The sequence below is a fragment of the Mytilus californianus genome, unplaced genomic scaffold (genome assembly GCF_021869535.1).
Source record: "Mytilus californianus isolate M0D057914Y unplaced genomic scaffold, xbMytCali1.0.p SCAF_5, whole genome shotgun sequence".
NCBI lineage: Eukaryota > Metazoa > Mollusca > Bivalvia > Mytilida > Mytilidae > Mytilus > Mytilus californianus.
The window spans coordinates 71285038-71415238 of record NW_026262701.1 but is presented as its reverse complement, the minus strand read 5'-3'; the positions used below and the strand labels follow the sequence as shown (position 1 = coordinate 71415238).

The 130201-nt window shown below is 31.8% G+C and overlaps 1 protein-coding gene and 1 long non-coding RNA gene across 5 annotated transcripts; both read right to left on the bottom strand.

Moving 5' to 3' along the window:
• Positions 1-12623: 12623 nt before the first annotated feature.
• LOC127702997 (neural cell adhesion molecule 2-like) lies at positions 12624-106757 on the bottom strand. 4 transcript variants are annotated; one of them, XM_052207359.1, is made up of 22 exons: positions 106558-106757; positions 75876-76035; positions 73481-73620; positions 71273-71413; positions 68231-68362; positions 67680-67792; positions 63700-63862; positions 60883-61031; positions 59805-59970; positions 58872-59071; positions 58233-58338; positions 56300-56449; positions 55412-55546; positions 53966-54093; positions 53338-53548; positions 51867-51890; positions 38352-38429; positions 32250-32445; positions 28280-28990; positions 25748-25819; positions 22016-22082; positions 12624-19385 (listed from the first exon to the last, which is right to left on the bottom strand). In XM_052207359.1, the coding sequence occupies exons 1-22, from the start codon at positions 106613-106615 to the stop codon at positions 19290-19292; spliced, it is 3396 nt and encodes a 1131-aa protein (XP_052063319.1). In that variant the 5' UTR covers positions 106616-106757; the 3' UTR covers positions 12624-19289. The 4 variants fall into 4 exon arrangements, with proteins under 4 accessions (XP_052063319.1, XP_052063321.1, XP_052063322.1 ...); XM_052207361.1 differs by lacking the exon at positions 38352-38429; XM_052207362.1 differs by lacking the exon at positions 28280-28990 and having other exon boundaries at positions 106558-106756.
• On the bottom strand, positions 41766-45655 carry LOC127703008 (uncharacterized). The gene is made up of 2 exons (XR_007982634.1): positions 43803-45655; positions 41766-43768 (listed from the first exon to the last, which is right to left on the bottom strand). It is a non-coding gene; the product is annotated as an uncharacterized LOC127703008 (long non-coding RNA).
• Positions 106758-130201: the final 23444 nt, after the last annotated feature.

Below are 130201 nucleotides of genomic sequence, written 5' to 3'. Positions count from 1 at the left end.
TTTGATGCCAAATTTATCCTGATATAAGCCCCTGGGGGAATTGTATTTTTCTGAGAAAGGAGGGGCCTAAAAAAAATGTCTGAAAACTTATTTTATTGTAGTAATTGTAGTAAATAAACCATTTTGTAAGACGTTTCAGCCACTGGCCTTCTCATTTACAAAGTCTGGAATCGGTACTGAATGTAAATAAAGGCAACAGTAGTATACCGCTGTTCGAAACTCATAAATCGATAGAGATAAATACAAATCCGGGTTACAAACTAAAATGGAGGGAAACGCATCAAATATAAGAGGAGAACAATGACACAACAAAAACACAACATTAAAATGTAACACACACAGAAACGAACTATAATATAACAATGGCCATTTTCCTGACTTGGTACAGGACATTTTAAGAAAAAAATGGTGGGTTGAACCTGGTTTTGTGGCATGCCAAACCTCCCTCTTTTATGGCAACTTCAAACACAACACCAAAACGACAACATCACATGACCGGACCACAATACAAATAAATGTAAGTTATTCAATTAACAGGGCTGCAGCCCAAAAACATAGATTGCAATTAATTGTCAGGACTAGTACTGTAGCCCAAAAATATATCATGAAAACAAAATTAATAAAAAAATGAAATTGTCAGCCTAGAAAGTTTGTTATTTAGGTTTGGTTTAGTGAAAAATTAGAATTTACAATAGATTTTTACCAACAAATTGAAAGGGGATTGATGGGTGGGCATCTTTTTTGACTGGGGCTCATATAAGGATAAATATGGAGATCTTATGCTTACATACATAAGCTTTTCACCACAAAGAATAGGTATTACATACCCAATAAATAAATTGCATTACATGTTATATCTTATCTATAGTAAAATACTCTTTTTAAAAAAGGCCATTCAAAGATAATATTATAACCCACCTTAGTTTAAGAAGATCCAATCTATCAACTTAAATTTCTTGCAGATATATTTTTTCATTACTGTTAATTCAGAAATTATTGCATGCATTTATTATTGCGATTTTTGAGGAATGGACAAAAATGCGAGATTTATAATTGCGATTATAGGAAAATCTAAATTTAGATATATGTATCATATTTCAGAGTGCAAGTTCTTATTATTGCGATACTCGTCCAGTTGCAGTATTCGCATTAATAAAAACTTGGCAATAATTTCTGAATTTACAGTATTACTTTGAGTAATTAGTTCCTTTGACTAAATTAATACAATGCACTTGATGCATCTCTTCAGGAAATAGGTGAAAAACTAAATTTCACTCTCTAAGAAAAAATAATAAAATTGTAGCAGGTTAAATTTAGCGTTATAGTTTATTTTTGGTGATTTAAAAAAAAAAGAAGCTGTTTTTATGCTGATATAAGAGAAAGCATTTTAATAGCCAATTGGTAGTTCTTATAATGTTTGTTATACAATTGACAAAAACAATTTTTGCTGTGTTGATACTTAGTATTCAAGTGAAAATTTCATAATTATTAAAAATAAAAAAAAGGATTTAAATGAGATAGATTATGAACTTTTGCTCATACATGTACTAAGAACAAAAACGAGAACTTCTACAAATCAGAAAGATTTATCTTTGAATGGTTAAGTGTACCACAGTTGTATAATCATCATCTGTCATTTTCATGCATAGCTTGTTAGTTCACTGAAAATTGCAAGTACAGTTGCATTTTAATTATGTTTAGAAAAAAATAATGCCAAGCTTTAATAGATTTTAAATTATTCAAATGCAGGAAAACATAGTCCATTGTAAGTTTTCGAACACCTAAGGTCACATAAAAAACTGATCTAAATACCTCGGTATGTATATTCTATATAAAATTATGAAGAATAAATTTAAATATTTTTATGAAATTGTCCAGAAAAGACAATTAACCGGTTATCATTTCAAAAACATTTTACTATATATGACCTATTTACTGGAAGCAAACATTTTTCTGTAAAAAGAATATTAACCGTTTTTTTCTAATTTTAAGATCACAAAGATATTGTTATAGGAGAAGGTATTATAAGGTCCCATTTTGGCTTCTATATTTAGACTAGACTAACTATAGGGGCCAAAATAGGCCTAATAATACCATCTTCTTTACCAATATTTACTATACAAGGGTTAATAATTAGGACAGATGATGGATATATAGCATGCGTCTTCAATGTGATATTTCTTTATTTATGTTGTTACGACTTTGTTGTAGTTTTGAATTTGTAAAAATAATGGATTTTACTTGTATCGATAATTTATTGTAATCTATTATAAAGGATTAATTAAAGCAAAACAAGACAAAGGTGTTTTATTCTGAAATGACAGTTATAGAATGAATTTACAAACAATTGCTCTGAAAGTTTACAGTTTAAGTATATGATAGCATTATATCTATATCTACAGCCAGTACAGGATAAGTACTAAAAACCATAATAGCTTAATATTGATATTTGTCAGCAACTTGGCAATGACGTGTTGTAACTTGTGAGCACTTTTCCGATCTGTCAGATACCAACTTCCAGATTGTTGTTACTTTGAATTTTTAAGTTCATTTAGCCATAAATATAATAGCATCTATGGTTTAATGAACTTCAAAATATTTATTCACTTTTTTCTCCAATTGTTCAGAACAGAATGAGCTCAACCTTAATGAGTTGTAATTAGTGTGCATGTTTCAGATCTATCAGACATCTTCCTATTTTCCTATACTTTGAATTACCTGTGGGGGTATGCTTAGTACTATACTGACGGACTTTAAACCGCAACATTAGATTATTCTTTTAATTCTCATTTTCAAATATGCAATTCATGTAAAATAAATTTCATTCATTACCCTGTTGTCTTAAAAAAGTTTGCAGTTCGCAAGTTGAATTGATTACATAATGTTAAATGTTCAAATCATGTGGTATGTGCTGAAACCCTGGTTTTCCCCTTATCAATGGATGTGTCACCTTCGAAGGCAATGACTACCTGTAACCAACACTTAAGTGATAAGCAGAAAAGTTGACCAGTTCTGTTGGGAAGTTTTGAGGTCTGTTTTTGTACCGTCTGATTTGGCCTCTGTCCCACCCATCACAGTGTGTTTAGGCAATCATGCGGATTAAACTTTAGGGCTTAAAATGTTTTTCTGCAGCCTATTCTTTGGCATTTCAGTAAATGGGAAACAATTATGGCATGAATCTGTCTGCCATTGCTTTCAACGAAGTGATTAGCAGTTGACATTATGACTTGTGATGAGTGGTCAACAAGAAATCCCATCTGCATGTACCGTTGTTATAAGGACAGTGAGAGAAGTTTCTGACGTGAAATTGTCTAGCTACAGCATGGGCAGGTATTCCTGTCTGCAATATTCTAATGGCCTAATTCAGATTTTCGTTGCTCAGCCTCGGCAATATGGAAATGTAACATTTCTTTACTGATTTAAGTGTGGTAATGGATTGAAAGAATTGTTTCACGAAGAAAAAGACTTAAAAGAATCATTAATGGGTTTCAAATACCGCTTAAGGAAATTAGTGCGACTTAAAAAATCCAGTATGTTCAATTACCCCAGGTAAGTCAGATATTGAATTTTTCTAAACAGAAAGAAGTATGGTAAGCATGAATAGTAGTTATATGAGGATCAATCATGATTTGTTAAAAAAAAATTACCAAAATGTGTGTCGCGTTCTTAAAGTCCGTCAGTATACAACACGTGCTTTCCTGAAGGGATTAAAAGGGGGAGGGTTGAGTCCTTGAGAAACTGGTTTAGCCTATTCATGTGGAAATGTTCATCCTAGTCAGACAGCTCATTAGCATCCTTGTTTAAAACTTAGTGTTTTTTGTCCTTCAAGAAATTTGTCGATGGCACATCTTTAGTAGTGTGTTTAATTTGCCATACCACGTCTTACTTTGAGCTAGTTAAAGATTTTGGTAAAAACACCTTTCTATTATTCAAGGTTACAGATTGACCTCAAGAAGACCTTTTTGGTTTTTATGTAAACCCAAAATCACCTATTCATATATTATCAGCAAAATCACCTATTCATATATTATAAGCATGATCGTATGTGCAACCTCAGTCTTACATAAATAAGTTGACTTATTGGTTCATATACATAAAGCTTGAAGTTTATTTGAATTGATATTTTTTTGCTGGAATTGTGGTTTTTATCAACATGCTATTTACTGCAAACAGCCTATGTACCGGTACCTGTATTTTTCTGACAAATCTAGCGTCAGTTCAATGCACCTCTTACTTTCATTGTCTGACCTGATTTACTTTTCATGTGGAAGTTAATTTAAATCTTAGCTAATAAAATAACTTCTGAAATAGTTTTATTCATGTGTTGAAAACTTGAAACCTACTTACTACTACAGGGGAGTAAATGGACCTTGTCTACCAACGAGGGAGTCTGACAGGAGGTAGTTAACATAAAAAGTTCCATCTTATGGATACAAATTGCCTATAATAAAGTTTAAAAGTGAAATAAATATTCACATGCATTTAAAATTAAAAATCTGCAGAGTGCACTTGTATGGTTGTCTGGTTAATTGTTCAGTGGCAAATATTTCATGCATACCGGTACTCAGAGCAGAAACAAATTCAACAATAAACCAATAAGGTAGATTTAACTAAATTATCACTTGGAGACTGCTGATCAACTAACAAAAAGTAAAGTTGCATACACAATTGTTTGGAATGTCAACACTCAAAAGTTTTGTTGTAGGCATATGTGCTTTACTGTGAGCTGGGACCTAGAGGGCCGAGTGGTCTTAGTAGTTCAACTACTGTAGTACTGACCTGTCAACACTGAGGTTGATTTGAATTTGAATTCCCCACATGGCAGTTGCTTTCAACTGCAATCTTTATTGACTAGGATTGTCAGTTTTCCTGCCAAAGGTGGGAAGTTCTCTCCAGCTTCCTCCACCAATAAAATCTGAATGTCACAAAAAAGCCAATAGCGTGAAAAGTAGCATTTAACACCTACCAATCAAACAATTTACTGCGAGCTAATACACATGACTTATATTAATTAAATTCATCAAAGATATTATGCTTATAAATTTGCAAGCCAGACATGTGTTTTTGTCTACAAAAGACTCATCAGTAATGCTTGAATCAAGTGAAAAAGTGAAAAAGCCAAATAAAGTGCAAAGTTGAAAAGGATTGACTAAAATTTCTGAAACAGTGGCGGATCCAGGAGGGGGAGGGTTGGAACCCCTCTTTTTTTTTGACGATCAATGCTTTTTAAGCGGGACATATGGTTGAAACCCCCTTTTAAAAATGACTTGATCCGCCCCTGTTAAAGATCAATAATGTGATCATTGCAGTGGAGATATATTTCTATTCCAGCTGCAGTGTCATTTACAATACAAATAACTTAATATCTAATCAAAATTTGTAGGGAAGCTGCTTTTGATGTGATCTTGTCAGCCATTCATTTTCGGCCGAGCATGACCTAATTTTCATGCTCTAGTGGGTAACCAAGCTTCTGAAGATTCTGTATTCTTAATTGGATGATAGATAAACATTTTCTTTTTGAACTTGTATTGGGGAATATGTGTCTATCTCTTCATGGCCCCACCACAAAGTAGTCTGGGCCATATAGTTTAACCCTTATCTGTCATTCCTTCATTCTGTCATTCTGTAATTCCGTCATTCCACAACAAACAGTTATACAGACTTTTTTTCTAAATGCCTTCACACATCAAGCTGATTTTTGGTATGATAGTCTACTATGATGAGTTACATATTGAGAAAACGTTTGGTTCAGCTCCACTGATTTTTGTCGAAATTACGGCCTTTGGACTTTGAAAATTATGTGAAAATAACAGTCATACAGACTTTTTTCTAAACGCCTTCACATGTTGAGCTGATTTTATTATGTTTGTCTACTATGATGAGTTACAGATCAAGTTTACGTTTGGTTCTGCTCCGCTGATTTTTGCTGAAATTAAGTGCTTTGGACTTTTGTGATTGCTGCTGTCAGTGTAAAAGTGTAATGTTGATTGCAAAAATAAACTCCATTTATCAGTAAAATATGGATTTAAAAAAAACATTTATTCCTCGAATGCTATTTTTTTTATCTTAAAAGAATTTTATGTCCAGGAATCATAACATTCCATGAATGTTTAACAAAGTTATTGATGTTTAAAAAATTTAATCCAGGCTTTATGTTGATGAATGCCATATAGTGAACTATAGTTGTTAATAGCTACGTCATTTGGTCTCTTGTGGAGAGTTTTGTCATTGGCAATCATACCATATCTTCTTATTTTTATATCTAAGGAGTAGATAGACCGTCTGAAATATGTCATATGGTTTTGACCTTACTTTTATGTTTCAAAGGTCAGGTTAAGGTTTCTGAATCATATTTATTCGTCAATAACTTTACCTGACAGGTCATACAGATTTGGCGTGTGGATTTCTTGTTAGGGGTTCATGTGCATCTAACATGCTGTGGATTTATCAACTTTTGTGGATTGAAGAAAATTCATATTTTTGTGAATAATTTGATTTCCTGGTTTTGTCCAAGTCTGCATAGAAATCAATAGTAAATTTGTATTTCTTTGAACATTTAAATTTGTGGTTAGTAATAATTAAGTATATATCCCAAAAATCCACGAAAATTGGTTTCCCACGAATAATAATGAATTCACAATATGTCAATATGGCTTTGACAATATTCGCACATGACAAGTGTTAGGTTAGTGTTTATTAGTATAGGTTTTCATCTGCACATTAGAAGACAATACTATTTGACTTCTGATATATGTTACATGGCCACAGCCTGATTTGTTCTCACTTGTTTTAAGGATAAGTTTTCATAGATTTTTTCTTCAAACACTACATATACCAAGTCTATAAAGTTTGGCATGTGAAACAAGAGGCTCTAAAGAATCTGTGTAGCTCACGTGCATCTTCAACAAAGCCATTTTTTGGTAAAATTCATCATGAAAGGGCAATAACTCTATAAAGAGGTAACTGACGATTTCAGTCATGTTAACATATCTGTAGATCTTCTCCTGCTGATCATTTTTGCTTTTTAACGTTACTATCTTCATTTGTATCAGTTACACTTTTCAAGATAATAGGCAAAAACTCCAAAATATGGTAAAAACATTTTTAAGGGAAATAACTCCAATAAAGAGTCGACTGAAGAGTTCACCAATCATGGCTTATTTGTAGATCTTGTCTTGATGATCATTTTAGGTATATAAAGTTTCTATTTATCAATTATAGTTTTCAAAACAATGGGCAAAACTGCAAAAAATTGGGATAATTGTCATTAAAGGACAATAACTTCAATCAGTAGTTACCTAACGATTTCGGTCATATTGACTTATTTATTGATCTTGACTAGTTGATCAATTTGGCTTTTAAAAAGTTTCTTCTATTATAGTTTTAAAGATATAAGGCAAAAAGTTAAAAAATTCGTAAAAATCATCATTGAAGAGCAATAACCCCAATAAGGATTCATCTGATGATTTCATCCATGTTGACTTATTTGTAGATCTTGTCTGCTTATCACTATTCCTAATAAAAATTTCTCTATATCGATTATAGTTTTTATACGACCGCAAAAAAATTTTTGTGGTCGTATATTGGTATGACGTTGGCGTCGTCGTCGTCGTCGTCGTCGTCGTCGTCGTCGTCGTCGTCTGGCGTCGTCCGGCGTCGTCCGAAGACACATTGGTTTTCGCACTCTAACTTTAGTTTAAGTGAATGGATCTCTATGAAATTTTACCACAAGGTTCAATACCACAGAAGGAAGGTTGGGATTGTTTTTGGGGGTTATGGTACCAACAGTAAAGGAATTAGGGGCCAAAAAGGGGCCAAAAATAAGCATTTTTGTAACTTCCAGACATAACTTGTGTGTTAGAGTATGGATCTCTCTGACATTGTACCACAAGGTTCCATATCACAAAAGGAATGCTGGGATTGATTTTGGGGGTAATTGCCTCAAAATTTTAGGAATTAGGGGCCAAAAAAGGGGCAAAAAACAAGCATTTTTCTAGTTTCATAACAATAACTTGTGTGTAAGTGTATGGATCTTTCTGAAATTGTACTACAAGGTTCCATATCACAAAGGGAAAGCTGGAATTGAGTTTGGGGGTAATTGCCGAAACATTTAGGAATTGGGGGCCAAAAAGGGGCCAAAAATAAGCATTTTTCTAGTTTCCAGACAATAACTTGTGTTCAAGTGTATGGATCTCTCTGAAATTGTACTGCGAGGTACCATACCACAAAGGGAAGGCTGGGATTGATGATGGGGGTAATTGCCTCAATATTTTAGGAATTAGGGGCCAAAAAGGGGCAAAAAACAAGCATTTTTCTAGTTTCAGGACAATAACTTGTGTGTAAGTGTATGGATCTTTCTGAAATTGTACTACAAGGTTCCATATCACAAAGGGAAAGCTGGGTTTGAGTTTGGGGGTAATTGCCCTAAACGTTTAGGAATTTGGGGCCAAAAAGGGGCCAAAAAACACATTTTTCTAGTTTCCAGACAATAACTTGTGTTCAAGTGTATGGATCTCTCTGAAATTGTACTGCAAGGTACCATTCCACAAAGGGAAGGCTGGGATTGAGTTTGGGGGTGATGAATCATAAGGGGGTTCAAAATATTTGTGGGGGGGGGATTTTTTTTTTTTCATTTTTTTTTTCTTTTAAAATTTTCCATTTTAAGTTGGTTATTTCTGATTTATATTTAAAAGCAAATAATAATGATATGGTAGGAGATACACTCCAAACAGGATGTGTAAATTATTATATAATAAGTATTGTGCAATAGCAAGAAATTTTCAATTGCGCAGTATTGCACAATAGCAAGAAATCTTCAATTGCACAGTATTGCGCAATAGCAAGAAATCTTCAATTGCACAGTATTGCGCAATAGCAAGAAATATCCAATAGCACAATATTGCGCAATAGCAAGAAATTGTCAATTGTACAGTATTGCGCAATAGCAAGAAATATTTAATTGCACAGTATTGTGCAAAAGAAGATACTTCGTATAAATTGCTTATTTCTTGACCAATTTCAATGGGGTTTTATTCTTGAATTCTTGGGTTTCTTTAATATGCTGAATCTAACCGTGTATTTAGTTTTTGGATTTTGGGCCCCGTTTTTTTAATTGGTCCAAATTGAGGTCCAAAGGGTCCAAAATTAAACTTTGTTTGATTTCATCAAAAATTGAATTATTGGGGTTCTTTGATATGCCGAATCTAACCATGTATTTAGATTCTTAATTTTTGGTTCCGTTTTCAAATTGGTCTACATTAAGGTCCAAAGGGTCCAAAATTAAACTTAGTTTGATTTTAACAAAAATTGAATTCTTAGGGTTCTTTGATATGCTGAATCTAAACATGTATTTAGATTTTTGATTACGGGCCCAGTTTTCAAGTTGGTCCAAATCGGGGTCCAAAATTAAACTTTGTTTGATTTCAACAAAAATTGAATATATGGGGTTCTTTGATATGCTGAATCTAACCATGTATTTAGATTTTTGATTTTTGGGCCGCGTTTTCAACTTTGTCCACATTGAGGTCAAAAGGGTCCAAAATTAAACTTTGTTTGATTTCATCAAAAATTGAATTCTTGGGGTTCTTTGATATGCCGAATCTAACCGTGTATTTAGATTCTTAATTTTTGGTTCCGTCTTCAAATTGGTCTACATTAAGGTCCAAAGGGTCCAAAATTAAACTTAGTTTGATTTTAACAAAAATTGAATTTTTAGGGTTCTTTGATATGCTGAATCTAAACATGTATTTAGATTTTTGATTATGGGCCCAGTTTTCAAGTTGGTCCAAATCGGGGTCCAAAATTAAACTTTGTTTGATTTCAACAAAAATTGAATATATGGGGTTCTTTGATATGCTGAATCTAACCATGTATTTAGATTTTTGGGCCGCGTTATCAACTTTGTCCACATTGAGGTCAAAAGGGTCCAAAATTAAACTTTGTTTGATTTCATCAAAAATTGAATTCTTGGGGTTCTTTGATATGCTGAATCTAACCATGTATTTAGATTTTGGATATTGGACCATAATAGGTGAATGTCCAATTTAAAATTTTTTAGTTCTTAGACCACATTCATTCTGTGTCAGAAACCTATGCTGTGTCAAATATTTAATCACAATCCAAATGCAAAGCTGTATCAAGCTTGAATGTTGTGTCCATACTTGCCCCAACTGTTCAGGGTTCGACCTCTGCGGTCGTATCAAGCTGCGCCCTGCGGAGCATTTTATTAAAAAAATAGACAAAAATGAAAAAAAATGATAAAATTTGACATTTAAGGGCTATAACTCCTATAAGATGTTGTCTGACAGTCCTGAAGTAAATGGTCAGGAGGTAGATTTCAACATTCCTGCTTCACTAGTGGCATCAGTCATGTTGCTCATGGTAAAGTAAACATTTGTTGATAGATCGCATTTTGGGGGTGTCAAGGCAAGACTTCATTTTGAACCCCACTCTGTTGATGAAATCAGTATAGGCATACACAAATGGGGGTTTACATGGAAGTCTATAAGATGCATAAAAGAATATGACAGGATTGTGGCTGAGACAAGTGGAACATACTCAAGGCCATCTGTGACACAAATTTTTCATTTCTGTCAATCAAACAATGATGGGAAAATTGAAATCATCTTAGTTTTGTTGGTTCTCAATAGACCCTCGTTGTCAATTTCTAAATGAAGCAAACTTATCTGTATCTGGGGGATATCCTTGAATTCATGTGTACACATGTATCTCACAGATGTAATTTGCTCAATGAACTTAAAATAATAGATGTATTTGTAATTGATTATTACAGCATTATTACATGAGCAACACGTTGGGTGCCACATGTGGAGCAAGATCTGCTGACCCTTCAGAAGCACCCGAGATCAGCAGTTTTTGATAGGGTAGGAGTTGCTCAGTTTTTAATTTTCTATGTTATGTTTTGTGTACTGTTGTTTGTCTTGTGGTCGTTTTTCTTTTTTTGCCTTGACATTGTCTTTTTTTTTGTCGAGCCTGCGACTTTTGTCACAGAAAGCTAGACATAGGGATAGTGATCTAGCAGGGGCATTAACGAAGTACTTAAAAGCTTAATATTTCAGAAGGTAGAAGATCTGGATGCTTCATACTTTGTATATAGATGCCTTATGTTATGAAGTTTCCGTCTGTCATATTTCCTTTGTCCTTGACCTCATGTTCATGGTTCAGTGACTACTTGAAAAAAAGTTAAGATTTTTTGTAATATGAATTTCTCTCTTGTTATGAGTAATAGGATAAATATATTTGGTATGTGCATACTTTGCACAGTCCTCATGGCTGTCAGATAGTTTTCACTTGACCTCAACCTCATTTCATGGATCAGTGAACAAGGTTAAGTTTTTGTGGTCAAGTCCATATCTCAGATACTATAAGCAATTGACTAAGGTCTACTATTTTTGGTGTATGGAAATATTTTATGATGTACATGTCAATCTGGCAGGTTTTATTTGACCTTGACCTCATTTTCACGATTCATTGTTCAATGTTAAGTTTTTGTGTTTTGATCTGTATTTCTTAAACTATAAGCAATAGGTCAACTATGTTTGGTGTCTGAAATGATTGTTATTAATGTTTATATGTCTGTCTGGCAGGTATCATCTGACCTTGACCTCATTTTCATGGTTTATTAGTCAAAGATAAGATTTTGTGGTTAAGTTTGTTTCTTAGATACTATATTCGATACGTCAACTATATTTGATCCATGAAGTGATTGTAAAAGTGTATATGTCTGTCTGGCAGGGTTTATCTGACCTTGACCTCATATTCATGGTTCATTGGTCAATATAAAGTTTTCATGGTTTAGTCTGTTTCTTGTATACTATAAGCAATAGGTCAACTGTATTCAATGTATGGAATGATTGTAAGCTGTTCCATTTCTGGCATGGTTTATCTGACCTTGACCTCATTTTCTTAGATCATGATAAGTTAATGTGATACTTGTAGTAAATATACAATATATGTACATTATAAAATTTATTTGTATGAGCTTTAGAAACAGGACGAAAAGCGAGGCTCGCCGAGCTTTTCTCCTGTTTCGTAGCGAGTACAAATAAATTTTGTATTTTCCAACAATGTACATATATTGTTTTTATCCTGAAATTTACACCCAACACTTGAAACTTTAGTTGTTAAAATCTAAATCATTGTCTGTAATTTTTCAAAGAAATCGACATAGTTTAAACGCGGACCGCGAAGAGGACCCCAAAATGAACTGGTACGCAAAAAGAAATATCCACATTACCGCTTGCTCAACATGGAAGCGGGGTAACAGGAGACTTTATAAAATTTTATTTGTGTACCTGTTATTTGTACAATAGTTAGCTGATTGCAGGATAGGACTATCAACATAACATCAATGGTAGTAAAGCAGGCGAGACATTTCAGCGTGTGCACTCTTGTTTCTTTGACTTATGAGTTTGAATGTCCCTTTGGTATTGGTCTTCTCTCTATGAGAAATTGGAGAGTGTGAACAAAACTTTCAAGCATTTTAAAATAGGTTCACATTTTGCAATCGTGATCCACAACATTTTTAAAACACTTAACTCTTTCCCTAGCAAGAACAATGTATTAACAAAGAGACATAACTATTAGAGCATAATTGAGAACAATGAAGTTTTAAAATAGTTTTTTATTACACACAACACTTACAAAAATGTGATTCATAAAATAGAAATAATACAAAGCTACTGTATGCACAAAAGCACCACTAATCTATATATAAATTTTCTGGGTGCCAACCCTAACAAAATATAATGGGCATTTTATGCTTCTGAGAAATTGAAATGAAATGAAGTACCTAATGAAAGATGAGTCAATTATGTCCCTTGAATAAGTTAACTAAGGGAGTCAACTTAAATTATCTCCCTTTGGTTCCTGTGAAGACTATTTTACATATCCCTTATATAGCTTAATCAAAGGTAGATAATTGACTTATTTTTCTCACATAGTCAGTTTTCCATTTCCAACTGTTTTATAAAACCACTTACAATATCTACAATATACTGTATTTTTTAATCCAGACAATTTCCAGATGAGCATTTGTAAAATTTCTCCTAGTAAAGCTTATTCACGGTTATTTTTTATGGTAGCTGTAAGCTGTAGTAAGAACCCAAGAAAAAAGGGGAAGTGGGAAAAATTTATTTAAACCTGTGGTCATTCTACCATAAACATGGAATGTTTTAACTGAATTATAACGGGACAGTATGTAGCTATAATTTGGTACTAAAACCAGATTCCCATTTAATTTCATACAAAACCACAATATTTTCTAGACCATATTGTAAACTTTTAATTATTTTTTTTTTTGTAACTGTAATTTACAAGTTAGCACAATTAATCATTGAAAATCACTTATTAAAAGCTTTTATTGAAAAACACTATTAAAAGCAATTATTTTAAAACACTATTAAGAACATTTATTCAAAGCACTATTGAAAGGTTGTTGTTCAAAAGCACTACTTATCTAATTATTCAAAAGCACTATTTATTCAATTATGCAAAAGCACTATTTATTCAATTATTCAAAAGCACTATTTATTCAATTATTCAAAAACACTGTTAAAGCATTTTTCAAAAGCATTATTAAAGCAACTATTCTAAAATTTAGAATCTGCTTGACTCTTTTTAACTTCATGATTCGACCCAAGCATGTTAAATTAAGATTATATGATTAAATCACAAAACATTTTATCATTATCTCATCAAAAAGCATGACAAGATTTTTTTAAGAACCAGGTTTTACCTCAATCTAGGTAAAGAAGAATATTTATATGATTACTTTGCAAATATTTGAGATTATGTAATTAACAGGACCCCGATGAGGACCTCAATAAAATTTGTACTCATAAAATGACTTAGTTTGTACTGTGAATTCATTATTATTTATGGTATATAGTTTTTGTGGATTTGTGGATAGATGTAAACCACTAATTCAAGTATTCAACAAATGCATTTTTATTTGGTGTTATTATTCAAGTATTTTATTAAACCACAAAAGTTGTCTCCCATGAAAATTAATGAATCCAAAATGTCTTACATTTATCATTGTATTTTATCTCTTTGCCAGGTTGTTTTTTTAATATTTGCTCTGTATATATTTGTTTCAATTATTTTGTTGGTTATTCAAATTATCATCAGTTATATTTGAATGTTAAAAAATAAGTTTTGATTTCTTATTTCTACTAGATATTAAATAAATACTAAATACAACACTAAAGTTACATATATTTATACATTGATTGGTAAAAATTTCATCAAAATCTGATGAAAGTTTTGGGGATAATATTTTAAAATGTGGTTTTGTATGAAACATATGAATTTTTTGGGTTTTACCACGAAATTATAGCAACATACTGAATTTAAGGGTAGGAAGGGACTATCTACAAAAAAATTTGTCACAACCAATATTGTATCATCACAAAGCCAACAAATGGTTTATTATATAACATATAGCAAGCTGAAACAGCAACCAATGATTAATACTGTATTTTTGTTATTAAAAGTTGAATTGTGTCAAATATTTTTTATGTAATATATTAACTTACCTATATACAGGTAAATATGCATATTCAAAAGTTTGAGCAGAGTTTTCAGGGGAGATAATTCAGTGATAAAAAGAGGATGTAGCTAACAAAATCAAACCAAAGTTTTAAGAAATTTTGCTATTTATGATATTCTATTAAAATCAGGTAATTATCTCCCCTGAATTTTGAGTAACCTAAGTACAGATTGTCATAATAAAAAGAAAATTACTTTTTCGTTTAATAATATAAGAGTCTAAAAATAAACATCCAAAATTCAACACATAATCAGTTCAGTGAAAAAAAAACAGTGGAAAATTGCCCATTATTTATAATGATGAAATTTCATGGTTGACATACGAATTCCTTTTATCATTGAAACACTTTACCATATTACAGACAAATTAATTCTCATGCTAACTTTCTATTTATTTATTTATTTGTAAAATAAATAAACAATCGTGTGGGATGGAAGCAAAATCATTTTTGTGAATTTGAATTCTGTATGAAGGATTATTGTGTTGAATTTTCATATGGTTTAGTCTACTGGAAAAAAAGTTACCATAAGGTAAATACAAATAACAACAAAAACTCTCTACCATAAAATTTACAAAATTGTGTTGTTAAAAAACTATGGCACAATTGTGTGGAAGAAACTCACAACTTGATATCTCTGATTTTAGGAATCTACATTTCATTCAATAGAATTTTGAAAACTGCATTTTTATTCCTTTTCAAAAACTTTTATGAATATAGTTATTCTTTTTTTCTTCAATTCCTTTTTCGACATGGCAAATACTGTGTAAATATATGAGTCTTGTTCCCTTGAATCTTCTCTATACTGACAGTGGAGTAATCATTCTATTGAATACGGTACCTATTTTCATTGTGGGAATTGTGAGTTCATATAAACAATGAATTTACTTATTGTTTTAAATTATTTTTTGATAGCGACAAAGTATGACTATGATGTTAAATACCCACAAAATAAAGGTTATCTCAAACAATGCAAACTGGTATTCACAAAAATTATTGAATCTACAGTCATTTAGTTGACAAAGAAGAAAAAACACCTTATCATTGATAAAGGTATCATTTCATACTGCTAAAGAATTGAAGGCCTATTTTATATATATATATATATATATAAAAGCAATTGGTGAGAAAGTTCTTGACCCTTGTTGGAGATCAAGATTATGGCTAAAATTGGATATTAACTTATGAACATTGTCCTAATAAAAAATCAGTATAAACCTAAAATTTCAGAAAGCTTTCAATAATATTACATTTGCTAATATTCAAAGCTTTTGTAATTAACATTTAACATATATACATGAAGAAAAAAACTTTATCAATAAGTGCATGAGTATATTACAAAAGCATAAATAAACAGTCACATTTAGTTATCAATAAAATCTTTCATTAATTCTTGATTTGGTCAACTCTAGAATTTTTTATTTAAACAACATGGATTACTATTTAGCAAAATCTATAGTTTTTAAAGGTTGTTCTGCATTTTACTATAACAAATCAGACTATAATTATCTACCTTATGAATAAGCCTACTGATTCTTGACAAAAAATCCTTTCTAAACTCATAGCTATTACATATCTAGTCTATACTGGTCAATATTCCCATCTACACATAACACTCTGCTGAACAGTATGATACTTTCATGTTTTCAAAATGACTTTTCCAGAGTGAACAATACAATCATATATATCATAATTTACTGGCCTCTTAATATTCTGTAATCCATCTTATTTTCCTAGATACTTTATTTTGCATTTAGGGCTTTCAAGCCTACTTGCAGTGATTTATATTCACAATTTGAAAAATTTCTGCATGTAACTATATGAGGAGAGATCCAAATTTTACATATTAGCTATGATTTATATTCACATAATTTTTCTACTCAAGAAATTCCTGAAAAAATAAATCATTTCTGAAAATTATTTGGTTAACAGTTAGAGAATGATGTTCATGGCATGCTCGTAGTTAGTCTGAGATTAAAACCAAGCCTTTATTTTCTCTTATGCCATTTACTAATTTTATTGATAACTAGGGTGTGACTTGTAATATAATATGTTTTGAATATGAGGTATAAATGTATATAAAGTAATAAACAATGCTATAAAAGTAACTAAAACTGTTAATGCTTGATTAATGATGGACACTGGTCAGTGGTCAGCAACTATCAATTAATTACCCTGCTTTTAAAACCATTCAATATTACAGGATACTAACAATATCTATAAATATTTTATGAATTTTATTTTACAATATCAAGAGTGTAACGATATTTAATATTTAAATCAACAACTTTTGCCCTTTCATGGTGCAAATTACAATGATTTTTATATTAAAATATTTTTATAGATGATATATAATTTTTCTTATCCAAACAATACCGTATATTAGTTGAATGAATTTCATCCTTTTTAAGAAGCAATTCTCAGAGATACAGCAATTAATTTTGACCTGATGAAAGATGATATATAATATATTTAAATAAATCCATATACATAACTTTCTGTAGCTTATTTCACGCCAAAAAAAACCTAATGCCAACTATACTGATTTGATCATAACTTTTCCTCGCAAGATTTTTTGTGAAAACAGATACAGAAAGAATTTAGATGTCATAAAGCAAGTAATATCAATGCCCGAATAAAAGAACTTTTTATCTTTTAACATTCATGACAACAGAAATATACATCAAATGTATCAACTACAATCATACCATTTACAAAAAAGAAACTTAACGTTATGAGCATGAGTCTAACTGATAATACATGAGATGATTTTATAATTTAATGATGTAGTATTAGTATTAAATAATGTGCATATTACACATATATCAAAACTGGACAACATCGTTCGACATATAAGCCTTAACTTACAACACAGGAACTTGGTCCCTAATATTACAACAAATCCTACATGCTAGTTATTTAACTGACTGAAAATTATTTTGAGAAAATTCTTTGATGTGAATATCATCAAACTACATGTATATCTATTTTTACTTGTAACTGATAAAATTTATTCACATCATTACAGAAGCGATGTAAAATTGTTAGCAGACAAAATCTAATTTGCTTCACCAGAACAATTTGACTTTAACCAGCTAAATAGATTTTATCAATTGCACAAATATTTATATAAGAAGAAGGGTTTTTGTTATAATGGAAACAATGTCAGATGAAATTTCAATAGCTGATTTTAAAGGAAAAATTGTTTAAATGTACTATATTTAAGTTATTCATTCAAAACATATGTATATATCATGTTATTATAATAAACTAATAAGATTCAAATAAATGGTTTCAAAATAAACAGAGGTTTCTCAGAACTAACAAACTTTTCAATCCAAAATTGGCATGAGATACATAGCAAGTTATCTTCCTTAATAAGGAAACCAAGGGGAGATAATTTCAAGGGGAGATAATTGAAATTCTCTCCTTATTTCTTTGGGACTAAAGGAGGCTATGTATCATAATCCCTTTGTAATTTCATTAAAGAAGACAACTTTCAAATGTTTTTCATTGTTTGGAATGTTATTTTATGTATAGTTTTCTAATTTTTGCATAAAATTACATTTTTCTTTGGTTAAAATTTCTACTATATAATTTTTAAAAATCAATAACAAATAAAAGAGTACCGGTATTACGGAAACTTTCAGCACTTGTTGAACTGTACAAATAAATCTTTAAAATATCTCAGCGAGTATTTACAGTTCTAGACGACTATCCTAACAGAAACATGTGAAATGGCAAACACCTGAATATTGAATTGAATAGTTTAGATCCTGAGGTTAAAAAAATATAAACAAATATATACACAAAATTTGACCTAATAACGAAATATTACTACTAACTTAATAACTATTTTTGGTAAATCTAAAAAAAAATATACAAGTTTAACTAAGTTATAATTGAACATATAATTACAGTTTTTAAAATTAATATCAGTAATAAAACTACCTGTATTCAAACCTGCATTATGTTAAAAATCCTATGAACAAAACAGTTTTTATGGTGCTAAATTCAAGCTAATAATAAATAACTGCAAGTGGAAGTCTATCTCAACAGCTGTTTCTTTTGAAACATGGAGTGTTTCCCTATTTCTATATGCTCCTTAACCTTTCATCACCTCTCAAATTTTCGTGCTCAAATGCAGATATGTTTAAAAAATTCATTCAATAAAAAAATATTTGCATTCTTCCAAAAAAAAAAAAGAGTGGCATGCAACTGGAAAATAAAAAAAATCATCCCTTCTCTTTTTATATTTTTATAATAAAGTTTAGTTTTAAATGCTATAATTCTAATTTCAGTGTTCGCAATTGAAAAATCCATTAGATTTAAAAAATAAATATCTATCATTTAAAAAAAATGCCTAATCCTGCAACAAGTAATATAATTTGGAATGATAAAATTCAAAGTTCAAATAAGGCAAGAAAATTGAAAATTTATTTTTCTTAGGAAGTTAAGTAATTTTAACAACACTATTCATTAAAATTGTATCAAATACACCAACAATGTTTGAAAATACAATACAATACAATTATTGTATTAAAATCTAATGAAAATACAAACACCTCATCAGGCGTACACTTCATGTAACATGTATATTGTTTTTTATCTTTCTGTATCTAAATTTCAGTGTTCTCTCCTTAATCACACACATCATTTTTGTATTAAAATGTTTATATGGAAATTGTAAAAGTAAATAATCAATTCCATTTCTTTTCATTATTCTTTGCCTCCGTCTGTTACTTCCTTTGTTTCTTCTTTAGGTGAGGCTGGTTTATCTTGGTCCTCTGGTTTGGCCTCTTCTGCCTCCTCAACCTGAAATTCACAATTAGGTATTCACAAAATTCAAAATAAATTTTAGCAGTAAAATCTTTCAGAAACTTTTGAGAGAAGACAATAGAAATCCAAGAATGATAATAATTATGCCATTGCAATATACTACGAAGTTTCATCATATTCATGTTATTTCCAGTTAATCGCAACTTGTAGCCTCAAAAACATCGTACATGTATTTATCACAATGTTCTGAAAAGAGACATTTTTTTCCTCATAGTGAGGCCATTGGTGGAGTTTAAATTGAACAACCTTAGTCTAATCATTTCAAAGTTCTTCAGCATTCATTCTTATTTTTGGCCATCTCAGTCTTTGTTAAATATCTTGAATGTACTGTATGACGTCCATTATCACTGAACTAGTATACATATTTGTTTAGGGGCCAGCTGAAGGACGCCTCCGAGTGCGGGAGTTTCTCGATGCATTGAAGACCCATTGGTGGCCTTCGGCTGTTGTCTGCTCTAGGGTCGGGTTGTTGTCTCTTTGACACATTCCCCATTTCCATTCTCAATTTTATTTACTATAACTAGAATATTATTAACACAAACTGTATACTCTTAGATATTCACCTTTGAACAATGTTTACTTTTTGGAACTTTTGGTCCTCAATACTCTTCAACTTTGTACTTGTTTTGGCTTTCAAACTTTTTTGATCTGAGCGTCACTGATGGGTCTTATGTAGACGAAACGCGCGTCTGGCGTATTAAATTATAAGCCTGGTACCTTTTGATAGCTATTATTTGTGTGTGTCTCTGTACTGTATGTTCTCCCATTTATTTGTATTGTAGTCCTGTCATGTAATCTTGTCATTTTAATGTTATATTTAACATTGCCATAAAAGCGGGAGGTTTGGCTAGCCACAAAACCAGGTTCAACCCACCATTTTTTAATGTCCTGTACTAAGTCAGGAAAATGGCAATTGTTATCGTTTATTTTGTTTCTGTGTGTGTTGCATTGTCGTTTGTTGTTTGTTCACTTCAGTGTTGCTGTTGTTTCGTTGTCCAAATGCACTATATTGTATTGTTTATTTGCGTAATTCTCTGTCCGTAATGTTGTATTGTATTCATGTCATGTAATGGTGTCATTTTAGTGTTATATTTAACATTGCCATAAAAGTGTGAGGTTTGGCTAGCCACAAAACCAGGTTCAACCCACCATTTTTTCTTAAAATGTCCCGTACCAAGTCAGGAAAATAGCCATTATTATATTATAGTTCGTTTCTGTGTGTGTTGCATTTTTGTGTTGTGTTTCTGTTGTGTCGTTGTTCTCCTCTTATATTTGATGTGTTTCCCTCAGTTTTAGTTTGTAACCCAGATTTGTTTTTTTCTCATTCGATTTATGAATTTTGAATAGCGGTATACTACTGTTGCCTTTATCTATATTTTGTCTTTTATTTCCTTGTTCAATTTAGTGGTTATCCTGTTGGTAGCTGGACTGTGCAGATTTTATTGTGTGCTTTATTTTTAATAATATATGTGTGTCTGGATGAGGGTCTCAGGGGAGTTGGATGTGAGTCTTTGTTTGTACATTTATTTTCTCAGGGGAGTTGGATGTGAGTCTTTGTTTGTACATTTATTTTCTCAAGGGAGTTGGATGTGAGTCTTTGTTTGTACATTTATTTTCTCAGGGGAGTTGGATGTGAGTCTTTGTACATTTATTTTCTCATGGGAGTTGGATGTGAGTCTTTATTTGTACATTTATTTTCTCAGGGGAGTTGGATGTGAGTCTTTGTTTGTACATTTATTTTCTCAGGGGAGTTGGATGTGAGTCTTTGTACATTTATTTTCTCATGGGAGTTGGATGTGAGACTTTGTTTGTACATTTTTTTATCAGGGGAGTTGGATGTGAGTCTTTGTTTGTACATTTATTTTCTTAGAGGAGTTGGATGTGAGTGAGTCTTTGTTTGTACACCTATATTCCCAGAGGAGTGTCAGTGGTTGGTGTGGTTTGTTTGACATACGAAAGGAGGAATTATGATAAGAGCCATTATTTGGCCACTGAGATTGCAAAAATAGTAAGATTTATCAAGCCATTCAAAAGTATCTTAATTCTATTGATAAATAAACAAGTTTGTATAATCTATACACTTTAATGCAGATAGGTCAGATGTCCCTATGTTATCAAAATGTTGTAAATGACATTTTTGACCAAAAATGACTATTCCAGACATACACTTTAGAAAACATAAATATCAGCAAGGCCTTACCCTTAAGGATTTTTTTTACATCAACATTAACATATATGTATTTCTAAAATATCTCTTTTAGCAAAAAATCTTTCTAAATACTTGGCTCATATCTAATATTAATGACAAGATCTCAAATTATTTTGGCAGTTTTTGCTGATTTTCACTAAATGCGAGAAGTTTGAAACCCTATTGTGGGTCCCATTGGGGTCTAAGCGTGACGCGGGATTGCCGATTTTTTGTAAGCGTGAAACGTGAAAGTCAAATTATTGTGCCGTGAAAACAGGAAATGAAGTCTAGCGGGACACAGGAAATTACAAAAAAATGAGAAAATTGCTTACGTACATAGTGTAAGCGGGATACGGGGATCAGAACCCCCCAATGAGACCCCCCCTAATGCATTATTTGATGTTTAAGATTTATTTACCTCTTTTACTGGTGTAATAGGTTTTTCTTCTTTATCTTCTGGTTCTTTCTCATCACTTGGTGCAGTTCTGGTTAAAAAAAAAACATGTTTAATATTATAAATAGTGTAGTTGGAAGATTTTTATAGGTGTATTTTCAATACATTTGTACAATAAAAAAGGTTTGTTTTTTTTTAAATTGTATAAATAATTGGTATTTTTATATATTGTGTTGTCAATCCATTATACAAAGAGAATGAATATGAAAATAATCATTTGAAATTTAAAACAAGAATTTGTGTCTATAGGACAACATGCACAGTTGTATAATAGTATTTCCATGTCTATTAACAGGAAAAACTGGACCAAACCATACTTTGGCATATATTTAAAAGAAGTCCATATCATAATGAACATTTGTACTAAGATGTGACCCCTAAGATGTGACCCCTAAGATGTGACTCCAACTTCATGGTCAACTATTTAAAAACAAGGAATTATTTAAATCTGGAACGATTTTTAATTCTGGAAAATTGCTAAAAAATGTATGACAAAAACTAACCCAACTAAATAGGGTTAATAGATATAAGAAGATGTGGTATGAGTGCCAATGAGACAACTCTCCATCCAAGTCAAAATTTATAAAAGTAAACCATTATAGGTCACAGTACGGTCTTCAACACGGAGCCTTGGCTCACACCGAACAGTAAGCTATAAAGGGCCCAAAAAAATTACTAGTGTAAAACCATTCAAACGGGAAAACCAACGGTCTAATCTATATAAAAAACGAGAAACGAGAAACACTTATGAACCACATCAACAAACGACAACTACTGAACATCAGATTCCTGACTTAGGACAGGTGCAAACAAATGCAGCGGGTTTAAACGTTTTAATGGTACCAAACCTTCACCCTTTTTCTGAAACAATAGTGTAACATCACAACATAGAAAGACACACTATAAAATATCAACTGAAATAGCTTAACTCAATCAAAGGACATATTAACACCATTAAAAATACACTGAACAAATAAATTTGACCTATGACACAATGTAAATACAAAATAAATAAACTAAGGGAAGAATAATAAAAGTAACATGTTATATCGGTAAGAAATGTTAAACAATTAAAGAAAAACAATATGCTCGAACAAAAATATCAGCCATTTGCAATAACTTTAAACACAGGTAAATGAAAATAATTTAGTTGTTAGGTATACGTGTACAGTACCAATAGAGAAAGGAAATATTTTTACAAAATAAATAATTTTGATGTTCATAGTACGAAGTGAAAATTTATAGTTATACATTTTGTACCAAACACTTATCAAAGCTGGTATATAGACCAGATATAACCCTGAATAACATTAAATAAACAAAAAAGCAATACAATTAGTATCAACAGGTCAAATAAACAAGAAAGTACGATTTGAGTTTAGTTAGTTCATACTGAAATATCAGTGAAAGTAAAATTAACCTTAGCCATGAGTGCATGACTAACCCTATTTAGTTGGGTTAGTTTTCATCATACATTTCTTATCAATTTTCCAGAATTCAAAATTATTCCAGATTCAAATAATTCCTTGTTTAAACCAAAAGTTTAACCTGATACGGACAAATAATTGAAACACACAAACTCAAAAAAACATAATACCCCCTACTATCATAAGTGCAGCATAATGACCAATCAACCTTCAGTTCAATGTTGGAAAAGGTACTGTCATCATGCAAGCTTTTTCCTTAATGAACAAAATGTTATCTGGAGAAAACTGGTTTTCTGTTTATAGTGATAATCAAAGCTTAAGACATCACAAGGGGAAACAGATTTTATTTTTTAAATGGAGAAGTGTTGATACATAAATATTGAACAACTTATTTATTGCTGTTCTTCATATAAATTTTTCCAAACTATCCAAGAACTTTATTAGTAAACAAGGGTCTTAACTTTCAGTTGCCGTTCAGAAACCATACATGCAATTGATTTGTAAAAAGATCACAAAATTTACTGTAAATTATAAACAATCATTTCACTTAGACTACATAAAGTAAAGTTTTCTTTACAAAGTCAAATGTATTTATACAATTACAGCAAACTATGTCATTGCCATGGCTTTCATTAAAAAAAACCATATGACTTTTCCTGTTGAAAACACAAGTTCAGAAAAGCCTTGTAATGTAATAAATGTTAAATATGCCAGACAACTGATTACAAACATAAATGGATGCTAGATTTAGGACTTTTAATCTCAGCTTCTGTAAATTCAGAAATTATTGTGTGCATTTATTATTGCAATTGTTAGAGAGTTGAGACAAATGCAAGATTAATTATAGTGATTCCAGGAATTGCTGTGTACAAATCATCAAGGCCGTAACTACCATTGAGGCAAGTGAGGCAATTGCCTCACTAAAATTTCGACACTGAATTTTTTTTTTGGTGTATTTGTTTATGGTAATTAAAAACGAAATATAGTCATTTGTTTTTTCTGTCTCAACCTTAATTTCTTCTATAACTTGAGTCACATCGTTCCTTTTAAATTGTTCTTCCCAGATATAACTCAGCATTTCACCGGGTTTCTCGATTACATTAACCTAGTAACGGTAATCATCATGGATCCGATCTCTGGTTTAAAAACAGGCTCTTGCAGAAAAAGGAAAAGCGATACTGAAGGTGAGGAAGGAATAGTTCTAGTAAACTAACTGATGTTGTTTATGATTACAACAGGTGTTAAGAGTTCGAGTATTGAATGTATTTTCAATGGAACTAATCCAAAAACTATAAATAGACTGACAAATCAAGTACTGGGGCACCCGCACGGGAGCATTCCTGTCTGCGTATTCATTTCCCCAACTTTATTCGTTCTCTTTACAGATAAACAAACTATAAATAATATGAAACCTGCATGGATTAGTTTTTATCCATGTTTCTTTTACCTTAAAATTTTTAAGAACATCCCGTAATCCAATTTTGACATTATTGAGGGACAGTAGGACCTTTTAAAAGGTATTTCGTGTTTTCTAATTCGGGACTACGGAATTTCGTGTCTTTTAATATGGGATTTCGGGATCTGACCCCCTCCTACCCCCCTCATTATTCGACTCTCGATCTAAAATATCAGTGACGAGTGTTTGCTGTGAACGTTCTTTTTCTGCCCTGAGACGACGGAAAACTTGGGAAAGAGCATGCATGAGTGGCAAGAAACTGTGGAGTCTTGCCATGCTCCATGTTCATCGCGATAAGGATGTCAGCAGACCAAATATTCTGAAACGATTTGACGAAACCGGCCATAGAAAAATTGGCAAACTCCAATTTGAATAGCAATTGCTACTGAGTCGATGTTTGTTCTGTGTTCTGGCGGCAGACTCAAATTGATATTTGGATGTTTATCTGACATATAAATTTAGATAAAGTTGTTAAAAATTTGGTGTTAGTACATGTCTTAAAATATGAAAAATATATAAAAAGTGTCCAAAAATAAAAACGATGTCAAGCTCTCTGTAAATGCCCAGAATGCAGGATTTTACACCATCTATCCCAGACCCCCTGCCAAAATTTTTTTTGGCTCGTTCCGCTCGGCTATCAGTTCTGCCTCACTAAAATAATATGCCTAGTTATGGCCTTGATTATGCTATCAAAATTCAAAATGTGGGGCCTTATTTTACGACACCTATCTCAATGCAGTTTTCGCAATAAAAGAAACATTGCTTAAAATTTCTGCATTTACAGTATCTAATATTTGTATTTACAGTACTTACTCTCCTATTTCCTGATCAGCATCAGAACCTTCAGTGTCTTTGTTATCAGCCAGTAATGGTACCTTCTTTTCCCTGTAACAGATAAAATACTGTATATATGGTATGGGTAGATTACAGTAACAAATAAAGTGAGTCCTGAAGACAGTTCCCTGTGGTCTCCATCAGTAGAAACCCTTCATAATAAATCAGTTGAGCACTTAAAACTCAATAAATTTTGTATTACAGACAACATAAATGCATTTACAACTAAAGCAATCACATACTTGCCAACAGCTCAAAATCTCCATGGATGATTTTAAGCACAAGATGACCTAATGCTATGGTAAGCTTTTTTACTATTTATTATATCTTAAAGATATCTGATATAATATATAAGATATCTTATATAATCTAGTTTTCATAAAATATTTCATAAACTTTAAACATATCTTATTTACTTTATAAGACTATATGAGATATCTTATAATTAATTTTAGATATCTCATATACTATATAAGATATCTCATATAATTTATAAGATATCTCATATAGATATGAGATATCTTATATCATTTATAAGATATTTCATATAATTTTCTTTATTAGATATATTATAAAGTATATAAGATATCTTATAAAGTTTATAAGATATCTTATAGAAACTAGATTATATAAGATATCTTATATATTGTATAAGATATCTCATATAATATACAAGATATCTCATAAAGTATATAATATAGCTTATAAGATATCTTATAAATATTTTTCATATAAGATATCTCATATGATTTATAATATATTGCATAAAGAAAATTATATGAGATATCTTATAAATAATATGAGATATCTTATAAATAATATGAGATATCTTATAAATTATATGAGATATATTATAAATTATATGAGATATCTTATTAACTCTATAACATATCTTATAAACTATATGAGATTATGAGATATCTTATGAACTATATGAGATATCTTAAAAAGTTTATAAGATATCTTGAAGTTAGAATAAATAGTAAAACAGCTTGCCATATAATGCATCTCTTAAACATGTCAATTTCATAAGTGTTTTAATCTAATTTACTTTTATTTTGGTTTTGAATAAGTACGTATGTGCCTAAATGCCACTTTTGACCCTTGAAATCGTTTTTTTAGGTATTTGGTCTATTCTATGGAAAATTTAAAGTCTGACCAACACTTCCCATGGGGGAAATCCCCCATAAATCAGGAAAGGTGGCAGGTCTGGTAAAGGCAGAGTGATTTTTTCAATTTCAAAGTCATCAGAAAAGATTAAACATAAAAAATTACATATACAAAAGTTCACTGACTTTGTTTTTAAAAACAAAGAGATACACATTTTTTTTTAATTGTAGGCTTTTAACAGCACTGACTACACAACAAACAAAATTTTAAAATGCAAATGTGGCAAAAATCATTGAGTTGCAGCTTTTTGCTTTATGAACTTTCAGTCATGAGCATACCTGATGAATATTCAAGAAACACATGAATGCATGTTAATCAATTTATCTGTTTTTTACAACCACTGGGTTGGAACTATCAGTCCCTGAGGGTATCATGCTCCCGTAGTAAGAGGGATCATATGTTAGTTTGTATGTTTGTTAGCCCAACTTTCATCCCCCTTGAGTATATCATGGCCCACCTCCGGGTGCAAGATTTTCTCACTGCATTGAAGACCCATTGGTGACCTTAGGCTGTTTTCTGCTCTTTGGTCAGGTTGTTGTTTCTTTGACACATTCCCCATTTCAATTCTCAATTAAATCAACTTCACTTAATTTCAAAGCTCAATTTCACTTGGTTCACAAGATCAATATAACTTGATTCATAAAAAAATCTGTCAATCAATTATGAATAATAAAAAACTGATCAATTGTACAAAGAGAACAGGGGACCAAAATAATCTTTAATAATATGCTTTTACTCCTTATTATGTTAGAAAAATAACATGATGCACCAGCTCAACATCATTTGTAAGCCATGCTCAAAACTGCATTATTCTGGGTATTACATGCCAATATACATTTGATAATAAACAAAAAGTATTCTGTCAATAAATCTTTTCCTCCATCATAAGCAGGAATAGATAACATGTCTACAAGGTGCTTTGCATGATTACTTTTTCTTAGAATCTATAACTTTTTTTATATTTTTTTTCCAATTTCATGCAGTGAGTAGTAAATATTTGGCAAATTCTGTAAAATTTGTTAATTTCCGCCACCATTCATAGGAATGCTTCAAAGAAACATAACTCAACAAGGTACAAGGACAATAAAAATAAGAAGCTGTTGTTTAGATTTCAGTACTCTCAATCTCTTGTCAGTCACATGCAGTTACTCGTTCCCTCATTCAGGCAAAAACTGTTTCCTCCACCATTAACATGGATGCTTAATAAAAAAATGCATCTCCAACAAGGAACACCAGGGTGTTTATATATAATGAGTTGCTGCTGTTTGAATGCAGCATTTTGCATATCTTCAATCACATGCAGTTAGTTGTGAACATTTGCAGCATTCTGTGAATGCTTACTCATCATCCTTGAAGTCTAACTGCTTTTTGACTGTCTTTTTCTTTACTTCAACAGTTTCCTTTGGTTCATCTGTATTCTTTTGCTTTGGTTCAACTGGTTTCTGTTGTTTTGGTTCAACTGGTTTCTGTTGCTTTGGTTCAACTGGTTTCTGTTGCTTTGGTTCAACTGGTTTCTGCTGCTTTGTTTCAACTGGTTTTTGTTGTTTCGGTTCAACTGGTTTTTGGTCTGAAGTATTTTTTGGCCCACCATTTATTACTGTTGAAATGACTGGTCCCTTGTTTATCCCAACCTGCTGTTGGCTGCTTTCTAGCTTCTGATTGGTAGTTTTTGATTGAGGTGGGATATTTGAACTTTTAACACCCTTTTCAGTTTGATCTGATTTCGTTTTGTCTTTCTGTTTCTGATCTTTTTGAGTTAGTTCTTCTTGCTTTGAATTAGCAGATTCTTTTTTCTGTTCAGATTTTTCTTTCTCTTGTTTGTCATCAAGAGGTTTCTCTGATAACTTAACTTTGGGTTCAGAAGACAAATTTGATGTTGCACTGCCATTTTTTTTCACTTCATCCTTTTCATTAACTTCCTTATTTATACTGACTGGTTCATTCTTTTTCTTTTCCTGACTTTCATCAGGATTGCTATTGGACTTTTCTTCCTTATTTAAGTCTTGTAATTTCACTCCATTTTCGTTCTGTTCTTGTGATTTTACAGTTTTCCTGAGATAATTAATATTTTAAAAAGTATTTCTGAGAGAAAATAAAAAATTAAGTCTTCTGTCTATAGCCAAACACTTATTTTGCAATTATCTGCAACTTATCTTCACCTTCCAATAATTATCATATATATATCTCCCATTTGCAAGAGTCACTTCCCATACAAAAAAAAAGGGAATATGATTTTAAAGACCAAACCTCCCTGTTCAGGTAAAGCTTGGTTTGAACTGCAACACAAGGAAAATGTTATGTTTATTATCCCTTAACGTCCTTTCTAAAATTTTACTCATAATGTAACCAATATAACTTTCTAGGTGTAACCAATATTACTTTCTAGGTGTAACCAATATAACTTTCTAGGTGTAACCAATATAACTTTCTAGGTGTAACCAGTATAACTTTCTAGGTGTAACCAATATAACTTTCTAGGTGTAACCAATATAACTTGCTAGGTTACCAATATAACTTGCTAGGTGTTACCAATATAACTTGCTAGGTGTAACCAATATAACTTTCTAGGTGTAACCAATATAACTTTCTAGGTGTAACCAATATAACTTGCCACATGTTACCAATATAACTTTCTAGGTGTAACCAATATAACTTGCTAGGTGTAACCAATATAACTTGCTAGGTGTTACCAATATAACTATCAAGGTGTAACCAATATAACTTGCTACGTGTTACCAATATAACTTGCTAGGTGTTACCAATATAACTTTCAAGGTGTAACCAATATAACTTGCTACGTGTTACCAATATAACTTTCTAGGTGTTACCAATATAACTTGCTAGGTGTAACCAATATAACTTTCTAGGTGTAACCAGTATTACTTTCTAGTTGTAACCAATATAATTTTCTAGGTTTAACCAATATAACTTGCTAGGTGTAACCAATATAACTTTCTAGGTGTAACCAGTATAACTTTCTAGGTGTAACCAATATAACTTTCTAGGTGTAACCAATATAACTTGCTACGTGTTACCAATATAACTTTCTAGGTGTAACCAATATAACTTGCTAGGTGTTACCAATATAACTTTCTAGGTGTAACCAATATAACTTTCTAGGTATAACCAATATAACTTGCTACGTGTTACCAATATAACTTTCTAGGTGTAACCAATATAACTTGCTAGGTGTTACCAATATAACTTTCTAGGTGTTACCAATATAACTTTCTAGGTGTAACCAATATAACTTGCTATGTGTTACCAATATAACTTTCTAGGTGTAACCAATATAACTTTCTAGGTGTAACCAATATAACTTTCTAGGTGTAACCAGTATAACTTGGTGTAACCAGTTTAACTTGCTAGGTGTAACCAATATAACTTTCTAGGTGTAACCAATATAACTTTCTAGGTGTAACCAATATAACTTTCTGGGTGTAACCAATATAACTTTCTAGGTGTAACCAGTATAACTTTCTAGGAAGTAAAAGAGTAAGTTCACAAAGCTTTAAATAGTGTGAGATTTTTTTTTCAATGTTGCCAAAATACAACAAATAACACATAAATAGTTGTGATATAACTATCAATACAAAATGACTTCCTAATGGCTCATCACATTATGTATTACCAAGTTATATTGTTATAACCCCTAAATTAAGCATTATTTATGCTGTAATGTCATTTATAGTATAATATTTCCATAATTTGTAATAATTTTTTGCATGGTAAATTTTTTATCAAGAAAATTGCTGTGTATAGGGATTCAATATTAAACCTTTCTTACTTTTAGTTACAGAAAACTTTTTATCATAATTTGCGGTCATGGTTTTTTTTCTGAAGCTTTTAGCAAAAAAATGTACAAAATCATTGTGTTTTGACAATATCTTCAAAATGTGCTTATTTTAGAGCCTTTAATGTACACTAATGATGAGATTTGGTAGACCTCGGATCAAAGCCTTTTAAAATAGATCAATTTAAGCATCAAATTGGGGCCTTTTCATAAAGTTGAATTTTCATATTTTGGCAAAAGTGAACTTTGTCCTTTGAAAATGACCTAAACATCTTAGCTGAGCATACTTGTATAAATCAATCAAAAATGGCCAAAGCAATAATGTCATCAGATTTTAGAGAGGGAAGTTATTATATAGTAACAGGGGCCATATTGGTGAAATATCAAGGGTCATTTGATATTTCTGAGTAAGACTAATTCCTTTATTGATAGTTTAGCTGCAGGGATAAAAGTAAAATTGGTGTTTAATTTTTATAGACATGATGGTCATATAGATTATTTAAAAGAATCATTTGAAATAACTTAATACTGTAGGAATTATTCAGACTAAGTTGTTTCAAGTGATTTCAGAAGAGAAGATTTGTGGAAAACTTTAAAATGGAAAGACCGTAAATGGCCTTGTGGCTATGTGTACTAAATAAATGTATAGAATTGCTCTTAATTACTATTTTAAAATCAAATATTCACGTGTTGGTATATCGGATTTGTCCTATTATGCTTTTAAAACATTTCTTTTATCACTGGAGATAAATATTGCAAATGAGAGATGTATATTACTAATATTTTTTTAAAAATGGCCAACATTTCTACTCATATTTTCATAAGATTTTTTCCCAAAAAATAAAAAAAAAGTATCTAATTTCATAATTCAAATTATGTAATATAATAAAGTTAAAAATGGTAAAAGAGCTGCACTCTTTAGCTGAAAAATATTTGCATTGTAACAAGGAATTCATAATAAATGCAGTCTGATTTTAATTTTCAAGGGATGCTAAAATAATACTGTTTGATAAAGATACAAATAAAATAAAAAAACAAACTTTGACCCTTGTATGAACTAACATAGACTGATGCAAGAAGTTCTGAAAGACATATTTACATTTTTTGGTATTTGGCTGAATTGTCTCAGAATTACTCTAGATCTTGCACTGTATAACCTTCTGACATGATACAACAACCCCTTTTTAAATATGACGTCAAATTTTTTAAATTGTGATGCAAAATTTTCTGGGAACTTATGTTATTTTAAGTAATGACAGACAAATTTGTATTTATGAATTGAATGCTTATTTTGTTATTGTATTGGTGTGTAAAAGTGTTGACTGAAGCACATTTTGCATACTGAAAATGTGTGCACAATCAACGCTTTTAAACCCTATTTAATTACAAAAGGCATCAATTCTTAAAAGCAAATTTGCCTGTACATAAGTGTAAATACGTCTAAGTCTAACTGTACGTAAAAGTAATGTAAACTTCAAAGTACTAATTTTTTACTATGGAGCCTGAGCTCGAGCTTACCCATCTGCATCTCCTTCTTCAATTATCTTCTCCTTACTCCTGGTTTCCATGGAACCAGTTCTGCCAACCTTTTCTTTGATACACATGAAGACCCCACACTTCCTTTTGTAGTAACATGTGACATCAATCACAATAAACAAGATGATAACCACGATAATAATGATTGCAATCACGATTCCAAGTGGGACTTGCTGGGCTATAAATAAAATAGGCAAATATTAACGGTTGATTATAATGATTAGAATATTTCTACAATTCAAACAACAATAAATTTTTAAAATTAAATAAGTTAAGCACAATTTTCAGTTGAATGCAATTATCTTATGTGACATCATAAAACAATTTCATAGTTTTCAAAAATATCAAAACTTATCCTTTACATTATGATTTTTGTAAATTCATGTAGAAGCAAAAAGCCAACATATTACTTTTGAACTCAGATGAACTGAAGTATATGCAATTCTAATTTAATTAAAGATGATTTAGTTGTTTTTCCCTCATTTACAATCAGTAAAATACCAGTATTTGCTCTTATGTAATATTTTTGCCAAATCCTAGTAAAATAGAGCAACTTTAAATCTATTTCAATCTTTATTTCTTTTGATGATCTAGACTAAGGATTAAAAGCTTCACTAATTGAAAATAAATGTATTAACATATTTCTTGACTATATTTTTGTCCATGTTAAACATTGACTTTTTGTACATCATGCAAGTGTTTCATCCTGCCTTTTTTTTTTACTCAAAACTCCTGTCCTGCCTATTTTTTTCAAATTTCATCCTAGCCCCCCCATAAAAATCAAATGGTAGCTCTCTTATAAGCTTACTAAATGGTATTGGTTTTGCTCATTTTTTAATGCTGCAACTCTCCTTATTTTTATAATAAACTACGAAACTGATTTATTGATTAATTGATTGATTGGTGTTTTAACACCACTTTCAACACTATTGTGCTATTTCGTGGTGGTCAGTTTATATTGGTGGAAGAAGCCGGAGTGCCCTGAGGGAAACACTGACCTTTGGTTGGAAAACTCTAAAACTGAAGTCAAGGTCATGTGAAATCTGTTAAGTGCAAATGTAATGGACATTAATAAATTCACATAGAAAATATTTCCATCTATCATGTTTATTTCTAAGATTCAGACCTAAATCAACACTTTACGCTCAAGTTGGCCTCAACGCTAACCACTGAAGCATAAAAATGAGATCCAGGCCATAAACACTTACTCAATAAAGCAAATCTACATTCCAGTTATTGTTGACCTGTATGGTTGATGAAGAACAAATAAAAGCCTGAAAAACTTAACCTGACCATATAAACATCAAAATGGGGTCAAGGCCACAAGACATATCATATGTCAGACAGACAATTAGAGTTTGTAATAAATTCACATATCAGATTTTTTTACCCTGTCACCATAGTTATTGAGAAACATGTCCAATCTTCAGACCCAATTTGATCACTATGGTGAAAAAATTGGATCAAAAGATATAAGAAGATGTGGTATGAGTGCCAATGAGACAACTCTCCATCCAAGTCACAATTTGTAAATAAACCATTATAGGTCAATATAACCTATTTCAGAAGGAATTTCCTTCAAACAATCAATGCACATGATCTATCATGTATATTACTGAACAAAAATGTAATTCTGAAAACTTAGCGTGTAGAGATAAAATGAGGTCATGGTCATATGACATATATGTCAGATGCACTTATAACTATTAAGATTAAAAACAAGGTCAAGGTCATATAGAAATGTAAAAGATGAATATATAATCTAACAACCAATCAAAATACCATTATCGGACTTATTAATTGTACTTACGAAGAAACACTTAATCCTTAAAAACATAATCTGGCGATGAACAGTGAAAATGAGGTCAAGGCCTTTTGAAATATGTTAGACAATAACCTTCACAACCAATAAACAAATCAAATATTGTTCACCTACTAGTGTAGTTACTGAGGTTCAGACCTGATTCTGAAAACTACAAGGTCAAAGGACAATGAACAGCTTGTGTCAGAAGTTAATTTAATCCTTGAAATTATGAAAATTAGCCTTAAAATTTTTGCTAACCTAGCTGAAATTAGGGATCATAAATGAAGGTAATTCAGTGACCACAACAGGTGCTACTTGTGGAGTAGGAACTGTTTCTTTTACATTTTTCTGCAGAACTTGAGTTAAAAACAGGGTTTTAGTGGGGTTCTAGTTGCTAAATATTTAGTACTTTCTTTTTTTCATTTGTTTTGTGGACTGTTGTTGTCTGTTTATCTTTTTTCTTTGTTTTTATGTGCAATGTTTTTCTTTTGTTTGTTCAACGTTTTTCATTTGGCCATGTGCTGTTTGTTTTTATTTTCATTGTGGATTTTAATTTCCCCATTAGAATCTTCTTTATACTTGATTTTTAAAATTAGTTGCTTTTGCCAGAAAAGTTATTCTTTAGTCTCATCTACTGATAAGACCATAATCAAATAGACAAAACAGACTTACTTGTAACCCTGAAAACATATAATAAAGTTGATTCCATGAAATCATCGTCTTCACATTTTACGAACATAACAGTTACATGTGACTTACCCTGTTATTCTGCAAACATTCATGCAGACAACATGCACAAAATATGCACAACATCAAAATATCTAGAATAAACAAACATTTACTTTACAACAAATAAAAGAACGATGCAAAAGTTTACTTAAGAAAATATTGAAAAATGCATCATGAGACATATTAGTATAACAATATTCACTAAGGCTAAGTAAAGCTTTTTTAAACTATATATTTCATCAACATTTTAAACGATCAGGAATAATTGATTTTTTCTTTTTTTGATATCAAAAGTTTGATATTTGTGAAACATTACTAGATCTCTAATATAAAATTGGAAAATTGTTTTTCATGTATGAATTGTTTATGTGTGGGGCTTCAAGTAAAGTATTTGACCAAAATTGAAACTTATTTCAAAGAAACATATTATCTAAATGCATTTTCTATTTTTAGGGAGTTTCTCAACTACCTCTCAACAATTCTAACAATGTTTCTATCCTTTTTTTTAATTTAACAAATATCTTAAGAAGAAATATGATTGTTTCATAAAATTCATCATAAAATTCAAATAAAGACAAAAGTACAAAATCTTACAAGTTATGGAAAATATATTGCATGACTTTTTTTGCCATGTTAAATGAAGGACTAAATCTTATATTTTGATTTATAGACAGATTCATTAGAACGTGCATCAAAACTATTGACTACTGTAAATAATAATAAAAACAAGAAACATCATAAAAAAGTGCACAATATTAAAGAGCAGGTGTCAGTGAAGGATACAACATGCAAAGAAAAAGAAAAGACAATACAATTTCCTTGACACAACTTATTCTTTAAACTTCTTTAACCATCAAAACATGCAGTTGGGGAATGCAATACAAAAAGCCAACCGAATCAGGCCAAAAAACTTTCAGAAACCTCAACCAGCTGTATAAGCCATGGACCAATGAAAAAGCCTTAGTGAAGTATATAGGAATACAAGAATGGAAATGCAATGCAAGGTAAATTTAAAAAAAAAAAATTATTAATGTTTTCTTACTATGTTAAATTAAAATTGATTTAAAACAATTTTTCAAAAACAATCATTTCATATCCATATTGTCTTGCTTAATTTAGATTGTTATATGTAAAAGATAATAAACTTTTAATTATGAAGGCAAATTGATTTAATTCAGGTTAATTTCCATAGTTTTACTTTGTTTCAAAGAAAGTAATTTAGTTTTATACAGCTAACATTTTTTTCAAATAGGTCTTACAAACACAAAAACTTAAAATTCACAAAAATTGCAAGAAAATATGGATATGATCAATGCCCTTCCTATGATATTATGTATTAATAATCAACATTTTTATAAGCAGACAATTTTAGTTGCATTGTTTCCATGCATGAATCATTATACAGAGTGCTTGCATTTAATCACTTTTCAAGCAAAAGCCATAAATAAAATATAACTGCAAGTATGCTTTTGATAACCTGACCCTATGCTAAGAAAAGCTAACAATCAGCATTTTTTTTATCTTGCTGGCAGCGCAATAAAAATATGGTAAGCAATTAGGTCATAACAGAAATGTTTTCCCATGTCAGAGTTCTTTTGAAGTTCTGATGTAAAGTGACTTGATAAATATTTTCACTTTTTGACATTCACAAAGCAGAGCAGAGATTATTTTAGATTCTCAATTTATAAAATTAGAAGCATTAGTTATCTCCCTTAATGATGTTACAAAAGGGAGACAATTTAGTAATGGTCTTATTTTTATTCCTCATCTCCTCTTTTTATCATATCTAGACGTCTTTGGTGTATTGCCCCATTGACAAACCTCCTTTTATTGATCAATGGTATACCAACACCAATAACTGATAACTTGAATGTGTTAATATGCTGTTACTTAGTACATTGTAGACCCATAATATTGTTCCGACTGATATAAGGGAGCAACCATTTAACTTCAAAGGTGGGAGAGCGGGGTTATGGTTTTTTGTCAGAGTCAGATATTTTTTTTTTAGTTTTTCGACGCTATCAATCAAATTATTTTTTTCAAAATTTAACACTATACGGTATGGTGGAAATCTGGATTCAGAATATTTTTTTTGGTCATCTGCTTGACCATAATATTTTTTTTCATCAAATTGGGGATCAGAATATTTTTTTAGGAAAAAACCATAAACCCCCCTTTGAAGTTAGATGGTAGTTCCCTAAAGAAATGTACTGTACAGGAAACTTGAAGATAATACCAATTATATCATTGTCGAATTTCATGCTAAAAAAGATTTTTAAGCCACTTTCTTATTTGAATTTTGCCATAGTTTTATATAAAAAAGCAAACATTTTATATTCATCAGATTGGGGTCATCTTACCTTGGTGTTGCACATTTTGGACTCTCTCTAGTTTTCCAGCATTTTGTTGAAAGAGTCACTCTTGTTCAATATGAAGAAATTTTTACAATTCTGTGTTCATTTTAGAATAGCATCAACTGTTATTGTACTATTTTTTTTCTCTCCCAAAACTAAGATCACATGATCACAATTCTCATTTTTCATTGGCTAATTTTATTGTTATTTCTAAGTTTCTAAAGAATCAGAATTCTATTTGGAAATGATCTGCCTTTGGTCTCTGGTGGATAGTTTGTTTCATGGGCCACCAATTAGCACATCTGCTTATTTTTATATTAAAACTTTGATTGTACAATAAGGTGTTAAGTATCAAATGTTGTTTCAGGATTTAAAAAAATTCAATATTGACCAGAGTTTTAGCATATTTAAATCTTATGATTTGTTTCGAATTTTTAACTCTACAGGGGTTCAAAAATAATTCAAATTTGAAAGGTTTAGGACCATATGAATTTCAGAATAAAGTGAAAAGCCCTCCTGAAGAAAGTCACAGTTCTTGTTTACAGCATAAATGTAAAGGGTGTGAGGTCCTGGACTTTTATAGGTTCCCTCCAAGAAAAGGGGTGGGTGGCTCTTACAGTGGAGGATCCAGGGGGGTTCTGGGGGTTGGAACCCCTCCCTTTTTTTTGACGATCAATGCATTTGAATGGGGACATATAGTTGAACCCCCCCTTTATCCTGGGTTGGAAACCCCCCTGCTCCTAGCAGACTAAAATTTAGAGTGATACTTGTAAAATCAGATATGAGACTCCATAAGGGAGGGGCAGGCCTTGCGGTCATAAAACTTTACTCAGTACTCGGGAGTATGAAATTCGTGCTTAAAACACCAAATCTAGTAATTTGATTGGTTGATTTCTGAGTCTGAGTACAATAATCGTACTCGAACGTTTTAAGACCGTAAGCCCTGGGCCTTCTCTAAATCCGTTTCTGATTCTTTACTACCCTATCTAAATGAAATGTTTAGAAAGTTTCAAAATGTTTACTTCTTCAATAATGATGAAAAAATAGGTTTTTCAAGAAGGTATTACCAAAACGTTATTTTCTTCTTGCTCCGTAAAAAATTTCAGGACAAAACCAAAACAAGTCACTTTACCCAAGTCATTTTACATACAGAACTTTCAATACAAAACTCTTCATAAAGTGGTTAGATGGATCTACCAGAAGAATTAGTGTCTTGGGATTTTTTGCTTGGTTTTGAAGTTATTTCTTCTACTGGTGCTTCTGTAGTTGGTTCTTCTGAAGAAAAGTAACAGGAAAAAAATCACAAAATGATGATTTGATGCTTATTAATATATAAATATAATCCATGATTAAAATGTGAACCAATAACCAGATCTAAACAATGAGGAACACCTCAAATATCCATGCACTCATGGCCTGATCTATAGACAATGTCATGGCCTGATCTATAGACAATGACAAATACCCAAAATAGCCATGAACCGATGTACTGATAGAAAGACATTACTGAACACCTCAAATATCCATGAACTAATGGCCTGATCTGAAGACAGTGACAAATACCTCATAAAGTCATCAACCCATGACCTGATATGGAGAAAAAACAAAAGCCACCTCAAATAGCCATCTCAACAGAAATGTGTTAGCTGTTATGAAGCCTTTGATTTCTAGGCATACCAAAACCACAAAACAAAAATCTGAGTTCTTATCTCTCTCTCAATTTTTCTATCACTTCAGTATCCAAATACTCAAATCACATTCACACCTTCACTTAACTTTAATAAACAGCTGCGCCATGAGCGCATGATACGCCCGTCGTCTTGTGTGTGAATTTTTATGCAATAAGCATAAATAGTTTCTGACATACGGCGTGACATGCGAAAACCCCCCTTTTTTTTTTTACAAAAAACTCAATATCTCTAAAATAAAATTTTGAATCAAAACCAAAAAGTATCCAGATCTTTAGATTAATATAACTAAGAAGTGTGTAAATTTTAAGCAATAATCATAAATCGTTTTTGAGATACAGCGTGACATGTGAAAACCCCCCCTTTAAAAAAAAAAAATCAATATCTCAAAAATAAAATTTTGAATCAAAACCAAAAAGTATTCAGATCTTTAGATTAATATAACTAAGAAGTGTGTAAAATTTTAAGCAATAATCATAAATCGTTTTTGAGATACAGCGCGACATGTGAAAAACACCTCCCCCTTTTTTTACAAAATACTCAATAACTCAAAAATAAAATTTTGAAACACCACCAAAAAGTATACAGATCTTAAGGTTAATATAACTAAGAAGTGTGTAAAGTTTTGAGCAATAATCATAAACTGTTTTGGAGATATGGCGCGACATGTGAAAAACCCCTCCCCCTTTTTTAACAAAATACTCAATATCTCTAAAATGAAATTTTGAATCATCACCAAAAAGTATACAGATCTTAAGATTAATATAAATAAGAAGTGTGTAAAGTTTAAAGCAATAATCATAAATTGTTTTTGAGATACAGCGCGACATGTGAAAAACACCTCCCCCTTTTTTTACAAATACTCAATAACTCAAAAATAAAATTTTGAAACACCACCAAAAAGTATACAGATCTTAAGGTTAATATAACTAAGAAGTGTGTAAAGTTTTGAGCAATAATCATAAACTGTTTTGGAGATACGGTGCGACATGTGAAAAACCCCTCCCCCTTTTTTAACAAAATACTCAATATCTCTAAAATGAAATTTTGAATCATCACCAAAAAGTATACAGATCTTAAGATTAATATAAATAAGAAGTGTGTAAAGTTTAAAGCAATAATCATAAATTGTTTTTGAGATACGGCGCGACATGTGAAAAAAAAACACACACCTGTTTTAGTTACTAAGTCCCGTAACTCAAAAAGTTTTAATCTAATTTTCACCAAAAAGTATACAGATCGTTTGACCATCATAAGAAACAACTATGTTAAGTTTCATGAAATTTGGATAAGTCATTCTCAAGTTACGGTGCGACATGTTTACGCCGGACAGACAGACGGACAGACGGACAGACAGACGGACGGACGCCGGACATTTGTATACCATAATACGTCCCGTCAAAAATTTGACGGGCGTATTAAAACCTATACTACCACTTCATTTTGTATTTTTGTCTCAATAAATTTTGAGATTTTAACTTAAAGAAGTTTGGGTTTTAACCCATTGAACACAATTTTTGAAACCCTAATGGTGAAAAACACACATTTTCCTTTGCATGCATCACTGTTTGAAATCTTTTGCTCAATCATCACGATTAGTATTTAAATTTTTTCAAACAGAAGCTAGACATAAATTCATCTAATTTTGTTTTTCTTGCAAACTACAATGACCTGGATGCATTCCATTATTTTCAGAAGACAAATGATGATCATCTTCTATCATACATATACTAATCTTCTATCATACATATACTAATGTTCTATCATACATTTATATATCTTCTGTCATACACTTACCAATCTTCTATCTTACATTTACCAATCTTTTATCATAAATTTACCAATCTTTTGTCTCACACTTATCAACCTTTTCCATACATTTACCAATCTTCTATCTTACATTTACCAATCTTCTGTCATATATTTACCAGTCTTCTATCTTACATTTACCAATCTTCTATCTTACATTTACCAATCTTCTATCTTACATTTACCAATCTTCTATCATATATTTACCAGTCTTCTATCTTACATTTACCAATCTTCTATCTTACATTTACCAATCTTCTATCTTACATTTACCAATCTTCTATCATATATTTACCAGTCTTCTATCTTATATTTACCAATCTTCTATCATACACTTACTATGCTTCTATCATACATTCATCTGATATCTTCTATCATACATTTACTAATCTTTACTTTTCATTTGATTTTGGAAACTTGCAACAAATCTCTTATCTGTCTGTTCTCTTACATGTGTTTTCAATTCCTACACAATTTTCTTTGTGTATTTTAAAATAAAATAATAAATTTTGAAATATTTTGAGCTGATTACTCATCTCAATTTTGGATAATATACATAATTGACCTTATCATCTAATGTTATCTTCACGGATAACTGTTGGATTCTTTTTTCATTTCAATTTTTCATAATTCAGGATTTTATGAAATTAAAAATAACACTCTTATGAATGAAAAGTCAATTCATCAACAAAAATTTCAACCATGACAGAAAATACCCTAGCTACCTTTTTACAAAAGAGGGACTGCACTAATTCCATGTTAATCATAACCATGTATCATAGTAGCAGTTTTTCACCAGTCATATTGTTTTATTTACAGCATTCAATCACTCTGTCCTTTTTCCCTTATTGCATATACACAACATCCACAATTCATTGTTTTAACTACTGAAGCATTTTGGGTAACCTTTTCAAAAGTGTGCACATAACATAAAGATGGAACGTCTGCTAAATTAGGCAATTAGTATAAAGTTTATTCCAGTTTTGTTTTTGTTTTTTTTGCCCAGAGACAATGAAGACACCCATGGTAATTGAAATTTTCAAATGTTGAATTTCCCCAACTCATTATATATATTGTTTTGCTGCTTTAGTAAACAAAAATAAACAACAATGCATAATTTGAACAGCTGTATCTTCAGCTTTTTATTTTTTTCACAAGTGTAAAATACTGTATTTCAAATCAAGACACATACATGTATTCAGAACATCTAAGAACTACAATTAATCTTTCTCACACTGACATTAATTAAATAACAAAATAAAAACAGATGACTTTATGCATATACAATTAAAGCACAATGATCAGGGTTATATCTATTCTTGTTATATGTGTTACAAGTAACACTTATCTCAAATGTTTTGAACACCAAGTTATTGGCTATGCCTGACACATTATGATACGACTGAAGCCAGTTGACAATATTTTCCATTGAGCCTGTCAATTAAAAAATTGCTAAGTGACCATTAAAGTACATTTCATATTTATCTTGATACTCGACAAGATGAAGATTTTTTTATTTTTTTTTCATATTTCAGACATTGGTCCCTTTCTGGCAATAATATGATCTATATTGAAATATCTGACCGATACTAAAAGTGTTATATAGATTGACTGATTGATGATTCCTTGAAAAAAGCACAAAGGGCTCAATAATATAAATCTTGAAAAAAAGGCTATCACTTTTGGATTAAAAGAAAATGTGAAACAAGAAATATTCCAAGATCCATCATTTTTATTTTAAGAGGAAATTTATACTGTATAAAACCATTAATCATAGGAATGCATACCTCCAGATGTCTTTGATATTTTTTGTGCGTAAATATGTTGCTATCTTACTGAAAAATACCACAAGCTTTATTCGTAAGTTAAACAACAATAAATTTATCTTTAAAACAGGCCTTTTAAAAATAAACTGCAATGACACACCCATACCATAATATGACTGCATTTTCTAGTTTAATTCAAACAAATTATATCAATGAATGGCTATCAAACCTTTTGGTCTGGAGTATTTTGTTTAATAATATAAAAAAAAAAAAAAAAGTTGACGAATAAGTTTCCTATCATTTCATTTTCTTGATTTTTTTAAAAGAAATAAACAATTCTTTACTCATTACAAAATTTCAAAATGTGTTTCAAACTGAGCTGACAAATTCAAAACAATATATCTCTTTTTTGAAAAAAAATTGGATCATGTTGATAAGATCAACACTTTTAAAATCTAAAAATATTTTTAAAGCATTTTACTGACTGATTAATTTTTTTATTCCACTTTTACTACAATTACGATACAAGAATTATGATTATTTCTAAATACAGTCTCCCTCTAGCATGTGTCATAGCCCTATAATACACTGATGTCCACAATACACATCTAGCTACTAATACACAATCTTTAAAGCTAGAACATCTAAGAGTAGCTTTTATATACTATGAGCATTTCAAATACTTTAGTAATATGTGATACAACATATATGTGGAGATAAATCTTATGTAAAAAAAAGAACCTTTTAGAGCACACCTTCAATGAGGATTCGAATCACGTAACCATATATTCGGTAGAAGTGGAACAAGTATGATCTATAATAACACTATGTCTTCAACTTAAACGCTAAGTTGTAAAACTTTATTTATTTACACTGGCATCTAGATTTGGAAATTTAACACAGTGGCAACATTAACTTAAACTTTAGAGTCTACTTTTATTTGTCAACATTGAAATGTGAACCGTGAGTCAACAATACTTTGATGTCAACCTTTAGTCATTAACACTATGACCATTTTTTTTTTTAATCAACGCTTTGGTATTGACCTTAAGTCATTAACACTATGACCAAATTTTTGTTATTAATGCTTTGGTGTTGACCTTTAGTCATTAACACTATGACCAAATTTTTGTTATTAACACTTAGGTGTTGACCTTTATTCATTACCACTGTGATATCAATATTTAGAAATTAACAGTGTGACAACTTTTCTTAATTTAAACAATGTTTTATCAACCTTGGTTATCACACTGTACATTTATTTGACCTTTTTTCATTAACACCAACATTGACCTTTGATCAATAACACTCAATCTTTACCTTCTATTAACACTGTGACACTGACATCAACCTATTAACATTAACACTGTGACACTGACATCAACCTATTAACATTAACACTGTGACAGCAATATCCTTTTATACTGCAACTGTGCTATTTACGCAGTCAAAATGAATTGACTGTATAAACATTGGCGATGATAAGTGTTTTCGTAGAGTTTTAATTATGACAAGAAAGGATGTAGAGCACGGATGATTTGTGTTTTCCTGTTAAAATTCAAAATGGTGATTTCTTACAAAGCTTTTTCATTTGGAAGAGTTGCAGAAAACAATTCACCATATATTGTCTCAAAACATTAATTTTATTTTTGTTTCAAAATTCCAATAGAGAACATATATTATATTATTGTAGTAAATAAAACATTTTGTTACATTAATTTTATTTGTTCTACACTCGAAACAACACAGAAATGCTCAGGAAAGCCCCTCACATTATATCTGTTTCTAAGCCTTGTACAAGTAAATTTCATATTTTGAGACAATGTATAGTTATTCTTTATTCATTAATGCTCTGACATATTCCTTTGGTCAAGGAAAGTACTTAACAAGTGTAAACAATATAAAGTTCAGTTGTAATACACAACTGCAAGAAATAAATCAAAAACAATACACTAACAATATAAAAATATCTGAAAACTAAAACTACATGATAAAGAGTGTATTGCTCCCCTGCTGCATTGGCTCATTCAAAGAATGATAGTCATAATATTGTTTATTATCTTTTAATTGTTTCAATTTGACTAAAAATGAAGACAAAAAAAACTCTATTGCAGAGTCTTGCATTGTTTATGTGCAAATCAAATTTACGTTGATTGGGAATAGTAAAGTGCACTCTTCATAACACCATCAATAAAATATTAACACAATGATTGATTGATTGTTAGTATTTAACACCACTTTTAGCACAATTGGCTATCGGCTATATTGGTGGTCAGTTTTTATTGGTGGAAAACTGACAATCCTTGTCAATTGGAGTTGAATTTACCTGCCGTGTGCAGGGTTATTAACACTAAGTAGTTATTTTCAAATGAATCCTATTCAAGAGATTAGGAATAAATGAAGGTTTTAAAATTTTGCAGTCATAAATTTTTTCAATTCAATGATGGCTATTGAAATAATAGGTGAATGGGGAATGCTGACGGACACCAAGTGAAGCTGTAGAAATAAAAATTGACTCAGGAATGATGGACAACAAATGATGCAAAAAGTTTACATAAATAGCTCAGGTATAAATGTTCAAAAGGGACTATAAAAGTAAAGCAAACTATCTTCTATTTGATTGCCGCATTTAAATAAATTATACAAAATACTATACAATAAATATATACATTATGCTAAGAAATTTTCACAATAATTCTTATACATAAATGACACAAAATTTAATGGCTTTTTCTGGAAGCTTATTTTTCCCTAAGTTTACCCATACAAAAGTCTTTCACATTTGTATTATAGCAATAAGGACACACTTCTAATATCCATTTCTGTTGTTTATCTTATTCATTTTCTATGTAATGTACTTAAATATTCATTTAAAGGAATGTTATTTAGATCATTCCCTCTTTTCCAATTTCCAGAGTTATTTCCCTTTGCTTGTTTCAGAGTTATCTTTCTTGTGGGTAGGTGTCCTTTAACCTTCATAAAAAGGAAATGAAGTTGAATTTTAAATTAAAATTAAAGTTTTCAGAACCTTTAACTTTATGCAAATAAAAACTACCTACCCAAAGGGAACTTACTCTTACAAAATTTTATATTTAAAAGAGGGAATAATGTCAAAAGGAATGACAATTGAAGAGTGAAATTGACTTGTTACTTAATTCATGATCTGACATACACCAGCAACAGAATGATACTACTGAAAAGGGAAACTGTTTACATTACAGAGCTGGTTTTAAATTTTATGCAACCAGGTTACCTGAGTGAAATATCAACTGAATATTTTCATTACTAATACTTGAGCATAGCTTAAAATGAAATAGCTACACTGCAAAAAATGATTAGATTTAAGCTTTTAACTAGTTAAAATCTATGAGCTTGCATCCAAGAAACCTGAGATAAGTATAATAGTGCATAAAATTGATTAATAATTAAGATTTAAATGACTAGAAATGATTTTGAAAAAAAATAATGAGAATCTTTGTATTAAACAGGCCTTAGATTTTGATAATTTTTTTCCTTATTTTTATTTCCTCATATATGTACAGTGACTTTAATACAGACTTAGACTCCTAACTGTTACCATAAGAACATTTTGTACAGTCTGTGAAAAAATCATACTTGTTTTGGACAAGAGATTTTAAAGTTTTTAACTCCATTCATTACTCCATGGAAGCTTTTACCTATCAAGTAGAATTGGCAAACATGTAACTACGGTATTATTATAATAATGGCATAAATTATGTTTGAACTTATGAAATATTTGTAAAATATCAGAATAAAGATGTGTATATGCCATCATCTTAATAGTTAATGAAAACTCTGCCTTTCATTAACAAATTCTCATCTACTAATTAAATTTTATATATTCGCCTCTTGAAGCAATACAACATCTATGAGGTACAACAGTTCTAAATCTATGTGATTATATACAAAAGATTTACAAAATGATACAAAATTTACACAATATTGCACTTAAGAATCAACAGCACTTTAACCAAAAATATACAGCTCTGTTTACAACATGACAATTATGCAATGTGCCTTCCAGAATCTAAGGAATTATGGGTAATGTTTTCTATTGGTTGAATATCAATGTTTAGAATGTTGCTGACCAATCACAACATTTTGATGCCTGCTTCTGAATTCATTACCCAGAATGCCTTTAAATTCTGAAACAGCAAAATGCAAAAAGTTGTCAATTTAGTGATTTTTCCCCAATTAGTCACTAGGCAAGTAAACTCACAGTGAAATATATTCAAACTCTCTTTTAAATAGCTTTCTTTAGGAGTCCAGCTTTCCAAATGGTTGTAAATGTTTGATTAATTATGCATTGTAGAAAAGGAAAATTCACTATGAAGAAAATACATGAAAACTGAGTATTATAATTATTATCCTATGAAAATCATGAATTAATGGAAAATAACAATCTTCACAAAATTTTACACATACAATCTTTAAGTAGATTTTAATCAATGGCAAAATACAATAATCAGCAGAAAAAATGTTGAATGAAGTTCTGGTTATAAAAAAATTCAGTTTAACTGAGATATTAATCTCACTATCTACAGCTGTTTTATGAATTAAAAAAACACCAGTGGATAGTGGAGACTGACTGAAGTCATATACTGACAATATTCTGGCTATTCAAACATATGTTAAACCAATTTGTACTTTCACTTTCATACCAGCCATATTGTATTTACATCTGAATAAGTCAGGTGTTTATATACTTATTTACTGGTACATAACATCAAGAGACAATAAGACAAAGAATCACAATATATAAACCGGAAAATTTTTGTGCCATTTTTTAGGTGTCTGATCATAAAACTTGGCTTGAATGATTTAATTCCATGGAAGTTATATTTTCACGGATGTTACATCAATTATTAAAAATAAAATTGTAGTGAATATTTCAAGATTATAAGTATATATACATTTAGTACAGTCATATCTTTATGCAAGAAGTTTTACGTTCCCTTGCAATCAATATAATATAATTTTCAATAAAAGTATGCTATTATCAATGCAAGCTAACAAATTGTTGATAATGAATATAATATGCAAACAACATCCATATGTATGTAGAACATGCATGGTGGTGTATATAATGTCTGCTGCATGAAACATGCATAGTATTCGTTTTCAGATTTCATTCATTATGGCACTATAATGTCTGCATGGAATTCTTCAGTTGAGAAGGAAGAAAGATAAAGAGTCTTTCAGAACTCTTCTGTCATGAAGGTTACAAGAGTATTCCTAAGCATGCCCAGAGAACAGTTGCCATGGTGAGTACAAGTTTAGACGGGAGCAGGGCTTGTGCAAATCCAACATAACCAGAGCTTTGAACTGAAAAAAGCAGAAAAAAGTAAAGTCACAAAAAGCAAAATAAATATTATTACACTGCAGACAACATAAACGGGAAGCATTAAAAATAAAATGTCTAGATTGTAAGGCACCAATTATCATCAAAGAAATGATCATATTATTGAATAATAGTTCCCCTTTCAAACAACTTTGATAGAGAATTTCATACACACATTACTGAAAACAGTTACAAAAATGTATTAAAACTCTCTATTCAAACCAAACTGTAAAATTAGTTATTATAAATGCCTATCATAAATTAAAAAATTAAAAAAAAAAAAATCCTGTCATAAAATAGCTGTAAACAGATGTTTCTCTCCTATTATTTTTTTCCTGTATGAAATCAAAAGTCTGATAGCATTTCTTGATAATTGGTCTCTATTCAAACCAGATGTTAAGTCTAAATATCTATCTACACATATCATATCAAATGGTAAGTATTCAAAAATGCACATTTAATAGAAAGCCAATATATTTAATTATATATATATATTTAAATGAGACTCTTCACATTAGCCTTGGGTTCATTAATAGAATTTATTTCAGACAAGATGTAGAACAAGGGGAAATATGGTCATCACCCTCCACAGATACAATGTAAAGTAGCCCCCTTTTCATCTTGATGACCATGTGGTCTAAGATTCATCTACTTTATCACAAGCTTATATGACATGTGTACTTCCTGGGTTATTCCATAGTCTTAACTTATTTTTCTGTGGAAGAATCAGTGCAAGTTTTCAAGGAGTTGTTTAATAATGTATAAAGTGTGACATGTATGACAACATAAAACGACAAAAGTGATCCCTAAGAGGTGCTAGAGACATCTGGAAGCCCTCATGCGAACACAATAAATGCTTACTGCTTATAAATATGTATACACCTTATTGCTATTTAGCCCATTCAGGAATTGTCATTTAGACAACTTCCCATTTGGGTCAAATATCGCAAACACAAAGGTCATCAGTAATGAGCTAAGGGAGGAAAAGTTTGGAAAGTGAACATTTTAAAATTTTGAGAGTTTATGAAGCAATTTTTAAAAGACAAATTAAAGTCATTATAAATGCTTTGTTTGATGTGTTTACAATGGTTTAAACATGTCTCTATGAAAATTTTTATGTACAATATATTGTTTGAACAGGGCCCCAGATAGCTTCAACTATTTTGAAAAAGTTGTGTAATTTTAGAACTTATCTGGATTGGCCTAAATAGCAATACGGTGTATTTCTTACTGTTGATTCATTATTACTCTCTGGATACCAATTTTTTTTGGATTTCATGGGTAAATAAGAACCACGAATTTCAATGTTCAAGAATTACAAATTTTTGATAGGTTTATGACTTTGGCAAAACCACGAAATCAAATATCCACGAAAATACAATTTTTTCCTCAATCCACAAAAATTGGTACCCAGGAAAAAAAATTAATCTGCAGAAGACCTTCATGGTGCATAAATCTCAGGTTCATCCATTATACTTTATACTTTCTTCTAACTGAAAACTATTGCTGTTTGTTATATCATACTTTCATACGAGGAGTAGAACAACATCTTTATGTAATTAGGCTTGAAAAATATCATACAAGAAAGTGCATAAAAAGCTTCAAGTTAATATATGTTTCAGTGCATGGGATTCTTTTTATAACAATACTAAATTTATTGGGGAAAAGCAAGGAAATACATAAAGCTTGAATAACAACTCCATATATCTTTTAAACAATGACCACAACATTATGATTTATAATTTTTTCATATTTTTTTCTTAAATAAAGATATTTCCATTCCTGTATATTAACAAATAATTGATAAACAGCCTGAAAATTTTAGGAGGAATAAGCTTATAATAATAATAATCATAATAAATTCTTTATTTAAAGAGGGTAACTCAATTAGAACTAATCTAATTTTCATTGAGGCCCGCTAATGTTTTTCAAGTGCATCATATAGAAAAAATTCCAGTTTGAGTAACATGTAACAATATTTTCTCCAAATTTTGTTCAGGGCAAATAATGTCCATATCATGTATCAAGATCCAAGGTTATTTGATTGGTGTGGTCTAAACATAAGAACCAATACTATGTTCAACATATGCTTCTTAAATAATGAATGAGCCTATGAATAAAGATGTGACACATTCAAAACTGATGACTGGGCTAAAAAGCTAAAAACATAATCAAAACTGTGTAAAAATGACTTGATAAAGATTGATATTTTCCAAAACTCAAAAAATTGGAACTGTGAGCTATTGCTCACTAATGATACCCCTGTTTAAGCATTCGGTAAACGGGAAGCTAAATAGCAATGGATGTGAACACTTATCCCACCTTATAACATGCTCAAATAAATAATGATACCAAAATGGCAGGGTGCTCTGATTTGTAGATCTTGAGAAAAATGTGAGGAAAATTTCACGCATGGTCAATATGTGTAGGAAAATATCAGTATTACGCTAAACAGGAAGTTGATAAGTGATGAATCTGAAAACACATCATAGATAATTGTTCACATGAAGCCTGATAATAAATTTTAAGTAGCTCTTATTTGTAGTTCCTCAGAAAATTAGGACTGACAATTCATACATGGCCATTATGTGTTATAAATATAAGTATTCGTAAACAAGAAGTTTATGGGCGTTTAATCAGAAAAGACATCATAGATTATATATGTACACATGAATTCTGTCTCCAATTGAACATAAATCTCCAAATAACCTTCTGACGTCAACCAACAATCACTTTTCATTTATGACGTCAATTTTTTAAAATTGTGATGCAATATTTTGTGGGAACTTGTGTGATTTTAAGTAATGGTGGACAAATTTGCATACAAGTGTAAATACATCTATGGACATAAGAAACTCATAGTTTAAACAAGATTCACTATAACACTTCTCTAACATAACATTTGTAAAACAGTGTGTACTGTTATTGCTACACCATTTTTAGATGATACTGAATGGTTCCAGTTCCTTCAGTTAAATCACATGATCAAAAGTTCATACATTTTATCATGCTCTCAATACTTTGACAGTATATTCCTTTCACTGCAATGCAAATTTAGCTAAAATATTTTTTATATACTATCATCCCTTTCTAATCACCTTTTCCCCTCGAATTCCTGAACTCACTGAACTTTCTTGATTTATAATTCCTCTCTCTTAATTTCATTCAACTGCACTAACTCAACATTTTAGATTTTACAAATGCTCCACTTACTGAATATTCATGAATTAGAAGCTCACTGCAATCTTATAATTTTGCTATTAATTCTCACTAAATCTTTCTTAATTTCTTAAATTGCATTAACTTATTATTCTTATAATACTTTCGATCACTCAGTTTCACAACTATTGGCTTAATATATATGATTATTTTCACAATTGCTCGATATTCTCAGTTTTCCTCACTCTCCATACTAAGTATTCATAGTTGATCGACCCTCTCTCAAAATAGTCATGACCAATTTTCAAATGCAAAACTTCTAAAAATATACTCCACTGGACTTTTAATAGAAATACAAAGAATAAAACTAAAAGGACCAACAATAAATCTGTTGTCAAATGAACCAAATAATTGATGACGATCTAAATAAACTTCAACCTGATTTTTAACCTGACAGGGCGAAACAAAACACATGTTCATCTCAGAAAAAACAGAAACAGATGGCCTATACTAGACACATCCAATGATATAACACTTATATAAGTGTGCTTCAGGAAATACATAAATATGTTAAAGAGAAGATAAACAATTTTAGTAGAACATAAAGATGCAGTATATGAGGGTGTTGTGAAGGGCCATTCAGACTGGGTTCAGATGTTTGTGTGTTAAAAACAAAACTGAGGGATTATTTTTGCTATAAATTTAGGCAGGTCATGAGAGCCTGAAAAAAAACACCCTGTTCAAAAAATTATATTTTAATTTTTCTTTATTCAAGCCAAATAAATGGATATAAATTCAATGACATATCTGATACTAATTTTTATGCGATGTTTTGACTGATGTCTGAAATCCCTTTAGAAATGCCCTTTTGTCACCATCCAATACATGCAAACGTTTGATAAAATAACATGTATTCTTCATTCCTTACCAGGCCTTTGAAACCTTTTATCCTCTACAAAAACACAGCAATTCATTTTACCATACTTACATGTCCCAAACTGATATTATTTAAATTATTAAAGAATACTGTTCAAAATAAAATCGTATAAATTGGATATATATACACATTTCTCTAATTCTTTGGCAATTTATCCCTTTCTGGACCCATTGTTTAAAAAAAATTAATCTATGTGTTGTTGTTGGTGATCTCAGTAGATGATTGGCTAAGTTAAAAGGTGATAACCTTTATCAGCTCTCTGGATGCATTGAAATGTGCTAATAGAATGATGTTAGAGAAATTGACAACTTTATATTTGTAGGACATGGAAATCAGGAATGTGGATGGCACTCAAAGGGGATTTTCAATAATCAAAAATGACAAATTATTTTCATTAATCATTAGAGAAACAGATAATAACATAGTTCCAGTCATGGATTATCTGATTTATCCAATCTCGATAGTTTAATTATCTAATTCAACTATCTTGATTGGATCAATCCAATAATCCACTAGTACCAATGTAAGAATCTATATATATATCCACTGTAAATGATTTTATTTTATATTTTGAATAAATTTTAAAGCATGCCTAATAGGCTTGATCCCAATTCTTATCATTCTGTCACAATATTTGGGTTTCAAAGACACTATTTGAGTGTTTGGTGGGCATTAATCTGTCATTTCATTCAGCAGAGGGAGAATATTTCAATTAAAACACTTTCCATATGGTACCTAAGGTAGACAAGATTAATTATAAAATATTTCTGTAGGTACGGATAAAAAAAGAAAGCGATGCTTGTTTAATTTCAAGCTGACATTATGACTTGTCTGCAGGGATCCAGTTTTCCCATTTATTGAATCCAAAATCAGCATTTAGTAAAAGAATTTACTCTAGTAATGGAAATGATATGAACCAAGCATATTACATATCATTTTCTTCCAAAAGGAACATGCTTTATTTCCATGTAAAATATTGTGAAAACATTATTGTATATTTGTTTGGGAAATCAACCAATTCCTTACAGAAGTTGTCACTGGACATACTTCTAAGTTAGCACAAAAGGGTTTGTATATTTTTTTCAATCCCTGTTAAAATCTATCTGTTAGCAATATCTCAGCATGTTATAAACTGTTAAAAATACACAGTATCATATAAGAATACACCAATGAAACTTTTTTTTAAATAAATAAAATAATTTTTTCTCTCAAAAAGATGAAGTTATAAAAAGAAGTGAAAATTTTACCTACATTTTTAACCATGACAGGATTTTTGTGTAAATGATTTAATAATTTAATGCCTAAATCTCCTAAATAAAAAACATTAGGTTCAGAACTTAAAATTAAGAGTCGATGGAAAATCCTAAATGCACATATAAATTTTTTCTGCCTTACTGAAAATCTCGGCCCCGGATTGATCATTGTGAATTGAAAAATCAAGCATAGTACTTATAGATCTTACCTTTACTGGTCACAAATATAAATGCCCGTGCATCTGAAGTCCCTTTGTTGTTAACCGCTGTCACTTCAACTTCATAATAGCTGGATGGTTTCAAACTCGTTATTTCATATGCCGTTGCTGCTCCATCGACTGTAATGGGTGGATTCCATCCTGATATATACTCCTTTCTCTGGAATTCATTGCTGGCAGACTTATTGGGAAATACTTCGACCTACATTTAAATATTGAAATCTTAGAACGATCTGCTGAACCATAGCAAGAGTATAAGTATCTTATGCCATTGAAGTTCTAGATTGTGAATATCTTTATATAAATTCTGTACTTTTTTTTAATGAATCTCAGTCAAGAAAGGGATAATAGAATTTTAATTTCTCGCTCAAGTTGAAAATCAATATTTTATTTGACTGATGACAGCTCAATGTCTGGCAACAAATGTTACATGCATATTCAGGGGGGGTAACTTCAGGTCATATTGTAATTCCAAGTATTTATACATCCATGGCTTTCAAATTTTTGGTATTGAGTATTCAAATAGGTAAATCCAGAGAAGAGCTTCGGACGCACTGAGTTTCTAAAGTGTTATTTTCATTTGTACTCTTTACATGACATACAGAGAATGTGACATTACCTGAGCATATTTGACATAGACACTTGAGATGGGAAATCCCCCATTATTTGGAGTATTCCACTGTAAATTGAACTTGAGTGGGTAATCACCATATGGTTTAGAGCGCACAACAATGGGATAAGGCTTTCCTACAAAATAGTAATAAGGAGCAATTACAAATCACATTTATTTATAATGTAAACATGGTTTTACAACTAGGTCATTATAAACAAATAAACTGTTGAAAAAGAGATATGGCTCCCTTGTATGTAACTTCCATGGTACAATTCAAATGGTATAATTTATTAAGAGGCTGTCAAAATGACATCAAACCAGGTTTGTAATATATTTATAAGTGTCATTGATAAGGGCATACAATACAGTTGCGAGGGCAGATAATAATGCGTCCAAATTCAACGTATTGTTTTCGCAACTTTCAATGATAAGCAACCAAAATTCACAAAAAATCTGTAACATCATAAAATCAGTTACATGAATTTGAAAGTATATGGAAAGGAAAATGAACAATGTGTATAATCAAGCTCGAGAAATATTCTACAGGGCCAAAAATTTGAGGCAAATGAAGACTTGTTTACTTTTTTATCATAAATAAATTGTTATATGACAGTAATTCCTAAATCGTTTTGATTTCCTGTGCTTAAAAAACTGGGTTTTCTCTTTCTAGCTAAAAATGACCTAGTGGTCCTCATTTTTTTCTTTTGCAATATTCATCTATATACTACTTCAAAAATATTATACATAAAATTGAGAATGGAAATGGGGAATGTGTCAAAAAGACAACAACCTGACCAAAGAGCACAAACAAACCGAAGGCCACCAATGGGTCTTCAACACAGCGAGAAAATCCTGCACCCGGAGGCGGGCTTCAGCTGGCCCCTAAACAAAAATGTGTACTAGTTCAGTGAAAATGGACGTCACACTAAACTCCAAAACATATAAATGAACTAAAATTAAAAAAACATAGAAGACTAACAAAGGCCATATGTATCGAAATTGCTAGAAAAATCAGACAGATTTTTTTTTCTATATGCAATTGTCCTTACAAGAAAATTGTCTACAGCTTATTTTAACCAATAATTGTATTATTTCACAAAATTTATATTGCATTCAGTCTTTTGGAAAAATGATTGATAAATGAAATTTGGTGAGAGCTTTCTACAAAACAGTCTCAGAGGAGTTTTGTTCACCAGTTCTTGTTGTTACAATACAGATATGGCTGTGACTTAATTTGAACTTAAGACCAAAGAGATACAAATGCTTGAAATTGAAAAATTCAACATAGAAAGCAATGGGGCCAAGACTTAGTGGTGTGCCTCCATTAAAGGAATATAATTTCTCTCTATATTATCTTGCTTTGTGATATGAAGAGGGTTTTAAGCATTAGTCATACAAATTTGGGGGAGGAAAGGTAAGGAAGTGTTTTATTATCAATATTTTACAACTTACTTGCTTGGAGAGTTTGCGTAGGCAAACTGTATTCTGGACTAAGTCCGACTTCATTCTTAGCATACACTTTTATATTGTAAGCAGTACCAGGTGTAAGATTATCCAATACAATTTCGATCTTTGAATCCATAGTACCTAAAATACACACATACATACTAATTTACATAAGTACTTCATATTCATATACAGATGTTTGCGCTCATAACACATGTTAGTGGAATAATAGTCACTTGATAGGCTGAAGAGGAAAAATTCTAAAAGCCTAATGCATATAATGCTTTGGAGCATCAATATCAAAAAGTTCTAAACAGCCAAATGAGTAGTGGGTCAACTTCTCAACAGAACAACCAAAGGGGTCAACTTATAAACAGAATAGCTTAAAGTCAACTTCCTAAGGTAATGGCACAATAGTGCTGAAAGTGGTGTTAAACTCCAATCAAACAATCAATCAATTTTTGTCAGCAGGGGTATAATTACAATAAATCTAAACCCTATTAAACTTTCATGAGTCAAATCATCTAATACTAAATTACTGGTTTGCTAAATTTCATTATGCATCATTTAATGGTTTTAATTCAGGAAAAGTGCCAGTCTGAAATGAAGCCTTGTCATTGGCTGTATTTAGCTATATCTTGATGTGGTTCTGTACATTAGGGAATTAAGTGTTGATAACAGATTTTTGATAAGTCTGTAAATTTATTCACAATTTTCTAGACTCTAGTGATTAAAAGCTTGACAAACTGTGCGTACTATGGTTATTGTTGTAGACTGTTGACCTATAAATATCTTTTTATTCACTATTCTTTATTTTGAAATTAGTGTACCTATGTAACAAGGCTATAATTATATGATTCAATTCTATTTGAATAATCTTAACTTTATACATACCAACTCTCTCTTTCCTAGGTTGGGCATTGGAGTAACGAACTTCTATCTCCTGCACAGGTGGTCCATTAAAGGTTTTTGGAATGTTTACATCAAAAGTGATAGATATTGGTGTTGTTTCCTTCAACCGTGCACTAGGACTTGGTGGTGGATCTGTTAAAAAAAAAATACACTGTACTTAAAAGAAATGATATAGTGAATTAATGCATGAAATATAAAATCCCTACATGCACTTGACAAAACCCAGAAAGAGGCAGAAGATACTAAAGGAACAGTCACTTTCACAAGTCAAATACAAACTGGCAACACCATGGCAAAAAAAAAAGACAAACTGGTACACAAAACACGACACATATAACACTAGAGATTGAGCAAAACAAACCCCACCAAAAACGGGAGGTGATCTCAGTAAGTAAAGGAAAAGCATTTTTATTGCTGTTCTCCTTTTCAAAGTCACAGTAAAGCTTTCAACATGGAACAAAAGTCCACACCTCACTGCAAGTTCAAGACAGCCCCTATCACCAGTTTGAGTGGAATTCTTTGCTATATGTAGATAACATTACACCTGTTCATTGATGAACACAGTTGCAGAGGCAAAATCAAAAATACTTTCAGCAAGTATACTTGTAATTGTGATGGTAAAATTCTGAAACAGCATATAACTAGTCCATCATATATGCACCTGGTCTGTTATACTTTTATGATTTCAAACAATACAGATATTCTCTTATATTGCTGTAATTTTCAAAATGTAAATGGAGAAATGAGGCCCCTCATGGGGGTATCCAAGTAATCACATAATCACAAATTTTTTGCCAATATAATCACATAATCATTAATTATTTTTTTTAACAAGATAATAAAATAATCAAAAATACAGTCCTAGATTATCAAATAATCATGAAATATTTGGTCTGGTAATCAAATAATCAATATAAAAACGGTCAAGTAATCACATAATCAAAAACCCCATGAGGAGGGCTCAGAAATGGATGATTGGTATTCATGAACCTATAAAATAGTTGATAATTGTTCTTTGCTAATTGATAAAACATTTGTATGTTGACACCAGTCTCTGTTAACGCTTTCTGCCAATCTTTCTTCCTGAAAACATGCTGAATAAATTTGGTCCAAATTGGCCAAATTCTCAGAAATGGGAAAGTGCATTTCCATATAGTTTTATGGAACACTAGCTGTCTCTGTAGCTACCATCACATGTGTAATAAAATGCAGACAACACTATGGTCAATGGAAAACAGATGAACTTCTGAGCTCTAGAAGGGACCTGCTCCTCAAGTGGCTCCCATCGTGTCGCTCACTAGAAGTCCATTGAAAAGTCACAATGTGTTATGTCAAGATTGAGAAAAAGAGAATGAGGTTGTGGCTACAACAAATGCAATATACTGTGGATTCATTTATTTTCTTGGGTACCAATTTTCGTGGATTGAAGAACTTGCATTTTCATGGATATTTGTTTTTGTGGTTTTGCCAAAGTCTGCATATAACCTTATAGCAAATTTATAATTTGTTGTACATTTAAATTCATGGTTCACCTGTACCTCTGAAATCCACGACAATTGCTTTGCAATGAATAATATTGAATCCACAGTATTTGTGGATAAATGTTCACCTCCTAGCATAAACAACTGCATCAAAGACCTAATGGTCATATTAATTCCTACCAAGCCATTGAAACTTTAGGAAAGATTATGCAGAGAAGAAAATCAAAATCAAGAATGCGATCTGCAGCAATTTTTTCATGAAACCCTTACAAAACAAAGCTAATTCATTACGAAAGTTTGTTTCATATCACATCAGTACATTTCAGTCAGAGATGATGAAGAAATTACATTCTTATCAATGATTAAACCATTAAAATGAAGTGACATCTCTCCCATGACCCTTTGAGACACTTCAACTAAAAATAAGAAATTACCTGCTCTCTGTAATGTGAAATTTTTTGTACTTTCTCCAATGGCATTTCCAGCTTTGCAAGTGTAGACTCCAAACACAATTGCTTCATTTGAGAAATCTACACTGACCTAAAATAAATATTGTAATTAGTCACAGACTTTCATAATAAATAATTCAAAAGTACTAATTTTTTACAGTTAGTGGTCACAACATATTTATACACAACTTCATAGATCCCTGTCTATTTTTGTAAACTGTTACCCTACAGATGTCATACCTAGAGCCAGTTGGGTTTAGAAAAAAACATACTATTAAAGACTATTAAAGTAACGATTCAGATTGAAGTTCAACTATCAAAGTCAGAGTGTCATGACCCAAAATACCCCTCATCACTGCTATCCTGGCTATGGGTCTGGACGTCTTTTGGTTATTTGTGTCTCATTGAAGTTTACCCAATATCTATCATTCACAATTATTTAAATTTTAATAATTTATGTCATTATGTATGTATTTAACTATCAATTCAAATTTTTTGGAGAATATTTGTTTTCCTATGTTACAACTCCTTGAATAAAAACAGCAAAAAAATAGATTTTAAAGTATAAAACATTATTTCTTAATTATCAATTTTATACATTACCATAATGACCCAACCACTTACTGTCAAAGTGCTTTCTGTATCTTCTCCAATTGTAACAGACTTCAGAGAGTAATACTGGTCCCCTGCATTGATTGTTTGTCCTCCTTTTGCCCAGGATATATCTGCACTAGGGACACCAGTAGCAATACACTTAATATTTGTGCTTTGTCCACCCCAACTGTACATAACATCTTTCATTACTTTTGAGAAGTTAGGTTTGTCTGCAAAATTTTAACATATACACATTAAATAATCATCAATGATCGAAAGACAGTGTTATAACTTTTAATTATAATTTACATGGTTTCTTGATTATCGTACACATAATGTTTTTGTGTGTCAGAAATATTTCTACAAAGCAACCATAAAATTGAGAGCACTCTGGCTTCCTCCAACAATCGAAACTGACCACCACAAAATAGTCAAGAGTGCCAAAAGTGGCATTAAACACCAATCAATCAATCAATCAACTGAAGTTGTCTACATACATTGTTCACTTAAATAACATATAGAATTTAAGTTTATTCATTGTACACTTAAATAAGATATAGAATTTAAGTACATTCATTGTACACTAAGATAACATATAGAATTTAAGTACATACATTGTTCACTTAAATAACATATAGAATTTAAGTACATTCATTGTACACTTAAATAACATATAGAATTTAAGTACATACATTGTACACTTAAATAACATATAGAATTTTAGTGCATACATTGTACACTTAAATAACATATCGAATTTAAGTACATACATTGTACACTTAAATAACATATAGAATTTAAGTACAAAAATTGTACACTTAAATAACATATAGAATTTGAGTACATATATTGTACACTTAAATAACATAGAATTTGAGTACATACATTGTACACTTAAATAACATATAGAATTTAAGTACATTCATTGTACACTTAAATAACATATAGAATTTGAATACATACATTGAACACTTAAATAAGCAGACTTCTCTACTGATTTAGCTTCATTTGTTGCTTTGCATATGTAAAACCCAGCATCACTGGACTTCAAGTTGCTTATCTGTAAACTTCCTTCAACTTCCATACGATCTGGTCTTGCGACTTGAGATGCAACAATGTCTGAATTGTCCTGTTCACAAAAATAAAAGAATATTCAAATTTAAAGATTATCAAACTGTGCCCAAGGCAAAATTCTGATAAAAACAAAACTTACAAATATGGGATCTCAAATGCATGAAACTTTGAAATCATTTAATGTAGTTTGCATTCAATAAATAGCTTCATGTAAGGTCATTATTATAAGGTTTATTCAGCCTTTTTACTTTGTCAAGGCGAGACAAAAAAAAGGACATTTTAGGAGCAATACCTCCAGATAGAGCTTGATGTGCTGACCATAAGATTTTTCCAATTGCTTCAGACCAAAAAAGAAGAACAACAGAAATGTGTGATGAAAATAATTTATACACAACTTCATAGATCCCTGTCTATTTTTGTAAACTGTTACCCTACAGATGTCATACCTAGAGCCAGTTGGGTTTAGAAAAAACATACTAGTAAAGACTATTAAAGTAACGATTCAGATTGAAGTTCGACTATCAAAGTCAGAGTGTCATGACCCAAAATACCCCTCATCACTGCTATCCTGGCTATGGGTCTGGACGTCTTTTGGTTATTTGTGTCTCATTGAAGTTTGCAAAATTATAAGTATGAGCAAACAGGAAGTAGGTGTCTGATAAATCTGAAAAGGTCTCACACTTTACAACTTACGACTATCAAGTTGCCGATCAAATACGAGGTCATTCTGCCAGCAGTACATGAGAATGGTTACAAAAATATATATGTGCAATGAACAAGGTGAATGCAATTAAGCCAAAATGGCTTTTACCCCCTCAGGTACCCCATTCTGAAAAATAGTTCAGGAGAAACAAGTCTTTTCCATACATAGAATAACCACAATAGTACATAGTAAGGTCTTACATAAAAAAAATTTGCAGAATTTTGTCTCATTTTGTTAAGTGATTTTAACAAAAGTGATACATACAATTTGTGTTCCATCAGTAATTTCTACTGAGGTGCCTTCTTTCATCCAAGTGATCTTTGGAATGGGCTCTCCATATGCTGTACATTTAATTGTTGCTGACGTGCCTTCATCCCCAGTTGCATTATCCAACTTGTTGATTTGTGGTGGAACTGAAATTTATTTCAATAAATCTATCATTTAGATATATGTATACTGTATACATAACACACTTGTCAAAGATTTGAAATGGTTTTAAATTAATCAGACAAATATGCTAAGATGAACATGTAAGAAGAAACTTTTTTTTTTCATAAAAGGTGACAATATCTATTTCTATTTTGTTTTGTATTTTTTGTGTTTAATTTGAGGGTGACAAGATTCATGTATCAATCCCAGTACTGATACAGTCGAACCTCGTTGTGTCGAACTCGTTTGTGTCCAAAACTCGGATGAATCGAAGTAATTTCTCGGTCCCAGTTAAATTCCCGTTTGATCAATGCATAATAACCTCTGATGAGTCGAACTCGGTTGATTCAAATACTCGGTTAAGTCGAGTAAATTTTATAGTCCCGTCGATGTAAAATTCATGAAAATTGACCCAGATGACTCGAAGTTCGAAAGTAAGGATTTTCAAAAGATGCAGACCTAATGATAAAAATTCAAATCGGATGTATTTCTTATGTAACCTAATCATTTTCAAAAGAGATTAAAGCAGAGTAAACATACTTGTTTGTATAACAGTTAAAATGACATGTTTATGGTGACCGGTAATTAACACCTTTGGTTGATCGTTCAAGCGGAATGTTAGTGTGTTGAACATTTTTCACATCAGATAAAAAAAAAACGAATTTAAATGACACAAGCCGAGATTAAATGAATTGTTAGATTTAAAACTCATTAATTACAATAAATAAAAGGATTAGAACAATTATGATAAATTCATGATAATTTAATGTAAAGCAGACGACCTCTGGCTCATCAGAGACCGTTCATAACTTAATTCGTTCCGCGAGTGATTTCATAATTTATAGTGACTGACCTTTGTAAATATTTGTGTAGACTATTGATTATATTTGTGCATGATTGATTTGTATCTGTACATGTGTGTTTATTTATTATGAAGGAACAAAAATGGAGATTGAATACACAATCATAAAGTGTCATATCGAAAAAAAACACTGTTCATTGTATCTAGTTTACACAAATCATACCGTATTTCAAGCATTCCAAATTTATGACAACACACTCGACCTCGGATGAGTCGAACCTCGGATGTGTCGAATACTTTGGTTCGGTCCCTTCGACTTCGACACAACGAGGTTCGACTGTATGTAGAAATCCTATATGCCCTATCCATTTTTCCTGAAAACTGCATATAAATGTTTTGAAGGGGATGCATCCATATGAAGGGTATTAAAAGTTGGACATATGGTTTAAAAGACAACATCCAGAAATTAAAGTTTTGCCATTTCAGTTTATCAATAGCTGCTCTGACCTTGACATTTGACCCAGGGCTTCCAAAAAATATTTGAGCCAGCCGGATATTTTTTTTTGGTCTCATTCCGATTTTAATCCCTTCAGACTTAGTAAAAAAAGGAAACCATAGTAATCAGTTGGGCATCATATAAATTATGATTGACACAAAAACGGTATTTGACTTGATTTTTTTATATAAACTCGATGTTATTTTGTTAACTGTTAAATTGACAGTGCACTATTCGAAGTGTGCAACATCAGCGTACTAATATCTGCCTAAGACAATCTATTTGTGCAAAAGTACGCTGTAAATAACTACACTTTCGTTTTAGAAAAGTACATTTTCCTCATACCGGATGTTGACTTGACAATGGTAAAACACGGACCAGAGACAGATATGTATAATCCGTGTACGTTTACAAAGCACAATTGAGTTACTAAAGTAGATCAAAGTAGCTCTTTCTGCTTTATTTCTACAGGAAAATACTCGAAATGAACATAAGATAATGGTATCAGTGATATTTTTAGTATTTTTTGAAAATTCAGATGCATTATTAAATCTCGCACCTGCGCACATGCACACATGTATACTAGTTTAAACAACATGGTTCTGAAGAATTTTCACTTAAAACCTTTACTAGTTCATTTTTAAATTTTCATCATATCATATTTATTATATATATTTAATTTTTGGTAACCTAAAACTTGTTGACTAAATTATTTAGATGCAAACCGCTGAAATTTAAGAAAATAACTTTCAATAGACTGATCAATCAATGTCTGGTACAAAATATTTTACCTGTCGCCTGAACAGGTAAAGTCAGCTGTCAGAGAACTAATTAGCCTTGATTGTAATGAGAGGGTATTAAAGTAGGGTTTGTGTTGATAGTAATTATTCATCATGTCACTTTTATGACCGGAAATGTGTAGCTGTTAATAACAAAAGGTCAGGTCAAAACTGAAAAAATCGCATGAACTTCAATTTTTTTTTCTGAACTATGTTATTAAAATGTCTGTTTCAGCTTCGACACAAGAAGTCATTTATATTATTTATAGGACTTGTCCGGAAAATATGACCGTTTTGGAAGCCCTGATTTGACCTAGTGAACTCAAAATCAATATGGTTAATCCACACTCCATGGGACAATTTAAAACCCAAGTTTGGCAAACATATTGTTTATGGCTCACAAGATTTTATCCAGGAACTGCATGGAAGCTCAGATCCATTCTTCATATCATTTGGCAGGTTCAACTTCATCGCTACATAGCCAAAAATCTGCATTACTAAAATATTGTTTGATTTGTTTTACAGTAAGACCAATTTTAAACATGTCATTATAGAAAATTATGCAAAAATTCTACCTAAAACAGTCAGGGCTGCATCCTTTTCGTCAGACTTGTCTGTACTTCGAGCAACACACTTGTACGTTCCTGCATCGTCTTTAATGACCTTTTTTATAATCAATACTCCAGCATCTCTTGATAAATTGTAGCGTTCTCCAGTTAATTCTATTGTTATGCTATTCTGTAAAAGTTTAAAAAAAAAACACAATTTAAAATAACAGTGTGATAGTTGATGCCATCTTGTGCCTCAATGAATATTAATGAAAACTATCAAACTTTGATGTAGTTTATTTGAATGCAATTGAGTTTTTAAATGGGAAAATTTATAATACTTTGATAATTTTTACAAAAAACAATGGAATCGCCATAATCGCATTATCATAATTCAACGTTCAGTGAGTGTTGAAAACTTGTCATATATATGTATATTAAAGGGCTCAAATCATAATGAACATTTTTACTAAGTAACAACTTGATGTGACCACAAAGGACAAACAGACAGATCCGACTGATGGACAGACCTGGAAACATAATGCCCCTCTACTTTCACGGGCAGGGCATAAATAATATCAGAAATTTGCTTTATAAGAGATAAAGATAATAGCATTATAAACTGTTAACACAGAGATATGTCTCGCCTTTTTGTAATTTTGATAATGCAAATGTTGTAATTAAAATAACAATAATTTAACATGTAAGTTATGCAAATATTCAAAGTCAATGAACCATGACTGAAGGTACATGGCTAAACAATCTCCATGGAAATGAGATGTACCAATGCTAATACAACTGCATACCAAATACCATTGACTTATCATAAACAAACCTAAACACAAACATTAACTTAAAGTTTCAAAGTCACTGAAACATGAAGAGGGGGTGGTGCTATATAATCTCAATGAAAAACAGACTTGCAAATGCCAATAAATTTGCATACTAAATATCATTGACTTAACATTAGCGGTTCATCTTAAACTGATCTAATCACAAACTAATACATGTAAACTAAACAAACGTTTCAAAGTCAATAGACCATGACTGAGGGGGCGAGGCCAAATATTCTCCATGGAAATGAGATGTGCTAATGCTTATACAACTGAATACCAATTAACATTGGCATACCAATAGTGGTTCCCCTTGAACTGACCTAATCCCAAACTAATACATGTAAACTAAGCAAAAGTTTGAAAGTCAATAGACCATGACTGAGGGGGCAGGGCCAAATACTTTCCATGGAAATGAGATGTGCCAATGCTAATACAACTGCATACCAAAAATCATTGACCTACCACTAGTGGTTCACCATAAACTAGACCTTATCACAAACAAATACATTGTTGACGCTGTCGACGCCGGAAACAGCATACCTGTGTCGCTTTTTGACTCTGTCAAGGCGAGACAATAAATGAGTCAACTGTAAAATAAGCTAATCTAAAAAGCAAGAAAAGGAGAACAGTGACCTAATTCTTTATTTTGTATTCTTTAATAAAGCTATCTCTCAACTGAATAAAATTCAGACTATTAGTTTTCTATCTTTATACATATATATAAATACAGTTTTCACCTATTTAATCCTTAAGGAATATGTAAATTTTGAACACAACTTTAGCTTGAAAAGATGATGATGAACAATGAATACAGTATACCAGATGACCATATGACACTTGGTAACACATATGTAGCTTTAATTAGAAGTACTCAGAAAAAACTCCCATTTGGCCTGAGAACACAGTTATTTCGTAGTGCATTTCTTTTAGACAGTAAATTCAAATTAAAAAAATCGCACCTGCTCTATCTCGAAAAGATTTTTACTGTGTAGTGTACTACTATTGATACAAATAATATCAAAATTATAGAAACTTCTACCAGCTCTAACTCAAAATATTGACAATTCTGTGTTAAGGGGGGCTAAAATTCAGTTTGACAGCTTCAGACATTCTAATTTTTGACCTTTTTTAACTGGACCAAATCACTACTTAACATAAAGATTCAGCACCCAAATTTTTTTAACATGTAATTTTACCCCCTTACTTAATATTTCATGCATAAAATATCAAGAAATAAATTGGGAAAGTGTATCAAAAAAAAATGCAAGTTATACACTGTTCACACTAGGGACTATATTTGTAGACAACGAAAACCAAAGGACGATAACTGTGTCCTTGGACCTAATAGGATAGAAAGACTTGACCAATTTTAATAAAACTTTGCATGACCTAAGCTTAGGAAATTATAAGATAGTTGGCCAAGTTTCATGGCCATAGGATATATATTATAGAAACTAGGGCCATTTTAATATTGAAATTTGGATGTTTATTTTTGACGTTTAAATCAAATATTTTCAACTGTCAAGATTTTGGCCTAAAAAATTTAAATATTGCAAAAATTTGCTTTTTAAATACTCTTGAATATAATATAATAAGTATTAAAAGCAACGGAACACTCATTTGATTTTTCAGATTTATCACAGTTATTCAAAAGTCAAATTTATATGAGCCTGTGTCTGAAAATAGAGATTTTCGAATTAAGGGAAGCCTTACATAAACATGCATTTTTTTCAACCAATTTGAAGTTTTTGAATTTTTTAAACCATACATTATTCTTCCATATATATTAAATGTACTTTAAATGTAAAGAAAAGTTACAAAAAGCATACCACATGAGTATAAAATGGTCTTAGGCCATGTAAGACTGAGAATTATTTAGAGTCAATTTAGGCCGTAGCCCATATTTACATATAAAAATGCACACAGAGGCTATAAGCAATGGAAATTTGTTACTTTTTGCTCATTTCTATGCTAAGATGTCATGATACAAGAAGTCTAATTGCAAAAGGACTCTTGAATTCAACCTTTTTTGCAGACAGTATGGTCTGATGACCAGTTTTTCACTTTTCAATGGAAAACTTGCATGTAGTTTTAGTCTCAATTGGCATATATTTGAACCACTTACTATCCTAAAGAAGAACATTATGGTAGCATATGAAATGAATAGGGTGTTCTGATCATTGTAAAGTGTTTTTTTTTTACAGATTTAGTGAAATATTTGTGATGGACTACAGATTTTATGTACAAAGCTCTTCACATTTCACATACATCAAACAGGCCGTTTAACCAGGGACATAAATACAAATATTCTGCACATTTTTTCTGTGATAATCTACTTTTCTCTAAATTCAGAGTTCACAAATGGTTAATTAAATTTGATTTAAGCATAGAAACACAAATATCAGGAACATAAAAAGCTGTCAGATAGAAAGTCAGCATGGCTCTTAGTCATAAAATGGAAACTGCTTTAAAATGCTTATTTTAGCCGTATAATGCCAAAACGGGACATTTTAACAGAATTTCTGTCAAACAAAGATGTAAATCCTTTACTTTTATTGAGTTTGACAAATTGAAACCAGCAAACCATTCAGGAAAGTTGCCAAAGTACAGAATCTACATTTACGGAATTCATCTCTTAGGCCCGAGAACACAGTTATTTCGTAGTGCATTTCTTTTAGACAGTAAATTCAAATTAAAAAAAATCGCACCTGCTCTATCTCGAAAAGATTTTTACTGTGTAGTGTACTACTATTGATACAAATAATATCAAAATTATAGAAACTTCTACCAGCTCTAACTCAAAATATTGACAATTCTGTGTTAAGGGGGGCTAAAATTCAGTTTGACAGCTTCAGACATTCTAATTTTTGACCTTTTTTAACTGGACCAAATCACTACTTAACATAAAGATTCAGCACCCAAATTTTTTTAACATGTAATTTCACCCCTTACTTAATATTTCATGCATAAAATATCAAGAAATAAATTGGGAAAGTGTATCAAAAAAAAATGCAAGTTATACACTGTTCACACTAGGGACTATATTTGTAGACAACGAAAACCAAAGGACAATAACTGTGTCCTTGGACCATTTAATAAATGAATACATATGGACACTCATTTAAACAGGTACCTTTGCAGACAGGGCTATAAAATCATTTAGTTACTTACAAAATACCAATAATATTTGGGTGATGGTTTGGCAGTAGCAACACACTCGAATCTTGCAGCCTCTCCCACCGAAACACTCTGAGCTGTTGGTGGTTTAACTATCTGTGGTGGAACTATCAAAATATTAAAAATATTAATAAATAAACTTAAAGAAAGTTGTAATTTTGGCACAAGAAATTGAAATTCTGTAGTATCTAAAGCTATAGAAAATATATTATTCTATAATTCTAGGCATTTATTTTTCAAGGAAATGTTTTTCAGAAATCTTGTTGATTGGTTGGTAATTATTTGCTTTACATCACTTGGTCATCTAATAGAAAGAAAAAAACATATGAACATACAACAGGTAAAATTAGGTTGTGATTACTTTTTAAAAATGTCTGTTTTAAAAAAAAAACATTGATAAAAAAATATTGAATCAAAGAAATATTCATCAGCACTTTTTGCCCATTATTCTCTATTCTGTAAACCCCATCCAGACCCTCTTCTATTTGGTGATCCTTTTGACTTCAAAACTATCCACTCTTCAACTCTTAAATTGCTTCATTTACCTGTTACTGTAACAGTTATTTTCACCACTTCGAAGTCACCACCTCCAATCACTACACATTGATACACTCCATCATCTGTCCTGTTGACATTTGGAATCTCCAGATAACCAGGACTAATCACATATCTTTCATCTAAAAAAAAATTAATATCATACCAATTATTATATATGATCTTATACAAAAAAACATACAAAAATAAAATTATATTATACCCCATATAAATAAACAGCTGCGCCAAGAGCACATGATATTTATGCCCTTATTGTGCATATTAAAATTGTTGCAAGAATAAAATGGGATATTTTGAAGGCATTTAATTATAGGCAAATAAAATGGCTCTGTAGAAAATCATGCCACAGGATACCGTTTTTTAAATCGAACAATTTATTATGTTCACCAATTCCAACAATTACATCAAGTTTCCACTCAATCAATTCAAGAAAAAGTTATGGTACAATAATGAATATGTGAAAAATTTTACAAAAATCTGACAATTAAAGTCCCATAACTCTGGAGCAACAAACCAGAAAATAAAAAAATCAAAAAGGGAAATTCCCACAATAATATTAAGTTTAGAAGAAATCAATCCCGGAAAACTGGAGTTACTTTGCGATTTTAGAAAATTGCATTAAATGTAACAGTTAAAGTTCCTTAACTCTGGAAAAACAAACCAGAACACTAAAAAAATCACAAACGAGCTTCCTTTTATCAATGCCCACAATAATTTAAAGTTTGGATAAACAAATTCAAGAATACTGAAGTTAGTGTGCAATTTGGTATGTAGTGACTAGGCATTATTCAGTTGACTTTTCATTAATACATATTAAAGTACCGAAATGACATTAAAAACAACATAAGATTGAAATACCACTCAAAATAAACCCAGACTATTTTCACACAGATTTTACAGTAATTCTGGTTGTCAATCAGTAGACTACTCATAATGTAAAATGAAATTCGAATTTTTGAAAAGTAACAAAAACATCATTCCCTTCTTTATTGCCCAGTTTTAATGAATTACAATAAAATAAATGGGAAATGGACACAGATGATGCCTCCGCTTGCACATCATATAAAGTTATAAAGGGACATAACTGAAGAACGGTAAAAGTGACTCTACCCAAATTTGTACTTGATCTGAGTTTTGTGGTAATAAGTATTGCGTATAAGTTTCATAACATTTGGTTGAGGCAAACTAAAGTTAGAGAACATTATTACTTGATAAACTAAAGTAATAATGGTGACAACACCAAAATTCAAACTTGATCTGTATTTTGTGGTAATAAGCATTGTGTATAAGTTTCATAACATTTGGTTGAGGCAAACTAAAGTTAGAGAAGGAAGCGAAAAAATTCAGCAATTTTTCCATTTGTAAAGGGGCATAACTCTAGAACAATAAAAGTGACACCACCAAAATTCAAACTTGATCTGAGTTTTGTGGTAAAAATCATTGTGTATAAGTTTCATTACATTTGGTTGAGGCAAACTAAAGTTAGAGAACGGTAACGAAAAATTCAGCAATTTTTCCATTTGTAAAGGGGCATAACTCTAGAACGATTAAAGTGACAACACCAAAATTCAAACTTGATCTGTGTTTTGTGGTAATAAGCATTGTGTATAAGTTTCATAACATTTGGATGAGGCAAACTAAAGTTAGAGAACGGAAACGAAAAATTCAGCAATTTTTCCATTTGTAAAGGGGCATAACTCTAGAACAGTTAAAGTGACACCACCAAAATTCAAAATAGATCTTTGTTTTGTGGTAATAAGCATTTTGTATAAGTTTCATAGCATTTGGTTGAGGCAAACTAAAGTTAGAGAACGGAAACCAACTTTGGGACTTATGTACGTACGGACGGATGTACAGACGGACAAGGGTAAAACTTAATGCCCCCTCCGTTATGGCAGAGGCATAAAAATAAATGGGGATTGCATATAAAGTTATACATAACGTTTGACATAACTCAAGAACGGTAAGAAGTTAGAGAACGGAAACGAAAAATTCAGCAATTTTTCCCTTTGTGAAGGGGCATAAATCTAGAACAGTAAAAGTGATGCCACCAAAATTCAAACTTGATCTGTGTTTTGTTGTAACAAGTATTGTGTATAAGATTCATAAATGTTTCCATCTGTAAAGGGGCATATCTATAGATTAGAAAGGTAAAAGTGATGTCACCTAAATTCAATCTTGATCAGTGTTTTGTGGTAATAAGCATTGTGTATAAGTTTCATTAAATTTGGTTGAGGCAAACTAAAGTTAGAGAACGGAAACCTATTTCGGGATGGACGGACGTACAGACAGACAAGGGTAAAGCTTAATGCCCCCTCCGCTACGGCGAGGGCATAAAAACACAGAACATCACAAATAGAAGAATTCAACTTTCCTGGATTTCTATGATGAGGTATTTACCCCCTATGTAGAAACGCAATGTACATGGCTATTGGGTGATACCAAAAAAGGCACTGCCTTTAAAAATGTCAGTTATTGTCCTGAAACTAGAAAAATGCTTGTTTTTTGCCCCTTTTTTGGCCCCTAATTCCTAAAATTTTGAGGCAATTACCCCCAAAATCAATCCCAGCATTCCCTTTGTGATATGGAACCTTGTGGTACAATGTCAGAGAGATCCATACACTAACAAACAAGTTATGTCTGGAAGTTACAAAAATGCTTATTTTTGGCCCCTTTTTGGCCCCTAATTCCTTAACTGTTGGTACCATAACCCCCAAAATCAATCCCAACCTTCCTTTTGTGGTATTGAACCTTATGGTAAAATTTCATAGAGATCCATTCACTTAAACTAAAGTTAGAGTGCGAAAATCAATGTGTCTTTGGACGACGACGACAATGCCAACGTCATACCAATATAAGACCGCAAAATATTTTGCGGTCGTATAAAAATTGCTGAATCTTTTTAGTGCAATGCCAATAGCTGAAAATTGGTTAACACACATTGTATTTGACAATTCCAAAAACTGAAAAGGCATTTATGTAAAACCCTTGAGAACAAAATTGCTGCTGTCCAATAAAATAATATATCTCACGGGATGATTCTATTCTAGTTCCGTTGCGATCCCTCCAGCTAACAGAAACTTGTCCTTGTGGAGCACATTTAATACGTGCACTCCCTCCTTCTGGAAAAAGTTGAGTTCTTGGAGCTTGTTCCTCTGTAATAATCAAAGGCACTGAAAAAAAAGATGTGTTATTTTATCATTTTTAATTATCACATTGAATGCTGGGTTATACAACTGGTGCTGGATGCAACTAGAGCATTTGCATATCAGGGGTCAACACATTTCAGAATTTAAGAGAGAATTGACTTCTCACTGGCAGCCAAACAAGGAGAGATAAAGACCCAACAGGTTGTGATAATATACTTTTCATGGAAAAATGATCACACCTTTTATGTCTTAGGAGCCTATTTTATAACTACTACTAAATTGTCTTGCCTTGTGGTCTGAATAAATTGAATATTGTAAATCTAGAGTCCCTTTGATGCTATTTTAAGCCCAATCTTGAATCCTAACGCAGAGAAACTTGCTCTCTTTGCCTGGTGTGGTGAGTCCTGGCATCTGGGTTTTCAACAAGTGAATCTGTGAGCTACTGCGCTCACTAATGATTCCCCCGCCCCGTTAAAAGTATAAGGTAAACAGGAAGTTTTCGAGTGGTGAATCTGAAAACGCATCACACGGTATAGTTGACTCATATAAACCCTGATACTTCAGAAATCCTTGTAATGTAGTTCCTGAGAAAGATGCGACCAAAAATATTCATGGGACGGACGGACGAACAGACAGAGGTAAAGACTACCACTTTATTAAAGCGGGGTATAAAAATTATATATTTAACTTTCATACCTTCTCAGATAAAGGAAAAGAAATGAGTAGGAGAAAAGCGAACTAAAAGATTGCCAAAAAAGTACAGATACTTTTATTTCAAATTGCAATTCAAAAACCTGTTCAGACTTTTTTCCTTCTTAAAAATTGGCAACAAAAATTTTGATTTATTACTACTGAATTTATAATCGATCAATGACTTTGTTGGTTTTTTTTAAGCATAAATAATTGAATGATGAGCTGTGTGAGAAAAACCTTAAGAGACCACATTCAATGTTAAAAAGACCAACTTAACAAAAGTGATTAATGGTGAGTCCGGTAAACACCAATTTCTTACAAAGATGTTTTCAGAATTTTTATATGACTCAGACGATTTCCAGTTTGTAGTGTTTGAAAAAAAATAGCTTCACACCAATTATTGAATATTCATTGTTTTGAAAGAAGACAAACATGTCAAAATGTTTGGTGCATACACTTAAAAATATTACAAAAAACATTTTATGAGTACAATGGAATCATCAGATCAGTAGTTGCACATGATTAATAACCTATTCTTATTAAATTCTCCATTGATAAATTTAGAAATTGTTTAAAAGCTTAGGTTCCAACTCCCTTAGATAAAGTTGATTTTATATGGATTTGACTATTCTTTTTAGACAAAGTTGATTTTATATGAATTTGACTATTCTTTTTAGACAATGGATTTGACAATTCTTTTTAGACAAAGTTGATTTTATATGGATTTGACTATTCTTTTTAGACAAAGTTGATTTTATATGGATTTGACTATTCTTTTTAGACAAAGTTGATTTTATATGGATTTGACTATTCTTTTTTGGTGTCTTTTGGTCTAATAGTTCCTGACGTGTCTAAATATTCATCAAACCTGGTTTTATATTATTTGAGGTCTGAGCATTCCTGATTAAAGTAAATCAAGAAAAGTGCTTCAGACTCACAAATTTATTAAGTGTTATTTTCATTCACTAGCACTGGCTTAATACTGCTGACTGCTATTTCAAGAGGATATCATGAGCTCGGTAGTAAGCGCTTCAGTACTGATTTGATTTATAACATACTGTTATTTAATTCTCCATTAATAACTTTAGATATTGTTAGGAACTATTAATGGTTCCATCTCCCTCAGGCAAAAGTTTACATTTATAGATGAATTTAAGTATTCTTTTCAGTCTCATTTGGTCATATAGCTGCTCACACACATTTATATGTATTTATCATCCTTGCTTTTCAAATGTTTGAGTTTAAGAGCGTTCCTGATGAAGATAAATCCAGAAAAGAGCTTTGGATGCACAAAATGTTATTAAGTGTCGTTTGTAAATTCTGCAAATGCAAATTTAACTGTCATATATCCTAAAATACTTGCAGTATACATACTAAGAACATGATAAAAATAGTTACTTTTGGTTTTCACTACGATATGAGCAGACTGTAGTTGGCCATTAATAAATCCCGTACAGTTGTAGCTACCAGCATCATCTTCCTGGACATCATTCAACAGTAACTTTAAATCTGTTGCAGATTGACTCAAAACAAAAATTCTGAAGAAAAAAATTTGTTTGAAATTCAACAACTAACTTTTTTTCCAAAGGTACTGATATTTATGAACTTAAAAAAAAAAAATGTTGTTAAACGGTGATCCTAAGTTTTGTAGTTTTAATGATTGGTTCTGTCAAGAAAACCAAATGACAATTTTATTTTGTGAATACATAGCTTGTGGTTTGCCATCAAACAATAAAAATTTATAGCTTGCTGTTTTGTGTGAGCCAATGCTCCATGTTGAAGGCCGTACCTTGACCTATAATGGTTTACTTTTATAAATTGTAACTTGGATGGAGAGTTGTCTCATTGGCACTCATACCACATCTTCCTATATCTATAACAAAAATACTGAATTCAAAGAGGGGAAGTCCATAAAAACTGACAAAATTAAATGCTATCAATCAACGATACAAGTAAAAAACAAATGCCACATTCCTGACTTGGTACAGGAATTTTTAAAAAGACAATGGTGGGTTAAACACTCAAGTAGCCACCTTGTAAAATATACTGGTATGTAAATCTTTTCCAATGATCATATCATATACAGATATTTATATATATAAAGATTTTACTACAAGTAGCACTTATACTTACTATTATCAATGATCAATGTTAATGAGGTTAAAAAAAGGTCTTTTATAGCCGACTATACAGTATGGGTTTTTCTCATTGTTGAAGGCTGTATGGTTGCCTATAATTGCTTACATCCACTTTATTTGAACTTTGGTGGATAGTTGTTTCATTGGCAATCGTACCTCATCTCCTTATTTTTATATTAAGGTCAGATGAACCTTGCCAGACAGACATGATCACATTACAATCATTCCATACACCAAAAATAGCTAACCTACAGCTTAAATAAACAGACCTACCGATGAAAACTTAACATTGACCAATGAACCAAGAAAATAAGGTCAAAGTCAGATAAACCCTACCAGACAGACATGTACACCTTACAATCATTCAATACACCAAATTCAGTTGACCCATTGCTTATAGTACATGTATCTGAGAAACAGACTTAACCCATGCGAGACAAAAAACCACCTTGACGCGAAGCCTATTTAAGTATCTTGGATTTTAGACATAGTAATATTATAACCAAGTTTAGACTAAGTCCCCACCAACTTCTTATAGAAACTGAGCTATGAAAAAGGAAAATAAATGAACTGTTAGTTCCACTGAAAAGAGAAGATAGATTATGCACTCATTGTACATCATCTAAAGTTGAGAATGAGATCTGCTTGAATATCCTCTCTATGACAATGAACGACAAAAAAAAAGACTACTGAAATTGGTCAATTATGTCAAGACTATTAATTGTTGAACAATTGAGAAAAATTTCATTGGGTCTTCTCTAATGAAGACAAAACCATTTTATGTATACTTTCAAATTTTATGCAAACAAACTAAGGAATAAGAAACAAAGACATGCATTAATATATGTTATCATATTATTTTTGTAAACATTTGTATTCTGACATCATACAAAGAATCTAAATTGTACTTAACCTTTTCAATGTAGTTATTCAAATAATATCATGTGTCAGAACATAGCTTGTCTATTGCTATCTTCATTTGGGTCATTCTATCTTATTGCATGTATGTACATGTATCTTTATGCCCCACAAGGGCTCCAAATCTGACATATGCATGTTTTATGTTTATGTTTAATATACAGATTCTCTATAAACATGCAGCATGGGTATGTTTATTTAAAGAGTTGTTCTAATATGTACAGCTTTGTACAATAATGATTATTATGTTTATGTACAGCTTTGTATATTGTTATGTTTATGTACAGCTTTGTATATTGTTATGTTTATGTACATACATCTTTCTACATTGTTCTGTTATTGTACATCTTTCTACATCATTATGTTTATGTACAGCTTTGTACAGTGTTATGTTTATGTACAGCTTTGCAGTGTTATGTTTATGTACATCTTTGTACAGTGTTATGTTTATGTACATCTTTGTACATTGTTATGTTTATGTACATCTTTGTACATTGATATGTTCATGTACAGCTTTGTACATTGCTGTTTATGTACATCTTTGTACAGTGTTATTTTTATGTACATCTTTGTACATTGTTATGTTTATGTACAGCTTTGAACATTATTATGTTTATTTACATTTTTGTACATTGCAATGTTTTAAGTACAGCTTTCTATATTGTTATGTTAATGTACAGCTTTGTACATAGCTGTTTATGTACAGCTTTGTATACAAATCTGTGTCTAAGTCCTACCTCCCACTGGTCGTGACTATGCTCCCTCTGTTGTCATACCATTTCAGATCAGGATTTTCTCCATTGGCGACGCCGGAGACAACCTTACATGCTATCACTTTTCTATCACCCCCATTTGCTACCAATGGATTATCACCCTCTATAATAATATTTTGAGCATCTGAAATTAAAAACGACAACAGAATTTTAAACATATGCATTCTACTAATATACTAATACTAATTTGTTAAATTGAATTATTTTTATCACAATGGAGTCATAATTTTTATTATCAGCAGACCATATGATAATTAACCTTTTTCTTTTATCCCGTTCTTCAACTTGCATTGCAAAACCTGCAAGTGAAGCCAAAGTCATTTAAACACTTGAAGGGAAGCTATAGTAGCACTAGCAAATTAATAACTAGATCATTATTTGGGGTCCAACATCTTTGAAATAGTGCTTTTCCAAACAGATTGAATGTACTCACGATACCAAATCTGGGTCAGAAAACATATAATGCTAATTACATATAAATTATCAATGCTGTATAAAGTCAAGTATTGAAAATATGTAATCAGAATGTATAGCTTAAACTTTCAAAAAAATAACTTCAATTCATAAAAATTTATGATTCAATAGCTTCCTTGAAGTGGAAACCTTGTATCAAAAAATTCTGATGCATATTACTAAGAACAGTGGGGGATCCAGAAATTTTCGTAAAGGGGGGGGGGGGGGGTGACACTGACTACCTAAGAGGGGGCAGTCATGTCATGCTTCAGTGATTCCCTATATAATCAACCAAATTTTTCCCACAAAAGGGGGGCCCAGGCTCCCTGGAAAACAATCTTAAACTGCCTCTGAAGAAAGTCCTTGAAAATCAACTGGCAGACAAACACTTAATATCCAGGTTGTGCTAGAATGATGCTACATAGAAATAGAAAGTTCACACTTGAAAGACATGGTAGCTTTTGTCCTTGTAGAATTTGATTAGTACATATGAACAGGATTTTTCAAGAACTTTTCTGTCTACACTTTGGTATATATCCAGCTAGTTGCTCAGGGATTCAAATTATGAGGGGCCAGGTACCTGACAACCTCTAAAATCTAGCAATGGCTAGCCTTCTAAAAAATATTTTGAACAGGACTCCATCTGCATACAACATTTTTTACATGTTCTGCTTAAGCAGTTATATTGGTGGACTCTTTTCAAAAAAGGCTAGGTTTTGCTTCTGATTATGAGTTCTCACTGCTATATTGGTGAGCTCTCTTCAAAAGAGACTATATTGTGCTACTGATTATGATTTCTCACTGCTATATTGGTGAGCTCTCTTCAAAACAGGCTCAAGTTTTGCTACTGATTATAATTTCTCACTGCTATATTTGTGAGCTTTCTTCAAAACAGGCTCAAGTTTTGCTACTGATTATAATTTCTCACTGCTATATTTGTGAGCTCTCTTCAAAACAGGCTCAAGTTTTGCTACTGATTATAATTTCTCACTGCTATATTTGTGAGCTCTCTTCAAAAGAGACTATATATTGTGCTATTTATTATGATTTCTCGTTGCTATATTGGCAACAACAATAAAAGGTAAAGTTCCATCACTGGTTTAATCAGATACCAGGGTAGCAGAATTAATAGAACACAGCTGTGCTTAGAGAAAACCAAACGACTATTGATTTCTTTTCAAATTTAATTCATACACTGAAAATACATATGTGACTCAAGGGACGACCTTTGGAAAACGATTATGCTTTCTATTCTAATTTGAAATCGACATCCAATCAATTATATTTAGAATGCTTGTAGTTAAGTGATACAATAAGAATTAAATGAAAATAACATTCAATATCTTTCTGTTGACTTGAGGCTTTTAACGCAAGTGGTATCTCTCACTTTGCCTGCAAATATACCCTAAGCACACCGCATGTAGTCTACAAGTTAGTAATTAGTGAACTCTTGATGTCTAAAACTCGTAACTGTTAATTTTGGTGTTTTTTTCTTCAGATATAAAAGTAAAAACAAATTATATGCTAACCTTTCTTTATTCTACATTGGCTAGAGGTATAGAGGGAGGGTTGAGATCTCACAAAACATGTTTAACCCCGCCGCATTTTTGCGCCTGTCCCAAGTCAGGAGCATCTGGCCTTTGTTAGTCTTGTATGTTTTTTTTTAATTTTAGTTCCTTTATATGTTTTGTGTGACTTCCATTTTCACTGAACCAGTACATAATTTTATTTAGGGGCCAGCTGAGCTGCTGAGGACCACCTCCGGGTGCGGGATTTTCTCGCTGCGTTGAAGACCCATTGGTGGCCTTCGGCTGTTGTCTGCTCTTTGATCGGGTTGTTGTCTCTTTGACATATTCCCCATTTCCATTCTCAATTTTATTCAAGTTGTCATAGACATTTTGGCCTAACAGGCCTTTGTCATGGAAAACTTTTAATATTGTACAACATAGTTGAGAAATTCCCTTCATCAGCATCAGCAAAGAAAAGCAACATGACAAGTTGCAGAAACAGTCATGTGAAACAAAAATACCTGAGGGGACATGATTAACTTTACAACTGTTCACTTTTGAACAGTAAAAATCTAAAAAGGGCAACTTCTATAAATTTAGATGAAATTTTGAATCTCTTACAAAAAAGTTTAATTTTTTTAAATATATTTGTGTTAAAGACTTTTGCAACAATATGATAGTGAAGACTGCAAATGAAGAATATTTATTTCTACCTATAAAAGCATTTTTTAAATTAGAACATGGTGTAATTAGAAAATTATTTTTAGGCCAAATTTGGGTTTTGTTTTTAATTAAAAATATTCCATTTTATGAAGAAAATGTCTAAAAATAATTAACAAACAACAATTAACTCTAAAAATTAGAGACATCAGAAATACTTTTTTCAATTATCCTGCAACTCTAAGTATACCCAAAATCATAAACACAAGGTATCATAACAATGAATGCAATCAAAAACTAAAAATTAATAGTAAAAAATCTCATTTTTTGTTTTTAAGGTCTCATAGAGTTTCTGTCTCATTGACTATGTGTCACATTTACTTTTATTTATATAAAACAATTATCTTTAATTACTGCGATCTTCCCTATCACTGTTTCTGGTAATTATAAGTAAAAGAATATATAAACAGACAATTTATCAATTACCATCTCTTATTGCTATAACAGAAGATTTTAAGAGGAAGCAGAATGCTGATTCAAGAGCTATTATTGGCTAAACCACAACTTTGATATACTATTGGAAAAATAGTGAAACCTACAATGTTGATGTCACCTAACGATGGATGGCTTTTCAGTTGCCTTTCCAGGAGTAATGGCTGTGCTTAAATAGTGTTTTTTTTTTACTACAAATAATTATTGAAACTGTAGCAGATGACAGAAACATTCGAATGTTTAATTATTTCAAACTTTTAAAATTTAAAACAAATTTGACAGATTTATCAAGAATAAATGATTTTTTAAAATGGTTTTAATTTCATGTTGGGACATAATTATTCTTAAGTGACAATCTGCTTCTGACGCAGTGGTGTTATGCCCAGCGTTACAGGAATAAAACAAGATGTGGGTTTACACCAATGAGACAGCAAACCAATGACTAAATAACCAAAAAAATCTCGAGTGCAACATACAGCTTTCAACAATAGACAGGGCTCTTCAATCAATTCAAGCTCCAAATCCATCTGAGTCTAAAAATGTCCTGAGAAGAGCTCAAGCTTACAATTTTCATGTTAAAATACATTTTTTTCTATTTGAATTTATAAAGGATGAATTACAGTATATATAGTGTAACTAGATACTCTGCATTAAATTAAAAGCACACCAATAGATTGATCATCCAGATAGATTTTCGCTTCAAGAAGCTAATGAAGTGGTAAACTTAACCTTCGATATATATAGTCAATCGATATCACCACCTAATATACACCAGCAGCCATCAATGGAACTTGCGTCTTGTATTGATTATTCACTTTCTGCTCAGGACTGTTTAATTCTTCCTCCGATATTTTAACACATCTCGGGAGGAAAATCAAAAAGATAAAATCACTATTGTCTAAATCAAGTCAGTCAGCCATACAGCTTGGAAATGGGTGCTTACATAACACTTTTAAATATATCAATAATATATGGAAGAATTCTACTTTTGCTTCCTTTACCATGATCATCAAAAGAATTCTTTGTTTTTCTAATTTTCCCTTCAGATCAAAGTCACCCTTCTGTAATTTCATTGTATTTCAACATGCCTGATGTTTTTAAATTCCAGAAACAACATGTTATTTAAAGAATTTCACAATGCCATGCAAAAAATTATAAAAATTTGTTTGGGGGAATTTGACATTATGACATTTGTATATACATTGTATATGGATAATTGTACTGCTACATTTTAACAGTACACACATTGTCGCAAGGCATTTCAATAGACTACATGTATTTCATATTAACGACTTTTGACTCCAGAGTATATAATTTTTTGACAGGTTACCCTTCTACGTGGTAGGACATTCTGGTACTCGGTTAGGTAAGAGCAACTTAAGGAAGTAAAATTAAGCTTACAATCAGTTCAATTTGGGGAAACAATTATTTGTTTGCCATTGTTTTTTTCGTGTATATATAGAAAACATAAAACAGTTAATTTTCCCCCAAATTGCACATTTTGTAAGCTTGAGTTTACTTCTTTTAGTTGCTATTACTTGAACCGCTACCAGAATGTCCTATTACAGAGTAGGTTACCTAATGAAAAATTTCATACTCCGGAGTCAGCAGTCGGTAATATTTAAATAGTCATCTTGCTGATGATGTGGTTGATTTCTGGGAATATGTCCAAGGTGATTCATTCTGAAATATCTACCTCTATCTTCAATAACAATTTATGACAGAGTTTTCTTTCCATATCTTTTTGAATAGCAGTTCACTCAACTACACCGAGAGTGATTTTTACATTTTGTACCTAATCATCTTGTGTATACTGTATCATTGTGACACATACAATCTATGATATGTACAAAAACAGATGAACCGATAATGTTTAACAAACAATCATTTTAAGCTGTCAAGTTTAGAGTTAATGTACTAATAATATGTCTCAATACCAATAATATAATATAAATATACTGTTCATACAATGTTCTGGTTTGAATGTGTCCAATTCATTTCTCTCGCAAATGAATCAATATAACTGCAGGAGCACATTATTATGAAACAAGCAGATGGACCACAATCTAAATGATGTTCAATTTGTCTGACCCTAATCAGTCCTAGGGGTAACCCGAATAATTCAGTCGTTATATTCCACTGCTCTACGATGGCTACATTAACGCCTGAAGGCCTAGTCAATGAAAAATCGTCAAAAAATCATTCGGAATTCTCTCGGGATTTACCTATCTTGATAACATTTAGCTATTAGCTGATTGGCTCTCTCTCACAGAGAGCACCAATCAAAATCCTGGATTCGTGACGCGTTTTTATCGTATAAAGAGTTCAGGCCCTCGCGAGTGGGAGAGTCGATCACGGGGAGGGACTGAATCATTGGGGTTATCCTAGGGGGCAAGTTTTCTTAAAGCATGGCAGACAATATGCCACTATTTGAATTGTGTGTGTAACATGTACATTGTATTTTACACAAATTGTGTGCTGTTAACAGAGAATCTGATACATACCAAACCATGCTAGAGCCCTATCCATAAACAAGCAGGGAATGAATCTCAACCTTAGAAATGATAGATTGTTGTTATTTATTACATTACATTAAAAGATGCTTAAACATTTAAGGCACACTTATTTAATATGAAACATTGTGAACAGTATCTTACATACATGGCAAATATATACGACTTGGCTTGTATCAGAGAGATAAAACAGTCCCCCCATTACTTTTAAAAAGAACATGGTTCTTAAAACCCATAAAAACAAATGCCTGCATTAGTGAATTTACAATAATATAATTATTATGCCCTTTAGTACCTAGTGCCTCCGAGCTCTGTCATCATGTGCATTAGTATATCTTAGATATTATGATATTCTATTGTCAGAAACATTAACCATGTTCAGATCATGGACATTTTGTCATGTTTAGATTACCAATACAGGTGCTGCAATAAGTGCAAACACTCTTTTCAATAATATCTTTCACAATGTAATATTTCCCTCCACTTAAAACTCTGCAATATTTTTACAGATAAGAACTCTTTACAGCCATGTCAATAGATCAAGTGAGTTTTTGTTGCCCTCAAGATGCCTATTTGTGTCATTGGGTTGCCATCTCATTGACATATACCTCCTTTTATTCATATTCTGATGTTAACTTCTTCTAGCTTTGCCTATAAAAACCACTTTTTGTTTTATTCATGAAGCCCTCTCCCTTAAAATTTCAAATAGCATCCTGTTTGTGAGAAAATTCTAAAATTGCATGCATCTTATATTTGAAATCTTAGTCGGCAGGCAAATAATAACTTTATCATAAAACCTAAACTAACTTAACTCTGATTGATTCAGAGTAAAAAGTAAACCCACAAGTGTATCCTGATGCTGATCTGAACTGGAAGGAGACGCTATTATCATTATAAATTACTTTCTTTACTTACCGTAACTTGATTGAAGTTTCAAAGAGTGCTAATTAATAAGTGATTGTTGTAATAGCTGTAATTTGTCAATCTTTCTAAAAAAAAACTTGATGGAAAAACTACATAGCCACTTATAAATGGAGGCAATCAATGCCATTAAATAGGAGGAAAGATACTCCTTCAAAATAAATCCATAATAAAAAAAATACTTTCATATTTCACGAAGTTTTAGAGTTTCTTTTAAGTAATTGAAAGTTCTGTGATTAGGACTTAATAAGTCTGGAAATCATGACAAAGGGACTCATCATTTTAACAAGTAGTAATATATTTAACACTCCCCCTCCCCCCTCATGTGCTCTATGTAGTTGTTCTAATGACATCCTAGAAAACAGATGTTAGTTGATGCACTTGAACATATTACCTTAGATGTATTTGGCAAACCTTTCAGAATTTTAGGCCTTCAATGCTCTCCAACTTGGTACTTTATTTGGCCTTTCAACCCCTTTTTGTTTCAAGCAATACTGATGAGTCGTAAATAAAATGCATGTTTGCCGTACAAATATTTAAGCCTGGTATCTCTGATGAGTTTTTTTTTTGGATGGGCATCTTGTGTTCTAAAATTAAAGAATCATATTTTGATTCCAACTTCCAGAATTTTATTTACACACATTAAAATTAAAGTGTTAAAACAAATAGCATCCTTGTAATGCTTAAGTTAAGGAGCCCGCCAGAGAACATTGCTTAAGACCAGAAAAATAACCTATTCAATGTACATACATGTAGTATATGTAGATAATTGACATTTGTATATTTATTTGTTTATTTATCATATAAACAAATTATATTGCAGTAATACAACACAAACAAATTACTGATAACACAAATAACTTGTAGAATCATATTGTTACAACAAAAACGCATATTAACCAGTAACCTCAACAGTAGTTCCTGCTGTCAGATCTTTGGTGGTCTCTTTTAAAAAATTCTATTCATTTAAATATAATTAAGACACACAGCGAGCTTGCCATATGGGTTGGGCTTTTCTCAATTCTTCCTCTCCATATGTTGACCTTAGAAATGCACACAAAGAGAAATATTAGACCACAACCAAACAATATGTTGAACCAAAGATTCTTGAAGTCATGTATAGTCTTCAATGATAGATAATGTCCATACATGGTATGCTCTAAATCGGAAAGTCTAGACATGCTGTGGATGATTCAAACCTACTAATTCCAAGTATCAATAAACGGTTTCAACCCATACTGATGTTCCTGGGACTGTAATACATTAAAAAAATACTTTTGTTCCCACAAGCAAAAACAGAATAAGATGCCCAATAGTTAAAATATGTTATAAATTATGTATTTTCAAATATGTTATAAATTATGTATTTTTAAATATGTTATAAATTATGTATTGCTACATGTATCGTATATTGTACATGATTGGCTAAAAGTATTGAATTAACACATTTCTGTGTTAAGCTGTACAATAAACCATGTTCCTCAGCTAATAATATCACACATAATAATATTACGTAATTCACAGGAATGCATCAACAATTTTATAATATTTATACTAATCAATAAATTGAACATAAATATTTTCTTATCATCATAAAAAGACAAATACAATGTAAGGAAAAAAATCTTAAAAACATCTTGCCATGACTTAACAGACCATCTGCCCTCAATTTGCATAAATGTTATTTTTAACAAAGAAAGATGAAATATAAGTGATGCCCAATGAACCCATTTGTTCATTGAACATCAACAGATGCAAGGATCAGACCTTTAACTGATTAAACTTAATAATGATGAGAAAATCAATTTTAGAATCATTGTTATAATGAGTCATATGCTTCCAATCATAATCTATCTACTGATTCATGACTACACTTCACTAGTTTTCAATTTTTAATGATAACAGCTTTTAAAAAAATACTCTATAGGTAATAGAGCATATATATAATGTACACAAAATGTAGATAAATGAAACCAATATTTCCTCATTCAACAAACAAGATGTCTTTTAGAAGTATGATAGTGTATTTTTGATCATAGAAGGTATTGCAACATACAAGATGTTATAACTTCAAACTACTTTTAGAAGTACGATATTGTATTTCAATCATAGAAGGTTTTGCAACATCCAATGCAAGATGTCATAATTTCAAACCACTTTTAGAAGTACGATATTGTATTTCGATTATAGGTTAAGCAACAGACAAGATGTCATTATTTCGATTACAGAAGGTATTGCAAGACAAGATGACATAATTTTAAACTACTTTTAAAAGTATGATATACTATTTAGATTATAAGAGTTATATCAGGTAACAAATAAAACATACTAGTTTTATCTATACTGAATGATTTTTATAGTTCTCAAGGAAGTCATCTGAGTGAACCTGTTGTTGACTTTTTAAATTCAAATACTATTTGACCCCGTTCTCTATACATATACATGTAGCTTTCCCACACCTCCTTTATATTCAAAAATACAACTCCTGTACTTCAAATAATTTTCCCATATCTGCAACTCAAATATAAATTTGATCTAAATGTGTATTGAAGGATCTTGAAGCCATTACCAACTTTAAACCCCTACCCTTTTGAAATTCCCAAACTGGAATTTTCTGAGTAAACAACAATGCTGTAAAGAAGCTTTGCAAGACAGATTTATTTACGAGAATTCATTGTACATAAAGAACATGCAACATTTGAATCAATACATCTGTAGCATCCATAGGAGAAATCAGATACTCTTTATTCTATTGGAATACATTTTTGTAATGCACTACAAATGTAGTTTTCAAATTAATGGGAGAGACAAAGTCAGACGCTAATGTACCCTCCCTTTTTATCAGACAATAATTACTGCTGTTTCAGAATCTTAATGCGTTCTGGGTAAAATTTTCACAAATCTACGGGACACCAAAGTGTCGTGATTGTCATACGTCATTTTTGGGTACCAACAAAGTAATTACCCAGAATCCTTTAGATTGTGAAATAGCTAATTTCTGCAAAAATATAAGCTTTCTGAACAAAAATTATTAATATTTCAATTTCTATTGTTTTTTAAGAATCAAGACAATGTCAAGTACTCCACACTTTTCAAGGACATAAATTCAATACATTTTCAAGGATGCTCTTATAATTGATATAGATCTATCACTTGAGTTATTTCAATTTAACAAATGGCTCGAAAGTGTGCAAAGTCTGCATTCATTCTTAACTATAATTTTTGTTTACAAATAACTGTACATGTGATCATACTGAAATAAAACATAACTATATGACATTTATATTGGCAAGAATATTAAATTATATTCATTTATTACATAATTTTAATATTTATACAGTATTTTCTCTGGGAGTGCAATATACTCAGAACTTCAAAAACAACATTTAAGGGATTTCTAGGCAATCTAAAAATAAATAAAGGCAAAATGTTTCCCAAACTAAAAATATTCTTTTTTTCAGTCACAGTTCAAATTTTCAAATTTTCCATCCCAGCTATACCCCACTAATTAATTGACTGTTTGTGATATTTGTCACTTTACATCAAATAAACAATCACTAAAGTCCAATGATAAAGTTACTTTGGTCCCATGAATCAAATACATCTAACATTCATTTGATTGAATGGCACAAGTCAAAATTTTAGACCTTTGGAATCACAGTCATTCAAAATGATTCAGATATCCTACAGACATACCAATATATATTTGTCAACTCTACAGGTACATGTACAATAACATGAAAAAGAAATCCCCTGTCATGATGACCAGTCTACTTTAGTTGGGAGCTAAATAACCTTTTAAATGAAGATTTCCTAATACCTTCCTTTTGCTTTCCAACATTATATTGACTATCAAAATACAATAAGCAGTTGTACATGCTATAATAACTGACAACTTCATGTCAAAAGTTAGTTTGTTTACTCAATTTACACTTTTCAAGCTGACATGTTGTTTTAGCTGCATGTTTTCTCACTGGATGAGAAATTATAAATATATTATTACATTTTTTGTAATTCATATTGTTTAGTGGGGTATCTGGCAAGACAGAGAATAGAAAAATAAACTATTCAAGTGGTGTAGTAGTCAAGATTGCTCTGATGTCTAAATGCATTTTTGTGGAAATGCTGGGGCCATGGAACATCAGAGCTTAGCCCATATAGAAAACACAGAAATTGATGGCCCAGACTTGGGGCAAAAGTGTTTCTAGAAAATGTAATGGATTGATAGTCAAGCAGGTCAACCATACATAAATTCTACTCTTATTCATGTCCCCCCCCCCCCCCCCCCCCAATTAACATTTACATCTTAATCTGTAGCAAAAACCAAAGCTATCTTCCCCTCAAAATTGATTTCAAAGTTTTATATGATGTCCTACAATCCCAGCAATTCCCTGCAAAAGGCTTTCAGAGCAATTTCAGACCAGCATGAGCTCTTATAAGGTAAATAAAAATCCATACTTTCTTCACTCTGTAACCACAATGATTAAGTCATTTCTTATCCTCAATTATACATCATTTGTAAATTATGCTTTAAGTTATTTGATTTATGCGTGCAAACTCATATTGTCTTACTTTAATTATTTCTATAAAAAAAATGAGGTAAAGCTATCATAACAGAAACAGTATTGAAAAGGCCAAATAAAGTTACATGAAGTTGAAAGAAATTGAGGATCCATAATTTGGAAGAGAGGCGAAGAATATCAAAGGGACATTCAAACTCGTAAGTCGAAAATAAACTGACAATGCCATGGCTAAAAAAAAAAGACAAACAGACAAACAACATAGAAAACCAAAGACTGAGTAAGGTTTTGCCAAATACAGCTAAGGTAATCCTATTCCTGGGGTAAAACAAGAGTGCTACCGCTGAAATGTCTCGCCTTCTTTACTAACCATTGATTTTATGTTAATAGTCCTAAATACAAAGCTTCACTACAAGTAACATAAACTTAACATGATCCAAGAAAATGAGGTCAAGGTCAGATAAACCAAACGAGAAATACATGTACACCTTACAATCATTCAATAAACCAAACATAGTTGACCTATTGCTTATTGTTTCTAAGAAACAGTCTTAAACAAGAAAACGTAACATTGACCAATGAACCATGAAAATGAGGTCAAGGTCAGATGAACCATGCCACACAGACATGTACACCTTACAATCAATTTAGGCATTAAATATAGTTGACCTATTGCTTATAGTATCTAAGAAACAAACTTAACCATGAAAACTTAACATTGACCAATGAACCATGAAAATGAGGTCAAGGTCAGATGATACCTGCCAGACAGACAAAAACACCTTACAATCCTTCCATACATCAAATATAGTTGATCTATTGCTTATAGTTGAAGAAAAACAGACCAAAACACAACAAGAGTGCACACGCTGAAATGTCTCGCCTTCTTTACTAATCATTTATATTATGTTGATAGTCCTAAATATAAAGATTTATTACAACTGTCACATAAACTTAACATTAACCAAGTAAACTAAACATTGACCAATGAACCATGAAAATGAGGTCAAGGTCAGATGAACCATGCTAGGCAGGTATGTACAGCTAACAATTCTTCCATACAACAAATATAGTTGACCTATTGTTTATAGTTTAAGAAAAACAGACCAAAACACAAAAACTTAACACTGAGCAATGAACCTTGAAAATGAGGTCAAGGTCAAATGAAACCTGCCTGACTGACATATAGATCATAAAATATTTCCATACACCAAATATAGTTGAACTATTGCATATAGTATTAGAAAAAAAGACCAAAAATCAAAAACTTAACTTTGACCACCGATCCATGAAAATGAGGTCAAGGTCAGATGACACCTGCCAGCTAGACATGTACACCTTACAATCATTCCATACACCAAATATAGTAGACCTATTGCATACAGTATAAGAAAAAAAGACCAAAACTCAAAAACTTAACTTTGACCACTGATCCATGAAAATGAGGTCAAGGTCAGATGACACCTGCCAGCTAGACATGTACACCTTACAATCATTCCATACACCATTTATAGTTGACCTATTGCATATAGTATTAGAAAAAAAGACCAAAACTCAAAAACTTAACTTTGACCACTGAACCATGAAAATGAGGTCAAGGTCAGATGACACCTACTAGTTGGACATGTACACCTTACAATCATTCCATATACCAAATATAGTAGACCTACTGCTTATAGTATCTGATATATGGACTTGACCACGAAAACTTAACCTGGTTCACTGATCCATGAAATGAGGTCGAGGTCAAATGAAAATTGTCTGACGGGCATGAGGACCTTGCAAGGTACGCACATACTAAATATAGTTATCCTATTACTCATAATAAGAAAGAAATTAACATTACAAAAAATGTTGACTTTTTTTTCAAGTAGTCACTGAACCATGAAAATGAGGTCAAGGACATTGGACATATGACAGATGGAAACTTCGTAACATAAGGCATCTATATACAAAGTATGAAGCATCCAGGTCTTCTAGCTTCTAAAATATAAAGCTTTTAAGAAGTTAGCTAACGCCGCCGCCGGATCACTATCCCTATGTCGAGCTTTCTGCGACAAAAGTCGCAGGCTCGACAAAAACTTAACACTGAGAAAGGAACTGTGAAAATGAGGTCAAGGTCAAATAAAACCTGTGAGACTGACAAGTACATCATAAAATATTTCCATACACCATTTATAGTTGACCAATTGCATATAATATTAGAAAAAAAGACCAAAACTCAAAAACATAACTTTGACCACTGAACCATGAAAATGAGGTCAAGGTCAGATGACACCTACTAGTTGGACATGTACACCTTACAATCATTCCATATACCAAATATAGTAGACCTACTGTTTATAGTATCTGATATATGGACTTGACCACGAAAATTTAACCTTGTTCACTGATCCATGAAATGAGGTCGAGGTCAAATGAAAATTGTCTGACGGGCATGAGGACCTTGCAAGGTATGCACATACTAAATATAGTTATCCTATTACTCATAATAAGAAAGAAATTAACATTACAAAAAATGTTGACTTTTTTTTCAAGTAGTCACTGAACCATGAAAATGAGGTCAAGGACAATGGACATATGACAGACGAAAACTTCGTAACATAAGGCATCTATATACAAAGTATGAAGCATCCAGGTCTTCTAGCTTCTAAAATATAAAGCTTTTAAGAAGTAAGCTAACGCCGCCCCCGGATCACTATCCCTATGTCGAGCTTTCTGCGACAAAAGTCGCAGGCTCGACAAAAAATCCTTATTATTTTGAAAAATTCACAGTTTCGTAAACATATAATTCATAAATATGACCTTACCAATTAATAGCACTTTTTAAGCTCGCATAAGGGTCAGGTGAACATCTTAGCATAAAAAGACAAAATGACCTGATAATAAAATCTTTTAAGTACTAGCAAGTGTGTACAAGAAATTAACTTTTAAAATTAGCTTTTCACCCAACTATTTTTCAAGCATTTTTAAGTACCTGATTTTTAAGTACCAAGAACTTGCATGGTTTTTAAGGACCTAATCAAGATCTACATTACATTCAATAATAAAAATTACGTAATACACTCAAGGGTTAATTATATTCAAATTTTTTGGTTATATTCTTCTAGTTGTTCCATGTACATTTGTACATATATTCAATGTATAAATGCATGTACAAAAAAAAAAAATATGATGATAGAGTTTGATGCAACAGCCAACAGGACTTTAAAGCTAATAACACAAAAGTCTATAGGTTTTGAAAAACAGCAGGTTTACTAGATCCTTAACATGACAGAGACAGTCCAGACTATAATAAAAAGAATTATAAAGTTATAGTGTTCAAAATGATTTAAGAACTGGTTGGTCATCTCTACATTGACGGTCACAAACACTGGCAACAAAAAGCATTTTTCAAATGCCCCGTTTTTTGTACAGCCATTTTTTGAGTGTCAATCTCATAAAAGTTTACCCAAAATAAACTGCAGCATATTCTAACTAGTTTGACAAATTAGCAGTGAAAAGTCTTATTCTATTTTTCTTCGACTAAAAGACCACTATAAAGGATTTCACACAAATTATTTTTTTTTCAAAATGAACTTTAGATTAATTAGCTATTGCCGGTGGTATGTTATTTTCTTCCACCAGAAGATCAATATAGATGATATAAATGATAGGAAATCTAACAACGGTTTCACACAATTACTTTAACAATCAGACTCCCACAGTATAACAACTTTTTCAGTCTATATTAATGTAATTTACAGATATACCACGCCAAAGCACATCCAAACATTCCTGACTGTTTCTGACATTTTCATCGACCTATCTTCAAAAACAGTCTGTTGAAATATATACTGCTGTACCTTATAGGAAATTGTCTTGTGACGAGACATGTATCAATTGTATCTTGGATAGTATCTATGTAATGGTCTCAAGTAACACTGACTTTATCTATTTCAAGATTCTTCATTGTTCTGACTAATGGGCTGGGTATGTTTAAATGTTGTCTATAGTACTGAGGGTTTAATGTGATTTATGAACTAAATCACATTTACATCTGATCATAACTTACATTAGATGTTTTACAGACAGTGGACCTAACTAATCAATTTCTACCAAATTTGCAACGATTTTCACAACTCAAAAGTACAATGTATAGAACCAGTCTAATTTACAAACACATATTAAAAGATCATAAACATATATTGACCAACGATATCAAATGGTATTTTCAGACAGTGGACCAAACTAATCAATTTCATCCAAATTTGCAACGATTTTCACAGCTCAAAGTATAGAACCAGAGTAATTCACAAACACAACTATATCCAAAGGTCAATGAACACAATTTGAAGTTCTGTTAATTTGTTATCTTTTTATATCAAAGGTCAAATGAAGTATCAAATGTAAGGACAAGTCATGAGCTATGTTTTGTGTATAATAAGGAATATTGTACATATAAAATGATGATGTTACACACAGAAATAGATTCAACCAATAAACGGAAAAAACAAATATGACAGACAGCAACCAATGACAACCACTTAATAACAGGCTGCTGGCTTGGGACAGACACATACAGAATGTGGCAGGGTTTAACATGTAACAGCACAAAACAAGAATAGTCTGTATAAATCAGTTTGAAAGGGCTTAAATCATCAGATCAGCAAGAAGCATAGAAAACAAATTACAATAAAATGCTCCGCAGGGCGTAGCTTGATACGACCGCAGAGGTCGAACCCTGAACAGTTGGGGCAAGTATGGACACAACATTCAAGCTTGATACAGCTCTGAATTTGGATTGTGATTAAATATTTGACACAGCATAGCTTTCTGACACAGAATGAATGTGGTCTAAGAACTTAAAAATTTTAAATTGGACATTCACCTATTATGGTCCAATATCCAAAATCTAAATACATGGTTAGATTCCAAGAATTCAATTTTTGATGAAATCAAACAAAGTTTAATTTTGGACCCTTTTGACCTCAATGTGGACAAAGTTGATAATGGGGCCCAAAAATCAAAAATCTAAATACATGGTTAGATTTAGCATATCAAAGAACCCCATATATTCAATTTTTGTTGAAATCAAACAAAGTTTAATTTTGGACCCCGATTTGGACCAACTTGAAAACTGGGCCCATAATCAAAAATCTAAATACATGTTTAGATTCAGCATATCAAAGAACCCTAAGAATTCAATTTTTGTTAAAATCAAATAAGTTTAATTTTGGACCCTTTGGACCTTAATGTAGACCAATTCGAAAACGGAACCAAAAATTAAGAATCTAAATACACGGTTAGATTCGGCATATCAAAGAACCCCAATAATTCAATTTTTGATGAAATCAAACAAAGTTTAATTTTGGACCCTTTGGACCTCAATGTGGACCAATTTAAAAACAGGGCCCAAAATCCAAAAACTTAATACACGGTTAGAATCAGCATATTAAAGAACCCCAAGAATTCAAGAATAAAACCCCATTGAAATTGGTCAAGAAATAAGCAATTTATACGAAGTATCTTCTTTTGCACAATACTGTGCAATTGAATATTTCTTGCTATTGCGCAATACTGTACAATTGACAATTTCTTGCTATTGCGCAATATTGTGCTATTGGATAATTCTTGCTATTGCACAATACTGTGCAATTGAAGATTTCTTGCTATTGCGCAATACTGTGCAATTGAAGATTTCTTGCTATTGTGCAATACTGTGCAATTGAAAATTTCTTGCTATTGCACAATACTTATTATATAATAATTTACACATCCAGTTTGGTGTGTATCTCCTGCCATATCATTATTATTTGCTTTTAAATATAAAACAGAAATAACCAACTTAAAATGGAAAATTTTAAAAGAAAAAAAAAAGGAAAAAAAAAAAAAATCCCCCCCCCCAATTTTTTGAACCCCCTTATGATTTATCACCCCCAAACTCAATTCCAGCCTTCCCTTTGTGGTATGGTACCTTGCAGTACAATTTCAGAGAGATCCATACACTTGAACACAAGTTACTGTCTGGAAACTAGAAAAATGCTTATTTTTGGCCCCTTTTTGGCCCCTTATTCCTAAACTTTTTGGGCAATTACCCCAAAACTCAATTCCAGCTTTCCCTTTGTGATATGGAACCTTGTAGTACAATTTCAGAAAGATCCATACACTTACACACAAGTTATTATCATGAAACTAGAAAAATGCTTGTTTTTTGCCCCTTTTTTTGCCCCTAATTCTTATATTTTGAGGCAATTACCCCCAAAATCAATCCCAGCATTCCCTGCGTGATATGGAACCTTGTGGTACAATTTTAGAGAGATCCATACACTTGAACACAAGTTATTGTCTGGAAACTAGAAAAATGCTTATTTTTGGCCCCTTTTTGGCCCCTTATTCCTAAATGTTTTGGGCAATTACCCCCAAACTCAATTCCAGCTTTCCCTTTGTGATATGGAACCTTGTAGTACAATTTCAGAAAGATCCATACACTTACACACAAGTTATTGTCATGAAACTAGAAAAATGCTTGTTTTTTTCCCCTTTTTTGGCCCCTAATTCCTAATATTTTGAGGCAATTACCCCCAAAATCAATCCCAGCATTCCCTGTGTGATATGGAACCTTGTGGTACAATGTCAGAGAGATCCATACACTAACACACAAGTTATGTCTGGAAGCTACAAAAATACTTATTTTTGGCCCCTTTTTGGCCCCTAATTCCTTAACTGTTGGTACCATAACCCCCAAAATCAATCCCAACCTTCCTTTTGTGATATTGAACCTTATGGTAAAATTTCATAGAGATCCATTCCCTTAAACTAAAGTTAGAGTGCGAAAACCAATGTGTCTTCGGACGACGACAACGACGACGACGACGCCAACGTCATACCAATATACGATTTGCGGTCGTATAAAAAGACAAAAGAAACAACATACTTATCTAAGACTAAAAAGTGCTTGGAGGTACTGAAAGCTAGTTTAAAGCCATTTTCAACTAATAAATAAACTATATTCTCCCAAACTAACATTCCTATATCAGTAAATTTGTACTTTCTCTAGTTTTTGATTTTTAACTGTCCTATGATTGATGGAAAATCTTTAGAAGTTCATTTCCTTTCACATGTTCCATGACATTTGCACATTTATTGGTACTATAAGCTTTTTAGACAGAACATTTAAGATTCCCTTTCATTTGATAGATATGCATGAAAGTAATATGTCTTCATCATTCCAGATTTTTTGGTTGTTAATGCCAATAAATATATCTTTGTTATGATCTCATGGTCATTAGCTTTCATCAAGTCTTATAAGAGATCAGATAACACATAGATCAAGATGTTTATTTTGACCACCCATTTATTTTATGGTTGAAAATCTGTAATCTAAGAAATAACTAACCAAAGTTCACACCATTTCTCACCAATTTTAAAAAAACAAGAATGTGTCCATAGTGCACGGATGCCCCACTCCCACTATCATTTTCTATATTCAGTGGACCTTGAAATTGGGGTCAAAACTCTAATCTGGCATTAAAATTAGAAAGATCATATCATAGGTAGCATGTGTACTAAGTTTCAAGTTGATTGGACTTCAACTTCATCAAAAACTACCTTGACCAAAAACTTTAACCTGAAGCGGAACAGACAGACGGACCAACAGACGCACAGACCGAAAAACATAATGCCCCTCTACTATCGTAGGTGGGGCATAAAAATGATTGGGAAAATCCATTTAACAATTTAAAAAAAAACATAAGACTTGACACCACCGCAAACTGTATCAAGCACCAGTCCAAGAATCAGTAATCTAGATTTCTTTTCTGGCTTTAAGTTAAACAAGTTTTCTGGGTACACAATTAAATTTGGTTCAGATTGCATGATAGACAAACAGGCGCTATGTATGTTTTTTGTAGTAATCAAACTATTATTTAGTATCTCAAATATAAGTAATTGATAAAAATTCAAACATATTTAATGGCATGATAATAAAATTACAGAAAGCCTGTTTTTCAAATCATATCAAAAATAGAATTCAATTTAGTGTGTTAGGTTACATTTAAGTTTCACAAGGGTGTCTTTTAGGATATAATTAACAGATGACAACCTGCAAACTTTCGAAAAAAAGAATTATCAGTCATTTAACTATTTTGATTATAAACAGTTTATTAGTTTTAGTATATATCAGGACACCATGTGGTTTAATTGGCACTGGAACTGATACAATTCACCTTTTATACTATCATATTATACTTTATGTGTTTCATCTCACTCCATCCAAGTCTTAAAGTACTGTAAGGGGAGTTCATAACCTTCGATCAAATGTTGTATAATGTCCAAGAATCTTTACTACAGCAAACCAGTAAAACAGTAAACTTCAGTATACTGAACAATTAAACATTGTGGATTCTTAATAAAATAGTGCTGACTTGCTTAAGATGTGATAAACCTACATTGCTTGAAGTGAAGGTGTCTTTATTATTAACTAATTTAATAAATACCAAAATAATGGACAGAAATAACTTGACAATGTTCTTTTCACAATGAAATTAATGCCATGACTGAACCTTAATTTAGGATTTATTATTCTTCATACCACATATATGTATCTGTAAAATATATTGTTGTGAAATTACATTTTCATTTTACACTTGCTAATCACGTAATTTCAAAGTCTCTTGAAAAATAGCCAACAACTAAACTATGATTACTGAACCATAAAATCAAGGTTACATAATCTCTCAGGCTTTAATGAAGTACTAGTGTTATTACACATGTTTCATATCTGCTTTAACCTAGATTTAGCGAACGAAATATAGGGCATTCAAATTATATATGTCAAATTAATAATTACCACTCCCTTTGCTAAATGTATACTGTAAATTTAGAAGTTATTGTGTGCATTCAGCATTTAATATTGTGATTGTTGGACAAAAGACGCAAATTTGACTTTAAATTACATGTATAGTGTGCATGCAGCATTTATTATTGTGATTGTTGGACAAAAGACGCAAATGCGAGTTTAAATTATTGTGATTTCAGGAAACGCTGCATACAATTAATGCTATTAAAATTTAAAATGTGAGTTTAATTTATTTTTGCAACACCTGTCTTGTTGCAATTTTTGTAATATTAAAATACCACAAAAATTTCTGAATTATTTCCAGTTTATAGGATTGTAAAATGATAATAAATTTACATAAATCAAATGATAATTCAGGAAATGAGTTCACATGATGATGCACATGTCTTGTCACAGATATTTTTGGCTCAAATCACCATTGAAACAGCTCTTAAAATCTGTTAATTTATCTTATCTTATCAAAATCCTTGACCTATATATAAACATTTTCAAACTACTCATTTCTCAAAATCCATTAAAAACTGAAACTTAAGAACTCCTCATAACTCTCAAATTTTATAATCAGCTAAAGATGTTTAACAAGCTAAAGATTGATTAAATTCTAAGTGAGGCATAGACTGACTACAAATGTACAGTGAAATGCACGATGGTATGTACAGATGTTAGTTTCACTGTCCATATCATCTACAACATCAGATAAATAAACAAAGCATGCCGCTAGAACAAGCACCTGCTGTGTGAAGTTATAGATACTTTATTGTAAGGAGCTGTTCATGCATGGTACAAAGACAGTCTACACTGACCATCAGTCATTCTTTTAATTACAACCAGGTTGCAGTGACACATTTAGTGAATACTTTGAAATATCTAACATTCCATCTATATACCATGGAGACATTTATATCTCAATATTATTCATTATTAATTGAGAATAAGTTTATATACATGTACACTACATGTATTGGTAAATACCATTGAAAGACAGAATTCATGCATTTTGTTGATTCATAAAGAAAGTCATTTTGTTGAATTGGTGCTTTATAAAGATTAAAGTAGAAATGTCTGAAGAAACAAATGCTGATATCTAATGGCACATACTCCAAACTTCATTATACTTTCATTTGTAATTCACTATAATACACCAATGAACCAAAAAACAGCTACAGGCAAAATGAAACTAGAACATAGATATACCGGGTCTGGTCATATGTTGCTGCATGCAATTGATAAAGGAACATGTATGCTAAGACAAAAAATAAACTTAAGATTGTTTGATGTTGCCTACCTACCAACTTAAAAAGCAGCCTACCCAAAAAATTTTATGACACATATCGTTTCAATTTTTTTTAAAATTTTTTTTCAAGCCCTAACGTCGTTTTTTTGTCTAAAACTGTAACTTATGTTGTTGGCAAAGAAAAAAAATCCCTTCCTACCTACCCAGCCCTACAAGGCATGGGTAGGCAACATCAAACACAAAATGTGTTAATACAGCAGCATGAAGCATATCCGCTCATTCACTATCCTTGCAGCCAAGAAGATTTGCCTTGTACAATTGGACTTAAAATTTCAAACTATTGGCAAACAGGAATTGGCTGCACTATACATGTATACATTTTTATCTCTTTGTAATATGGATTGGTTATTTTATATCAGATCATATTTATAGAAATAGCATGTACAAAAGTATAGTTTGTGAGCTCATTAGGCTGGCTGCGTTGAAGACCTATTGGTGGCCTTGGGCTGTTTTCTGCTCTTTGGTCGGGTTGTTGTCTCTTTGACACATTCCGTTTCCATTCTCCACTCTATTCATAGCACTTGCTGACTTAATTATATGTCTGCTTGATAAATATACAATGTTGCACCATTGAGGTTGTAGACTAATTTTCAACAATGAATTTAATTTGCAATTTGGAAATAGAGTCACAGAAGCAATAAAAGTATACCCATCCTAACATAAAGTTTAAATTAGCATTGTACAGAGAAAAAGAAATAATTTGTTTTAAAAACAGCTATTGATTATCTCAGATTATTCCTTGTATTACTGTGTGGGGGAATTTTCCTGAAATGGATTTCCATCTAGAGACAAAATCAATACAAAACTGAGTCAGGATGAAAACACTGTCAAACAGCACAAACCTTGTACATTATGTATATTTTAGAATTTGGATTTACAACCATTTAATCAATAATAATCTGAGTCAACTTCCAATAGAACTGCAGATCGGGATCTTGTACCGCTGCATGCATCATAAAATAAATTATGTAACCGTCTATGGACATATGGACAATATAATTCATATCCTATGGGAATTCCAACTCAATTTATTCTGGATTCAGAGATTATTAAAGATAGTTCTTGGTCAGTCATGACACTATTATCTTCTAGCTACATCTTTATGCTCAATACTTCCTCACCATTTATCATTCTATACAATTGTCTGTGATTATTATTAGTTATCAAATTACAGTACTGAAATTTAGAAGTATATGTTCTGTAATTGAGCTCTCAAGTAATATATTCTGTGACCCCCTACATTGTATTTCCATTTACCAATTAGATTTCATTTCAAAAAGCTCTATCTCAATATGTGAAATTATGGGGTGAAATAAAAATGCAAGAAGAGTTTTTAAAGGTTGATGATAACTGTTACTAGAAGTTACCTGTACACAAATTATTGCCGGAACTCACGGCAATAAGCTCATTACTATATATATATATACATGTATTTTCTATCAAAAACTGGGAACCATACAGGTACCGTGTAGTTCTGAGAAAGTTGATCATTTGAATGTACTAAAAACAGCCAACTGACACTCCATGTGCAGGAGCCAGGATTTTATGAAGGAAAAGGGAGAAGAAATACATGTAATACCCAAAAATGGACATTTTGTTATTGAAGTGAAACCGACAAAAAAAAAAGAAATACATGTAACAGGTCAATTTATCACATGTATGCAAACCATGATCAGCATATGTATAAAATACAAATGTAGCATTATAAAGCTTTTGTTTGTATAAAATGTTTTTATGATGTTATGACATTTTTGAATTTGTTCTAAATGTCATTTTGAAAATGCAGCAATGCTGTTATACATTTTTAAATTAAACTTTAGAGTGTATGCCCACATGAGGCCTATATTCCATACAATGAAACAGTCCTAATATTCTTAAAAGCAATAATTCTTAATTCAATGAGATTAAACATTTTTTGTAATTAAGTTGACAGGCCGAGCTGAAAGACATTTAGTTGATTGATTTTTGCAGCATTTTAACTTAGCAGAAATCAATTAAAACACTGCATTTATCAAGGTGCATTAATAAGTCACCTCCAATCAATAAAAACACCTTTACAAGCGATGACATCATCTTCAGGATTATTCATAATTTTCTTGCATTTCATGCATAAAGCTTTCTGCTGATGGAAGTTATTTATAGATTTTATGAAACTAAATCAAATTGACATTTAAATTCATAAATACATGTAATATACGAAATGTATTCCAAAAATAGATTTATACTTTAATTCAATATCCTAGAAGTATCTTTTTACTAGACATTACAGTAACACTGTACATTTGCACATGCATACATTTTTGCTTATTGTACATGTAGATACATTGTACATGTATATTATGTACAGCCTGTTCAAAATGCAACAGAATGGTCCTACTGCAGACCTTCACTACAAGTCAAGTTTATTTTGTCCTTTTCATCTGCTTATTATTGGCAGCCTGCCCTTTGTGAGTGGGCATAGGATGGTCTAAACATTTAGGTGGTCCCAAGTGATCATGCCATTTCCTTCCTGTCATCAAATAAAGACTTCCATAATAAATACTTTCAAAAATGAGTTAAAAGTTTTGTATTCAATCTTTCTTAAATAAATGTGGATAGTGTCCCAGATGATGCCCCGCTTGCATATCATATAGTTATAAAGGGACATAACTGAAGAACCGTAAAAGTGACGCTACCCAAATTTGAACTTGATCTGAGTTTTGTGGTAATAAGCATTGTGTGTAAGTCTCATAACATTTGGTTGAGGCTAACTTAAGTAGAGAACAGAAACTAAAAATTCAGCCATATTTCTATTTGTAAACACGCATAACTCTAGAATGGTTGTGTATAAGTTTTATAAAATTTGGTTGAGACAAACTAAAGTTAGAGAACGGAAACGAAAAATTCAGCAATTTTTACGTTTATAAAGGGACATAACTCAAGAATGGTAAAAGTGTCACCACCAAATTTGGTATTTAAACTGTATTATGTAGTAATAAGCATTGTGTATAAGTTTCATAACATTTGGTTGAGGCAAACTAAAGTTAGAAGACGGAAACAAAAAATTTGTACTTGATCTTAGTTTTGTGGTAATGAATATTGTGTATAGTTTCATAATGTTTGGTTGAGGCAAACTTAAGTTAGAGAACGGAAACTAAATATTTTGCAATTTTTCCATTTATAAAGGGGCATAACTCTAGAACGGTTAAAGTGACGCCACCAACATTCAAATTTGATCTGTGTTTTGTGGTAATAAGCATTGTGTATAAGTTTCATAACATTTGGTTGAGGCAAACTTAAGTTAGAGAACGGAAACTAAAAATTTTGCAATTTTTCCATTTATAAAGGGGCATAACTCAAGAACGGTAAACATGTCGCCACCAAAATTCAAACTTGATCTGTGTTTTGTGGTAATAAGTATTGAGTATAAATTTCATAACATTTGGTTGAGGCAAACTCAAGTTAGAGAACGGAAACCAATTTTGGGATGTACGTACGTACATACGTCCATTCGTACAGACGGACAAGGGTAAAACTTAATGCCCCCACCACTACGGCGGGGGCATAAAAATCTTGTCAAATCAAAAATGTAATATTTGAGTTGATACAACCACCAGAGCTGTATAACTATATGTATAGTAATTTAGAATCTCCAGAACTATAATAAAATGCTTCGCTGGGCGCAGCTTGATACGACCGCAGAGGTCGAACCCTGAACAGTTGGGGCAAGTATTGTCACAACATTCAAGCTTGATACAGCTCTGAATTTGGATTGTGATTAAATATTTGACACAGCATAGGTTTCTGACACAGAAAGAATGAGGTCTAAGAACTTGATTTTTTTTAATTTACCTATTATGGTCCAATGTCCAAAATCAAAATACATGGTTAGATTCAGCATATCAAAGAACCCCATATATTCAATTTTTGTTGAAATCAAACAAAGTTTAATTTTGGACCCCAACTTGGACCAACTTGAAAACTTGGCCAATAATCAAAGATCTAAACACATGTTTAGATTCAGCATATCAAAGAACCCCAAGAATTCAATTTTTGTTAAAATCAAACTTAGTTTAATTTTGGACCCTTTGGACCTTAATGTAGACCAATTTAAAAAACAGGATCCAAAATTAAAAATCTAAATACACGGTTAGATTTGGAATATCAAAGAACTCCAATAATTCAATTTTTGATGAAATCAAACAAAGTTTAATTTTGGACCCTTTTGACCTCAATATGAACCAATTTGATAGCAGGGCCCACAAGTAAAAAATCTGAATACATGGTTAGATTCAGCATATCAAAGAACCCCATATATTCAATTTTTGTTGAAATCAAACAAAGTTTAATTTTGGACCCCAATTTGGACCAACTTGAAAACTGGGCCAAAAATCAAAAATCTAAATACATGTTTAGATTCAGCATATCAAAGAACCCCATATATTCAATTTTTGTTAAAATCAAACAAAGTTTAATTTTGGACCCTTTGGACCTTAATGTAGACCAATTTGAAAACTGGACCCAATATTAAAAATCTAAATACAAGGTTAGATTCGACATAACAAATAAATAAATGTGGTCAAAGATTTTACAAATCTAATGCGCCATACTGTGCAATTAAAGATTACTTCTAATCTTGAAATTTTTCAATATTTGAAATTTGAAAAAAAAATAATATTTGAAGAATAATTCTTTTTAATTTCTGAAATCTGAAATGAGAAAAAATTGACCCCCCACAATTTCTTTTTACCCCCCCCCCCCCCCTTTTTCCCCCCAAAATATTCTTTCCCTCAAGATATGGTCATAATCTCAATTAAAATTTCTAATGGAGTTTGCAACCATAATTACCCATTTAAATTTACCATAGTGCTAACTTAATCTATTTTATAATAGAATTTAAAATATAGTGTCAAATCTTTCATATGGATTTTTTTGTAAAAAAAACAGATGCAACATTTGCAGATATTTTTACTGGTCTTCCTTTATAAATATGCATTTCTTTAAACATAATTTAAAAGCAGTGTAAGGGAAGTAACCAAAACGTTGTATTTGGATTACCTCCCTTACACTGTTTTAAATTATCTTAATTGTTCATTAACCATTACTTTATACATAATTTAAAAGCAGTGTAAGGGAGATAATTTCAATGATGTATTTGATTTATCTCCCTTACACTGCTTTAAATTATGTTTTGTACTAAAGTATTTGTCCATTAACCAGGACAACCTTGTTTTTTCCCCTTTTTTGCCCCTAATTCCTAAACGGTTTGAGCCATAACCCCCCCAAAGCAAATCCTAACCACCCCTTTGTGGTATGGAAACTTGTAGTATTATTTCAGAGAGATCCATACACCGTTCCACAGTTATTGCCTGGAAACTAGAAAATGCTTATTTTTGGCCCCTTTTTGGCCCCTAATTCCTTAACTGTTGGAACCATAACCCCCAAAATCAATCCCCACCTTCCTTTTGTGGTATTGAACCTTATGGTAAAATTTCAAAGAGATCCATTCACTTAAACTAAAGTTAGAGTGCGAAAACCAATGCGTCTTCGGACGACAACGACGACGTCATACCAATATATGACCGCAAAATTTTTTTGCGGTCGTATAAAAAATTGAGTAACAGCTGAGACATACTAGTACATGCATAGTCAAAACAGTTTCAGAAAGTCAGAAACATGTTTCAAAAATGGTTTTTCAGTAGGCACAAGACAATAGGAGACCAAGTGAAGGAGCAAAAGGGTTTAAACCTCCCTTTCTATACACATGTGTAGCTAGTAGCTTTTAAACGAACTCAAATAAAAAAGGGGAAATAGAAACTTTTAAGCTGAATAAATCTTTTGTTTCAAAATTCTGAAATATTTCCATACAACAGGACTTTTCATTTACAATACATACATGTACATGGAGATTAAATGCATGACTGCTTCATAATGTCCCAACCAACTATCTACATGTATCCAGCTAATATGAATGCATATTAGCTATTAATTTTATCAAGATCATCTGCATGATTTCTAACAATCAGGAGTTAACCTTTATCAAAGAGATTGTTGTGAATAAGTTAATCATGTGAACCAGCCTTCCTGTACATGTACATCATGTACATGTACCAGTAATAAAAAAATAAAGGGATGAATTTTTTTTTTAATCTAAAATCATAAATTCACAAAGAAATGAATTATAAATTTATGATTCTTATTCTTTAAAATGATCCCTTTTTTAACTGCTTACCATGGTGTGGTCATGATTCCCACATTTCAAAGATAGCTTACCAAACAATGAGAAGTTATGACATGGTAGGGAGACTTCACAGAGTTCAAGGGCACACCTTATTTAGGGGGAAGTGAAGGAGATCAAAGACATGTGTGATTAAGCACCAATGCCAGATACATGTACAATTTTAATTAATTTAAAAAGGTTGTGGATTCAGAGTAGTCCCCATTCCCCCTTATGAAGAAGCTATGGTTAAAGTATAATTAATTTAAAATTTATAAAAATTTTAATCTTTATATATAAACATGTATAGATGTACATGTATATATATTTCCCTTTAACCAATAAAAAATTGTGGCTCATTAATTAACTGAGACTCAGGACACTTTTACAATGTATTAGAAGAGAATTTATCACTGTGATCTGGCTTCTATACAATACAACTGTCAGCGTCAATTAAATGAATCTTTCACAGTTTTATACATGTACCCTATGACTTTGTCAGGTGAGATAAATACATTTTCAAATGACTCTTTACATATTAATCTTACAAGCCAAACAGCGCCTAATTAGTGATTCAATATACCAAAAAAAATCATTAAAACTCTGCACTAAAATTAAAATGTGCGAAAGTATAAATGTCACCAATTCCAAATGTAATTACAAATGTACTTTCTAGGTTTTAAACCAATGTTTTACTTTGGGATACAAGTGAAAATTGAAGCCAGGTCAAACATGGTCAATGATTGCTTAATTTTGATTTACTCCCTCCCCCATGGTATTAAAATGATGTCCCTTAATTCTGTAAAATTAAAATGACTCCCTCACTCTGGCTTCTTGTGACTATTTCTAAGATTTGTGAGTTATTCAACTACATTTGTATGTAAATATAACTTTGTCATGGAAGCATTAAAATTTAAAATACACAGTACATGAATGTACAAAATGCATAAGTTTTTAGCAATCTAAAAACATTCTCTACTTTATTACTAATTATTCATTACCAGTTATATCCTTCATGGTTTTTTATATTTTCTTTCCCTATTCTTTATCATATAATTTATATGCAAAAAATGTAGACTAGCTCATCAAATGAGAGCAGTGCACATCTGTGCAGATGTGCATGTAAATGACATCTGGAGTGCAGTTATTTAATAAATACTTATTACAGACAATCATAACAAATCATTGGCGCAAGGATGCATGTACTTGAAGGATCTTACTTTGATGCGTCCAGATGACATTTCTGAAAACTTGGCTAAAGTTCTTGATTCCCAAAAATTGGAATGTAAAATTGTTAAGTTGAATTAAAAATTATACATGTATTATGAGTACATCTACATGTAAGTAAGATGCAAGAATTCTGAATGTGCATACCATGGCATATATACATGTAAAATTGAGAATGGAAATGGGGATTTGTCAAAGAGACAACAACCCAACCAAAGAGCAGAAAACATGTACTTAATATAGGAAGTAGTTATAAATTTAAGGTCCTTGGTAATGTAAATGTGTACTCATTGGCCATAAAATAGTTATATCAATTAGTTTAATAAAATTTTATAGCTAAGTAATCACCACAAGGTCATTATTACCTGAAAGTTTACTGTAAACACGTTTTCACCATCTGTCAGAACTCTCTTTTCAACTATCTCATTAAAAGAGGAAAATTCATATCTGTAACTAAACAGCTATTCTCTTTTCAAAATAAAAAACCTTTAATCTCTAACTTGGAAAGAGGCCATTTTTATACTTCACTTCAAATTCATTGTTTATTTTTGTGGTAAAACTGCAACACCCTGTTCTGTAAAACATTTATTGCATGTGTAACGGATCATCCTTGTACATTTTTTGCATTTTTTTGCAACTGCGAAAACACAAGTAAATTTTTAAAATTTACATGCAGTCTTGGTAGTCAGTGCGGTCAGTTACAAAGAAAAGAAAATTTCAAACCAAGTACCATATCTGCATAGAGAGAGTATGCCACCACCCCTTCGATTGAAATATATATAATCTTTTAGATTAAAATTGTCCAAACAAATGTTTCACCTTGTTCTGCTTGGAATATACATATATATTCAGTTTTCGGCTATTACGCTCCTGCTATAAACAACAAGCTGATATTCAATAAACTACATGTACATGTAGTATGTAAATTATGCCCAATATCTCATTAAACTGGTTAAAAATGCATTTACATGTACCTGTATATAAGGGTAGGTAATTTTACAAAATATTTAACTGTTTCACGCATTTGTAGACACAAATGTATATATTTGTTTAATAATGAGCTCATATGTATACACATTAAATTATTTAATGAGCTCATATGGGAGTCATACATGTTTATGTATAATAATCAAATATGTATTGCATTAAGATATTATCTGCAATTTTAAATTTCATCTGATTAGAGGCTTCTAATTTCACGTTGTGTTGGAATAGATACATTGGAAGCTGGCTTGAATTCATCACTTGTACATGTATTAAACAAATTAAGTTTACTGTAGGAAAAATAAATAATGGTTACAGATCTAGACATATTAATCATATAAAAATTATTTGAAGAATCAATAAATTATGCTACTGACTGCAGTATTATGCATACAATATTTGATTGTTATCACAGGCTATTGTTTCATTGAAAATATTGTACAGAACTCCCTTCTTTTATCTCGTGCATTGAATACCAAGGGTTTTGTATTTCAATGCAAAAGCCTATGATTGCAATTCCTTCGAAAGTCTGATTTAACATATCGGAGGTGTGGTATGATTGCAACTGGCATCCAAGGAAGACTACATAAAGAATCAATGAATTATATTAATTATGTCATTTTTCAAAGCATATATAATTTCTTTTACAATTGTGACACATAAATTTCCGTCTGGCCAACATATTTGATTTTTTTACCCTTTTTACAGTATTTTATTCATTTTTTTTTTTAAATATTTCTATAGTCTATCATGTATTTTGTGTGCACATTTGTATCTGTAAAAATGTATTACTATTTAAACAGTGTTGAAAAAAAAATCATCAGAGAGGCAGAATTTTGTTAATTAGATTATCAGATCACTATATACAACACCAATTATTTATCTTATCTCATCATTAAACAATTTCCTGCTGAAAATCTTGTTCAATAAAATGCCAAATGGTATTTTGAAAAGTGTCAGTGTGTTTATGCATAACAATGATACTATCGTCCTGTCACTGAACAGACGATCAACCTCATTATAATTATTCTCGACCTACCTGTTAAACATAAGTACACAGATTGTATAAAAACTACTAATATAAGTTTTGCTTTCATTATCACTTAATCCAGGCTAATTAATCTGTAAAAACAACATAAATGCAGAAAATAGGTTCCAAACTGTCCACAATTGTCATAAGCGTCCGTGGGAATATGATTCAGCCTGTTTGCATAGTCAGTGCGTGATTAATACGCGAGTAAAAATAGTCATACTCTGTATGAATACAATTTTAACAAAATCGACGAATTTTATTTTTAGATAACGTGCACCAATACATAATTTCGCTTGATTAAATAGGATTATGAAATTAAATGGAAACTGCAGATATATTCATACGCTCTACGACCCGTATTCTTAAGGGTAAAAAATTCAAATGATGAATCATAAATCAATAACTTTGAATATTATTCTCTTTGTTTTTCCTAGCATTTTTTAAATCTGTATCAACGATACTAGCGCCGAATGTAAAATTATCTTTTTCGAATAGTGTTCATTATAGTCATGTTTCAATTAAAGCTCAACATTTATTGGAATTCTAAGACAATACTTGTAATTTTATTAGAAAAATTGTTTTTTAACCACAAGTCAATTTAAAATGAAAGAATATCAGATAAACCCATTGTCTCTGACTCACAATATCATATAGACCCTTCTCTATCAGGAAACTTAGGAGCCACGGGCAAGTGGGATTATTGTCTTCAATTTCTAAAGTGTGTGGTCTTAAAAAAGGGGTGTAATTATGTTTTGACCCACTTTTTGGCAAACAAATCTTTATAAAATAGGAAAAGGAAAAAGATCAAAGACTAACTTCTAAAATATTATACTTTTATTTTAAAGTTTTTGTTGTTAATTTTTTTCTTTGCTTTTTTACAAGTCGTGACAACATAAAAGTTGAGAAGTTTTTCATGCACACGAGACATATTTCTTACAAAAAATATAAAAGAAGCTAGCAATTTCAGTTTGAAGCCGCTATGATGCTTTTAGTTTATCTCTTGTTATGAATTTATTCAGTGTTTTAAGTACTTTTAGTATTTTTAATGACCACATAAGATCTTGCGAGGGTTCATTAGTGGCCGCGTTAATATGCTATAGTTCGGCGAGTTGTGTGATATGTCTCTGATCCTATCGAACTTGAGGATACCACAGATACGATTAAGTCTACTTTACATCTTGGCCTACAGACGACGAGAGTATAATCTGAGAAGTGAACTTTACGACATAAGTTTAGATGGCCAGTTGTGAACTTTCCTTTCCAATGTAAAAATATTCCAGCACGTACTTCATATGGAGAATTATAGCTCCCAGTTAATATAATATCCATGAGCTTGCATTTCCTACAATGGTTTCCAATGAAGAGTGCTGTCTAAAAGGAAGCTATTGAGTCCTATTGAACCAAGGGCTCAGTCCTAAAGTAATGGTTAAGTTGAAGTCATCCTTACGAAGTTTTACGAACGTCATCATGATTTGTCAATCGCTATTAACATTATTAGATCATGTAATTGTAAATTCTGAAGACAGAGTCATTCAGTCAGGTGTTATTCCAATTGGTTTAAGTGATCATTTTATGACATATTTTACTAGAAAATTTGAGAGAAAAACAAACGCAGATACTGGAGAAAATTTAATCGAAATAAGATCTACCAAAAATTACACTAAAGATGATTTCTGTCAAAAACTAAATGATGTTGATTGGTCTGAATTATATTTATGTAGAGAAGTAAATGGAACTTGGGTAAATTTCAAAAATATTTTTACTTCAATTTTAAATGAAGTAGCTCCTAAAAGAGATATCAAGATAAAAAAAAACATACAGAGCCTTTGGTTGACTTCTGAAATTATTGAACTAATTCAGAAAAGAGATCAGCTTTTGAATATGTATTAAAAAAACAAATAATGAACATCTTTTATAACACTGTTAGGTGTAACGATTTGAGTTTTAAATTAAAACCTGTGACTGAAGAATATATTTTTAAACAGTTCCAAGTAAAAGTACTGGATTAGATGGAATATCATCAAGGTTTTTAAGAGATGGCTCGAGTATTTTAGCAAAGCCAATTACATATATAGTTAATTTGTCGATAACTTCAGGCATAGTACCTGATGAGATGAAAACAGCTAGAGTGTGTCCTATATATAAGAAAAATAGTAGGCTGGATGTCGGAAATTATCGACCAGTTAGAATTTTAGTAGTTGTTTCTAAAATTGTTGAAAGATCAGTATATTCACAACTTGAGAAATATCTGGTGGAAAATGATCTACTTTATAATTTACAATCTGGTTTCAGATCTGCTTATTCCACAGATACATGTCTTATTCATTTGTTAGATCATATTAAAAATGAAACTGCTAAGGGACTCTATACTGGAATGATAATGTTAGATTTGCAAAAAGCCGTTGACACGGTCAGCCATCATATATTGTGTAACAAACTACAAATAATGGTTGTCAAATGTACTAAATGGTTTGAATCATATTTATGTAATAGACAACAAAAAGTTAGTATTAATGGTACTGAATCTGATTTAAGATATATTACATGTGGAGTACCACAAGGGAGTATTTTAGGACCACTACTATTCTTTTATTATGCTAATGACATGTCTATAAGTATAAGTAAAGACTGCAAAATTTTATTATATGCTAACGATAGTACCATACTATACTCTCATAAGAACCCAGAAGTTATATCTGAGACACTGGGTAAGGAACTTGAATCTTGCAGCAAATGGCTGATCGATAATAAATTATCACTTCATTTGGGGAAAACAGAAACTATACTGTTTGGGTCAACACGTAAATTGTCTAAAATTCGTAACTTTGGCGTTACTTGTAATAATCACACAATTTCATCGCAAATTTGTGTGAAATATTTAGGCCTGAATATTGATAATTCTCTTTCTGGAGAAATTTTTTTAAATAATATTATTCAAAAGATAAATTCAAGATTGAAGTTCCTATACAGACAGGCCAAATGTTTATCGGAACAATCTAGAAAGACGTTAGTTACAGCTCTAGATTCAATGTCATTTTGACTATGCCTGTTCGGCATGGTATGCTGGTGTCAGCAAAAAATATAAAGATAAGTTACAAGTATTACAAAACAATTTTTTTAGATTTAAAAAAAATACTGGATATAGATCAAAAGTTGACCATAATGTATTGAATAGTACTGGTTATGTTAATATTGAAAATCGTGTTAAACAATTGAGATTAAACCATGTTCATAATATTTATTACCACCATTGTCCTAATTTTATGTATACAAATTTTACAAAGGTGAGACATTTTCATCATCATTTCACACGAAATAGTGAATATAACTTCTGGGTTCCACCAGTAAAGAGTCAACAAAAAGATACATTTTATTTTAATGGCATACAAGATTGGAATATGTTGCCAAATAATGCTAAAAAAATAAAGAAAATACAGGATTTCAAAATTAGCGTCAAAGAGTACTTGACCAAAAGTTATAGTGCGGCTTCATCAGACTTCTTTTTATATTATTAAACTTATTTTTTATTTAAATTATTTTTAAATGGAGTTTTTATGTCATATTAATTTGTGTGTTATCATTTTTTGTATGTCGAAACTATAAGCCGCTTACATGAAAGGACCCCATTGGAAACAAGCTCTAGAGCTTTCATGGGTTATCCCTGATAAAATATCAGCAAATCTTTTCCATGCACTTAAGGATACCGTACACTCATAAAATGCCATTATATTTTACAAAGTATGTGCTAGTATTGTCTTTATGTATCGTATATATTGAGTATTGTATTAACTCATATGCTTGATATTTTATTGAATGGAATATTATTATATTATTATTATTATTATTACTATGGAATATCCGTGTTTTTGGCTCAACTGGCCCAAAGGACCAAGTGAGTTTTTCTCATCATTTTGCGTCCGTCGTCGTCGTCGTTAACTTTTACAAAAATCTTCTCTAAAACTTCTGGACCAAATTTGACCAAACTTGGCCACAATCATCGTTAGGGTATCTAGTTTTAAAAATGTGTCCGATGACCCCGTCTACTAACCAAGATTTGCCGACATGTCTAAAAATAGAACATAGGGGTCAAATGCAAGTTTTTCAAAACATTTACTAAATTTTATCATCGGTATAAGGACATCATTCGTAAATATAGCTCAACATGCAGACTTCTTATACGTTCAGGTATTTCACATCCAATTTTTTATGGAAATATTCTTTATAAAGCACAAAAATGTCAGTATTCACCTCTGAAACTAACAAAACCTTTAAATAGACTTATTAAGAAGGGATATAGTTACGATACTGTTGTCAGGTCATTAAAGATTGCATATTTTGGCGTTGATATTGATTCACTTATAGGGTCTTTGCATCTGCACTAAACACATTTATTTAAAAACCAGTTGTTGGCATGACACTGGTTATGTTCTTCTCATATATGTTATGATGGTATGATACTAAACCCCTAACGGGAAGGATTGTGCCTGATATTCATATGATGAAGACATAATCTTTCAATCAGTTTAATTGAAGTCTGGAGCTGGCATGTCAGTTAACTGCTAGTAGTCTGTTGTTATTTATGTATTATTGTCATTTTGTTTATTTTCTTTGGTTACATCTTCTGACATCAGACTCGGACTTCTCTTGAACTGAATTTTAATGTGCGTATTGTTATGCGTTTACTTTTCTACATTGGCTAGAGGTATAGGGGGAGGGTTGAGATCTCATAAACATGTTTAACCCCGCCGCATTTTTGCGCCTGTCCCAAGTCAGGAGCCTCTAGCCTTTGTTAGTCTTGTATTATTTTTAATTTTAGTTTCTTGTGTACAATTTGGAGTTTAGTATGGCGTTCATTATCACTGAACTAGTATATATATTTGTTTAGGGGCCAGCTGAAGGACGCCTCCGGGTGCGGGAATTTCTCGCTGCATTGAAGACCTGTTGGTGGCCTTCTGCTGTTGTCTGTTCTGTGGTCGGGTTGTTGTCTCTTTGACACATTCCCCATTTCCATTCTCAATTTTATTTGTCTATTATTTTGAAAACCATTATTTATAGAGAAAATTTGACAAGCGCAAAAATTTTCAGAATGTTGAGCTCTACCAATTTTTCATGACGACAAAACTGTCAGGCGATTTATTATAGGAGTTATTGCCCTTTAATGACAAATTTTACTATTATTTTTTTTTCATTTTTGGCATTTATTTTGAAACCTATATATAACAGACAGAGAGAAACTTTAAGTTGCATAAATGATAGCAAGACAAGATCTACGAATAAGTATGCATGGTCGAAATCGTAAGTAGACTTCTAATTAGAGATCTTGCCCTTTGATGACGATTTTTACCATTTTTTTGCGTTTTTGCCTTATATCTTAAAAATTGTAATAAATAGGTAGATAGAAACTTAAATAAGCAAAAATGATCAGCAAGACAAGATCTACATTTTAGACAATATAGAGGAAATTCTCAACGACTCTTTATTGGAGTTATTGACCTTTAATGACGATTTTTACCATTTTTTTTGCGTTTTGCCTTATATGATAAAAATCATAATATATAAGTAGAAACTTTAAATAATGAAAATTACCAGCAAGGCAAGATCCACAAACAAGTCAAATTTTGCCGATATAGTTAGGAGACTGTCACACTTCATAGGAGTGATGGCCCATAAATGAGAATTTTTTTACCCTCTTTTGTGTTTTGAGAAAGTAAACAGACAAAATGATCAGCATTACAAGATCAACAAAAAAGAAATTCTATTTTTGTCTACAATTTTGGAGAGAGTCCATTGTTGATTATGCACATATACCTAGGTGAGCGACATAGGCTCTTAAGACCCTCTAGTGTTTTAGATAACCACGAATATATCCCAATTGTCGTGCCAGCAATCTTGTCCTCTTTTCCTCGATTGTGACATCACTGCATGAATGCGAAATATCACCGATTATTTATTATCAAGGAGTTACAAGACGGGTGACACTAGTTGATCAGGAATTCATTACCCTTCCGAAGCACCTTATATCTCCCTCCGTTTTTGATGTTGTTCCCGCAGTTTCAGTATACAGTTTTGTAAGACTTTTTTTCATAGTTTGTCTTTTTGACCATGGTTTTTTGAAACTTTGAAGTCTGTGTAAATTCGACTTATGTCTTTTGATTGTCACAAATTGGCTTTATCTGTGTTTGCATATGTAAATTATAGTCCAACTTTTTATCCATGGGGGGTATTCATTTCTGTATTCCTTAATATTTTAGGCCGTTTTTGTCTATTCCTTATTAATTTTGCTTGTTATTCTCCATGCTTTATATTTTAGCACCCCATTATTCTCTATATTCTTAATTTTTGGTTTATTTTTCTCTATTCTTTATTTATGCACATTTTACTCATTATTCTTTATTCTGTAAACCCCATCCACACCCTCGTATAATATATACGACCACACATTTTCATATGTATATACAAGGAATTGTATATTTAAATATACAATTCCTTGGTATATATGAAGTGAGGATGATCACACTCATCCCATATTTCTTACTGTGTTCAGTGAGCTTATTTGTGATTTTTTTTTTGTAATTAGTAGTCATAAACAAATCCAAATTTATTATATATATCTAAAAGAGTTGGGACCAATTGCCCCTTTATTTGATTCACTCACAGGATCAAACTAAAAGTCGTCATACTCTGCTGGAATTGGAATGTTGATGGATCTTCCTTCACTGTATTGGATACCTAAATTACATAAGTTTCCTTACAAACAACGTTATATAGCTAAGGTTTCCAAGTGTTCCACGAAACCTCTTTCTAAATTATTAACATCAGTTTTATCGCAATCCAAGCCGGTTTCAAAGTTATTGTGAAACTGCCTATTCAAGAGGTGGCGTGAATCAGATGTGGATACTAAAAAATTCCAAAGATCCTTTAGAGTACACACAACCTAAGACTCTTTCATCTTGCAATAGTATTAAAACATTTGACTTTTGTCTACACTTTACACAAGTATTCCTCATTCCAAAATAAAAGACAAATTGAAAGAGTTGGTCCTGCTTTGTTTCATAAAAAATAATGGCCAACTTGTCTTAGGGAGGGATAAATCATACGTTGTAAACATTCACTCTAATTCAAACAAAACATTCTCTGAAACTGACATTATCAAGATGCTTGATTTCTTGATTGACAACATATTTGTTACATTTGGAGGACGTGTTTTTCAACAAACAACTGGCATTCCCAAGGGAACCAACTGTGCTCCTCATCTTACCGACTTGTTCATTTCTATATATGAGGCTGACTTCATACAGGAACTTCGTAGGAAGAAAGAAAAGAAGTTAGTAGTATCCCTTAACTTCACTTTCCGCTATATAGAGGATGTTCTCTCACTGAATAGTTAAAAATTTGGTGACTTAGTATGTTGAACGCATCTATCCCATCGAACTTAAGATAAAGGATACACCAGATACAGTTAAGTATGCCTCATATCTTGACTTACATCTAGAAATTGACTATGAGAGTCGCTTGAAAACAAAGCTTTACGACAAAAAAGATTATTTCAGCTTCCCAATTGTGAACTTTCCACTTCTATGTAGCAACATTCCAGCAGCGCCTGTATACGGAGTATATATCTCCCTATTGATACAATATTCCATGGTTTGTAGTTCCTATCATGATTTTCTTGATAGAAGATTGCTGCTCACAAGGAAGATATCAAACCAAGAGTTCCAAGTGGTGAAGTTGAAATCATCCCTTCGTAAATTTTACGGTCGCCTGCACGATTTGGTTGACCGTTATGGAATATCTGTTTCACAGATGACGACGGATATGTTCCATTGTCGTAACTACAATTCCGTCCCCTTTTCTCCGAATGTGACCTGCCGAATTAGACTTATCACCGGGTTTGTACTTAAATTGGCAACACGACGGGTGACATGTGTGGAGTAGAATGTGCTAACCCTCGCGGAGCACCTGGGATCACCCCCCAGTTTTTGGTGGGGTTCATGTTGCTCAGTCTTTAGTTTTCTATGTTGTGTTTTGTGTGGTGTTGTTTGTCTTTTTCTATTTAAGACATGGCGTTATCAGTTTATTTTCGACTTATGAGTTTGAATGTCCTTTTGGTATCTCTCGCCTCTCTTTTAAAGAGTCTACAGGCACTTTAAAAAATCTATAAGTTTATAAAAATTGTATTTACAAAACAAGATTGCAAATCGACTGAAATGTCTCGCCTGCTTTATTATTGCGATTGAACTTGCATGTATTTTGAAAGTCTGTAATATTAAGACTTTACTACAAGTATCACATAAAATTAACATTAGCAACGATCCTTTTAAATGAGGTCGAGGTCAGATGAACCCTGCCAGACAGGCATGTACATCTTGTAATCATTCCATACACCACATATTCTTAGCCTTTTGTTTATAGTATCAGAGAAATAGGCCTAATTACGCTTACTTATCGTTGACCATAAAACAAGGTCAATGACAGATGAACCCTGCCAGACACCATGACATTGTATAGTATTCAATCATTCCATACACCAAATATAGTTGACCTACTACTTATAATATCTGAAAACAGCCATAATCATGAAAAATTAACATTGTCAAATGAATCATGGCAAAGGTCATGGTCACATGAAACCTGCCAGAATGACATATACACCAAATAATCATACCATACAACAAATACAACTGATCTATTGCGTATAGTACCTGAGAAACAGACCAATTCCCCAAAACTTAACATTGACCACTTATCCATTAAAATGAGGTCAAGATCAGAAAATACCTGCCATTCGGAAATGTACACCTTACAATTATTCCATACACCAAACATAGTTGACCTTTGGCTTACAGTATCTGAGATACAAAATTGACCACGAAAATTTAAATCTAATTAAAATATAGATCTCCTTCTCTTACAACCTCCTTGGTTATACTCATATGACAATCTAAATGAATTAAAGATCTCGTTATACTCATATCTTCGACGGAGTTTCGATTGGTGGATATTTTAATTAGATTGCGAAAATTTAACCTAGATCACTGATCCATGAAATAAGGTCAAGGTCAAATGTACCCTGATTGACTGTCTGACAGACATGTAGAGCTAGCAAGGATCCCATATAGCAAATATAGTTATCTTATTACTCATAATAACACGTATTTCACATTTAAATAAATTCAAGCAGTCGCTAAACCATGAAAATGAGGTCAAGGACAAATGAACATATGTCAGACGGAAATTTAGTAAGGCATCTGCATAGAAGGTATGAAGCATCCAGGTCTTCTACCTTCTGAAATACAAAGCTTTATACAAATAGTTTACGTCGTCGCCTCTGGGTTGTAGTTCAAAATGTTTTTCATTAGTATATGTGAAATTTTGCATGTTTTTTTGTAAAATTTTGCCTCGATTCACGTCTCTATTTCAAAATTTCAAAATGAATTTATTTATATTTGACAAACGATGCATAGCTTTAGTTTTAACAGTAGTTTGGTTTTACTTATGAATTTAATTGTTATACATGTTTGTGATAAACATTCAAAATTCGCGAAATCTGCCAAAATTGCGGAACTATCTTAATGATTTTTTGATTTGGTCATCTGTTAAGTAATAAGCCATAATCATGGTACTGCGATAATGTGAATTTAAGTAAACATTGAACGAGTTTTTGGAATAGGCTCCGGTGTGAAATAAATTGAAGGGAAAATGTTCTTATATCGTATATTTTATGATGGTATGACACTAAACCGCTAACGGGAGGGATTGTGATTGATTTTCATATGACGAAGACATAATCTTTCAATCAGTTTAATTGAGGTCTGGAGCTGGAATGTCAGTAACTGTTAGCAGTCCTTTGTTAATTTATGTTGATCATTGTCATTTTGTTTAGTTTCTTCTATTACTATGCTATCATCGAACTCGGACTTCTTCTGAACTGAGTTTTACTGTGCGTATTGCTGTATTTTTGTTTATTCCACATTGGCTAGGGGTATAAGGGGAGGCTGAGATCTCACAAAACATGTTTAACCCTGCTGCATTTTTGCGCCTGTCCCAAGTCAAGAACCTGTGGCTTTTGTTAGCCTTGTATGTTTTTTTAAGTTTTGGTTCATTTATATGTTTCGGATTTAAGTGTGACGTCCATTTTCGCTGAACTAGTATACATTATTATTTAGGGGACAGCTGAAGCCCGCCTCCGGGTGCGGGATTTTCTCGCTGTGTTGAAGACCCATTGGTGGTCTTTGGCTGTTTTCTGCTCTTTGGTCGGGTTGTTGTCTCTTTGACGAATTCCCCGTTTCCAATCTGTTTCTTTTCTCTGTGAGATATTTAGCACGACAATATCAAACAGAGCTGTATATAAAGAATATTGATTATGTGTTTATAAAGAGTGATAACATTTTCAGTGTAAGAATGTTGATCTGCAGAAAAACCGATCCACCTTTCATCTAAAGCTTCGCTCCGCAGTGTAGTGTTAGCAAACACAACAGGTGGCCAGTTTAATTTGCACATCAACTTGTTGGACAATCTGATTAAAATCTATTGTAACTCGCTTACTCGTCAAAGTCTAATGAGATAAACGAAATCAGAGATCTCTATTTAATTAGATTGCTCTGCAGGACATCTGTTATACTAAGTAAAAATAAAAAGAAAATAACATACTTATCTGTTATGAAGATGATATCGCTACCCGGGATTCTAATTTAATTTTCGTTGCACAACAGAGCCCAATCTGAGATAAAATCCGCCTTAACTGTGAACATTGTAATAGCCAAATTTTGAATTAAAATATGCACGCTTCTTTGAGTAATGGAATTGAGAGCTGGCTACCGCGGTATATCATTATTCAGAAAAGGGAAATACATTATTGGAAATTTTAACGTATGTGTGCTGTAAACCGACCGCATTGCTGGTCAGTTTACATTTTGTATAAGTACTGAGCCCAGACATAAATTATCATGATGTACAAACAGGCACCCATTTGATTGCTAATCGTCTTGCCACCGAATTACACTAATTTACAGTCCGGTCTGCAGCTCATGAAATAGAGAAACACGGTTCCAAAGAATGGGCATCTAGAGCTTTATTTAGAGAAAATTTAAAAAAAAAACGGTTTAATGTTTTACTTTTGTTATTGGTTCACGAAATTAAATAGCTTTTCAATTTGTTTAACTACTTTGAATTGGTGTTGTATGTGTAAGATTATAAAACATCATATCCGAGACAATTTTTTGCTTCTCATTGACATTTTCCTACCGGGGATTTAGCAATGTGTTTGTATGAATTTTTTAGGCAGTTGTCTGTGATCTATGTTTCACAGTTTTGGCTGCTGGATCCCAATTATTGTCGCGTTAACATATTATGTATGTTTGGGTTGCTTACCAAATTTTGTCAATATAACCATGGAAGTATAATATTTCCATGATATAACGGAACTATAAACAACTATCATACACATGGAAGGTTTAGCTGGCTATAAAACCAGGTTTAAACCACTATTCTTCGGAGAATGCCTGTACCAAGACAGGAATACTCGTTCTGTTGGTTCTGTTGGTTGATAACGTTTTAATTTTGTCAGTTTTTGTAGACTTTCCCATTTGAATGTGCCTTGGAGTTCGATAATTTTGCTGTTTTTTTTTTGTTTTTTTTTTGTACTTTGATTTATGACTGAAAGGCTAGGATGTCGTTGGTTCGACTGGGTCAAACCAAAACAACTTTAATATTGTTATTTGACTTTCCTTCAATGCATCTGTACAAGACTGTCGATAGCAAAAGTAATACCCAAAGTCACAATTACTTATCTGAGGATTGTCAAGTCGGAATTTGTTATGTGACATGATTTTTTTTTATCAGTGTTGATTTAATTCAATCCAAGTAGTTGCAAATCTTTGAAAATAAAGACTTTTTAGTCATGTGTAGTCCGTAAATGAGGACCGAAAACGGTCGAGGTTGTTCTGTTAACGTATTTCATAATCAGATATAGGCTTTTACAAAACCACTAAACTTCGATCACACGTCAAAAGACGATAAACATATATGATTAATACAATAATGTAAAACTGCATGCTTATTCGAAAAAAAAAGAAAAAAAAAAGAGGAAAAATAACAAGTAAAATACAGAAAATTTAAAGTACCAGCTGATCTCATTCAACAGATTTAACATCACAATAAGCTAATAATGACCACAGAAGTCCAGACAATCAGTATGCATGTTTACATAGATAGAACAATCGACTGGGATGTCAATTTCATAGCAGTGTTTAGACAACTGTCATTTTCGTCCAATTATAACACAGTGGTCTGCTAAGGACAGGTATTGATCGTTGTCTTCTTGTAGCATAGACGTTAAACTTAACAGCCCTGATCACCATTATAGCAGATTATTACAAGCAATTTCCACATTAGATGGTTAGTATATCCCGTGTAGACAGTTATAAATTGATTAATTATAAATAAGAATTGAGAATGAAAACGGGGAGTGTGTCAAAGAGACAACAACCCGACCAAACAACAGAAAGCATCCCATGGCCACCAATGAGTCTTCAACGGAGCGAGAAAATCCCGCACACGGAGGCGGGTTTCAGCAGACCCCTACGCACAATAATATATAAATTCTATTGGTTTCTTCGCACGTTACTTTCGTTTGACGTGAACTATATTTTTATTTTAAGGATTTTATTTCCATGTTAAAATGATTATACATCATCTAAACATAAACAAGAGTGCACATGCTGAAATGTCTCGCCTGTTTTACTGACCATTGCTTTTATGTTGAAAGTCTTAAAGATAAAGGTTTTACTACAAGTATCACATGAATTTAACATTTTAAAAGATCCATGACAATGAGGTCATGGTCGGAATAAACCTGCATGTCACACAAACATGTACACTTTACAATTATTCCACACACCAAATAAAGTTGACCCATTGCTTATGGTAATTGAAAAACAGACCAAAACACAAAAACTTAATGTTAACCAATGAACCATGGCAATGAAGTTTAGGTCAGATGCTACTGGCTAGACAGACATGTTCACCTTACAATCATTTCATACACCAATTATAGTTGACCTATTGCTTTTTGTATTTGAAAAACAGATCAAAACACAAAAACTAAACAACAACCAATGAACCATGATATTGAGGTCAAGGTCAGATGACACCAGCTTGACAGACATGAACACCTTGCAATCATTCCATACACCAAATATCGTCGACCTATTGCTTATAGTACTTGAAAAACAGACCAAAACACAAAAAATTAACAATGACCAATGAAACATGAAAATGAGGTCGAGGTCAGATGAAACCTGTCAGTCTGACATGTACCCCTTACAATCATTCCATACACCACATATAGTTGACCTACTGTTTGTAGTATCTGAGAAACGGACATAATCACGTTACTTTAACCTTGATCACTGATCCATGAATTGAGGTCGAGACGGACATGTAGACGTTGCAAGGAACCCATATACCAAATATAGTTATCCTATTACTCATAACAAGTGAGAAATTCAGATGACAAAAAAAACGTTTTTTTTTTCAAGCAGTCACTGGACCATAAAAACGAGGTCAAGGACAATGGGCATATGACAGACGAAAACTTCGTAACATAAGGTGTCTGCATACAAGGTATGAAGCATCCAAGTCTTCTACTTTCCGAAATATAAAGCTTTTTACAAATAGTTTACGCCGCTGCCGCCGGATAGTAATATCTATGTCTCGCATACTGCGACGAAAGTCGCAGGCAAGACAAAAAGAGACTTTTTTTGTGAAAAATAATTATTCTTAGAATTTGAGAGAAATAAATTTCGCAGGCTCGACAAAAACTCAAAAGATAAAACTAATTGATTTAAATTATCAATACAATTCAGATTTAACCATATAGATATACGGATAAGAGGATGTTTAACGTCCAGCAGCAAATATTGTATGCAAGAAACCACCGAGGCTATGGCATTTACATAGATTGTCAGATGAAAATAAGGATCGAGATGTGGTATGATTGCCAATGAGACAACTATCCATCAGAGTTCAAATGATGTGGACGTAAGGCGGCTTTAGATGAGGATTCAGATAAATAAAATTGAGAATGGAAATGGAGAATGTGTCAAAGAGACAACAACCCGACCATAGAGCAGACAACAGCCGAAGGCCACCAATGGGTATTCAACGCAGCGAGAAACTCCCGCACCCGGAGGCGTCCCCCATCCGGCCCCCAAAAGGTAAACTTTTCTGCGAAACATCACATCCGTGTCAGCGTTATCCATGATAATTTTTTTACACCCACTTTCTCCGAAATAAAACAAAAGAATCTGGACTTACTCCCAACCTTAAGGCGAGCATTAGACCACCAATGCTATTATGAAATTTACATAGATTTTCAAAATATAAATAAGGAGATGTGGTATCAATGCCAATGAGACAACTATCCACCAGAATTCTAATGAAGTGTCTTTAAGCAATTGTAGGCAAACGGACGGCCTTTAACAATGAGAAAACCCCATACCGTATAGTCGGCTATAAAAGACCTCGCCATGCAAAATGAGAAACAATTCAAACGAGAAAACTAACGCCCTTATTTATAGCAAAACAGTTTACGAAAAACAAATACAAGAGTGCACACGCTGAAATGTCTCGTCCGTTTTACTGAAAATTGATTTTATGTTGAAAGTCTTAAAGATATAGGTTTTACTAAGAGCATTACAGAAACTTAACATTTTTAAAAATCTATGACAATGAGGTCAAGGTCAGATAAATTGTACACCTTACATTTTTTATACACCAAATATAGTTGACCTATTGCGTATGCTAATTGAAAAACAGACCAAAACACAAAAACTTAACATTGAAATGAACCATAAATATGAGGTCAAGGTCAGATGATACCTGCCAGACAGACATGTGCACCTTACAATTATTCCATACACTAAATATAGCTGACCTATTGCTATTAGTATTTATAAAACAGACCAAAACACAAACTCTTAACATTGACCATTGAACCATAAAAATGAGGTCAAGGTCAGATGATACCTTCCAGACAGACATGTACATATTACAATCCTTCATTCGCCAAATATGGTAGACCTATTGTTTATAGTCCTTGAACAAGCCTGAGTGCACACACTGAAATGTCTCGCCTGTTTTACTGATCATTGCTTTTATGTTGAAAGTCTTAAAGATAAAGGTTTAACTACAAGTATCACGTCATAAATTCAACATTTTTAAAAATCCATGAAAATGAGGTCAAGGTCAGATGATAATGGCTAGACAGACATGTTCACCTTACAATCATTCCATAAACCAAATATGGTTGACCTATTGCCTACAGTACTTGAAAAACAGACCAAAATATAAAAAAATAACAATGATCAATGAACCATGAAAATGAGGTCAAGGTCAGATGAAACCTGCCAGTCTGACATGTACCCCTTACAATCATTCCATACACCACATATAGTTGACCTTCTGCTTGTAGTATCAGAGAAACGGACCTAATAACGTAACTTTAACCTTGATCACTGATCCATGAATTGAGGTCTAGGTCAGTTTAATCCTGTCTGACGGACATGAAGATCTTGCAAGGAACCCATATACCAAATATAGTTATCCTATTACTTATAACAAAAGTGAGAAATTAACATGACTAAAAACTGTTAATTTTTTCCAAGCAGTCGCTGAACCATATAAATGAGGTCAAGGACAATGGGCATATGACAGACGGAAACTTCGTAACATAAGGAGTCAAGGTATGAAGCATCCAAGTCTTCTACCTTCTGAAATATAAAGCTTTATACAATAGTTTACGTCGCCGCCGGATAGTAATACCCATGTCTCGCATACTGCGACAGGCGAGACAAAAACAGACCAAAACACTAAAAACTTAACACTGACCAATGAACTATGAAGATGAGGTCAAGGTCAAATGATACCTGCAAGACAGACTTGTACACCTTATAAACATGCCATACACCAAATATAGTTGGCCTATTGCTTATAGTATTTGAGAAACGGACCTAATCACGTAATTTTAACCTTGATCGCTGATCCTTTAAATGAGGTCGAGGTCCGATGAACTCTGTCTGACGGACATATAGACGTTGCTACGGGAACCCATATACTCAAAGTAAGTGAGAAATTCACATGACAAAAAAACTATTTTTTTTTTCAAGCAGGCGCTGAACCATGAAAATGAGGTCAAGGACAAGGGACATATGATTGACGGAAATTTCGTAACATAACGTATCTGTATACAAGCTATGAAGCATCCAGGTCTTCTACCTTATTAAATATAAAGCTTTATACAAATACTTTACGCCGCCGCCGCCGCCGCCGGATAGTAATACCTATGTCTCGCATACTGCGACTTTCGTCGCAGGCGAGACAATAAGAGACTTGATCCAACGACAACAACTGAACTACAGACTCCTGACGTGAACAGGCATAACATAAAGTATGGTCTATTCTGTTGTAAACCTTCCCCTCATACATAAAGGCCCAATAGACGAGTCTTTAAACAGGATATAATTAAGACATCTTTGTCAAGTCAGTAAAGATGACATTTTTTGGAATTAATATTAATTCACTTATACGGTCTTTGCATCGGAAATAGTTAAATATGTTTATTGTAAAAAAAAAACAGTTGTTGGCATGATATGAGTTATGTTCTTCTCGTATAATTTATGATTGCATGATACTACGGGAGAGATTGTGGTTGATTTTCATATGATGAAGACATAATCTTTCGATCAATTTGATTGAGGTCTGGAGCTGGCATGTCAGTAATTGTGAGTCCTTTGTTAATTTATGTTGATCATTGTCATTTTGCTTAGTTTCTTCTGTTACATCTGGGGTAAAAGATATAAGTTAGTATAATAGTCCAAGGTGACATATTCAAAAATCGGACTCTTTGACTTCTTCTGAAATGAGTTTTACTGTGCTTTTGTTTATTCAACTTCTGGTAGAGGTACATGGGGAGGGTTGAGATCTCAAAAAACATGTTCAACCCCGTCGCATTTTAGCGCCTGTCCCAAGACAGGAGCTTCACGCCATTGTTAATCTGGTGTGATTTATAAAAAAAATTGATTCATTTGTATCTTTCGGAGTTAAGTGTGGCGTCCATTTGGCTGAACCAGTATACCGTATTGTTTAGGGACCAGCTGAAGCTCGCTTAAAGGTGCGGGATTTTCTCGCTGCGTTGAAGACCCACTAATTGGCGACCTTGGGCTGTTGTCTCTTTGACACATTCCATATTTCCATTCTCTTTTCTATTTGAAACCTAATGAAATGAGCTTAAGACTTCCAGTGGCCTAAATCTCCAAATTTCTAAAAGATACACAATTCAAATCATTAGCAGCAATGACAACTGTCATTTAAACATTAAGTTAAATAGTGCGCAGGTTTATCTATATATATATGTCTTTTGGAAAATGTTGTTTGTGCTGTATTTAGACCCCTCTAACAAGGAATTTGTTTTGCATGCACACGTATAAAAATTGCGGTTTTTATCAAACGCAATCATATGTTTGAACGTTGTTTTCAATTTAGACTTGTTTATATTTTTTCGTTTGGGATTGTATTATATTTGCTTTCGGGTTTATATGATCCGTTCATCCTATTTTGACTCCTCAAAATTCAAGAGTCTATCCTAAAATGAGGTAAATTGTATGGCTTTCCAAATACCGTTTCGATTCCTAACATCACTGAAGAGACATTAATTGTCGAAATCCGGATATGGTGTACAAAAATCTTTGCACCTTTGTTTGCGGTATACCATCTTTGCCGCAAATTCATTGTTTTCTGTTTGGTATTACATTTTTAATTAAGATCCATTTATTACACGTTGTGATCCGTTTATTTGGCAATCGCCAATGGCAGTCAGCAGGGTTTAAGAACATTTGTTGTTCGACCTGTTAGTCAAATGCGTTTTGTTAAAATATACTTTTTCACTTTTTTGGTCTTTTTAAAAATGTTGTTTGTGCTGTATTTAGACCCCTCTAACAAGAAATTTGTTTTTGCATGCACACGTATAAAAATTGCGGTTTTTATCCAACACAATCATAGGTTTGAACGTTGTTTTCAATTTAGACTTGTTTATATTTTTTCGTTTGGGCTTGTATTATATTTGCCTTCGGGTTTATATGATCCGTTCATCCTAATTTGACTCCTCAAAATTCGAGAGTCTATCCTAAATTGAGGTAAATTACATGGCCTTCAAAAATACTGTTTCGATTCCTAACATCACTGAAGAGACATTAATTGTCGAAATCCGGATATGGTGTACAAAAATCTTTGGTTTAAACAATATTTTATTCGATAAGTCAAATCATGCTATATAATATAATAAAGTATAAACAATGGGATTCAGAAACAAGCAAGATTGCTTATTTTAATCTGTCTCCAAAAGAATGTTGACATACAATATAATGAATACTTGGAGCATGCTCTGTCAATTGAAATATATTAAGAATAGTAAATACAAAAAAAGATTGACTATATAGTTTGAGAAAAAAGGGAGAAAAAAAAAAACAAAAACAAAAAACAAAAAACAAGTGATTGAAATGAGCTAAATGAAATGCAAGGAAAACATATAAATGATGCTTTCATATTATGGTGTGAATCTTTTACTTTTCAATATGTATTTTTGTACCAATACAAAAAGAGTACAATTTTCTTCATCAGTTAAACAATCTGACCCAAAAAGCAAAATATTTACATCAATACGCTGCGGAAAATCAGCAAGAGAATTCAGTAGCACTTGGCGTATGTTAGTATAATAAGGACACGTTAATAAAAAATGAGAGCTTGTTTCTATAGCACCACAACGACAATTTGGCGAATCCACTAAATTACGTAAAAATAAATCGGAGTTTAAAGCACTAGAGTCCATTCGCAAGCGTGCATGGAGAATTTGTCCAATGCGATTTCCAACATAATAATATGTGGGAACCTTCTTATTTTGTTTACAAATATGTTTTTTAAATAGAAAGAGAGAGTCGCACTGTCTTATATTAAAAGGTATCTTATTCCATAATTTCACGGTTGCAGGGAAAAAGTATTCTGAATATAAGCGAGTTCTTGTAGCGATTTCTAAGATATTTTGACGTTGCCTTGTATTATGGTTATGCCTACTTTCTACTAAACCTGGTATTTGTTCACGGAGATAACTAGGTGTTTTGTCATATATAATTTTGTGCCAGAGTATCAATCTATGATTTTCTCTTCGTTCCGATAACTTTTCCCATTGAGTTTCGACATATAACTTACCAATATTCGTAAGTTTAGTCCCCCCTGTAACTACGCGTGCGGCATCTAGCTGGATATATTCAAGCCTTTGTATTAGGTTTACATTATGTGTGTCCCATACAACATCGGCGTATTCAAGAATTGGCCGTATAAAAGACATATATAGTTTTTCCAGAGTGAACCGATCGAAAACGTTTCTAACTTTTCGTAGAATATTAACCCTTAAATAAGATTTTTTCATTATGTATTCGATGTGGTCTTGCCAAAATCCATTTTCAGAAAAATAAACACCAAGATGTTTGTGATTGTCGACTATTTTCAGTTCTTGGTTATTCATTTTTAAAGGGGGGTGGTACAACTTAGTTTTTTGCCTAGAAATAATCATAGACTCTGTTTTTTTGGCATTAAAATTAACAAGCCATTTTTGTGACCAATTATATATTTTATCTAAATCATTGTTTAGTGTTTCAGCAGCTTCAATCGGATTATCAACTACTAAGTACAATGAGGTATCGTCAGCAAATAATTTAATTTCTGCATGAATATCTTCGACAATGTCATTTATAAAGATTAAAAACAGTAGAGGTCCTAAAATAGACCCCTGGGGTACCCCTGCATTTACTGGTAGCCATTCAGAACTTGTACCATTTATTACCACACTTTGGGATCTTCCTGAAAGATAATTTTCAAACCATTTCAATAAACTACCAGATATTCCAGCTTGTTGTAATTTGAAAAGAAGACCCTTATGCCAAACTCTATCGAAGGCTTTGCTTATATCACAGAAAACAACCCTTATTTCTTTACCACTATCAAGAGCTTTACCAAAATCATTTGAAATATTAACCAGTTGATTTACTGCTGAGTCCCCCCTAGTGAAGCCAGACTGATTATTGCTAAGAAACTTATTTTGTTTTAAGTGATTGTAAACATGTTTATAAACACAACGCTCCATACACTTTGATATAACACTCAAGAGGGAAATCGGTCTATAATTTTTCACATCATTTGGTTTATTACTTTTTAATACAGGGGAAACGTTTGCTCTTTTCCATTGATGGGGAAATACTGCACTACGCAAGGACAAGTTGAATAATTTACACAAAGGGCTTTTAAGAATAGCTGAAGCCTCTTTTAACAGTTTTGGATTTATTAAATCAGGACCTGAAGCTTTTGATGGATTAATTATACTAAGAATGTCTTCCACTTCTGTTTCGTTAAGTTCTATTTCGTTGATTGTAGTTGAAGCATTAAGAGGTATAACGGGTAAAATTGTACTGGAGTCATCAATATTAGACTGGGATGCAAAAAAATGATTTAATTCGTTTGCTTTGTCGATATCATCAAATATAAGAGAATCATTTATTAAAAGAGGTGGTATACTTGTGTCTTTTGATTTCATACCTGTAATTTGATTTACGATTTTCCACCAATTCTTATTAGAGGAGTTGTTATTAATAACTTTTTTTATCAAGGAATTATTAAAATCTTCTTTAGATTTTCTTACTAAATTGGTAACTTCGTTTCGTATTTTCCTAAATTTATTCCAGTCTTTCGAATTATTACGTCTTTTAGCAATTTTGTGTATTCGATTCTTTTTCCTTATCTTTTTCTTTATTTCATTAGTAAGCCAAGGGGGTTGATCCTTACGAACCGTTATTATTTTATTTGGAATACATTAATCGGCTGCATCTAAAATAATATGTGTGATATTTGCCGTCATGTCTTCAATATTATCTGAATCTGTTATTGAATTCCAATTATTTCCGGACAAAATATTTCTGTATTTTGTATAGTCGCCACGATCATACAACCATATTTTACGTTTGAAAGATTTATGACAGGTTTTGGGAAAATTTAAAAGACCAATAATAGGACAATGGTACCTCAATTGATCAAGAAGTGGCGGACCAACGCCACAGTACGTAACAGCATTTACGTTGTTTGTAATGAAAAGATCTAACAATGAAGAAGACTGTTCAGTAAAATGTGTTGGTTCGTCTATCAACTGATTCAAACTGAACTGTGTTAATAAAGGTTTAATCTTAGAGTTAGCGCAACTTATTTGATTATCATTAAAATCGCCAGTAATCATTATGTAATCTACATGATTGTCGTTTAAGGCCATATCTAGTGAGTTTTCTAATTTCACCCAAATATCTTGCTCGCAATTAGGGGGGATATAGAAAGTCCCAAAGAGAACTTTTTTACCATGTAATTTTAGTTCTAGCCACACAGATTCAAGGTTGTCCATTTCTATGTCTTGGCGTCGATGTGCAACTAAATTATTTTTAACATATACGACAACTCCACCGCCTGTTTTTTGTGGTCCTCTATCTCGACGGAAGGGGCTATGATAATTTAGTAACTTTATTGATTCGTCTGTGTTATTATTGTTTAGCCAAGACTCCGTAAAAGCTAATATGTCAAAATCATCATATTCCGCTTCTATAAGGTCCAATTTTGGTACGATACTTTGAATATTTAGGTGAAGAAATGACACAGATTTTGAGAACAATTCAGAAAAATTTGATAAATCAGCAATGTTAACGGTACTACCTGAGGAGTTTAAATCATCATTCGGACCAGGGTTTGTTTCTAAGCCTGCTATTATTAACAGCATTTGAACAATAACAAGTATGAAAGAGAACGCAAATATAAATAATACATCACAGGAAGCATTGCTTTTAGTACATACATTAACATTTTTACAAATTTGGGATTTAGCATTTTTATTATATATTAAGAAATTGATCAACAGTGCTAGTGCGACTGCTTTCAATTTTGTTTTGCTAAAAAGTATTAGGTTGATACAGAATACATCAAGATATGTAAGTCTCTGTTTAATGTTAGTACCTGGAATAAATAGGCCAACTCTCATGCGATATTGTTCAATACTAATACCCATTTACTATGTAACACCTGATTGGTCTCTTTGAAGATGAGAGCGGCCAACTTCTAAACAAATACATCTTTGCATTTCATTTTTACAAAAGTAAGGGAAGTACATCATTTCAAACAGTTTGTGAGAACAAAATATATACAACAATGCATTTAATACAAATAAAAAAAGAAATAGGCACATTTATGTGACTATGTAGAGGTATATGTACCTCTGGCGTAGGAGAATAAAGAAACCTTAATTATTATGATTAAAGAAAAGATCAATACTACAACTTTGTTAACAATTCACATGTATAGTTATTATTGAATGGATCCCAAAAAAAATTGTCCAATCAAAGACAAGTTTGAGCAAATAAGACATGTGATTGGCCAAGAAGTCACGCACAAGTAAATAATTTTACTATCGGCGCTTGGGGTAGTAAATTGCAAAATGACCTGTAAAAATAAAAATAAAAACCAAAGTTTACTCATATATAGAAGGAAATTAAATTTTAAGTGATAAACATTTGAAAAGTGGTCGATATTTAGAATATTTTCTGTAAACTACGGAATTAATTCACAATTAGTATACAATTAAGAATTTAATCGCACATTATCTTAAACGATTCGAAAAAAATGTTACTTGAAGTGAAAACAAGTTACCCACAAAGAAATATAATTTGTAAAGTGCTAAAGTTTTGACAAAAACCATCTGAAAAGTGACATATTATGGCATATTTGATAGATTTTTCATATTTAAGCTTGAATTTGAGCGTCTTTAATGACTAAATCAGTTCAAATCTTTCACTTAAACTAATTGAATCGACTGAAGTAGACACTTAAGTGTTTAAAAAGTGTCAAAAATGTTTCATCAAATGAACCTGAATTTTGAGGCCAAAATCGGCCCAAAATTCAAGAGTCTATCCTAAAATGAGGTAAATTGTATGGCTTTCCAAATACCGTTTCGATTCCTAACATCACTGAAGAGACATTAATTGTCGAAATTCGGATATGGTGTACAAAAACCTTTGGCACCTTTTGTGTTTGCGGTATACCATCTTTTCCGCAAGTTTATTGTTTTCTGTTTGGTATTACATTTTTAATTAAGATCCATTTATTACACGTTGTGATCCGTTTATTTGGCAATCGCCAATGGCAGTCAGCAGGGTTTAAGAACATTTGTTGTTCGACCTGTTAGTCAAATGCGTTTTGTTAAAATATACTTTTTCACTTTTTTGGTCTTTTAAAAATGTTGTTTGTGCTGTATTTAGACCCCTCTAACAAGAAATTTGTTTTTGCATGCACACGTATAAAAATTGCGGTTTTTATCCAACGCAATCATAGGTTTGAACGTTGTTTTCAATTTAGACTTGTTTATATTTTTTCGTTTGGGCTTGTATTATATTTGCCTTCGGGTTTATATGATCCGTTCATCCTAATTTGACTCCTCAAAATTCGAGAGTCTATCCTAAATTGAGGTAAATTACATGGCCTTCCAAATACTGTTTCGATTCCTAACATCACTGAA

Bases quoted from the DNA above. Each gene is read 5' to 3' on its own strand.
- LOC127702997 (XM_052207359.1), bottom strand. From the start codon at position 106,615: ATGAAAGCAAAACTTATATTAGTAGTTTTTATACAATCTGTGTACTTA. The intron at 71,414-73,480 runs GTAACTATTTTT...CTTTTTTTTCAG, and splicing joins TATCGTAGTGAAAACCAAAA to TGCCTTTGATTATTACAGAG. The intron at 53,549-53,965 runs GTAATGTCACAT...ATTTAAATGTAG, and splicing joins TCTATGTCAAATATGCTCAG to GTCGAAGTATTTCCCAATAA.